At 40.4% G+C, this 144,179-nt stretch overlaps 1 protein-coding gene across 4 annotated transcripts; it reads right to left on the bottom strand.

The window, feature by feature from the left end:
• Positions 1-54,973: 54,973 nt before the first annotated feature.
• Nnt (nicotinamide nucleotide transhydrogenase) lies at positions 54,974-142,419 on the bottom strand. Of its 4 annotated transcripts, none has more exons than XM_057789984.1 (22): positions 142,363-142,419; positions 137,687-137,889; positions 132,344-132,573; positions 130,203-130,420; positions 125,791-125,878; positions 122,242-122,330; positions 118,419-118,606; positions 102,776-102,909; positions 102,147-102,338; positions 101,311-101,464; positions 98,608-98,769; positions 96,715-96,825; positions 95,707-95,852; positions 93,547-93,742; positions 90,974-91,207; positions 89,775-89,935; positions 87,737-87,916; positions 78,110-78,269; positions 74,539-74,620; positions 59,388-59,506; positions 57,912-58,027; positions 54,974-55,900 (listed from the first exon to the last, which is right to left on the bottom strand). In XM_057789984.1, exons 2-22 carry the CDS (start codon positions 137,835-137,837, stop codon positions 55,751-55,753), a joined length of 3,261 nt encoding a protein of 1,086 aa, XP_057645967.1. In that variant the 5' UTR covers positions 137,838-137,889; positions 142,363-142,419; the 3' UTR covers positions 54,974-55,750. The 4 variants fall into 4 exon arrangements, with proteins under 4 accessions (XP_057645967.1, XP_057645964.1, XP_057645966.1 ...); XM_057789981.1 differs by lacking the exon at positions 142,363-142,419 and adding an exon at positions 142,145-142,262; XM_057789983.1 differs by lacking the exon at positions 142,363-142,419 and adding an exon at positions 141,798-141,970.
• Positions 142,420-144,179: the final 1,760 nt, after the last annotated feature.

Below are 144,179 nucleotides of genomic sequence, written 5' to 3'. Positions count from 1 at the left end.
GCCTAGCATCTTGGCATTTGACGAGAACAGTTGCAAAAACGCAGTTTTAAACTGGCGCTTATTAGAGCCAGATGTCTCTCACCTGCTCTGGAAATGGAAAAAGTGTCACTTTTCTGAAGCAGGCTTGCAAAAGGCTCTAGCAAAAAGGGAAAACTAGGGTTCAGAATCACACGGGGTTCTGTGCAGTGGGAATCTTGTCAGAGTCATAAAGTCAAGAGAAAGGATCACCTGCTCCCCAGAAGACGGCCAAGTCGCCTGAGGTATCTCAAGGAAAGCTTGCCAACAGCCTTCTTGGGTCCCAAAAGACTGACAAACACAGCTAGTTGCAGTACACACTACCCAACCCTCTGGTTACAGAGCAAACAACACAATGATTAACACAGGAAGTCGAGTATCCCTAATGTTCAAGTTTCATCAGAACACAGAAACCCAAAGAACCAAAATGGGGGACCCAAGGTGGAGAAACCAATTCTGGACTTAGACAGTGATGACAGAGAGCAGCAGCCTTAACCTTTGCTCAGGCACGAGACTGCACAATGACAGTCCACACCTATCAGATGGGCAGCCACATGCATGGACACAAACTGTTCAATATCCAAGTTGACTTTTGAAGGCCACTTTCTCCTCTACTGTTTCTACTCACTGACTCTCCCAAAACAGTTTGAGCTAAAGCTGGTTGTCCCCCTGTCTCCATTTTCTGAATCCTGATATTTTTTGACTTGTGTGGGTGTGGTATTTATTATTTTATTATTATTATTATCATCCATTTCTCTTTTGGTCTGAACCTTCAGCAGGGGCTCCCTTATCTCCTCCCTTCTTCTTTGTTCCCCTCCCCTCATCTATTTTATTCCTATTCTAATTTGTACACTAATTTCTAGTCTTACACTACTTATTTTCCTTGCATTCCTTTCCTTAGTAACGAATATCTGTAATGGTCTTGTTCTTTTATTGCTCAAAAATTCTGTTTGAAGAGGCAATTGTTTTCAGTTGGCTTTTTACTGTACTTCCACGGCGAACCTATCTATCAGTTGTGGTTACCTACCAAATCAGTAATCTACTCCCAAAGCAGTGTTGAAGATCATGCTTTTTACCCTGAACACACAGTAGTTTAACTACTGAGCCACACTGTCAATCTAGTGAAAAAGAAGAAGGCCATAATCCTCCTACAGTCTAGTTTCTCTGTAATTATTTCAATAGAAACAATAAGATAATCAAAAAAGGACCACCAACCTAATCCCCCAGGTATAAGTCCCATGGCAGAAATATAAAATACATTAAAAATCAAAGCAACATCATGACTTCTCCAAAGATTAACAACTCAACAATATTGTGTTTAAATTAGAGTGAATTAGATCAAATTCCAGATAAACAGTTCAAAAAGAATGTAGGAAGAGAATAAAGAAGACTTCAAGCCAAAATGAGAGGAGATGAAGAAGGTCACTTCATAATGATTAAGTGAACGGTCCATGAGGAAGGTAGAAGATTTTGAAACACCAGCACACCCTATTTCATAAAAGAGACAGGAACACATCTAGCGATGGATGGAGATAGAGACAAAGACCCACACTGGAGCACCGGACTGAGCTCCCAAGGTCCTAATGAGGAGCAGAAAGAGGGAGAACACGAACAAGGAAGTCAGGACCACGAGGGGTGCACCCACCCACTGAGACAGGGGGGCCGATCTATTGGGAGCTCACCAAGGCCAGCTGGACTGTGACTGAAAAAGCATGGGATAAAACCGGACTCTCTGAACATGGCGGACAATGAGAGCTGACGAGAGGCCAAGGACAATGGCACGGGGTTTTGATCCTACTTCACCTTCTGGCTTTGTGGGAGCCTAGACAGTTTGGATGTTCACCTTCCTAGACCTGGATGGAGGGGGGAGAACCTTGGACTTTCCACAGGGCAGGGAACCCTGACTGCTCTTGGGACTGGAGAGGGAGGAGAAGAGGAGTGGGGGGAAGGGGAGAGGGGCGGGAGGAGGGGGAGGGAAATGGGAGGCGGGGAGGAAGCGGAAAAATTTTTTTTCAATAAAAAATATATATATATATATATGTAAAAAAAAGAGAGAGACAGGAACATACGTAAAAGCACAGATTGCACTTAACAGCATAATAGTTGGTGTTTTTATTAACTTACTCTCACCAACAGTTATGCCATCCAGATGAAGAAACATCTGACTTAAGTGACATTACAGATCAAAAACTTAGCAGACATCTACAGTAAATATTACACAGATACTACAGAATACACATGCTTCTTGGCAGCACATGGAACTGTCTCTAAAATATACTATGTCTTAAGTGGCAAGTACTTACTAAATATGAGAAATTTAAAGTAATTTATTGTATTCTACTTAATCACAATGGTTTAAAAAACAGAAACCCATAGCAAGAAAACTACAGAAATATACGAACTTGTGGAAATGAAAGAGTCACCACAGAAGCTAGAATGGACATGTTTCTAACTCTTTGAGTTGAGCACATAGCATACTAGAGACTGTGAGATAAGAGGGCCATAAATACTGGCATTAAAATACCAGAGAAATTTCCAACTTAAAAAAAAATCAAAGATGAACATCTTTTAAAAATCAGTACAGAAAGAAATCATAAAGAGCAGGGCAGAAGCTAATGAAATAGAAATAAAAAGAAAGATATAAAGAAATGTTAGTTCTTTGAGCAGCAAGCAAGATGAACAAATCCTCAGCCAAACCAATTTACCAAACCAAACAAAAGAAGGAGAAAGAAAACCCAAATTAACAAAATTAGAGACTAAAATGAAGATATTGCTTCAGATACCAATGAAATTCTGAAAATTATCAAGGAATAGTTTAAAAATCTATACTCCAACAAACTAAAAAAGAAATCAAATTAGGTCCTATTTGTAAATGATATGATCTTGTATGTAAAGACTCTATCAGAGAAACCTAATACTTAACAAAATCTTTTAACAGTACCAGGATTTAAAAAAATGAAAACATCAGTGGTTTTTTACATAAAATAATATGTATGCTGAGAAAGAAATCAGAAAAGCAATTCCACTCGCAATAACAAAAACAATACTTTTGAATAAACCCAACCAAAGAAACGAAATAATTCTACAATGAGAAGTCCAAAAACTAGGGAAAGAAATTGAAGAAGACACCAGAAAAAAAAAAAAAAAAAAAAAAAAAAAAAAAAAAAAAACCTTCCAGTCTTAGATTGATGGCATTGATATAGTGTAAATGGCTACATTACCAAAGCAATTCATAGATTCAATTCAATCTCTACCAAAATCCTAATCACATTCTTCACAGAGATAGGAAAAAAATCCCAAAATTCATATGGAAGCTCAAAAGACTTTCTTATAGTTTCTTTTCCAGAATCATGATAAATATCATGATCCAAAGGAACTTAGGGAAGAAAGGGTTTATTTGGCTTCCACCTCCACAACTGAGTTCATCTTCAAGGAAAGTCAGGGCAGCACTCCAGAGGAACCTGGAAACAGGAACTGAAGTAGGAACTATGAATAAATACTGTTTACTGGCTTGCTTTTCGTGGCTTACCCAGCCGGCTTTCTTATATATACAACCTGCCCAGAGGTGGCATAGCCCATTGAGGCCTAGACCCTCCCACATCAATCATTAATCAAGGAAATGCCTCAGGGGCTTGCTCATAGGTCAAGCTGATGAAGGCAATTCCTCAGTTGAGTTATTATTTTCCCTCGTGACTCGATTTTGTGTCAATTGACAAAACCCAACCAGCACTAACATCACATTGCCAAAGCGATCCTGAGCAAAATGAATATCATATTATTCTACAGAACCACAGAAACAAAAGTATCTTGGTGTTGGCACAAAAGCAAGCAAGTTGATGTGCACAATAGAAAAGAAGCCCGAGTGTTAAACACACAGCAATAGTTACTTTATTTTTGACAAACAAAATAAAGGTTTCAAAAACATGCATTGAAAAAAAAGAAGGCCTCTTAAATGAACGGTGCTGGTAAAGTTGGCTATCCACAGATCAAAAAAATTAAACTAGACCTCTATATTCCAACCTGTGAAACTGATTTAAAAAAAAAATCAAAGATCTTAACACAAGACTTGAATCTCTGAAAGTGTTAGGGGTACAAACTAGCTTTCCCTCTCACGGAATCTCAGAAGCTGTCGAATGTCGGTAGCTTCTTTTCTTAAGTAAGACTTTCTCTCCCTCTCTCTCTCTCTCTCCTCTCTCTCTCTCTCTCTCTCTCTCTCTCTCTCTCTCTCTCTCTCTCTCTCTCTCTCTCTCCTAAATCCAGATGCCAGTTAGACATCAAGGAATTCACCCACTAATCTTTCCATTTATTGATGAAATGAAAAGCTTAGAAATAGTTTCCATATCAAGTAGAAAAATAAAATCCAACTGAACATTTCACACATACACAGATAAAGAGATTTGAAGACAATGTTGGCTGAAAATCTACATTCCTTTTGACAAATAAGTCCACCACTTTGCAAAGTTGAGAGTTTGGTGGTTGAAAGATAGTGCTCTAGCCTCCCATGTAGAAACACACCTGTCAGAGTCAAGTTCCCATTGTTCTTGCATTATAAAGTGTTGCTTTCACAAGAAAAAAATGTTGATCCTCATAGGAACAGAAATGCATAACCATCACATATATCACCCTTCCAGATACGTTTAGAAGGCTTTAAAATCTTGCTGCATTCTTCTGTGGCTTTCTTCATTCCAATCTTAACATCAAAGGTGAAATTCCTCAATGTGTAAGACTCAGGTTTTTCCATCAACTTTAGCAATACCCCTACACAACATCTCTAAATCATTTCTGACTTAAGGTTCACCATTGGTCATTCTCTGTGTGAACAGCAAGATGCACGGTGTGTTTGCAGACGGTCCAATATTCTAATGGAAGACATAGTGCTAAGCCCCTCATCCTGTCTGCCTCTGGTTTGTGTCAAGCTGACAGTGTATGGGTCAGTTCACTCATCCAATGTACACTGTTTAAATATACAGTAAAAGCAATATTCATGGAGAAGTATAATTATCAAGCCTCAAATCAGAACCGTTTTACTTAAATACGTCCATCTCCTACAAAACTCATGGAGATTTCAGTGTCTCTCCAATTTAAGATCTAAACAGAACAAAAGAAATTCTGAGGTGGATTCTAAAAAGCAAAATATGAAATAAAAACAGTTTCGGCTCCATTTTTAAAGCTACTGTACCAGCACATCGTTTTGCGATGTTGTGGGTGAGCACTAGTGAGCATAAGGATCATCCTAAGAGATAAAGATCTCCTCTGCGAAATTCTTCTATTTATAAAATCCTGTCTCCCCATTGAGGAAGTCAAGAGACTACAAGAAGAGTTGATGACATAAGCACTAACTGTGACATTTATCATCAAGGAAAGAAGACTAAGAATTAAGCCTCCCCGGGTAAAATAAAACCTTTGCGATTATTAAATTGTTATTTAATAATTTTACACAAGTGAACAATATAGCATATGACCAGAAATAGCACATATTACTAGCCACCATCTTCACCACGGAGGACTCAGTTGCTTCAACTACTCCACCATCTGAATTCACAGATATTCCTACAATATACTGTTCACAGTGGGTCTAGGAAAAAATGAAAGAGAAAAAAAATCTTCATCTATATTCCTAAGTAATTGCTAAATGAATGTGTGAGTTCACTCAGAAATAAGAGAGCAGCTTCCTGGGATTCCCAAGACTCTTCCATTAGGTGATCCTTCTATTATTATCAAAAATAACTTCTTAAATCCAGAAAGAACAAAGCATTTTGCTACAACATGAAACTTCCTAAACCCAATATTGGTGGTGCTATTGAAAAGATTTAGGTAGATCAATCACTTATTATTATGCAGAAAGTACGTTTAACTCAGAAACACAAGAAAATTCAAGATAATTGCATGTTTGTATCTCACCTCCTTTCAGCATTAGTACTAAATAAATTACTCCTCTCTTAGGACAGTTCAAATGAAAATGCTAAAATGTACATAATAGATGAGTTTGACTGAACAAGGCACATTTAAATACTTTTCCTTCTGAAAGGAATGCACAGATAGCATAACTCGTAGTTCCATGAAGAGACATGAAAGAGAGTAAGAGACAGTCAATAGCACAGGGAAACACTGAGTCATACCCCAGAACCTCAGCTGAGAGCTTCAAAGGCTACAAGATTACCAGTAAATAGCATTTAAATCCATTGATACGAAAGGAATGTTAAGTATTTTTGAAATGAAGTAGCCTGTAGAATAATGAAATTCAGAGAAGACTTTTATTGAGAGAAGAAAAGAAGAAGAAGAAGAAGGAGGAGGAGGAGGAGGAGGAGGAGGAGGAGGAGGAAGAGGAAGAGGAAGGAGAAGGAGAAGGAGGAGAAGGAGGAGAAGGAGGAGAAGGAGGAGAAGGAGGAGAAGGAGGAGAAGGAGGAGAAGGAGGAGAAGGAGAAGAAGGAGAAGAAGGAGAAGAAGGAGAAGAAGGAGAAGAAGAAGAAGTCATCTCACCCCGATAATGATTCAACACTAAAACTTATAGAAACTAAGTGGTCGTCACTTGGGCTCCCTTCTCTCTGTTTCTTAATTGCCAGCAGTTACCAGCAGTCTCTAGGCACTATTTTCCCCTGTGCAAGCCAAAGCTCCAGCTGCCTGTCTAGCTTCAATCCTTTCCAATTTGCTATGACATCTTCAATCCTTTTCCTAGGAAACAAGCAAGAGCCTCTTGTGCACCCCAAGCCACAAAGTGCAGTCGAATGCTGCTCGTCAGCAGCACCACAGACTCTTACCTGATCAGATGTGTGATTGAGACACAGTTCTTGGTGCTATTTGGCAAATGAACTAAGAAAGTCGCTTCTAGATTTCCGTTTCTGGTTTCATCTTTACCCTCACTGTCTGGTGCGTAAATCAGTTTTGCCACTTCTCTTATTGAATCTAAGTGTTTAAAAACACTTAATAAAGTGGACCACACTGACATTTCTGTCATTTGCTGAAATCTAGCAATAGTTGGTGCATTATTTCCATCATTCTGCAATCCCTTCCCCATTACGGCAAGGGCCTGCTCTCAGTTTTAGATGATGAACTGTAGCATTGTGGAAGGGTGAAGAATTGCCCAACAGACAGCTCCTAAATACCACGAAAGACCCGATCAAGGCATCAGCCCTTAAGCTTCTGAAAAACCAGGAGGAAAAAAAGAGGTTATGTTTTGTTCCTTATACAAACTACCTCTGATATAATTTCTTTGCACTTGCTGGCAACTCCAGAAGCAAATGGACTGTTTGTTCTTCCATGAGAATTTTCAAAGCCAGAGGATAATAGTTTCAAAGAGAATGATGAAACAGCAATGCTATTACCCTTGCAATGAGAAAAAAATACCAGCATGTTTCAACTGGGTGGCCCAATTATTACTAATGACTATTTTCTTATTTGTTTGTCACTGCAATGATTTAAGGAAGCTTCAGGAGAAGCTTTCAATTTGGTAAGATACAATAACCTTAAAACACATAAAGGAGAGAATCCTATACATTAAAGGGAAGAAAAATGAGAGGTAGATAGGATTCAGTAAATAAAACTCACTAATGGGAAGTCCCCTTCCCTGTTGCAAGTGTGCCGCTGGTTATTATTTTCATCATTAACTAAATAGAGCTAATAAATTCACAAGTCACACAACCACTGATTGTCGAATGGGAACATAGAAGTGAAGAGACTGAGAGCAGATTTCGTGATGAAGATGTAGAACTCTTTGTCCAGCAGCCCTTGCTATCACTAATAGACTTGCTTTATGTTGGAGACAAACATGCACATGCTATCAGTGAGATGCTCTGTCACAGCTCCAGGTTCTAAGATCCTCAACATTGCAACTAACCTGAAAAAAAAATCTTTATTGGGAGTTTGTACTCCTCTGTTAAAGAGCAGCCCTGAAACTTCCCCCACACAGAACTGTTTCTGATTCACACCACGATGTTGATTTCCCAGCATAACTTACACATCGATGCTGTCAAGCAACACTTGTAACCTGGTTCTACCTCTCTCCTCACCCTACTGGTTGCCTGGGGAGCAGTTTCTCACACACTGAAGGACCGAAATCCATCTAGCGGCTTAAGTGATAAGAAAATTATCCCATTTGATTCAGAATCCATCAATCCATTCCCCCATGGTTTTGGATAAGTTGTTTATTCAACCCCTGAGAAATTAAAAACTGAATCACTAGTCACAGACACACACACACACACACAATGTTCTAGTCACCAATCCTTTGTGTGGTGTGCACTGACACGGAAGGGGCTTTTCAAGAGCATCTGTATTTTCTGTTGCTATTTTTAAAATTCATGAAACTGAATAATTTATATAAAAAAAAGCTTAGTTTGGGATCCTGAAAGGTCAGACTTGAGCTATCAGTTCCATCTCTGGTAAGGACTTCTTTGGCTGTGTCACGTCACTGTGGATGGTAGCATGGTGGGAACATGAGCAATAAGGGAGGATTAGGCAGGGAGTGACTCAGGGATCAAGCTCATTCTAATAACGTAATCTCACGGGAACTAATTAAGACCACATAAAAACTCCCCTAGTTCTTTCTGAGGACTGAACCTCCAATTACCCTATACTAAATCCCATCCCACCCCTAGAAAGATTCTACCATCTCACAGTGTTACCCCAGTGGGATCAAGATTCCAGGAGCAGAACCATTGGGGGACACAATTAACAGCACCCACTTTCACTTTTTCCATGAATGACAGAGTTGAGAATTCCCCTGGCTCATTGCTGCTTCCTCTACTGCCAAACTCATTATGTAGAAAAAAAAAATGGGCATAAGAAGTTCAACTAAATTGAAATGTCTCTTGAGGTTTTTTTTTTTTTTTTTTAATGTTACTCTATCCTTCAATGACAACAACACAGGAAAAGAATTATGGGCCTTTCTACACTGGCCAAGAAGTTGGCAACATTTTAGGTTAATGTTAAATTTTTCATCGTGAGACGTAGATGGTTTGTGTTGGCTCACTCCTGTGGTCAGATGTGGGTATGTGCTACAGGGAACGACAACCCGCTCACTGGAGTGCTTCAAAGTGTAAGGATTCGTTTCAATGACAGACTGAGATTCCTACAACCTTTTCAAGGTAGAACCCAGTGCAAAGTTAGAAGATACTGAACGAAAGTATCGTGTTCTTTCTACTAGTCAAACTCCATGGATATCAAGAGGTTAAGATACATTTAGACCCTGTTGGGGTCATCTCTAAAGACCTTTTTGGTGTATCACGGGCCCAAATGGAAACTTACCTGCATATGCTCTCGTTTTCTTCCAAATCCACACACCTGTCCCTTGCATCCACAATGATAACCAGCATCATCCCAACCAAAACAATTGTAACAGCAGTAGCTCCTGTTCACAGAAGGCCTGCTATGGACCTGGCATAGTCCTAGCTGTTTTAGTATGTTATTCTATTGTGTCCTCATAACAAAAGGCTTATGAGTTTGAAATTATCACCCACATTCACAGAACAGGAAAGCAAGGGGCAGAGAGGTGGAGTTCTTATCCACAAACACCCAACGAGCCTGCAGTTGGGTTTGTGAAGTTCGGTGTAAAGCTGTTGAAACTGTCTAGCAGGCCCTCAGAGAACTAAATCATAAAAATTGTAAATTACTTGAAACTTAGGAAAAGTTTTATTTCTGACACTGTTTATTGACCAGCCACAAAGTATCTGGAAGCACTGTCAATTGAACATACAGGGTGGCATTAGTGGCACAAGACCCAACTCCAGTCCAGATTGCCCAAACAGACTAACAGCACATTTGTGACTGTCAAAATCCGCTGCTTGTTACTCTCCCCCGGAGACATGACGGTCAGCTAAGTGTCAGTAACTCTCGGATCATCCTATCCACACGGGATTCATTTCACGTGGCACAGTCTTTCCTCATTCATAATTCACCCAAATATTCAACCAGGCCCAGACTCCCTGAAAACACCCTATTTGTTCTGAAGATTCCAACAAAACTCTGTCCAACTGAGGCTTAGCAAAATGCCTCCAGCTAATCCAGAGCCTGTGGGTTCATTGGGAGCTGGTTTGGGAGGTCAAAACTTACACACAAAGGAAAACAAAACGTGAAAATGGAGCCAATCTCTCCACCAGGAGCATGGCTGGGAAACTCATGTAAATATACAAACGCACAGAGTAGTGCTGGGAAAGGAGCCGTTTGTTTTATGAACACAAGTTGGTACGGTGCAAAATTTTTCTTGGCAAATAAACAGAACACAATGGAAAAAATTGTAAACAATAGAGATCTCTGGCAGTTTGCTAAAAAATTGAATGAACAGTTTTTCCAAAAACGTAAAAAAAAAGAAAAGAAAAAATCTTTCCCCCCATCCACCATCTCCCATGAGATATTATCCACTTATAATCACTTCAAAAGTCAAAGCAGATGAAGAAATATGGCCCAGTGATCAACAAGGCTTGTTAAAAGTGCCTTTGGTCAGCGGTAACCTAATCTGCCAAATGCTCGATGTGAGGAGCCATGTAGACCAAGCCTAGCTAGCCAGAATGGGCAGTCTGGCAGTGGTAGACCCACGTGAGAGTTCAGAAGATGAAGAAGCCATCCCCCTTCCCAGAATTCCTCTGACGGAGGTTCGCGTACAAGCATTGCTTTAACTCCCAACTGTTACTTTACAGCCGCGCGTTCTTGCTGAAGCATTTAGGTTTCCAGGGAAACTATTACCTAAAGGCCAAAACCATAAAGAAGTGTTTCTCAAAAGTAAGGTATATGATGTTGACTTAAGAAATCTGAACCTGGGGCTATAGGGATGATGAAGTGGTTAAGAGTGGGTATTGTTCTTGCAGAGGACCCAAATTTCATCTCCCGCATCTACACAGCTGCCTGTAATTCCAGCTCCAGGACATCCAACACCCGTTTCTGGTCTCTGAGAATATAGCACTCATGTTCACATACCTACACAGAGACACACATGCACATATAGAATACATTTTTTAATTTAAAAAAAATCTAAACCTAGCAAGTCTAAACCAAATGGAGTGAATCTGTCTTTATACATCTCTTTCTGCTTGGTCATCCAGTAGAGCTGAAAATACACTCAGACATGGTTCAGAAGTTGGTACCTGCTCATTTCATATTAGCATCCTCAGAAGAAATCAATATGCTCATGCTTGTGTCAAAGATTATAAATTCAATCTTTTCTTAGATTGGCTTATATTGAAAACCTTTTTGCTTGTGTTTGTGTGTGTGTGTGTGTGTGTGTGTGCTCTTGCAGATGCTAATGTGTGCACAAATACCTGTGCATATGTACATGCGTGTGGGAAGTGCGGAAGTCAGAGGTCAACCTTAAAAGTCATTTCCCAGGAGACACATACCTTGTATCTTGAGACAGGCTCTCTCACCAGAGCCTAGAGCTCGCTGCCTAGGCCAGGCTGAACATCGAGCAAGCCCAAGGGTTCCTCCTGGAGCCTCCTCTCCAGAGCTGAGTATATGAAATGCTGCTTTTTGCATGGATGCTGGGAATTGAGCTAAATTCTTCATATTTTACTGACTGAACAATCTTCTCAGCCTCCAGCATTGGAAATGATTTGAACTAAGACTTGTGTACACTTTTACCTTGAAAAACTATTGGAAAACTACATAGAGACAATGCATGCTGAGTTTTGATGTCCAGCTCCAATTCCTTCTCCATGCTGAGCTGGAACACTACTTAGCTATTGTGTCTAAAGGACTATTTCTCCTGCAGTTCTAGATTTTTTTTTATCTGTCTCACACTGGACTTATTCCATTGTGTATGGAGATGTGTCTGCTCTCACTCATAGACATTGATTGGTGCCACTTACATACCTAGAGTTTGTTCACTATCAAGTACCAAATATTAACTATCGGTTAGCCATATCTTATACCCACACTAACATCACATCTTCAGGCATGCATTTGTAGTATGTTCTGGTTATATGTACTAATACAAGAGCTGGAGATGTTTTCTTTTCGGGAGTGAGACAATAGTGAATGTCCAAGTAATATGGTAGCCAAGAAGCTGCCTCTGAACAACTCAGTGAAGGAGAGAATCAGAACAAGAAAATATTTCCAAGAGAGAAAGAGGAGAAGAGCTAGAGAAATCCCAAAGAAGTTGAAAGTTCATAGTTGTACCTTTCTGTCAGAACCACCATCTCCACAGTAATGACACAGAGACTATTATTAATTATAAAAGATCAGCCATAGCTTAGACTTATTACTAACTAGCTCTTACAACTTAACACTTTTCTGTTAATCTATGCATTGCTCCATGGATTGTAACCTATCCTCCAGCACATCTTTCTCCCTCTGCATTGCTAGCAACCCTGACTTTTTCTTCCCAGGTCCTCTGTGTCTGGCTGTACCTTCTATACCTCCTACCTAGCTAATGGCCATTTGGCTTTTTATTAAACCGGTAAGAAGGCACCTTAGCAAAGACACATCTTCATAGTGAATAAAAATGTTACTTCACAACAAAAGTTGCCTGAAAATAAAAACAGACAGACATAAAAGGAAAATAAATAAATTCGTGCATACATATAACACAGAATTTCAGCCACAGAGCACCCTGGATGGGAGAAGGGAAAGAGAAGCCACTTCCAAAAGGTAAAACAAGTGAAAAGTTGCCAGTCTTCCCCTCAGGACAAGCCGACAGCTCTCATAAGCCTCAAAACCAGTTACAAAGACTAGTGAAACTTATTCTAAACGATTCAGCTTTCTAGTTTATATATAGCAATTTCATTGTATTGCTCTATATGACTCAGAGGGCAGCAGCCAGACACTATCTTGAAAGATAATCAATTAGTAAAAACTGAACTACCCTGTAGACCTCAAAACAGGGACCAATGACAGGTCAAGGAGCTTCTCGGTGGCCTGCTGGAGCTCTGAGGTTAAGGAAGGTCCAGGCAAGCAGTTGTGGGGAGTAGGAGAACAGGCTGATAAGTCAAAATGTGAAGGTTTTAGGAGTTTCAACACAGGCAGGAATAACTTAGGAAAGGCAGTCTTATCTTTGATAGCCAGGGGCAGTATTTCAGAGACTGGTAGTTCAATACCTTTGAGCCTGAAGTCAGTGGGTGGATCAGCCCCTGGAGTTCCAAGCGCTGAGTACCAATGCCGGAGTATCTAGCATTCAGAGCTGGGAAACACCACCATCACCATCGTCCTTGACAGCTACACATGTCACAGTACATCTACGTGTAAACTCGGGGGACCTTAAAAGTATGGCAACGGATCCTCTACTGAAACAGACTGTAGAGTTGCGGGTGCTTCCTCCCACTCCAAATCACCTGAGAGAAACTGCCAGGGCTGGAATGTCAACCCACTGGGGGTCATGACCTGAGGAATCTTGAAAGGTGAACCTATCCAGCTCACAAGCTGCAGAGATAAACGTGGCCAGCAGAGGGCTCACGTTTGCAAAGAAGGAAAAAAACGAAAGTGTTAACTCTTGTTGGACACGCCACCACCTGTCCAGCACAAACCCGACACTGGCATAAACGGTAAGAAAGACACCAGCTCGGAAGTTCAACAACACCCCTCCACAACCGTATGATCCATGACCGTATGACAGGCATTCTCCAGTCTTCAAGGAGAGAAATAACATTCACTCCAGTATTTAAAGCTTTTTTCACAATTTTTTGTATTAGTCAAAAGAGATAAAGCAGATATATATCACTATATATAGATATATGTCTATTTTAACAATTGCAAGCACATGCACGCACGCACACACACACACACACACACCTAATGTTGACATACCTATTTTCATAAAAACAAACACATGAACATAAAATGTCAGGTAGGTCCTGATGCAATAACAGTGGATGATTTCAATATCCAAGTCCCATTTCTACCCAGGTCTTCAAATAGAAAAATCATATAACTAAGAATAATAAATAATGTGTGTGTGTGTGTAATATATTTAAGTATAGGTTAGAAAACTAAAAAGAGGATCATGAGAAGGAAAAAAGACATCTTAATATTATAATGGGAGAAAGAAAAGGTAGCACAATGCGTATGACAAGAAAGTAGACAGGAGAACCAAATCGAAAAGAGGAGGGGACCAGCCAGAGATGACACAGATTATACCAAAGTACAATGACCTGTAGGTGTATGAAAGCCATAGTGAAATCCATTCATTGGTGGGCTAGCTTTAAAAACAATAAAGGCCTTTTCAGGTATTGTACAAATAGTCATACTGTTGAGAGTTTGTAAATGTAATATTACTATCCCATCCATAAAACACTATCTTACAGCCATACCCCTGACTCTCAAGCTCTTAGATCTCCCACCAAGTTCTCCACTAAAGGAGTAAGTCACAAAACAATCCCACACCAGCCTGGAATTATGATTAATAAAAGGGTTATTTATTTAAAGGGGAAAACTTACAGATCACCGTCCTAGACAACAGCCCTCTGCACAACCAGGAAAAGAATCTGGTAGCGGGAAGAGGATTCTGAAGCAAGAGAGGGAGCGCACCATGGCTACCACTGCTTTTTCAAGCCAAATAGACCACGCCCAAGTGGGCTGGTATCTTAAAGGCTATTGGCTGAAGGAGCAGAAGGCGCTTTCGTAGCACTCCACACTGTCCTCTGAACCTTAGATGTATTATATAGACAATAGGGTTGGTCTCTCCATTGTCACTTATTCTTTGCACTTTGAGCAGCATAATTTTCTGTAACAGCCTCCATCTGATACAAAAAGAAGCTTCATTAACTGAGGAGGAAGAGCTGCACCTCTCTCCGTATTTAAGGATAAGTACTTAGGGGCTGGAGAGATGGCTCAGTGGTTAAGAGCATTCCCTGCTCTTCCAAAGATCCTGAGTTCAATTCCCAGCAACCACATGGTGGCTCACAACCGTCTGTAATGAGGTCTGGTGCCCTCTTCTGGCCTGCTGACATACACACAGACAGAATATTGTATACATAATAAATAGATAAATATCTTTTTTAAAAAAAGATAAACACTTAGAAGGCAATTAATTGGCATCTAGATTACATTAGGTACATAATCATAGGATGTTCTCTTTTAGCTCCTATGACCTCTCTAACCATGGGCTCTAGGCGAGGTTTACAGTACCAGACATGAGTTCCCTTGAACTGAATAGGTTTTAGATCCAACTAGGCAAGTGTAAGTGTACTCATAATACCAGTGTCAATATTGTACCACTGGGGCTATGTTGCTAGTCTGTTTTTATAGTTCTCAGGCTTTACAACTGGGAAGAACTGTTGATAAATGTTCTTAGCAGTTTACATAGTGCTGTCAATAGTATTACCTCTCTCTCTCTCTCTCTCTCTCTCTCTCTCTCTCTCTCTCTCTCTCCCCTGTGGAGATCTTCTGCTCCTCTCCCTATGGCCCCCTTCTACTTTTCTGGCTTCTACAGTTACTCCAACTGATATATCCAAACAAATATTTATCTGTGTTGTACGAATGAGAGAGAACACACTGTATCTATCTTTCTAGGCCAAGGTTATTTTACTCAGTATAATATTTCCCAGTTTTATTAATCTACCTGAAAATTGTATGATTATATTTTTCTTTATGACATGTCAACATGGTTTGAGGAAATTTTCACAAGGTGCTACCCCCTAGATGAAGAGCTACAAGCAGTCAATGACTGCTGAGAGAAAGAGCCAGTTTGAAATAAATTGAAATACACACAGGTAAGGGAGAATCTAATTAAACTCAGTAGGTTATATACACATATATATATAGTGTATATAACAACCATTATTACAGAAGAGGTCATGACTTTGAGAGAGGAGGCTGGGGAGACAAGAGAGAAGTGAGAGGGGGGTGTGGAAATGCTGCAAATACAGTGTACTCACATACGAAGGTTTCAAATAAATTATAAAAAAGAAAATTAATAATAGTATAATAATAATAATAATTTATTTGTTCCTGTTCCCCAAAAAGAAACCAAGGATGGTGGCATACGTCTTTAGTCCTAGCACTCAGGAGGCACAGGCAGGTGGGTTTCAGAGAGTTCAAGGCCAGTGTAAACTACATAGTGAGTTCCAGACTAGCCAAAGTTACATAGTAGAACTCTGTCTTAAAAAATGAATAAAAAAAATGAGATTATAAGAATACAATGGGTAAACATATAATGCATAAGCATATATTGTATTAGTTTTTTGCTGTTTGGTGTTTTTTGGGGGGTTGTTGTTGTTGTTGTTTTGATTTTTCAAGACAGGATTTCTCTTTGTAGCTTTGGTGCCTGTCCTGGCAATTGCTCCATAGACAGGCTGACTCCCAAGTGCTGGGAATAAAGGCATGTGCCGCCACTGCCCGCCTCCTTTTATTAGTTTTAGTTTCTTTTTAAAATAAATTGCATAACCATCCATGGCATGAATTAGACTCTAATTAATAATTTCCTTGTTTAAGATGATTATTTGGTTTCCTGTCCTTTGCTGTTTAAAATAACATTGTTCAGTCATAATCTAAGCATCAGGGCACACGTGTATGAAGACACAAGAAGGCTACTTCCACAGAGCAGCAAAGAGGGCCTATGTATACTCACCCTCTGTCCCTATGACCCTCCTCTGAATTGGCCTCACTGTGTGAACTCAGCAATAGTTCCCTACTAGCCTGTTTCCATGTTCACTGTACATCCTCTGTGTGATTCAAATAGTGAGTCATTTTCATTTTAGGCCACTTCTCAGAACCTTCCAGAAGTTTCTATTCACACAGAACAGGTCATCACAACCAACCAAGCTCTGTGCAGTTAGACCACTGACAGCTCTTTGAAAGTCATCCCCTGACAGCCCATACCCATGCAGCCCTCTGACTATATTCTCTTCATTACTCTTCCTCATCAGTACTAAGAATCTTGCTTGGAAAGATGGCTCAGCAGTTAAGAGCCTTTGGATGCACTTCCAGAAGGCCCAGGTTCAACTCCCAGCAACCACATGGCAGCTAATAACCATCTGTAACTCCAGTACCATAAGATCTGATAGCCTTTTCTGATCTCCGTGCACACAGACAGAATTCCTTCTTATGCTTTATTCAAAGTCCTTCTTATTCTTTATCCATAAGCTTTATCAGCTCCTTCTAATGCTTTATCCAAACCTCTGTTTAAACGACTTCTCTTCAGATTTCTATGTTAAAAGTCATCCCCTGGGTCTGGAAATATGACTTAGCTGTTAAGAGTTCTGACTGTGCTCACAGAGGACCCAGGTTCAAGTCCCTGCATTTGTGTTAGGTGGCTCACAATTTTATCTATAACTCCAGCTTTAGGGGTTCAGACACCTCTGGCCTCTGTGAGATATTATACCCATGGGCAAATTATCCACCACCCTCACTCATACATAATAAAAATAAATCCTAGTTTTAAAAGTTATCCCTACTCTTGGTCTATTTGTCTTTGGCACAATAAAAGTCATTGACACAATAAAAAATGATGTTACTATTTAGTTTCTTTCATTAGAATATAAGTTCATAGCTTGTCCTTTAATATCACCACCAACCACCCCTTTGGGCTCTTCATTTCATGAGTAGATGCTACACAAATATATTTTGAATAAATTAATGCACAAAACAAATTCAAAAGAAAACACAGTCCATGTAGATTTGGGGTCTTTCAAGAGAGTTCTACTTGCAGACACTTATATTGCCTGGATTGGCTCTAGTACACACTTCATTTTGCATTAGTCCTTTATGCTACTAAATGCTTTCCACAAGCAGACAGTTAAATTTTTTTTTGAAAGCAGATAATTACATAATAGTCCTAAGGATTCTTTATGTTGCTTGTACTATTTCAAAGAATCATTGGAGTTTAATTTCACTATTTGTGGTCTCCCTGGATATGAATGCACAACTCTTAGATACCAATGATAACACTGGGGGAAATGTCTATGTGGTACTCATTTCACTGTGTGCTGGAGTGTCAAAAGAAATCTTGGAAAAGTGAATGTCAGCTTACACAAATTGCTTCTTGTTTTCCTAAGTCCAAAAAAAATTGAAAAATTATCCATGCTCATTAACTCCTATTCATAAATATTTATAGCCTGCATAAAGATTTGAGTTTCAGTCAGTAAAGATAGCTAATTAGTTGTCAATAATTGTTCCATGGAATGGGAAAGGGCTGGAGTCTCCATAAAGCAGAAAATTAACAAAGAGATCAGCATTAACTATTACAGCCTACACGCTAACTTGTTGTGGTTTTACTGTATTTTCTGCTCTGGAAAGTTTCTCAATGTCATTAAATTGAAATGGTTGCCTCTACCTCAAGCTTTGTGGAACCCCCACTCCTTACCTTGTTCAAAATCAAAGAAGCACTATAGAAGATGATGATAGCTGGTCTCACCGGGGGTGGGGTTACCTGTAACCTGCATGAGGACAGCAGGATTGTGAAGCCCTTCACCAAGACAGCAACAAGTGTAGTGAAACCTGGATCATCCCAGTATGGCTTCCTTCCTCCATCCTTAACTCAACTTAAGGCCTGGAGACCTTTGAATCTAATTTGTCCCCATAATGTCATAAAAATATGTGACATTATGGGGAGATGTAGCTTTGCTGGAGTAGGTACGGTTTTGTTGGAAGAAGTGTGGCACTGTGGGTGGGCTTTGGGGTCTCACACACGTTCAAGTCACACCCAATGTCTCAGACCACTTCCTGTGGCCTTCAGGTCAAGAGGTAGAACTCTCAGCTCCTTCTCCAGCACCGTGTCTGCCTTCATACCACCATGTTTCACCATAAGCATGGTTATCTAAATCTCTGAACTGTACACCACCCAATTAAATGTTTTCCTTTATGAGTTGTCGTGGTCATGCTGTCTCTTCACAGCAATAGAAACCCTAAGCCAAGGCCTCTTTGATGTAGATCTTAAACTACCTCTTCCTTCATCAAATCATAAGAAGGACAGTAGAATGGAGCATGCACCTTTCCTTTTAATCCATTAAATGGCATAGCCTACTATTGTCAAATATTGAACTAAATGTTTATAAATATTATTGCATTTAATGCAACAACCTTTTATCTCAGCTATGATTAATTGGTTAATTTATTTGTGTAAGTCTTATTACCAGAAATAAAGACAAGATTTACCCTTAGAAATGTAACTCCCCAAGCTCACACTTAAATCATGATCATTTTCTTCATAAAGTAACTCATATATGATAGTGTAAGAATAAGGAATTTTCTCTGGAAGATAGAGCAAAACAATTTAGATTTCCTAGTAACTCTTGGACAATCTATCTGGTTTGACACATTGACATGTTTAAAACCTTCCCTGAGTAATTTGTTGTTAGCAATGCTTTCAATAAATAGAAGTAACAGATTGGAAGAAAAATACTTCTTGGGGATTCAAGAGATAGATTATTTGGTAAAGTGTTGCTGCATAAGTATTTAGACCTGAGTTTTATTACCGGGATCTATGTAACAAGTCAAGTGTGAGCCTCACACTGCAGAAGTAGACACAAATGGATCCCTGGAGATCAGGAACTAGACAGCCAAATTAGGCAGCCCTAGGTCCCAGTGAGTGACACTGTCCCAAATAACAAGAATAATACCCAAAGCTGACCTCTGGCATCCACACACAAATGCTTACACACATAATCAATCACAAACATACACACACACACACACACAGTGTGTTTTGTAAAATAACCATTAAAAATGAACTAGCAGGCAGTAACAACTCCTTTCTGTCCTAATGCAAAACTACCATGTCAGCAAAATTTAGCTCTAGGAAAAAAGACTGAGTTCAAAGAGGGAAAAAAATGGGTAAAATATTAATGCTTAATACTGTGGATTTATGTTACACCACAACTATTTACCCATGATAATTTGACTTGCATCGCTAATTTTAAAAAGAGTGTTCCAGAAAGTGTTCTACTCCAGAGAAATGTGCACTCATAAGCCTTGTAATCTGCGGTTATATCCTATAGCATGTCAGTTAACCCAACTTGTCCAAACAAAATTAAGTTAGCCTCATACAGTGTATACATTTGATTCTATGCAATTATGAATGCATAAGTTCAATCTTGCTATTATGCCTAACACATTTTAGCAATTTTTGGAATGCTTTGTATCCTGAGCAATTTGTTTTGTGCAGTGTATTATGAGGCTGGGATTGTAAAGGAGTGCGTGCTTTGTGGAAGGAAAATGTTAAGGAAAAACTGTTTATAGATTCCATAAACTAACAATGGTGACTGGAAGAATTTCATCCAACCAGCTTTCATTCTATAATTCCACTCATCCTTGGCTCTGAGATCGCAGACAAAACTCTACATTCTTTATTCCAAAAGAGAAATTTTGGTCACCAATTACTGAATAGTCTACAAAATGCCTAGAGCCAGTTGGGAAGAGAGAAAAAGATTCAAATTGTCCACTTATGATATAAGTAAAAAAATGTAGCTGGGCGGTGGTGGCACATGCCTTTAATCCCAGCACTTGGGAGGCAGAGGCAGGCAGATCTCTGTGAGTTTGAGACCAGCCTGGTCTACAAGAGCTAGTTCCAGGACAGGCTCCAAAACCACAGAGAAACCCTGTCTCGAAAAACCAAAAAAAAAAAAAAAAAAAAAAAAAAAAAAAAGTTTCCTGCCTGATCAGAACAACAATACACACTGTAAAGAGCTGAGCGTAACACTGGGCCTTGCTCCAGAACCAAGGAGACCTAGTTATAAAGCTTGAGGGAGAGAGACAAGCAATAGCAATAAGCAAAAACATAAAAACAAAATGACAAAAGTAACCAAAGCTACACCAAGTTAAGGAATATTCCGTGCAAAAAACAAAAATTGTCACATCAAAAATATAAATCATTTAGGGGGAATAAAATGCCATGCTTTTCTATGTATCAGAAGTTGTTATCAGCTTAGAATTGCCTGTTAGAACTGTGAGAATTCTTCTGTAAGTATAACGAAAATCATAAAGAAAAAAATAAATACACAAATAATAAAAAGAACATACCCAAAGGTAATCATTATAGAAAATGATAAAATAAAAAATATAACCAGTGAAAAAAGCCTTTGTTCTACAAAGCAATCAAAAAAGCCTGCCTCAAAATACCAAATAAATAAACAAATAAAATGCAAAAAAAAGTGATAGCAATTTCTTATCTATCAATAAAACCCTGACTGTGGATGCAAAAATATTCTCCAATCAAGATGGATGTAATTTAAAAAATAATATCAAAATATAAGATGTCTACCATGTTTAAGGAAATATATAAACTGAAAGTAAGGATGTAGAAGAAGGTATTTTCCAAATGGTCATTCCTGAAAACATGCATACAAGTATCATTATATGAACTAAACATGTTATATTTAGGAATATAAATGTATATATATATATATGCATGTGATAACAATTAATAAAAAATGTCAAAATTTTAAAAGAGAGTAAGAAGGGATCTGTGGGGATGGATGGAATAAAGAGAAGGGAGAAATTTTGCAATTATAATATTTAAAAAACAGAACCATAAAAAAGAATATTTGAAAAGCACACTAAAGCCGGGCGGTGGTGGCACACGCCTTTAATCCCAGCACTCGGGAGGCAGAGGCAGGCAGATCTCTGTGAGTTCGAGACCAGCCTGGTCTACAAGAGCTAGTTCCAGGACAGGCTCCAAAACCACAGAGAAACCCTGTCTCGAAAAACCAAAAAAAGAAAAAAGAAAAGCACACTAACTAGTGACAATACTTAGTAAATATAATAGATGCCAAGTCAAAAGCTGTCTATCAGTTATCTACCATAGAGGAATTAATCAATCAAGAGAGCATAACTGCTATATACACATTCAAAATTGGATAAGCTAAGAAAATACAGAAAATATTAATGTGTATGAAGGAAAAAAATCAACACGATAATGGTAGGGGACTTCAATACCTGAATCTTAAAAACAGATATATCAACCTGGCTTAAAATAAATAAAAAAACACACTAAACTTGAATTTCACATTGATCAACAGATTTTCCATCCTATGGTGGCAGAACACACATTATTTCTTGTGGACAGAATGTTCTCCAGTGTATGTTAAACTATACATCCAATCCTATCTCATTTTAGATGATTGAAATCATACCTCGTACTGTTTTCAATAATATGAAACAAAAGATCAATCACAGAATCTTGAAAATTTCAGAGGGACATAGAAATTAAGCCATGTGCTTCTGAACAGAAAATGGGTCAAATAAAGAATCAAGAGAAAAACATGTAAATATTGTAATTAAATTTTTATATGTAATTAAACAAATTACAGTATAACACAATTTACTGAAACCTTTGGCTACTGGAAAAGCAACTTCAAGAGGGAAGTTTATAGAAATTTATGTCTATATTTAAAAGAAAAAAATCCTAAATAAATATTCTAACATAAAGTAGAGTAAACTGATAACCATCTAAATAGAATAAGCAAAAAAGAAAAAAGACTCAGATAAACAAAAATTTAAATGAAGGCAAAGACCTTAAAGAAGATACCTCAAAAATGAGGGTCATTAGGTGAAAAGTACGAGAATTTATAAGCCAACAAATTGATAGTCAAAAGGAAAAGGATAAATTCTCAGAAAAATAAAACTACCAATATTTAAGAAGGAAAATGTAAAGCCCGAACAAGCCAATAGCAATAGTAAGATTGGAGAGGAGGAGTTCTTCAGGGCCTGGAGAGATGGCTCACTGGTTAAGATCAGGTATTGTTCCTGCAGAGGACCCAAGCTCATTCCCATCACCTATGTCAGGTGGCTAACAACCTCCAATAACTTCAGCTCTAGGTTCTCTGACATCTGGTGTCTTCTTCTGACTTCCTCTGGCTCCTGAATTCATGTGCACATAGCCAAATGCACAAACATATATTTAGAAATAAAAGTTGTTTTAATTTTTATTGAAAAGAGATTCTTTCCTCATACAATGTATCCTGATCATCGTTTTCCCTCCCTCTGGTACTCCCAGTTCCTCTCCATCTCCCTTCTCCTCCAGATCCACTCCCTTTCTGTCTCTCATTAGAAAAGACCGGGCTTCTTAGGGGAAACAGCCAAACATTATAGAAGAAAATATAAGATGAAGCAAAAAATGTCATATCGAATGGACAGAGCAACCCAACAGGAGGAAAGGAGTCCCCAGTGGCAGGCATCACAGTCAGAGACCCACTTGTTCTCATACTCAGGAGTTTTATAAAATAGTAAGCAAATAGCTTTAATGTATACACAGAGGACCTGGTACAGACCCAAGTGGGCCCTGTGCTTGCTGCTTCAGTCTCTGTGAGTTCATATGCCCCTTGCTTATTTGATTCAGAGGGCCTTCTTCTCTTGGTATTCTCCACCCTCTCTGACTCCTACAATCTTTTCACCTCCTCTTTCTCAGGATTCCCTATGCTCTGAAAGGAGAAATTTAATGGAGACATCCAGTTTAGACTCTCCACTTAATATCTGACTGTGGGTCTCTACATCCGTTCCCATCCACTGCCAGAGGAAACCTCTCCAGTGATGGCTGGATAAGACACTGATCTATGACCATAGGAGACTATTATTGGGAATCATTTTTACTGATTTTTAAAGACCATTCATATTTGGTTTTACCCTAAGTCTCTGAGCTATATCTACTCTGGTTCTTGATTACTTGAAACAGTGCTGTGGGTTCCTTCTCATGGAGTGGACCTTGAGTCAAATCAGACACTGGTTGACTACTACAAGTTCTGCTCCACCATCTTCCTGGCATATTTTGCAGGCAGGAGAGATTGTAAGTTAAAGGTTTTATGGCTGAATTGGTACCCATGCTCTGTTTAGTAGCCTGTAGAATACCTTTTCTGCACCAAAGAGACAAGAACGTAGGGATGTAGATACCACCTTGACTTCTCCTTGTTCAATGAGTGCTTTGGATGTCGTCCTCGGCAATGGGACAGGGTCCTACTCTTAGCCTCTGAAGAGCAACACTTTGTCTTTGCATCTACCTGGGTTGTTTAGGGGATTTCCATGGGACTGCCTTGACCAACAACGCAATTGACTGTAAGCCAGTCCTTCTGCTGGAAGCCTTGATTGTCCAATTGATACTCTGCATCCCCATTACTACGAGTCCTCATTAGGATCACCCTCACAGATTCCAGGAAGTTTCCACTGTGCTGTGTTTCCTCACAACCCCTCAAATGCACCCCAATTCCAGCCATCTCTCCCCACACTCTCTATTTTCATTCCATCTCTCCTCCACACCTGATGCTTCTGACTCCCATCCCCACCTGCCCCCAGTTTGCCTGCAAAAATCTATTCTATTTTCCCTTCCCAGGGAGCTCCATGCATGCCCCCAGACCCCTCCTGTTTACCTGTCCTCTCTGTCTATGGATTGTAGCTTGGTTATCATTTGTTTAATGGCTAATATCCATCTGTAAGTGAACACATATTATTTTGTCTTTCCGGGGCTGGACGACTTCACTCAGGATGATCTTTTTCTAGCTATATCCATTTTTTTTAACAACTGAGTAATGATGTGGGATGTCTTTATGTATATGTGTTGCTTTTATTGGTTAATTAATAAAGCTGTTTCATCCAATGGCTTAGCAGAGTAGTCAGGTGGGAAATCTGAACAGAGATATAGAGAGAGTAGGCAGAATCAGGAAGACGCCATGTAGCTGCCAAAAAAGACAGACGCCAGAACCTTACTGGTAGGCACAGCCTCATAGTAAACATAGATTAATAGAAATAGGTTAATTTAAGATGTAAGAGTTAGTTAATAAGGAGTCTGAGTCTGAACTACTAGGCCAAACAGTATTTTAATTAATAGTTTCTGTGTGGTTATTAGGGTCTGGGCAGCCGGGAGACTAACACGTAGCATTCTTCGGTTGAGAGACATCTAGGCTGTTTCCAGTTTCTGGCTACAGCTTGCCAGCCATGGGGGATTTTATCCTAAGTTCTAATAAAATTGTCCGCAAACCTCAAGAAGAATCAGTACTACACGATACACAGATTTGAGGACATTTCTATCCACATGTCACTAGCCTCCACAGAATAGAAGCTATGATCTAGAAATACACTTTGCAGACTTTTCAGCCAACCTAAGCAGATCTTGTCCACTGGACTTGGGATCTGAGAACCTAAAAGAATAGAACAGACTGTGACCTACTGCTGTAGACGACATCCTTACTTCCGTTTCAGTGTGCTTTTATATATGAATGTAGCAAAGAAAGCAGTGACCTTAGAAAGGTTGTTTGAGTTCAAAAAAACACAATCAGAAAAAAACCATTTTAATAAATGTCAGTAAGCACATACTAAAGATTAACAGAGCAGTGTTGTATGGAGCGGCGCAGCCCTTGCCCAGAACTTTCTCAGGACAGATCAATTTAAACACATTTGCCTGGCACGTGCTATAGATTATATCTGGGAAAACACAAAAGCAAGGCATAAGACCGTATCTAGATTCAAGGTACACTGACCAGATTGGGTTCTATAGCTATGTTCTGATGTCCAACCAGAACAAACATATCTTGAAAAGTAAATGTAAATGTTCGTCACAGGAGGCATTAAATCACGTCCAAGAACAATCCAGGGAACACATCCTCCTGAGGCGAAAGGTCCTCTTCCTTCTTTTCTGGAGCCTCTCTCACAGATCCCCAAGGCATTGTTCACCAGGCATCATTCTTCTGAATGTGTTCCGGTAACACTCAACCACAAAAGACCCCCCAATAGCCAAAGCAGTTCTGAAGAAGGAAAACCAAGTTGGAGACATCACACTTCCTAATGTAATATTATATTGCAAAGCCAGAGTCATCATCGATTTTGTACCAGCTTAAAACACAGATGCAGAGATTAATATAAGAAAGCCAAGCATGACAGTCAACCTAAACAGACCTGCAACAAGAAAGGAGATTGAAACAGCAGTAAAAATCCTGATGATCTGAGTTCAATTCCCCAGAAAACCAACTTCTCAAAATTACCTCCAGACCTCCACATATGTACAGTGGTATATACAGACAGACAGACATATACACCTGTAAATAATACATATTTTAATGTAATAAAATGTGAAGAATATGTTCTGTTTCTTGAAAAAAAATGTTTCCACGTAAAAACTAACTAAGAATATTCTACAGGAAAAAAAGAATGCTATTAGGACATTTTAAATAATTAAATACAAATTTCCAAACACTATGTAGAGTCATTTTTAAAAACACACAGATCTTGTATCCGATTCTACTTCCACACCTTGCACAGGTTTGCATTACACAAACAAGCTGTCCATCTTCCTGTGTCTCACACTTCCCTATCAAAATGTGATATAGGCACGCTTATTTAGCAACACTTTGTAAAGATTAAGTGAAAACTTCGCACAACACCATCATTGAAACACATAATTATTCAATAAATACATTAGCACAATTAAATAGATTCGAGATATGAAATGTTCTATCCAATTAGGAGGGGATGCTCTGCAACGACTTTGCTACAAAATCAGAAGGAAAGGAAAATCAGCAAACCATTCTGAAAAACTAAACATTTTATGGATCACTTATCAATACTAACTACATGTCTCCTGGAAGTTGTGGGAAGGTTATCCAGCTCTGCAAACAAAAGGCATAATGGCAGTACTTAAAGTGCCCTGAGAGAGGAGTGCAGTCAGTGGGGATTGCCGTTTGTTATATCCTACTCCCATTTCGTGGCGTTGGTCCATCGTCAAATCACTTCCTTCTCAACCCCGTGTACAATTCCCATCGTTACGCCAGCCTGTGTGTGCATGTGTACCTCATCTCTAAAGTGCATCGGCCTTTCTCTGTCTGGTGTGTAAATATTTAACTACCCATTTCTTTGTTGTTGTTGTTTGCTGTTAGATTACAGCATCATTTCCCCCTTCCCTTTCCTTCCTCCAAACCTCCCCAAATATGCCCCACCCCACTCTCTTTCAAATTCAGGGCTTCTCTTTCTTTAATTATTGTTACAAATATATATGATATGTTATATATATATATGTTATATATACATATGTAACATATGCATATGTGGTTTCTAAATACATAAATAGAACCTGCTCAGACCATATAATGTCACTTGTATATACACCTTCAGGGCTGAAGTTATGCTTCCATATCATGGTCCATCATTGCTATTGAATAATCAATCAGTATTTGGTACTGTATAACCAATTGTTGTGTTCTTCACCAAAAACAAAAACCAAAACTATTTTATTTCTCTCATTCTCCATTTTCCTTGGTTGCCAGTAGCTTTTTGTCTAGTAATGAGGCCTCCAGAGCTTTCCCCCTTACAGGTTAGCATGTCTGTTGGTGTGGTCTTTATTTGTGTCTTGTTTAGGCAGTCATGTTGGTGAAACTTTATGAGTGTAGTTTCTGACATTACTAGAAGACACAGCCTCATAGAAATCTCCCTGTCCCTCCGGTCCTTACAATCTTTCTGCCCCCTGTTCCCTAATAATCTCGAGGTACAGGAGTTATGCTGTAGATGTATCAGTGAGTACTGGGCTCCACAGCTGAGTCTGATCAGTTGTAATTTTTGTAAGGTCTCTGTTGCAAAGAGAAGTTTCTTTGATAAGGGATGTGCTGCCTGGTTTTATGTCAAGTTGACACCAGCATTTTGGAAGGGGTAACCTCAATTGAAAAACTGTCCTCACTAGCTTGGTCTGTCAGCAAGCTTGTGGTATAGCTTCTTGGTTAATGATTGGTTTACTGTGGAGATGCCACGCCTTAGCTGGTGATCCTGAGTGCTATAAGAAATCAGACTGAGCAAACGATGAGGAGAAAGCTAGTAAGCACACTCCTCCATGGTCTCCACATCAACTCCTGTCTCCAAGTTCTTGCCTTGCTTGCATTCCTATCCTGATTTTCTTCAATGATGAACTCTGATGTGGAAGCATAATTCAAATAAACCCCTTCTTCCCCAAGTTGTTTATGGCCATGCTGTTTTATCACGGTAATAGAAGCTCTAACTAAAACAAGAAATGATAACAAAAATTATCTATGGGTATGAGGACAAATATTTAAGATGTAGTTATGGATTATGCCGGTTTATTAACGTGGCAGTTGTAGACTCTTCTCCAACATTCATGACTTCACTAGCCCTGGGTAGTTGACTGGGTTCCCATACCAGGCATGAGTTCCCTCCGTTTAAGCAAGTATTAAGTTCAGTGAGAGAACTGTTGGTTACCACCGAGGTATTCATGCCACTGTTGCATCGTTGGGGCTATTGTGCCACTCTAGCTGTTACAGTTCATTGGTGTCCCAGCTGGGTGAGACTGTTGGTTGCTTACCTCCTTCAGAAGTTTGTGTGGCACCTTCTGGTTCCATAAAAGCTAGTCCACAGGGAGGAGACTTTCAAGTCAGATCCATCTCAGGGCCTGTGGATCTTATGTCCAAAGTTCATGGTCTCTTCAACAATAGGACTTATTTTTCAACTATGGGAGTATCCAAAGGTAGTATGTATAGCCTTTGGACAACCCTGATCAACTACTCGAAAGAGGGTTTCTCATGCCTAGTGCTGGGCTTTTGTTAAATGGAAGAATTATATGGGAAATTTCATTTAAACAATGTATACATGCTAATGTGCTGATTTATATCTATTATAGGTATTTTAGGTAGATAGTTAATAAGATGATTCTTTACGATTTGTTCAGACATCCTTACTGTTATTTTAACCTCTTCCTTTTTCTCTGTTTACCTCCCCTCACTCTCCTTAGTTAATCCACACAGTTTCCCATTTCCCTCTTCAGAACATTTGTAATCATAAATTACAATAGCAGTAAGAAAATTTCTGTATTTTTCCACTGTTGATTGCCAAATTCAAATATCCCAATATTCAAATTATTTTTCCCATAACCAAGAATAAAACTTTGAACATTTTTGGTATTTTAATGTCATTCATAAAACTTTAATACTGCTCATAATGAATGATCAGAGAACTTGCTGTAGAAAAGATTCACATTCCAAATTTTATCTTAGCTGCTACATAAAACACCAAATGACACATGTTAATATGGTATCTATGACATGATGTCTCAGTGTTCAAGTCAGGTTAACATACATAACTCTGCAAAAGCTATCATTTGTAGGGGACAAACATGCATAATTCAGAATCCTTTCCTCCAGTTTATTTTTAAATATATGGTACCTAATTTCTAGCTATAGTCACCCAACACCAGAACTTCTTACTTCAAACTGTAACTTATACTCTCTAATCAACCTCTCCTAACCCTACATGCCTCTTACTACCTCCTGCCTTCTACAAACCACTATTCTCTCAACATCTGTGACATCAATGTTTTTAGTACTTGGTTCTGGTTCTATGCCTGGCTTGTTTTATTTAACATAATGATTTCTAGTTTCATCCATTTAGTCACAAATAAAAGAATTTCATCCCTTTCACAGTGGACTAGTATTCTATTGTGTATATTTATATACATTTCCTTTATCCATTTATCAGTGGACAGACACCTAAATTGTTTTCTTTTCTTTTTAATTGTACTGAAATAAACATAGAAATGCAGATGTTTTGGGGATATGTTGATTTTATTTCCTTTGAATATGAATAACCTGGGGTGGTATTTCTGGATCATATAGTAATTCTGTCTTTAAATTTTTGAGAAACTGTTTTGTACAATGGTTGTACTAATTTGTATTCACACCAAAAGTATGCAAGGGTTCCATTTTCATGCATTAAAATGCTCCTTTTTAATATGTTGCCTTAGTCACTGGCCTATTGCTGTGAAGAGACACCAAAACCAAGGCAGCTCTTAGAAGAGAAAGCTATAATTGAGGGGTTGTAAATTTTCACCATGGTGGGGAGCATGGTGACAGAAAGGCAGGTGCTAAAGCAGTAGCTGAGAGACTGTATCCTAATCCACAGGCAGGGGCTTTTGAAACCTCAAAGCCCACCCCTAGTGACACATTTCCTCCAACATGGCCCCACCTCCTGATCCTTCTAACCCTATTAGAGTTTTACTCCCTGGTGACTAACCATCCAAATGGATGAGCCTATGGGGGCCACTCTTATTCAAACCACTACAGATGTGATCATTCCGATAGTTTAGCTTTTATCAATTACATTGTAAGCTTGTCGTTCACGGAGCAAGCTAGCAGTGTAGACAAACTTTCATTGACGTTCTCAGGTGAGATCGTGTGAGCCAAAATTAGCCGCACAAATAACAGCCGATGTAGCATGAAGTTTGTACATGTGCAAATAATGCCGACTAAACTATACTAATCAATGTAGGCCAAATAACAATGTTATAAAGAAAACATTGTCAGTCTCTCCATTGTATAGCACAGAAACTGAGATGGAAAGGTTCAAGTCTCCCTGGTGCCTGAATCACACAGCTGTGATTAATTACAAGAATTAGGATAAAAACTCTGTATGTCCTGGAAACTTCTTTCCTATTTTTGTGGCGCTGCTAGACAAATAATTTACCACTGAGCTATACCCCAATCCCAGAACTTTTTCTCTTAGCAATGATTCTCTATCCTAGTCATATTTAGGGATCTATATCATAATTACTATATAAGCTTTTCATTTACTTATAAAATAGTAAAACTACATGCCCACATCTGTGAAAATCACATCTCAAAATCTAAAAGTGCATCTGTGAATACCTTTAGTTTAGACCCTGGCACACCCAGTCTTTTTTTTTTTTCTTTTTTTTTAAGAAAGCAATCTTTTTACATTTTACATACCAATCCCAGTTCCCACTCCCTTACCTCCACTTTTACCCCCACTCCACACCCCATCCACTTCTCAGAGAGGGTAAAGCACATTGCTTTGGGGAAGGTCCAAGGCCCTCCCTACTATATCTAGGCTGACCAAGGTATCCAGCCAAAAAGAATAGGTTCCCAAAAAGCTAGTACAAGTAGCCACTGCCATTGGTCCCTCAGTCTGCCCCAACCATACAACTGTTACCCACATTCAGAGATCTGGTTTGGTCCTATGCTTGTTCCTTCCCTGTCCGGCTGGAGTTGGAGAGCTCCCATTAGCTCAGGTAGGCTGTTCAGTGGGTGTCCCCATCATGGTCTTGACCTCTTTGCTCATATTTCACTCCCACTCTTCAGCTAGACCTGAAAGAAACTGGTAAAGGAAAATATAGAAGGAATACTTTAAGATATAGCATAGGAAAGGATTTTCTAAATTTAGCTTTAATAGCACAATAAATAATTGCAAGAATTGACAATTGGGATAATATGAAGTTAAGAATTATTTCCCCAACAAAGGAAACAGTCATCCGAGTTGTGGTGGTTTGAATAAAAATGGTCTATGTAGGCTCATATATTTGAATACTTAGGGAGTGGCACTATTTGAAAGGATTAGGAGGTGTATCCACGTTGGATTAGGCCTTGCTAGAGGAAGTGTGTCACTACTAGGTGTAGGGTTTGAAGTTTCAAAAGCCCAACCCAGGCCCAGTGGCTCTCTCTTTCTGCTGCTTGTGGATCTGAATGTAGATCTCTGCACTACCAATAAGACTAAATATCTGAAACTTTTAGCAAGTCCCAATTAAATGATTTCCTTATAAGAATTACTATGGTCATGGTATCTCTTCACAATAATAAAGCACTGACAGACAAGAGTGAAGCAGAACAGTAGTGGCAAAACACCTTTAATCCCATCACTCTGGAGACAGAGGCAGGCGGATCTCTGTGAGTTCAAGGCCAGCCTGGTCTACAGAGCAAGTTCTAGGACAGCCAAGGTTACACAATGAAATGCTGTCTCAAAAAAAAAAAAAAGTCAAGCATGAAGAGACAACCTACAGATTGAATAAAATGCTTTATCAACTATACACAGATAGGTGATTAATATCTAGGATATTTTTTAAAAAAAACTTTGATAATTAAGCATTAAAAATTCTAAATCATTCAATGATCAAATGAACAAATTAGCTAAAGCAACAGTTCTCAAAAAAGAAAATGGGAGCTGTAGAGATGGCTCAGTTGTTACTGGCACTCACCGCTCTTACAGAAGAGCTGGGTTCTGTTTTCAAAACCTACATTATGGTGCACAACCATCTGTAGCTGCAGGTTTAAAGGATTCAAAACCCACTTCTGGTTTCTGCAGGTGCCAGGCATACACATGGTATATATGCAGGCAAATATGCACACACACAAAATAAAAATAAATGTTTTTATAAAATAAGAAATAAAAACTTGAGAATGTTTTCAATATCTTTAGCCATCAGGGAAATGTGAATTGCTTTGAGATACCACCTCACCCTAGTTAAAATAATTATCACCAAGTAAAAAATAATAACAAATGCTGACAAGGGTGTGGTCAATGAGGACCCCTTAGTAACTGTGAGGGAATGCAAACTTGTTTAGCCACTATGGAAATCACTACAGCAGATCATCAAAAAACTGAAATTAGAACTACCATATGTTCTAGCTACACAATTCTTAGGTGTATACACAAAGGACTCTAGATCAACACACTATTTCCATGTTTATATTAGTACTACTCATAACAGCCAGGAAATTGCACCAGCCTGGATATCAATGAACAGATGAATCAATAAATAAAACACAAAACTGGCTTTGTCAACAGTTAGCCATGTATCTATGAGGGGCCTACCTAAAGAACCCCAATCCTTACTGCTGAAGTGACAAACTCTGGGGGAGAGGGAGTCATTACCTTCAAATGTGTACCCACAGGTGAGCCCACCAAGTTCCAACGAACAGTTCCAAATCCATGGACATACAGACAGTCGTGGTTAAACTCAGTTGGTCGGACAGGCTCCAAAACCACAGAGAAACCCTGTCTCGAAAAACTTAAAAAAAAAAACCTCAGTTGGTCATGGCAAAAGACATGTATGTGGAAAAGAACTTTGTAGGGCAGGAGAGTTAACAGGAGTTGAGGGTGGGGGACAAGGGAAGATGGTGAATACAGCAATCAAAATACCTTATACACACACACAAAATTTTTAAAGAATAAAGTCTGTGTCTTAAAATATAAAATATATGGCATATATACACAATGGAATTTTATGCGACTGTAATAAAAATTAAATCATAGCATCTGTAAGAAGATGGAGGCAACTGGAAATCATTATGTTAAGTGAAATAAGCCAGGCTCAGAAAAATAAATACCTCACGTTCTCTCCCATTGTGGAAACAATTACATAGAGGTGCATGTGTATTTGTGCATTGGTGTGATTGAATGTGTGTGTTTGTTTATATATGTGTGCATTTGGAATTTACAAAACTAGAAAAGGAATTATGAGAAGAGAGGGAAAGATCCTAAGGGAAATGGGAAATAAAGAGGGAAACGGAAAACATGTAGTACGATAATAGTAGGAGGAAGGAAGAGAATGCAGTGGGAGTGGAGAGGGCACAAGAAGAGCAATGGATGATGGGAAAAGTTGAGCGCATACTGACACATATGCTTGAAGGTGCCGTTTGCTCCTCTTCCCTTGGATTCCTAGTGAAACTGTAATTCCACATAAATGCAACTTCCCACATATGCTGTACAGAGCCTGAGTAGCTCATTTTGAATAGAGAAAAGTAAGGCACCTTGCAACAAATCTCATTTCACACTTATTTTTAGTAATCTTTTAAAACAGCTCTTGATATCATATATCAAGTCTTACTTTAGCTCCTCCATTCACTAAGCAATGCTCTTAGAATAATTCTCACTTCAAAAACATCTCCTCGGGTGGATTAAGGGGAATACTCCTCCATTGCTGGTGGAAGTGCAAACTTGTGCAGCCATTTTGGAAATCAGTATGATGATTTCTCAGAAAATTAGGAAACAATCTACCTCAAGACCCAGCAATACCGCTGGGTCGGGTATATACACAATGGATGCTCAAACATACCACAAGGACACGTGCTCACCTATGTTCGTAGCAGCATTATTTGTAATAGCCAGAACTTGGAAACAACCTAGAGGCCCCCCAACTAAAGAATGAATAAAGAAAATGTGGTACATTTACACAATGGTATATACAAAGCAGTAAAATAATAATAATAATAGTAATAATAATAAAAATATCTTGAGATTTGAATGCAAATGGATGGATCTAGAAAAAACCATATTGAGTGAGGTAACACAGACGCAGAAAGACAAATATCATATGTACTCACTCATAAGTGCTTTTAACATTAAGCAAAAAGAACCACCAACCTACAATTTAGAGTCCCAGAGAACCTAGACAGCGAAGAGAACACTAAGTGAGGCATACATGGATCTATACAGGTAAAAAAAAGGGGGGGATGGGGCAAGAGCTCCTGAGTAAATTGGGAGTGTGAGGGTCATGGGAGAGGGTAGGAGCAGAGTGGGAGAGAGTGAGGGGAGAAGAGAAAAATGTACAGCTCAGAAAAAACAATAATAAAAACCTCCTCTGCCCCGTTCCTCCCACTGAGAACAGAATTTACAATAACAGTAATGTCTATATGTTTCCCACACCACTTCTACCACTCTGTATTCTGCCTTTCTGCCTACTACAAATGATGACATAACCATGGTCCTATGCAGAGTCAACTCCTCCACATAGCTGGTATCTATTGTCATGTGATCAAGACTATGACCTCTACAGTTGTTACTACTATTTTCTATACTGCCAACTCCCCTCTCCTCTGAGTCAACAGTATTTTTTCACTTGAGATACTTTCCTCCCTTTTCTTAAGAGGTGTTCTTCTTTTCTGGTTCTCTTTCTATACTGGGAGATTGTTTTATTCCATTTCCCTTGCTGTTTTTTATTTATTCTTCACCACTTTAAATGTAAGTACATAAGGACCCTGCTGGTCTCTATCTATAGTATCTCTAAGTGAGCTCAAGTCTCTTGAGTTCTATTTATAGTTCCGGAATCTGCAGTCCCAATTTCTCCTCTGGACTATGTCTCTTGCACCAAACATTGGAAGTTAAAGGTGTATGGAAGTGGATGAGTCAAACGAGCATCTGTAGAGAAAGACCACCCAAGATAAGAATCATAACCCAAGCACAGAAAAAGGGAGATCCAAAGTGGGAGAGAATTCAGCATGAGGGGTGAAAACCAAGACATGCCTATGAAGGACATCTATTCAATGAATAGTTTGTACAAGGTAAATAAAGCATGTGTGTGTGTGCGTGCGTGCGCATGTGTGTGGGAAATGGATTGTGAAACACAAGAAGTCAAACAGGTAGAAGATCCCTCAAAAGTGTATGGCCAAGTACACAGATCACAGCCCAGCACAAATGAAGTAAAAACGTGTCTGTATTTCCACTACTGTCTAGACACTACAGTCTATCCATTCAGCAACAGGCCAAGTACAGAGATGAGAACCAAGTGCAAAAGTCAACACAAACTAGTATATGAAGGATCTCAAGACACCTTCCATCTGGTGAATATGCACTGTGCAGTCTGTGCAATCTAAATGTCATGATAATGTGTTGGAATGGGAGCAGGTAGGTATGTAAGCATGACCACATCTAGGTCATAAATGGTGGGATACTGCTGTTCAGACGATAAAGATCATTAACTCATGTCCCATATACAGAAAAGGGGAGCAAAGGTAATCTAGGGTGAAGCAACAGCATTGTAAAGGAAGGGAATCAGTTACACAAACATGATTTAGGGACTGAAAGTACTTAAATGAGTCTAACAGGATACTTTCAAGAGAAGAATATCAGAAGACAGAGATTCAGGAAAAAAGCTTGTAGTGATGGAGAACATGACTTACACGCACGATATCCAATTCTGTGGTTAGATTTTCACTATCCCGTCTGATTCGGAAATCACTATTCACATGGCTCTGAGCAAACACTTACTATTGTAAGCCTCCACTTCACCATTTCTAAAATAAGAAGTAGGTGATCTGATCTATTTCAAAAGTCATTATGAGAATTAAATTAGATCGCATTATTTGATCAGTGGTTCATAATCAAAGGTAATTTCATCCTTCAGGGAGATTTAATAATGTTGGGAAATATTTCTCATTGTCTTGACTAGAAAGACAGGAAGGTTACTGTTGATTTAGTAGGTAAAAATTAGAGTTTTCATATGCTATTATGCTCAGGAAAACTTTCTAAACCAAAAAATTATTTGGACCAAAATAGGAAGAGTCTTGAGGCTATGAAACCCTAACTTAATCTCTGTTATAGAGCATGAAGTTGAAAAATTCTATCCAGAAAGAGAAGAAGGGGAGGAGGAAAATAAGAAGAAAAGAGTGAGAGAAATGGAAGGAGAAGAAGGATGCTACACATACAGAAGTCATGAGCTTACCTTAGCTGCTTTTTGCTCCTGTGAATGCTGAGATGCCACACTGGGCTGTACCCTCACTTGCAGACACTTCCTGTCCTTCTACATCCAAATTAGTTGCTAAGTGACTAGAAAATAATCACAAACTAGAAGGCTCCAGATGGGAAGTTGAACACCCAAACAAACTGAAGTCTTATAAAGATAGGAGGGGTGAGTCACCAAACTGTCTTGTAACTGCAGTGTGTGTCCCCTCTGTCCTATTCCACAACTATCTTAGATGTGGTGGTAATAACCCATGGAGAAATATAATATCTATGCATGAAGACTGGGAGTTCATATATCTTGGGTCTAATGAACCAGGTATGTGTTAAAAATGGGCCATCATCTTTAAAAAGGGGAGGGGGAGTTGGAGAGATGGTTCAGAAATTAAGAGCACTAACCGCTCTCCCAGAGGTCCTGAGTTCGATTTCCAGCAACCAAATTGTGGCTCACGACCATCTATAATGTGTTCCAGGGCCTTCTTCTGGCATACATGCAGGCAGAAAACTGTATACAGAGTAAATAAATAAATAAATAAATCTTTTTTAAACAGGGGAGCATCATATACCTATAATCTCAGGAATCTGGGATTTCACAAGTCAAAAAGCAGATATATATAAAGACCTTGTTTCAAGAGGGGAAAAAGAAGAAGGTTGAAGGGAGAGAAAGGAAAGAGGGAGAGAGTGGGGAGGGGAAAAATAAGAAAAGGGAAAGAAGGACAGAAGGCCAGAGGGAGAGAAGGAAGAAGGAAGAAAAGGGGAAATGAAGGAAAGAAAGGGATAAAAGAAAAAAGGAGGGAGGGATGAAAGAAGGGAAGGGAGAGAACAAGTAAGGAAGCAGGGAAGGAGGAGGAAGAAAGGTAGAGGAAGAAGGAGAGAAGGGAAGATCACAGTACACTAAAAAGTTGATAGTAGTGGGGAGAGCCCCCTGAGGAGCCTGTAATCCAGAAGACAGTCTGACAAAGTCAAGAATTGCTGGGGACAAGAACCCAGGGCACCTCGGTGTGTCTATAGAATCACTGGTAGCTTAGCCTTCTTCAAAGGAAGCTTCAGTCGACCACACTTTGGCAGAACAAAACACAGAAGCATGACTCTGCCAACAGAAGTTTGTGCCACAGACCAGCGAGCAATCGGCATGTATACACGATGTGGAAAGAGCCATTTGTCAGACATTGGTTTTTTTCCCAGCCACAGGCTCATATGTGGTGGTATCATCTTTAAATATGAAGGACAGTTTGATTCTATAACTACCCAGACATGCAGAACACCAAAGAAGGATAATAACCTATGTTGATGAGTTCATGTCTATGTGAGGCAAGCCTACTAGGAAATGGGTCATTTAGGATGCTACCTATATTTCCAGAATCAACTCAATTGTCTTGCTCAAACTGGCATCTCAGGAAAATGGATAAATGCTGGAGTGAGTCAGAATTGTGGTTCAACACTAGCTTCACCAAGCATGCGCTCTTCGGTCTAGGAAAAGCCTTTGAATTTCTCTAAACCCCAGTTTCCATATTTTGACAATAGCCTGTTAGATGTCACTTTGTTAAGTTGTGTAAGGATTAAAGGAGAAGATTCAGGTAGAATTCCCACCACCACATCTTGCATCGAAGTAGTGTTGGGTTAATACAGGCAGAGTGATTGTCATTGGTCCTCAAAAAAGGAATAACTTATTTTACCTTCACATATCATCCTCTCTTATTTGAAAGCAATAGACCATAGGTCCTGTCAATCATATCACATGATAACAGGAAGGTGGGGTGCAAGGGCTCGCTCTGAACAAAAACTGTGGTACATGAATTACTTGTTCATATGGAAGGTCCTTCTGTACATGTGTTGCTTTTACTGGTTAGTGAATAAAGAAACTGCTTTGAGCCTATAGCAGGGCAGAACAGAGCTAGGTGGGGGAAACTAAACTGAATGCTGGGAGAAAGAAGACAGAGTCAGGGAGAAGTCATGTAGCCCCGCCAGAGACAGACACGGGACAGAACCTTGCTGGTAGGCCACAGTCACATAGCGATACAAAGATTAATAGAAATGGGTTAAATTAAGATATAAGAGCTAGCCTATAAGAAGCTAGAGCTAATGGGCCAAGCAGTGATTTAATTAATACAGTTTCTGGCCGGGCAATGGTGGCGTACGCCTTTAATCCCAGCACTTGGGAGGCAGAGGCAGGTGGATCTCTTTGAGTTCGAGACCAGCCTGGCCTACAGAGCTAGTTCCAGGACAGGAACCAAAAAAAGGTACAGAGAAACCCTGTCTCGAAAAATCAAAAAAAAAAATTAATACAGTTTCTGTGTGATTACTTCGGGGCTGAGCTGCCGGGAACAAACAAGCGGCCTTCTACAGCAACTTGTGATGCTTAGAAGTGGTCCTAAGAATCCTTTAGTTTGATAAATCTGTCGAAATGCTGCTTTTTTCCTCACATACTTCTTACCACCATTGTGTCACTACATTACATTGTAGTGATTGTGTGAGGCAGAAACCAAGGACACCTTCACTTTGCAGATAAGGAAAAGAAAACATACGTAGGCCAAGTACCAACTCTGCACAGTGAGTTGACGCAGAGATTCGGAAATAGGTCTGGAGTTTAAACTCAAGCGGTGTGGGTTCAGAAACTTCCTCTACCATTCCGGGCCCCTGGATACGAGGGAAAACACGTTGCCTAGCAGACAGCGTGAAGAACCTGGACAACAACCCAGTTCACGAACCATCTTAGGTAATGGGTCGCGCTCTGGTAGTAACTATTTAAACGTGTTTGCTTCCAGTGAATATCAATGCTGTATTGTAAGGAGAGAAAAGAGCAAAGAAATCTTTTAATTCACTGTGTTAGGCAGCCACATCCAGAATCTGACGATAGCAATTGTCTTAATGAGTAATTTCTTTCTTCCAAGAGCTTGACATTCGTACCAGGAAAGACAATAAGGTTCTGTTCAAGTAGTTGAACTTAACTATAAAGGGCTCTCTTAAATTGTCCTAATTTTCATTGCCTTGTTTTATTTAATTCACAAATTTATCATTTCCTCTTCAGTGAACCAAACTTAATTTTTCTTCTCTTAGCCCACAACCACCATCTAGTGGCGAAACGGGGTAACTGCAGGACAGTTCCGGGCACAGGTCTTGTGTTAACAAAGCTTAATCAAGGCCATTTTACCATCCCTGGCAGGCCAGTCTAAAGGCAATAGTACTATATGTTTTGGATTTTAATTGTTTTAAGGCTGTGGAACTGGTATAAGTCTGAAAATGCCAGCTTATTATTAAAATAATCATTACTGGTCTTTCTAGTATCTGTGACTACAGATGCTCACTGACTGCAGTGCCAATGTCTCAGGATGGTTTCTGACGATCCATTTGGTCCTATGTCAGTCCACATTCTACTCCCCCCCCCTTTTCCTTGTTTATCACGCTGTGATATTTTTACCAGCTCTTTTAGGATTCCATACAGTATGTTTCGATGATGTTCACTCCCCTCTTCTGTCTCCTCTAAGTCCTATACACTCAACTCAACATTTACTGAAGATAAGATCTCCCTCGAGTCTCCTTCACGGAGACTTTGGGGAAATAGATTACGTTATGTGTAATGCTAAGCTTTAGGTAGAATTAATCATCTGTGGTCGGGAGGCACAAATGAAATGGGAAGCTATTTTGCAATTAAAAAAGATGATGAAGACGTCTCATCCTAGAGTAGATATCTTAGCTAACTCTCTGCTATCCACCTTGCCACATTCACTGATGATGTCCACTGTATCTGCAAAATACATTGATTTGTGCCGACTGTATACTGAGTGCTCACAGCTAATCTGAATACCCAAGAATCACCGTCCCTACTACCTGACATAAACACCTAACAAGAGACAGCTGAGGAGTGGGGATAGAGGTATCTGCTTCAGTGGTAAAGCACATTCATAGCATGTGTACGGGTCTGTGTCCAACCATCAGCATTGCAAAGATCAAAACAAGAGAGAGGAGTCATCTGGATTTTCTTTCTAAATATAATCATGCCATATCTATATTGTATAATATTAATTGCACAATAGAAGTAACCAAAAATGTGTAAGAAAAAAGATAATTCTGCATTCAAACTAAGTAAAGGAATCTTTTAGGTTTTGCTATAATTTACAAGTTTGCCTGAAAACTTTGCTAATACTTACAAATACATTTTATGCAAAAGAGACTACAACATTTCTAAGACCTCAAACTTTAAAGTAACATGATATTTTTTAAGTGATATGGGGCCGTATAAACTGTATTTTTTAAAGCAAAAATATAAAATGAGCTCAACATTATGAAAAAATAAAAACAATAAACTTCGTTCTTTAATTTGTATTTAGAAAAAATGAGAGTGTGTGAGATCTACGTCTTTGGAGACAAGGCCATAAAAATAAGAACAAAGTAGAAAAGTGTTCCCAAATCCCATATTCCTTTGTTTATTTAAAATATCACTTTAAAAGCTACTCTAAAATAGAAGACTTTGGATGGAAAAAAATAAAACACGGGATTTTGCAAAAGATCTGCTCACCTCCAAAATGTGCTCAGAACATTCTGAGTCTGTAATCAGCCGCTGCTGGGGCACCGGGAAGAACAAGAGGATCGCCACAGCGAAGGAGATGGGAAAACATATTCCTTACCAAAAATACCGAAGAAGAGACGCACGGTGCTGGTCATGCTCAGCTCCGTGCAGATTATTAAAAGCTCAGACTATGAATATGAAAGAAGGGAGAAGCCGGCTTAGTGTGGATCACATTTAGCTCATAAGAAAAAGGAGACTTCCAGAACTAAGTCACTTAGGTTTGGTATGGCTATAGTGTAAATCACTTTTCTACATCTGTATACTTTTAGAAGACGTTCAGCGGGATTCTAAAGAGGAGGACCAGTGGGAGGAGGAGAGACAAGAGGGGTAAGGGTCTTGAATATGATCAAAATGCATATATAAGTGTGTAAAAGGTCATAATAAAATCCATTGTTATTTACAGTCAATGTGTACTAATTTTTGAAAGTGTCTTTTTAAAAATGTATCTACTTGAAAAAAGTAAAGATATGAGAGTTCAGTACACTCCATCTATTACTGTTTCTACCTCACTGTGTCAGCACATCGAAGGCATGCTAGGAAACAGCTTCTGCTGCACATTGTTCGCTTTTGCTCCAATTGCTACACAATGAGGTTGTCTTTTTGGCCTCAGCGAATGCAACAAGAAGACTGACTTTACCCTGCAGTGGACATAAAACTAAAAGGACAATCAACTCAGCGGATGTCAAACACAGGGACCTGATCTCAAAAAAAAAAACCAGAAAATTGACCCAAACACTCAAGATTTTGAAAATTACAGAACTATCAATAGAAGCAAAATAGATTGCCAGCAACACCTGTGGAAAATAGTTTATGGTTTAGGTTCAAAATGAAAAAAAAATTATCAAAAGAGTTAATGTGCCTACAGACTGTATCTATAAAGAAGTAATTCCTAATTTGGAGCTGTTTTCCACAGTGTTTGGTCACTGGTAATTCTTTTTTTTTATTTATTTATTTTTCCATTCAAAAATTTGCACTTCCTCCCCTCCTCCCATTCCCCTCCGGCTCCCCCACTCACCCTCTTCCCTCCTCCTCCCTCCTTAAGAGAGGGCAGGGAACCCTGCCCTGTGGGAAGTCCAAGTCCCCCCCACAACACACACACACACACACACACATCCAGGTCTAGGAAGCTCTGCATCCAAATAGACTAGGGTCCCAAAAAGCCAGTACATGCAGTAGAAACAAGTACCAGTGCCTTTATCAATGGCTTCTCAGTCAGCCCCCATTTTCAGCCACAATCGGAGTCCAGTTTGATCACAAGCTCGTTCAGTCCTGGTTCAGCTGGATTTGGTGAGCTCCCATTAGAACAGGCACACTGTCTCAGTGGGTAAACCAACCCCTCGCAGTCAAGACTTCCTTGCTCGTCTTCTCCCTCCTTCTGCTCTTCAGCTGGACCTTGGGAGCTCAGTACGTTGCTCTGATGAGGGACTTTATCTCTATATCCATCCGTCGCCTGACAAAGATTCTATGGTGATATTCGAGATATTCATCAGTGTAATAGTGGGGCAAGGCCAGTTCAGGCACCCTCTACTCTGCTGCCCAAGGACCTAGCTGGGGACAATCCCATGGACACTTGGGATCCCCTCTTGAGCCAAATATCTTGCCAACCCTAAAATGGCTCCCTTAATGTAGATATCTTCTTCCCTGATCCTATATCCGCCCTTCCTCCATAAGACTGGAGAGTGCTTGGGAGAGTGGGAGGGTGGAGATGGAGGACTGGTAATTCTTATAGGAATGTCCAAGAAGAAATCATTCTTACATTCACATTTAGGAAAAAAAAGGGCGGGGGGAGGTCATGATGGCCTTTAAGAGTGATTTCCTCTAAATAATTAAGGTGAAAGTCAACAGTGAAAGTGTTCAAGGGTTTAAGATAACATGAGCAAAAAGCAAACGAACCCTTCATAATTTTGATTCATAAACAAAATAAAATAGGGAGCTGGAAAAATGGTTCAGCAGTTATGAGCACTTGTTGACCTTCTTTCTGCTCCCACCATTCAGGTTGGTTAACTCACAGCCACCTGTACCTCCAGTGCCAGGGGATCTGAGGTCTGAGGTCATCTTCTGGCTTCCACGGGCACATGCACACACACACACACATACACACACACAAAAATTATGTTTGTCCACATAAATCAAAAATCAATATCTTTAAAAAATAAAATAATTTTGAGTGCAGAATGTAAACTAAAATTAGATTAATGTTATATTCTCCTGATTTAAGAACTGAAAATACCATCTTTTATAGGAAAATATAGAATTAAACTCAAGCACTCCATGTTTACTACCCTTAGATTATAATCCAGGTTCCACTATGCTCTGCTTCTAATAGTCAAAAATATTTGGAGATTATTCTGGTTTTATGTAAAAACCTATCAGACAATGTTTTGAAGAAAATTTTTATCATTTCTGTATTAAAGACACATCCTATGTAGGGAGCATGGGACAGCGCGAAGCAGAGAAGATCAAAGAATGATGAAATACCTGAAGAGGAAGAACTGGGCAGAGAAGAAAGAGATCTTAGCCAAGCCAGGTAATATTATAGGCTTTTCAATTTTCTAGTAAGCTCGGAGGTTAACTCAAAAACAACAAAGTGCTTTTGTAGTTGAAGCGTTTGTAACTCATTGCAGCGCTGTACATACTAATTATATAATAAGATGAAGAATTAGCATAAAAGAAAAGGGGGAGAAGGCTAAAAGAGGCAAGAGAGAGAGAGAGACTCAAGAACCCAAGAGCTACCTGCATTTCAAAATGAGTAGCTCAGATAGATCCCAGAAAAGAAGCATGCGGGCCTTCTGACAAGGATAGACTGTGTTTCTCTGAGTTATGAAGAATCTTTGGGGATGTCGGTTCAGCCACGGGCGTGTATGAAGTTAAGCAAATGTCAAATAGTCTGTCCTTTGTTTCTTTGTTTAGTATCCTAGAGACTTCACACATTACAAGTAGCTCCCATCTTAGCAAGAAACTGTTTCCATAGAGAATCCGTTCTGACACCGTAGTGCTGTGGTTTCAAGTGCAGCCAGATGGCCCGGGTTCAAATCCTGATTCCATCATCCGCTTAACTAATTGAACTCATATCTGAAAACGGGACACCTACAGAAGGATTGTGATGCTGCGGTTAACGAGCTGTAACATGGAAACTCTCCCAAACCATGGCCAATGCTTAAGTGATGCCCCGTGATTGTTCGCTGCTGTGGTCATCGGCATCCGGGCTGGAAGACAGAAGGTGAGTGAGATCATAGGTCTGAACAGAAATAGCAAGTCCCTGGGGATCAGATCACACACACACCTCTCTATGTGAATAAGAGGAAACTCCTCCAAGTTACTTCAAAACCATTTGAATGCCAAAGGACTCACTAAACCAAATAAAATAGTAAAAAAAGGAAAAAGAAGAAAGAAACGACTTCATTAACTTCAAAGTCCCATGATGAGATGAGAACAGGAAACTCAGGTCAACATGTATTTTCTTCTTGGTGACTCACAGTCTGATCATCAACCAAGTGACTGTAAAAAGAAAAGCACACCACTTAAATCCAACATTTTCAAAACTTCAGTTACTCATAGAGGCCATTCTTTTCTCTTACCTGCCATTAATATCACATTGTGAGTGGGGGGGGGTCTTCTTTAGATTAGTCACTTCCCAGATGTTCTGAACTGAAGAACAAACAGAAACCATCCCTAGGCAAGTAAAAACAGAGGGTTTTGATTCACACTACTCAGGAAATTATAGAAATGCTATTCACAATTTGAATATTGGTTAAGCCACGGTTGTCATTCGTTCTTACCCAATCCATTCAAAGTCAGAATAGCGAAGTTAAAATAAAATCTAAAGCTCCATCGCTTCCTTTTTCCAGCTTATATTAGTAAACCCACTATAAATAATTTTGCATTTAAGCAAATTAGTACTGACTTTAATGAAGATTAATTTGAGAACGGCAGAATGTATTAAAGCACTTTAGCTCTTCCTTAACAAAGCTGAAATTATTTAATTGTAAAAGAAAGGGAAGCTTTTAACTATTATTGCATGGAAAATGGGGATAATATTTATGGTATCCCAGTGATGTTTTTACAATGCATGCCAGTACAATGCAGGCTAACTCTTGTTACTTCTGCTTCTGGGAAGGACTGCTCATGGGCTAGAATCTCAACAGAGGAGACATTGTAGGAAAGCCCTCATGATTCCAACAAGTCTTCACATTGGTACTTTTAGCTGCAATTTCACTTCTTAAAACATCATAGGACTTTAGAACAGTAAGCTTTCTTACCCCCAGTGAAGCAGCAGGTTCAGTGTGAGAGTTTCTGAAATGTTTGTGTTTATGTATGAAATTGGGGGAAAAAACAAAATTTACTAATATAAAATGATTTCTAAAATAGGAAGGCAAAGGGAGGATTTAGTTGTTCATAATTTTTGTTCAAGCCTTCACTTGCTTCTTTAACTAATTCTGAACAAGTCCATGGTGAGTGTACCCAACCTAAAGGAATAGCCCCCCCTTAGCACTTCATTCCATGGGAATGAAGTTGGGATGTAAAAATAATAATAATATGAATTTTAAAAATTAGTATTTAAAAAATGAAAGAAAAGCTAAAAGTAACTAAATAAAAACAAAACAAAAAACACAAGAGCCTGGCAGTGAGAAGTCAATATACAGACAACACACTTCATGTCAGTGGGGTCCTGGGTATGTGGCTGCTCTCAGTTGTTTCCAGGAAAATAGAGTGACCAACTGTGACTCAAAAATGCCTGAAAAAGAGAGGTGTTCTGCATTTTCTTAGGTGTTTCTCAGCCATTTGAGATCCATCTGTTGAGAGTTCTCTGTTTAGGTCTGTACCCCATTTTTTATTTGATTATTTGTTTTTTTAATGTCACGTTTTTTGAGTTCTTTGCATATTTTGGAGATCAGTTCTCTGTCTGATGTGGGGTTGGTGAAGATCTTTTCTCATTCTGTAGGCTGCCATTTTTGTCTTGTTGACCATGTCCTTTGCATTACAGATGGTCCCATTTATTAATTGTTGGTCTCAGTGTCTGTGCTACTAGGCTTATATTTAGGAAGTGGTCTAGCCATCAGAGTAATGCAAATCAAAACAGTTCTGAGATTCCATCCTACACCTGTAAGAATGACCAAGATCAAAAACACTGATGACAACTTATGCTGGAGGGGTTGTAAGGTAAAGGGAACTCTCCTGCATTGCTGGTGGGAGTGCAAACTGGTACAGCCCCTTTGAATATCAGTATGGTGATTTCTCAGAAAATTAGGAAACAATCACTGCTCCCAAAAAGGGACTTTCCTAAAGATCTAGTCTCAATACAAAAACAGTAATCAAATTTCTTTTTTTTTTTTTTTGTCAATACCTCATAGGCCAACACAAGCCATATAGACAAGCCCAGAATCAAAAATGAGGGATCATCATTTGTAAAAACAAGTGTTCTTAAAATATATACACTGTCACCAAAGTGACATTGAAAACATGCATTCTCCTTTTCTCATATCTATAAACACGCACTCCTGTGCTCTGCCAGAGAGAGAGTAGGTGCTGTAAGTGTTGAAGTGCCCCTTGGTGTTGAATTGTTCTTTGAAAAGATCCAATTACTTCATTAGAAGTGGTTGAGATTATTAAATGTCGTGTTTTGATTATCTGTATGTCAATGACCTGTGCCATCTCAATGGCTTATCACATGAATAACTATAAATTAGCTGGATTCCCACTCTTAATCTGTTCTAATCAAAATAAGGCTTGAGCCAAGAATTGTAATTAATTGTAATTGAATTGTAAGTAATGGGAATGAAGATATTTACTAAGAATGAGAATGAACACAATTGTGAGTATTGGTATAAGTATCTATGGAAAGTTCTCAGTTGTTCCTGGTGCTGGCTCTGAAGTGACTGCTGTGGGGCAAGACCATCAGATGGATATTAATTCAGAGAAGCAAGGACAAACTGCAACTTTTGTCTGTCTCTCTACCTTCCTGGGACAGACACAGGGAACCCTCAGAGGCTGCTTGCCTTCCTTGGGCAGCTGTCAGTAGCCTTTGGCAAAGAAAAGAGAGCTAAACAAAGATATACAGCAGGGATTTTGGAAACTATGGCCCCAGGGACTACAGCAGGCAAACCCATAAGCCTTGAGATGAGTCACCCTGTCCAGAGCTCTAGGCATGCCCAGACAGAACTTGAGAAAACCTTCACGACAAATTGGTAACTGCTTCACCTCATGCTCAGATCTCATACAATTTCTGTTGGAATTCAGCTAAAATTGAACGAGGAAGGAAAATTCTGACCAAACCAACCCCAAACTGCATAACGAGGCCCACTGGCAATCAGGAATGAGGCTGCTTGTTGCCTAATAGGCTGATCGTCTGAGCTCAAAGCAAGCAGGCAAACAAGACCCCAGAAGACACACAAGCTGGTACCACTGAATTGCTGATGCCTGGTTTCAATTGACTCCGTGTTTTCTTGGTAAATTGAGCAGTCTGGAAGGCAAGGAACATGATGTTCTTCCTTCACTTATGGTCTGACAAAGGTTGAGTAAAGAAGAGATTTCAAGAAATCCTGGGATTTTTTTTTTTTAGTCTTGCCTGAAAACAGAGTTTTAAAACAGGAGGTCAGTCAGTGTCAAAACAACAAACGAAGGCATGTAAGACACCTGAGCAGATAAAGGCACTTGGCCAACGAGCCTGACAACCTGAGATTTATCCCTGGAACCTCTGGGTGAAAGGAAAGAACCAGCTCCCATGGGTTGTCCCTCTGTCCTCCACACTTGGACTCTAACATACACGAGGATACATGCATACACACTCACACATGCATACACACACACTCACACATGCATACACACACACTCACACATGCATGCACACACACTAAAAAAAAATAGCCAAACAAGTAAGTAAATAAATGAAAAGATTTTAATAAGCCTTAAGGGCATCTACTAGTTTACAAACTAATTTTTAAAATATAAAATACTGGTGCTGGAAAGAAAACTCAGCAGTTATAAGTGAATAAAGATCTTGTTCTTGAAAAAGACCCAAATTTGGTACCCAGCACCTATCTCAAGTGGCTCACAGCCACCTGTAACTACAGCCCCTGGGGTTCCAATGTTCTATTTTGGACTCCAAGAGTCCTACACTCCCACATAAACACACACACATAGAGTTTGATCATGGTAATTACAGGATGTTTATGGCATGTTTTGCTCCAATTTCTCTAGTGAAAACTGTAACTGGTAACATACAGAGAAATAGCTTTTTTAAAACTATCTCATGAGTAATACATCAGTACAGAAAAGTTGGATGGCCTAGAAATGCTAACTTGTGTTCTTAAAACAAGAATAATTATCAGTAGAGCTGTGTTTTGACCTTTATGTCTTTGTTTCATGTGTGCTCCAACTACAAATTAATGATTCTTCTCGAATTTTGGCTGTAGATGTAATACCAAAGCATTGCTGATAAATGACTTGAAATTAGACGATGAGGCACTTTTTAATCCTCAGAGGACAAAGGAAAAACTCTTCCCAAACCAGTTCAACATCTCACTACAGTTCCTAAAATATGAACTTCTGAAGCAATTCTGTTCATTTCAGCCGATGAATTAAATGGGTCTTTATTAAAATCCCTTTGCTTAAAACAATTGGATGAATTTCAGGCCAAATTATTTAAAGAGTGCCTAGTATTTTCCTCATGGGAATAGAGCTAGTGACAGTCTCATATGAAGGCCATTAAATTTTTTGCCCTAAATATAAATTGGATATGAAGAAAATTTAGAATATTTTGAATTTACCATGCCTCTGCCTTGTGTAGTCTCTCTACCCCAACCCAAACTTATTTTAGTATCATATAATTTCATTATTTAAATCAAAGACAAATAGAGGGAAGAGGTCATAACATGAGAAATGACAGAATATATCTCAAGCTGGACAGATGAAGGACCAGGACCTGTCTCATTCCACCCGAACAGTGGCAACATGTCACTGGCTTTTCCATCCCACTTTGCCTCCAATGTGCACCCAGAAGACATGACCCCAGCTTAAAGTCAAATTTCTATCTCTATGGAAAATTCGTGACTCAAAAGAAGAGTTAAGTTCAGTTGTAGGAGAATAAAAGCATATTTTGGTGTATCTGAGTTTATGGGCTGTGAGGGTCAAACATCTTCAGCAAAAAGCTGGGCTGGAATAGTTGATCCATAAAACTATACAGGTCAAGTCAAGCCAGGAGGTGTCATGGGGGGGGGGGGGGGTCATGTGATAGGAAACCTGGAAAGGAGGAGGTTCTGCTCTTAAAGATGAAGTGTTCTCAGGGTTCAGGCTTTGTTGTAGGAGGCAAAATGGTAGCAGCTGGGGAGGTGTGACGGATCAGTGAGTGAAGACACACGTCACCAAATCTGACGTCTTGAGTTTCCCTGGAAAGAAGCACCTCCTGAAAGTTGCCCTATGACCTGTATACACGTGTACATGTGTGTGCATGCACACACACACACACACACTCAATTAATTAATCGCATTTAAAAATAAGAACAACTTCTATATTTTGTCTTTGGTTTTTTTTTTTTTTTGGCTTGGGTTTGGGTTTGACTTTTCAAGACAGGATCTCTCTCTACAGCTCCAGCTTTCCTGGAATTCAGTCTGTAGACCAGGTTGGCCTGGAACTCACAGAGCTCAGCCTGCCTCTGCCTCACAGGTGCTGGGGTTAAAAGTGTGCACCACTGTGCCTTTAAAAGGGTTTTCTTAAGTTTTAAAGTAATCGTAGTATAGTCTTGATAAGAATGGATGAGAGCACAAATAATGGTCTTATTACCAATAACCTTCCTCACGTGAGAGAAAAGAGTGGGGACTCTGGAGAGCGACATTTTCTCATCACTTTGGGAGTAAATGACATCTTTTGCCAAAAACATGACTTGGGTTTAAAATATGTTTTTAAATAGTTTTGTGTGGCATGATTCTTCCCTTTCATGAACATCATCCTTTATGTTTGTTTCACAGAGGTCAACAGAGTGGTTAAATGGACTTTACTGTGAGGCAGTTCTGGAGTCCTGTGGCCATGTTCAGTGACAGATGCTCTGGAACCCAGAGGAGGAAGGAACCCAAAGGATGCTGGCCAGCACTGAGTAAGTATTCATTAACCAGCAGCAGTTATTCTTCCTTGATGAGAGGATGAGCAGAGTCTTTCTATCCAGAATCAAAAAGAACAATAAGACGAGCCTTCAGCTCGTGGGCCCTCGACAGGAGTCACTGTATCATCCTTCTGCTTTGGCTTCCTTCCTGATGCTGAGAATAAGACACTGACCTAAAGTAACTTAGGGGAAGAGAGGATCTCTTTGGCTTATACATCTAGGTCATCTTCCATTACTGAGGAAAGTTGGGCAAGACAGTTAAGGCAGGAATCTGGAAGCAGTAACCATGAAGGAGCTTGCTGGCTGACTCTAGCTTACTCACGGGCTCTTGCTCAGTTAGTGTTCCTATACAGCCCTGTACCACCTGCCTGTGGTTGGTACTGCCTAGAGTGGGCTAGCCCTGATTCTTAATTAATAACCAAGACAATCCCCCAGAGCCATGCTCACAGGCCAATTGGATCTAGACAACTCCTCAAGTGAGGTTTTCCTCTCAGATGACATTAGGCTGCGTCAAGTTACAATAAAAACTAAGATACCCTTTTTTTCTTCCTTATGTGGTTTTAGATACACACGTGCTGATATTTATATGAACTTAGATATAAATGCTCTCATGCTGACTTTATCAAGAGGCTAACACTCTAGAAATAAAACCATGGCCTGAAGTGGTTCGTTATGTAGAAAATACGCAACTGCCACCGCCACCCTTTGCTCCAGAACCCAGCTTCTTTGGCCTTTTATTTGGGCTGAAGGCCTGTGGCTTTTCAGAAAATTCTCGAGGCTTTCAGCACTGGGCTGGAACCACTGAATCACTCAGACTAAGCAGCTTCCGAGTTCTCAGCCTCTCCAGCATGCAGACAGCCATTTTGCACTCCCCAGTCTGACTGACATAAGCTAAACCCCTTCCAAATAGATATTCATTCTGTCGGTTCTGATCTTCTAAGCAACCCTACTACCTACCCCGTTTTTATTTTCCTACCTCTATCATAATCATTTTATTCAATACCTATCCTTCAATCACCTTATATTTGAAAGCTTCAAATATTAGTTACTTCAATTACTGTCTCCTACATCACTATGTTGCCAGTATAAATAGCTAAGCTGGTTTAGATAGTGAAGAGAGACAGGTCTTTAGCTCAAGACACAATTTCTTTAAAGAGGAAGTTAGAGAACAAAAATTTTGAGGGCCTTGAGATTCACTTGAGACCATTCTTGCTGGCTGGTTGATCTAGTGTTTTGAAAAGCTTTGCCTAGGAAAGTTTTTGTTTTCTCCTTGCCAATTAGCTGATTTCTCTTTTGAGAATCTAGTGAGCAGCTGGGCTGTGCAAGCTGCTACCACCGGAGTGAAGGACTTTGGGTTGGGATTCTTGTGTGTGGAGGGGGTACATGTGTTTCTTACCATTTCTTATATTCTGACACAATATTTGCTGGCAAGGCACTCAAAAATTGGCAAGAGCTCTAAACTAGGCCCTTGAACTACTCTCCCTAGCTATGCTAAAAAAACTACCCAGCTTTCCAACACTAAAATGCTTTAATTCATGCAGCTTATGCCTTGGGGGACTACAAAATTTGCCTCTCGTTTAGATGAATATATGAGTTATGAGTTACTAATTACAAGATAAAGCTCTGAGATCAGAGAAACTGAACAAACCCTAAAGCCGACTGATACATAATATATTCCACATTTGTGTTGGATGGGGGAATACGCTGAGCTATGAAATGCAGGGTCATGACTTGGGTGGAATCAGAAGACTGCAGCCTCCTTTTCTAGTCAGTATCAAATGCTTACTGATATCCCCTGGCTCTGTGAAACTCTGGCACTTGCGACATAGAGGAATTAGCACTACTTGTCCTCTCTATTCTAATGCCCAGAAGAGAAAAGTCTATGGAATGGTAAAGAGTATCTACAAGTAGAAACTGTCTACATGTGCAAAGACATAAACACGTACATGTGTAAAAGCTTATACAATTTTTACCTAGAAAATAATTTTAAAACAAATGCCCAAATGAAAACAGATGAGAAAAAAAATCTAAAGATGATCAATAAGACAAACAAATCAATGGTAGTATTTCAGTTATCTGGAGAGTAGAACAGATGGTTGGATACAATGGGCAATTCATTATGACACACACACACAGACACACACACACAATTGGTTAGTGTGGCTTAGGTGTGATTTATCTTCCAAAGGCTCAGTCTCAAGGTACACTAAGTCCTTCTAGGATGGATACCTAACGAAGGTGATTAAGTCCACTCTAAGAAATGGATTGTTGCTGGCCTAGGGAGTGTATCAAGACTCCTAATGTTAGTGTCTTATAAAACTATAAGCCTGACTTTTCCCCATTCCCTAGCTTATTACCTCCCATTTGGGCTCCTGCCTAAGGTCAGTCCTTGTGCTTCTCGGCCATTAGATGCCAGTCAAATTGTTTGAACTTTGTGGCCACTAGTATCCTGAGCCAAATAACCTTTGTCCTTTATAAAGCATTCATTCATGAGTATCTTGCTAATGCTCACAAAATAGATCTCAGAGAGTTGAATAAAAAGTTATGTAAAAGTATAATACAAACTAAGTCATAACTATCAGATGTATGACTTATCAGGAATGGAGAAATGAAGCGAGGTTTTATAAGTCACTTTTGTGGCTTTTAGATTTCGCCACAAATCATAATCCAAGACCATCAACCTTTTGGAGGTATTTTTGTTATTTGGGAAGTTGCTTTAGTTTGGTTTTTGAGATAGAGTCTTACATAGGCTGGGCTCATTTCAAACTTGCTAGATGGCTGAGCCTGGCCTTCAACCAGTACCTCTACCTCCCCAGTACTAAAGCTGCAGGCATGAGCCACTACTCCTTTTGGAGGATTGACTTAAGGAGTTAAATACTTGAAAATCTTTTAAATATCTTGTGCAATAAAGTTAAGTAAAACCAACTGGATCATGAACTGAATGGCTAAGGATTGGCAGACGTGTGTGTGTGTGTGTTTACTATAAATAACAAGAGTAAATAAATCGTAGTGTGTTTGTTTATTTGGTGTTTTTTCACGTTTTGAGACTGGTTACTAGGTATCTCAGGATACCCTAGAGCTTGCAGTCCTACTGCGCAGTCTCGTAATTGCTGCTATTACAGGCACGAGCAAACACGCAGCCTGCTACTGTTTTGCTGTCACTTGTTTTCTTCATTGGAAGGGCTCCTAAGAGCCGCTGCAGCAACCAAGTGCAGTCTTGGGGCCCAGTGCGTGGCTTTAGGATGAACGCCAGATGCTGTCTTTGACTATGCCTCCCTTTCCCTGTTCTACAACTAAAGGGGCTTTGCCCAAAGGAATCCTCTTCGCTCCAGTGATTCACACCTCCCTCCTGAACATCAAGAGCCAGCAATAATAACCCAGGAGTGTATACCATGAGTCAGTTTATCTTTCCTGACTCTGGTTCTCTGAAGGAGTCTGCATTATCTACAATAGCAAAGCCCTGTCCTGTGTCTCAAATAGTCCCTCAAGGGACCTCTGTTTCCCTTCCCACTAATCATTGGAAGATTCAGGTGAAAATCAAGGGATCACTCCTCAATTACAGCTCCTCACTTGCCCCAGCTTCAGAAAAACAAAAGTCTCAGCCTTAAATTAGGCAAATATCACCACCTTTTTTCTCATATAAATACTATTTGCCATAAACTAAAACAGCCGTGCTTTAGGTATTGGAAGTAGTACTTACAGCACCAAGAAAGACATCAGAGTGGAGCAAACCAGGGTTTCTCAGTTTTGGCACTATTGACATTTTGGGAAGCAGATCACACTGTGTACCATACTGTGTACTACCCAGTGCGGAAGGGGTTCTGGGCATTTTGGGTGGTCACTTTGCAGTATCCCTGACCTGTTCCCCATTGAATGACAGTAGAATATGCCAGTACTGATTACCAAAAATGTCTCTGGATAGATACTATCAAGAGGCACCTGGGGAAAGAAGAACCTCCCCCCCTCAATTATTTTTAAATTTAAGTTGGATTTGAGAACTGCTTTTCAAAAATTAACTTGCTACTTTATAGAAACACCTACAGCTACTTTAAAAGAAGAAAGGGGGTATGAATAAAGATACTGTTTAATTTCATCTGATAGAACTTTTATGATAAACCCCAACCCTGGAGTTACTAGTGATCTCAGATCCATTAGTAAATTGAATTTATTTCTTAGACGTTTAAAAGGAATCTTTGCTGCTCTAATATCTTCTCCCCCCCCCCACTCACTCATTCTTTATCTCAGGCACAGCAAAACAACTTGCTCAACAGATCACGTGCTTGATAAACTTGATAAAGATGAGAAAATTTTGCACCTGTAATCTTTAGATTTAGAGATGGTTTTGTATGAGTCAATAATTTTTTTTGTTTGTTTGTTTTTTCAAGCCTAGGGATTGTGCTGAGGACCTCAGACACACAAGGCAAGCACTCAACCAACGAATCCACATCCCTGGGACTTGTATGGGTTAATGATTGCTTTGAGAGACTTGGTACCAAATGGAGTGCACAGAGAGACAGAACCCAATAACGTTCCACATTTGTCTCTACTTAAGAACTTTTGAAATAAAGATAAAGCCACAAAGACTTCTATAAAAGACATGATTTTTACAGGTTCTTAAAGATAGTGGCTAAAGATACTGTTGCCTGGTGTAGGAGTTCCTTCTGTTTCTGTGTTGCTTTCATTGGGTAATGAATAAAGAAACCGCCTTGGCCTGTTGATAGGACAGAACTTAGGTGGGCAGAGTAGACAGAACTGAATGCTGGGAAGAAGGGCAGAGAGGCAGATGCCGTGGGTCTCCTGCCTGATGCGGACGCTGGTTAGAATATTGCCAGTAAGCCACAGTCATGTGGAGATACACAGATTAACAGAGATGGGTTAAATTAAGATGTAAGAATTAACCAATAAGAAGTTAAAGCTAATGGGCCAGGCAGTGTTTAAATGAATGCAGTTTCTGTGTGATTATTTCAGGTGTAAGCTAGACGGGTGGCCGGGACAAATAAAGGACCTGCTCTCTTTGCGACAATTGCCACTTTTGAGTACAATCACATGATATATGACCTCAAAAATCACTATGGTTTTGAGGACCATTCAGTCTTCTCAACAATGAAGAGAGATTAATTCTACCTATTAGGTCTTCCTTCCATGTTTATCACGAGTAGAAGCATTCACTTTCCACTCTTTGTCACCAGAGAGAAGTCTACAGCACTTGAAAAACATGATGAACTTATTTATTAGTCAAATGGCTGCATTCCATTCAAGAGCACTTAATGCAGTATCACGCATTATAAATTGATTGAAATTGGAGCAATCTCCAGTTGACAATGTGGTTTTTTAAAAATACAACTAATTTTAAGTTTACATTTTACTGAACACATCAAGTAGATCGTTTCCAGCATCTCTGAAAGTTATATAGTCCTTTTTCATATTAAAATAGAAGTGAGAAAATAGATCTTTGGAATCTAGACTCTAAAGTACAGCCTGGTAACCTGAAGCAGATTTGGTATGACTGTTTAGACTGTGGATAAAACGCAAAAGAACAGGCCAGGAGTTGATTTAAAAAAAAAAAAAAAGTTTCAAATTAGTCACATTTGGTGAAAGAAAAAAAACTAAACACAGGTGGCTGTGATGTTCACACTGTCTAATATTTTTCAGACAAAAATACATCCTGAAATCCTAAACATTCAACTTCTGAACTTATTTCTAGCGACTGAAAGGGGATTTTAAAATCCAAAGGGGTTGTATTAAACGAGGCTGTTCTTTCGTTCCTTATAAAATACTTTTGCATTTTAGCAATGGAAACTAGAAATAAGCAGATGTTGAAATAGAAAGGTGCTGAGGATTTTCGATGCTTCTTGAGGATCAGAGTTGCTGGTCCTGAAAATCTGTTGGTTTGCGGGGCTTCTTTGGGGCCTTGAGCCCTTTGCTATCCACTCGTGCTTTATTTATCTGTTCCTGCAACCGGAGACAGCAGCTTGGTCTTCTTTAACATTCACTTCTGATAGGATTCTCGGACTTTGGCCTGCAGAGCATCGCATGTCTTCTTGGCATCACCCAGAAGCATAGCTGTGTTGGGTTTGTAGAAGATCGGATTGTCTACTGCAGCATAGCCAACACCCAGGGACCTCTTCATGACAATGACCTAGGAATCAAAGAGAGAAGAGATTCTATTCAATAGGACATGATAGGTGCAAAGTATTGACTTTCCCTGGTTTTGTTGTTGTACTTAAGTGTACGTTATTTTTTTACTTTTATTTATTTATATGCATAGGAAAATATAAATGCACAGTTATAGGGTGCAGGTATCTCAATGCATGTGGGTATGATTCAATACTTAAGTCAGGTAAAACATGTCTACCTCCTCTGACATTTGTCATGTATTTATTTATGGTGGGAACAGTCAAACTACTCCATTCCAGCTCTGTGAAATATACGAGACATTACTCATAGAATCCAGTTGTGCAATAGCACACAGGATTTCTTTCCCGGGTGTAAAAAAGACCTGTCCCACTATTAATTGTTCAGTACCGATTATTTTTAAATGGATGTTTATGTTACATTAATGCTCATATTTAATCATACTCTTATGCCCATTAGAAGACAGTTCTTATTAAAAGCTTATCTGTAAGTGATAAGATTACAGTGATTTTTTTTCATCCTTGCGCTTTTCTCTACAAAATCTACGAATAACATTTTCTAATCAGAAAAACAACACGGTGAGGTCATCAATTTTCCTATGAATAAGCTAAAGAAAACAAGCTTAGCACATAAGCTTCCACATGCAAATTCTAACATAGATATAATTGAGCGGGGGAAATGGATGATTCTTGTCTATCACTTTAGCGTAAATCAGAAAGTTCTTGGGCAAAGACATGTCAGAGTCATTTTTCTCGACAATACAATAGAGTACATCAGCCAAGGACCATGATGGGGCTTGGTTGACAGAGAAACACTGACATAACACAGATATACATACTGACATTTATTACAGATTTTGATATCATGCAAATGTCAAATTGGTTCTTAAGAAATTAAAAGCCTCTGAATGGTCTTTTGGAACATACAATCTACTCAAAACTGGAAGCAGTGAAAATGTGCTCACACATTATATGACCTTAGTACAATAATGCGATTTTGAAGTCTACTATATGACTATATATATATATATATATATATATATATATATATATATATGCCATACTTACATGAGCAAGGAAGGACATTTTAAATCTACTCACTCATCTCAAACAGTACATTTTAAACTCATGTATTTGTAACAAAAGAAACAAAATTAATGGGTAATATACATTGTTACTATAGTTTCTTTTTAAGTTATATTTTATCTTATTTTAATTATATGTATGTGGTGGAGTGTGCAAATGCAAGCTTTAGGGTCTGGAAGGTGCTGGACCCCTAGTCACAGGTGGTGGGAGCCTCCCAGTGCAGGTACTGGGAGCTGAACTCTGGTCCTCCCCAAGAGTAGTGAACACTCTTAATTGCCAAGCACCCCTCTGGCCCCAGTCTTGCTGTAACTCTTACAATATAAGCATGGTTTTGGAGCAGTAAAGCAATGTCCCTCTTCTGGATCAGAAGAGCATTTAAGAGTGTTTGAATTCTCTAAAATCTAGCAGTGAGCTTTGAGCAGGAGCTGTGTGCATGAGCGAAGTGTCCTTTCCTGTGCCATGTTATTGTTGGGATTTTAAAATCACCTCCCTGTTGGACAGTCCATAACAACATACAAATACCCCATAAAAAATAAATTGGAAAAAATGTGCTTGTCTTGGTATAGGAAGGCGATGATACTGAATCACTGTCCCAGAGGGAAGCCATCTGCTTCACTGGACTCAATCTGGACTTCGGCCAGACACATTCCAATTGCTTACAGCCCTTTCTTCAGCTGTGGTAACAGATTTTTGCTAATCCAGCCACATAATCTCATCTGCTTGTACTCACAATGCAGCATTCACTTGGGTTCTATGGTGGCTGGAGACCAGGAGGAAGCTGGACATGGAGACCTGGCCCTCCCATATGCTCGCAACCCTGAGACTCCTGAAGGGCATCCCCAATTCTCATTAACGACCTAAGAACATTTTGTGTGTATATATTTCAAGTGACATTTGATCGTGAGAATGAATGTAAGTCTAAAGATGTACCTGTTTAGACTTCCAGACCTCGAGAACTGGCATGCCCGCAATAATAGAGTTGGGATCCTCTTGAGCTGCTGAATTCACAGTGTCATTAGCTCCAATGACAAGAACCAAATCAGTGTCTATATTTGAAGACAGAGAGGAGAGACAGAAATTATAAAACACAGTGGAGCATTGCACTTCTTTCTAGGCAAATAATAGTGATTTATTAACAAAAACAAAACTAAATACTTGGAAGAGGCTCACTTATGCTACACACAGCTTTACCAGAAAACGGCACCGTGCTAGAAGCCAGCAGTAGGACCTGCACAGAGCTTTCGCATCCTGACCAAAACTTGCTCTGTGACGCTTACCCTCCCATCAGAGCTACCTAATCTGACTTTATAATTCGTTTATTGTCCCCAAATTATCTTGCTATTCACATGATTTTATACGATCTGAATCCATTTTAAACTCTTAAAATGACCAATTAAGATGCAATCTAATGTCAAAAAAAAAATGTCTAAAAGTCTGTGCTGTATTAAAGTTGTGTCCATAATTCCTGGAACTGGTTGGTTTTACACATAATTTAACAACAGTTAAATTTAAAAAGGAGCGTAAAATTAAAATGGCCTAAATTCTCTCTTTAAGGACTATAATTTAAATTACCTAAGGATGCTGCCATAATGCCATGTGCATCTAGACATACACACAGTTTTGTTGTTTTTTTCTCTAATAGTGTGTGTGTGTGTGTGTGTGTGTGTGTGTAGTTTGTGTAGTTTACAGTGGATTCTTGCCAGAGGGAACTGGTCTAATTTTAACAAACATGAATCTTGGGCCAAACATCATTACCATTCCACATCAACACAATGACAGCTATAAAGTATAGTGTCTTATCTTAAGAAGTCCCAGTACTTATAAATGAAGAGGGGAGGAGAAGAGAGGAGAGGAGAGGAGAGGAGAGGAGAGGAGAGGAGAGGAGAGGAGAGGAGAGGAGAGGAGAGGAGAGGAGAGGAGAGGAGAGGAGAGGAGAGGAGAGGAGAGGAGAGGAGAGGAGAGGAAGAACACATGAGCTACTTCACTGATCAAGACTTGGTACAATAGAAAAACTAGCATTTCAGGCACCAAGCACTCATCCGCAGAAGCACTTCTGTAAATGAGGAGTCTGTGGTGAGTATGTAGTTCAAGGCTACCAGAGTAGGGACCTGGATTCAATAGCCAGATCTATCCAGGTTCCAGATTCACCTGCACACTATGCCCCAGGACTTTCAGCGTCCTTCAGTTCTCGTGAAAGAATACATTCAACTGTACGTTTGATAAATTCATTGCAACTCATTGAATAAAAGCCTTCGCTCATCTAACTGTGACCTCGTGTCTATTATATTCACATTACTCTTTAATTTCTCGGTCTTCACTAACCCCACAATTCTATTCTAAATGTAGTACCATTTCATGCATAATATCTAAGGGTGTTTAAAGCATGCCATCATCTCCACTGCTTACCTGGGAAATCATTGTTGATCTCATCCATTTCCAGCACAATATCATAGGGCACTCCCGCCTCAGCAAGAAGCACGTTAAGCTGACCAGGCATTCGTCCCGCAACTGGGTGAATTCCAAACCTGGACATGAAACAAATGAACAGCTGGCGTAACTTGATAGGCCAAGTGTGCAGAGGTTCCAGCATCCCCTCCAAATCTGCACGCCTTGTTCTTGGCACCTCTGCTTTCTCCTAGCCCTATCTGATTTCTGCAAGCAGAAGGGGGATTTGATGAGAAATATGGTCATTCTACAAATGCTGAAGTTGGAAATTCAGTGTTTTAGGACTTATAAACTATAGCTTAATAAAACAACACAGCCGGGCGGTGGTGGCGCACGCCTTTAATCCCAGCACTCGGGAGGCAGAGGCAGGCGGATCTCTGTGAGTTCGAGACCAGCCTGGTCTACAAGAGCTAGTTCCAGGACAGGCTCCAAAACCACAGAGAAACCCTGTCTCGAAAAAACCAAAAAAAAAAAAAATAATAAAAAAAAAAAATAAAACAACACAATAACTTTGAAACCTTATTCTTCCACGTATGTCTTAGGTACCATGACCTTTCAACAGTATTAATAAATAATATCCCTTCGCATTTAAGGGCATCATATTTTCCCATGGTACTTTCTGATAGATCCTAATCTCTTAAAACAGCAAATTGTTCTAGAATTGTTTCCAATTTAAAAGTCAACATTAGTCTATCAAACATGGCCGCCATGTTCAATTTTAGCCCCTATGATAAAAGGTGGAGAAAAAAATACTATACCCATAGTGTTGAGGGTTCTGTTTTTCAGAGACTGATACTAAACATCACAAAAGAAATGAGATAGTGACACACTGAAGTATTTAAAGGATGGAGTACATAACACATGGAGTTCTGTAGTTAAAGCAAAGAGACTGAAGCATCAGGCAGTTTCTTCCAACCAGACACATTGTTCTTTGTATATTAATCCTGTCTTGGCCACCATATTTATCTTTCAACGCCTGGCACATAGGAAGAGTTCACAAAAAGTGAATGAAATAATTCAGAGAAGAAATGTCATTTGCAGAATCTCTTGGTAGGTATCCATCAAACCTCAGCTTTAACACAGTTGAGAGTGGATAGAGAGATGGGAAAGCGGACATGAGAAGGGAAAACATCCCCCATTCCAAAGTTTGGTTGGAGCTCCTCATCAGCCCAGAGGCAGGAATTCCAGCACACCTAACATTTGCTGTGAAGGTTGCCTAGGGACAATATTCCTTTTGCATGTAAAAGTTTCTAATAATAATATTAAAGTAGCAATGAGTTATTGCTAATATTTAGCAATGAATCATTGCTATATATTAAGACCTAAGCATATAGATCAACCCTCATCAGAGAAGCTTCTTCTTGCAGCAGTGGTTAATACAGAGACCCACAACTCAACAACACGTACGGAATGAGAGACTTTGAAGTGTTCAGCCCTAAGTGGGCTATCTACATCACACCCCCTCCTCAAGGCTCAAGAATGTATGGAAGAGTGAGAAGAAAGATTATAAGAGTTGGAGGTAGTGAATGACTTCAAGGAAGCAGCATTTTCCAGGCACAAGAAGCTATTTGCAATTGAGAGCTCTTGGAGAGGGAATGTCAGTTTTCTCTAAAGGACTGATGTTGAGTCTATCAGTCACATTTCTTAGCAGGCCTCATGCTCAGAACAGTTGGCCAACTCAAACTAAACTCCACACGGTTATTTAGTAGGTGTTGTTGTTTTATTTTGTCTCTCTTTGCCTAGGAGAAAGAAAGAACATGAAGTTGGGTCAGTAGGAAGGTGGGGAAGGACACTGGAGGAGGGGAAGAATACAATCTCTACATTGTATGAAATCCTCAGTGAACAGACTACACCAGTGGGGAGAAACGTACACATATACGGCCTTACTCTTTTCCTAGACACAAACCTAGAAATGTCATGGGACCCCTATTCATAATAAAGGATGTTTGATAGCACCCCCTTATGTAACCTTTGTCACCTACATATATATCTTACCAGATTAAAATCCTATCCAAATGATTAGCAGAGCCACCCTATAATCCCACTCAGTGAAGCAGAGAGAGAGTCAAGAGAGATGGCTCTGCAGTCAAGAGCACTTGCTGCTCTTCCCAAGGACTGGAGGCACAGCTCCCAGGATGCAAGGTTGCTAACAACCACCTATCTATAGCTCCAGCTCCAGGGGATCTGCTGCCCTCTTCTGGCCTCCATACATATTGCACTCATGTGCTCATATTCCCACCGGACCTTAATGCTTACCTTGAACCAACACAAATAACCTAGGATAATTATAAGATAGCATCTAAGACTTTTAGGATTAGAACATGAATGTATGGAGGGAATGTATTGTTTAGTCAACCACAAGTCATATTAAAAGTCCATGAACTAGGGTTCTATTTTAGCTGACAACCCAATATACACACTCTGGGTTTTTCTTTTAGAACTCAGTGCTTAGAAACTCTTTGGTTCCAATTTTTTATTTAATTTTAATTTAGTTTTGTTTTATTTTTAATACTGCCTTTGTTGTCTTTAAATTTCTCTGTCTACCATTTTTATGCTTTAATAGTGATGTCTTGGACCAAGTTAAAAAAAATCAAGACTCTTGAAATATATTAGCTCTTGTTCTAACATCTTGATTAGCTACAGACTGCATAAAGACAATATTTCTGTTTGGCTGGCTGTGGAGGGTAAATAAGCACAAAGCCAGCCATCATGTTACAATGGCTACCCCAAAGGGGGATCACTTTATATATCTGTTTGCATAATAATTTATTACACTCAGCTTTAGGGCTCTATGTTTGGAGCAAACTTCATGTAAGATTATTAAAAGAGAATGCCAATGTTTTGAGAGAAATAACAGAACACATTCAAATTTGTAGAAATATATATGCATGCTGATGAGTCAACATGAATTTATAACAATTCTGGCCCATGGAGCTGGCTAATCTCCAAATCACGTATTAAAATTAATTGTATTAGACACCGGTTGGCCATAACCAGCAATTTCCATGAACGGGCCGGCCAAAGCTCATCAATGCTCCATCATCACATAACGAATATCCAGATCCAGAATTCTAATATAGAAAGACTACCAGCCTTTTAGTTCTTCTCTTTGGGCCATTAAAACGATTCTTTATTATGCACATATTTTAAACACTAAGTCAGCTGTCCCTGACCACAGCAGGATTCTACAAAGGAAAACCACTGCTAATGGAATCACAGAGTGGTCACCCACACATCCATAACTTTCTTCATCCCCTCCATCCGCTCCTGCACCATCATTACAAGAGGGTATCACTGTGCTCTTCCCACCAGGGGCTCCTTGAGCACAAGAGCCATGTCTTACTAAGCAGTCCCCAAGGTCCCTGCAGTCCCCAAGGTCCCTGGCACTCTATTTCAGACCCTCCGTGAAAAGAAGAGGGTTTCAGACAGCATATCCCAAGAATATACACTGACTGATAAAACTTTAAATCTCTTTCTAATGAAAGAATTGGGGGGGGGGGGGCGCTGAGAGATGGCTCAGAGGTTAAGAGCACTGACTATTCTTCCAGAGATCCTGAGTTCAATTCCCAGCAACCACATGGTGGCTCATAAGATCTGGTGCCCTCTTCAGGCCTGCAGGGATACATGCAGGCAGATGCTGTATACATAATTAATACATAAATCTTAAGAGAGAGAGAGAGAGAGAGAGAGAGAGAGAGAGAGAGAATTTGGGGTTCGGGTAGCAGTCAGAAGTTTTCATTTGCACAAGCATTTGGACAATTGACTTCTACACCCCTCAGCTTCCTCATGAGAATGGTGAAAGCGAAAGGAAAGCCTCTACAGGGGATTGTGGGATTTAAATAAGACAGCTAACAAAGAACTTTACCTACAAAGTGCTTTTCACCAGCACCAAACAACTGAAGGACTTCATAACTGTGGTGGTTTGAATAAGAATGGCCCCCAAGCCAGGAAGAGGTGGTGCATGCCTTTAATCCCAGCACTCAGGAGGCAGAAGCAGGTAGAGCTCTGTGAGTTTGAGACCAGTCTTGTCTACAGAGTGAACTCCAAGACAGCCAGAACTACACACTGAGAAACCATGTCAAAAAAAAAAAAAAAAAAAGAATGGGCCCCTAGCCCCTATAGACTCATATATTTGAGTGCTTGGTCACTAGGGAGTGGAGCTACTTGAGAGGGATTAGGAGGTGTGGCCTTACTGGAGGAAGTGTCACTGAGGGTGGACTTTGAGGTTTCAAAAGCCCAAACCAGGCCCAGTCTCTCTCTCTTTTCCTGCTGCCTGTGGATTTTTGGATTCAGATGTAGAACTCTCAACTGCTTCTTCAGCACCATGTCTGCCTGTATGCCACCATGCTGCCCACCATAGACAAAACATCTGAAATTGTGAGCAAACCCCAATTAGCTGCTCTCTTTTATACGAGTTTCTGTGCTCATGATGTCTCCTCACAGCAATAGAATACTGGCTATGACAATAACCCAGTACAGCAATTGCACTAGTCTGCTCAAACACACCTTAGAAATAGAATGCTCATTGTACTCAACAATTAAGTGTATATTTTCTACACACACATATTCCAAACCAACATGCATTTTTACCTTCAACAAATGTTAGGTTTTTTTTTTTAGTAACATTCTAGGTTGCTTTTCCAATTTTTACCTTGAAATGCTAATGTAGTATATAGTAAATACTGATATGGTCTCCCAAAAGCCAGAAGTTCTTTGTACTTGCAACAACAACAAAAAAAAAAAACAGAAAAATGATACAATCAATATAAATTAAAATCAAATAATAATGAACATTAGACTCACTGAGAACTTTGTAATAACTAATATTCAGAGGCATGTCAAATTTCAGATACCAGTAGGCAGAAAAGTATTGCTTTATTTGACAGACACAGCAAACAACATCACCAAAGTCAGAATAATCTCTGAAAGTATCTTCCACACTTTTTGTCATTTTTGCCTTTCAGCCATGAGAATTATAGTCTTTGGTGGAAACTTATATAACAAAGAAGCTTAGTACTCAGCAATTAAAAATAGGCTCAGGTCTTTTCGGGGGGAATGGGGCAATCTACTCTAATGAAACAACCCAATCTGTTGGGTTTTAATTAGTCAGGAAAGAATAAAAACAAGTAAGAAAGTACACAGAACTATTCACGGACATCTAGTAACTGGATAAAATCTGAGAAGGGAGCAATTCAAAAGTATCATTTTTTAAAGCTTCTTTTGTAGTCAACAATGATATAAACCCCGTTCTTTTTTTTTAAATATTTATTTATTTATTATGTATGCAATATTCTGTCTGTGTATATGCCTACTGGCCAGAAGAAGGCACCAGACCTTATTACAGATGGTTGTGAGCCACCATGTGGTTGCTGGGAATTGAACTCAGGACCTTTGGAAGAGCAGCCAATGTTCTTAACCTCTGAGCCATCTCTCCAGCCCCCATAAACCCCATTCTTACAGCTTTTTGCAACTCTACATTAGATTTCAAATACTGCATGTTTTAAAGGGAGCAAAACTCCATCTTCACACAACAACATGAATTCCCATGATCACAGGCTTTGAAGATGATATGTCCTAACCAGAGTTCACTGTAGCAGTTGGTCTTGGACATGTGGAGCTATTAAAGATTATAAAACATTCCCTCACATGGGTCCTCCCACAACTGTTCAAATAAATCCTATTTTCCTTTTGACATTATGGAAATGTCTGTCTAGGTCAGCTATGAAACACGAAGAATGGCTTATTGAATTGAGCATTCTAATTCAACAACTAGACAAAGAAACTAAGTCCAGTGGGGCCCCTTCCTAGTGCTTCTAGAATTTTCTCCAGCTTGTAGACTCAAAATTTCAAATACTGAAAGGCTCCGTGGGCGGTTTTGTTTGTTTTGTTCTTTGCCTTTGTTTTTAAAAGATGTACTTTATAACCTTCAACCACTCAGTTTTAACTCCTTATATTCACTGGGCAAAATAATTTCTATATTTAGCGTCTTTGAAGGGTTAACTTCCTTTACGTTACGGAATTTTCATCTTAAAAACAAACTGTAAAATGGGGGAAATGCAGATGACAATATTTCGGAATTCTGCCTTCCCAAAGCCATTGCCTCACAATTTTCTAAGTATTTTGGGGACTGGTAGATTAGTAACAAGACAGAAAGAAAAGTAAAAAAAGGATTCATTTGCTGAAAACCTATTTCTATTTTAAGACCACAGATATCTCAAAATCATTAAAACTGTTGCCACAGTTCCTAACAGTGGGAGTGGGGACCACCTCTGACTCTTTTGCTTGCTTTTGGGAACCTTTTCCTCCTACTTGGTTGCTTCTTTCGGCCTTGATATGAGGGTATGTGCCTAGTCTTTTTGTAACTTGTTAAGCCGAGTTTGGCTGACATCCCTGGGAGGCCTGTTCTTTTCTGAAGGGAGAGGGAAAAGGAGCAGATAGGGTAGGGGGAGACGGGGACCAGAAGAAGTGGAGGGAGAAGAAACTGCAGTCAGGATGTAACATATGAGAGAAGAATGAACAAATGGATGAATGAACTGTTGCCATAGATACTTGTAGTTTTATGTTGCCCTTGTATCCATTTGGAAGACAGGGCTATTACGTTCAAGAAACACAGTGTGGTTGTTTGAATGTGATTGGCCCCATAATCTCATACAGAGTGGCACTATTAGGAGGTGTGGCTTTGTTGCAATAGGTGTGACCTTGTTGGAGGAAGTGTGTCACTGTGGGGGTGGCCTTTGAAATCTCCTAAGCTCAAGTAAAGCTCAGTGTTACAGTCCACTTCCTGTTGCCAGCAGATCACGATGTAGAACTCTCAATGCCCTCTCCACCGCCATGCCTGCCTGCATGCTGCCATGTCGGCCGTGATTAAACAGAGACAGAAACTGTAAGCCAGTTTCCACTAAATGTTTCCCTCTAGAAGCGTTGCCATGGTCACGGTGTCTCTTCACAGCACTGGAAACCCTGAGACACACAGCTTAGTCATCCCTGACATTCTCCAGCTTCCTGTTTACTCCTCCCTGAGGCTGATCCAGGTTCAGCTCTGTACATCTGGAGCTATGCTGCAGTCTCGCTGCGGCCCATAGATTCCTGTCCACTTTCTCTAAACTCATGAAACAGGCAGAACTCACAGAGAAACTGTTTGGATACTGCCTTGAACCCAGCAAAGACCTGGGCTTAATGCTCATTCTCTCTCTCTCTCTCTCTCTCTCTCTCTCTCTCTCTCTCTCTCTCTCTCTCTTCTCTCTCTCAGCAAAGATGCTCTCTCTCTCTCCCTCTCTCTGTCTCTCTGTCTCTCTGTCTCTCTCTCTCTCTTTCAGCAAAGACCTGGGTTTAATGGCCCCTCTCTCCTCTCTCTCTCTCTCTCTCTCTCTCTCTCTCTCTCTCTCTCTCTCTCTCTCCTCAGCTGCTGACTGAACATGATAGTTTCCCTCTAATCTTCCCAGGTGGCCTTAATCTATGGCCTTCTTCTCTCTGGAATCTATACATAATGAACCATTTCTGTGATGTCACAGAATTCATTAGACTTCCTCCTCTGTGTGATCGGGCCAACAGGCCCTCTTCACGGTAGGCCTCTCCTAGGGACTGCTCACCGTGATAGGCATTTACTGGGCATATATCAATCAAGAGACACAAGGGCAAGCAACCTGTTATGAATCAAGGTCACAGACTGGCCACTCGGGCATCAGATCATCCATCAGGAAACAATGTCATATGAAAGTCACACTATAAACAACCATTGCGTCGCCTACTCAGGAGCCCTGCCAGGACTGAGCTAGATTTGGAAGCACCTTTCTAGCAGAGACACTAAAGCCAAATTAGAGGAACATCACACCTTAAGAGTGAAATTAGACCTTAAAGATCCTCCTAGGACCTTCAAGCCATTCTAGGAAAAGAAACAGTTATTTCGAGTTACACCGTTATATAGACATAGAGATTGTCGCGGAGTGTGTTAGAAACCCCACCGTAAATGCAAGCGATAACCCTTCAAGGATCTCTGAATTCTGTATTTGCATGTGACAATAACCTGTTCTGAGGAGGATCCATGGAAGTAATAAAAGAATTCGTTACCAGAGTCAATAGCTTTAAATTTTACTTGTACATTTCTCCTGTGGACAACATGGCAGGTGAACGAAAAGAAAAGGTCCTGTGGTCTATCAAATGCTTGTCAGAATTTTTGACTGACAGTCATAAGTCTTTTAAAAACACAAGGAGAAGGAGATTTTTAGGAGTAATTTTAGTAAATTGGTTTAAAACAAAAACCTTCTAAAATATGAGGTCAGCATAGTAAATGTTACTCAAATCATCTTCGGTCACCACCAACTGTGTGGGGCTAGTCTTTTCATCTCAAGAGAATCATGGTAATGAGATTTAAAAAAATCTCCATGACAAGGCAGCTGCTGTCCATAAAAATCAATCACTGTAAAAGACCACGCAGTAACTCTCTCTGGTGAGGCCTCTCAGGCTAAGCACAGATACTGCGCTTCTAAAATGCCGAGCATTATTAGAAGGTCAGACAAAGTCACTCATACAATTCCAAATGAAAAGAAATACTTCATTTAATTTCCTATGGCTTGCCAGCATGTGGATAATGCTTTGTACCTTCCTTTCTTCATTTGAGGGCAATTAAGAGCTAAACTGCTACTCTGGTTCTGAAATCTGGTATTCATCCATATTCTTTCCTTCCTCGGGGAGGAAAATATGTTATGCAAGTCAAAGAGCTTACGAAAGTGTCTCAGGGGCACAATTTTTCTAACACAGAATAATGGACCCTGTTCTGCGAATGTGAGTGAAGAGATGCTTGACAGTCTACAGACAAGCTTTCCGGCTCGCCATGTGGCATACAGCATTGGGCTACTCAAAGAGATAACGAGTCCTCCGAGTGGACCAGGTATGACAATCTCATTTGAATGATAACACCGTCCTCTGTCTTTCTCACACCAAGACACAGCCTGGACTTTCTATAACTGAGCTAAATCCAGTTATCTAGCTCGGAGTGACAACCTTGCGACTACTGACCCTACTTCTGTTCCCAAAAATAATTAACAGGACCGTGAATGATCATATCAGAGTGAAAATTAAACTTCCCTTTCTGACCAGTGCTCTAGAACATTACATTCTGCCATACTGTAGTGGTTTAGTTAAAAATTATACGTAATTTCATCCATTTGCCTGGATAATAATCCTGTTGAATGCTCTTGGAATGCAATAGCTAACGAGCACCGTGAAATGACAATTGGAAGCGAGATTCGGAAGAATCTGGAGATGAAATAGGAAGAGGACTTTTATTCACATGGCTCTGTCCACACGAATCTCATTGAAGAATTAGAATGCACTGAGTTTATTATAACTAATCTTGAACTAGAAGTCAAAAATCACCCCATGGTCAGAAACACTGACTTCATCCGACGAAAGTGCTCTTTTTCAAACTGGTGGCATGCCTGCGGGAGGAGTGGGGTGGGGCGGTGGGTCGAAGGAATGAGTCCTGGAGAAGACATCATAAAGTGCCTGAAATTCTAACTGTTACCACAGACAGTCTTTGCAACACCGATCTGGAGAGGGCAGAGGACAGGAAACAACCAAATGATCTAGAGAAAGGGCTGCGACTTCCAAAACTCTTCCCTGGCAGCCCTAATCTGGGGGATGGCTGACGATCCTATGCAAACGGCTCAGATCTACATGAATGCATGCACTTGCTTTGCGTCTCCTTCCTCTCTGACGCCAAAAGTTTCCCCATTGGCACAACTGTAAAATAATCTCCCTCCCACCCTCTTCCTACGGAGGAAGAAGGCAAGCCAAGTAGCAGAAGTACTAGCTAATTTATCACTACCAGTTGTAACTAGAACTGACCTGGTGGGTTATGATAACACGCTTCTTCCTCTTTTCAGTTAGCACTTGGATTTGCAAGTTATAAATGTCCCCCACTTCAGAACTGAATTCTGTAATCTATGTCCCAACCTCTCAGTGAATGCAAAGTCCTGCAGCACTGTGGGAGTTTGAACGACAATGGCCCCCATAGGGCTTGTATGTTTGCATGCTTAGTCCCCAGTTAGTGGAACTGTTTGGGAAGCATTAGAAGGTGTAGCCTTCTTGAGGAGGTGTGCAGCTGGGGATGTTTTCAAAAACCCATCTCTCTCTCTCTCTCTCTCTCTCTCTCTCTCTCTCTCTCTCTCTCTCTCTCTCTTGCCTGTAGATCAGGATTTAGGGCTCCTAGCTACTGTTCCAGCATCATGCCTATCTACTCCCTGCCATTATGGCATTATGGTCATGAACTAACCTTCTAGAACTGTAAGCAATCCCCCAACCAAATGCTTACTTTTGTGAGAGTTGCCTTGGCTGTGGTGGTTCTTCACAGCAAAAGAACAGTAACTAAGTCAAGCACTATGAAATTAGATGATTTATTCACTGATCTCACCCCAGACCCAGAATAGAGCCTGGAGCATAGTACTACAAGATTGTTTGTTCAGTGATTGGCCATAAATATGAATGCCATGCCTTTAAGAAAAGAACGCAGCAGAACTATCATGAGACTGACAGATAACGTTGCTCTGCTAGGTCATCCACCTGGCCCACGTCCTTTCCCTTCAGAAGCATGCGCCTTTGTAACACCGCAAATCTACATGAGGTAGCTCTTCCTGGACCCTAAACATGACACAGCATAGGAAGCTGGACACTGCCTGTTTGATTCTAGGTCGGAGATCCAAGCTAGTCCACCTTTAAGTGTGTTGAGGAATCAATTTCTCAGACAAAGAACACACATTTAAACCTATAGCCACACTACATAAGATTATAAAACACTAATAAACTGCAAGTACCGTAGGCAACTTGATGAGTTAGATGAAGTAGTACACACACACACAAACATGCTCACGCGAGCGCGCGCACACACACACACATTTATTTTAAACCTAAAAATGAAAACAGTCCATGTTATTAGGACAGATAATTGACAATGTTCCCTGAGCAGCATCCTGCTTTATATGCCTGGATCTATTCGTTTTCCCACCACATACTAAAGGAAATTTATTCGGATATTTATACTTTTTGTTCTTCCTAGCTTATGAGAATGGGAGCTGAGCTTTATAGTTTTATATTATCAATACCTAGCAAATAAAATGCTATTGATAAGCTGTTGATAGAAACTGCTTAATATTAACATAAATGTTTTATTAAAAAAAAAAGCTGGAGAGATGGCTTAGCAGTTAAGAGCAGTTGCTGCTCTTCCAGAGGACAAGGGTTTGATTCCCAGGACCCACAACCATCTGCACTCCATTTTCAAGGTATCTGATGCCCTCTTCTGACCTCCACAGGCATCAGGCATGCATATAGTGCTTAAATATACATGCAGGCAAAACACTCATTCAAATGAAATAGAATTAAATTAAACTTAAAAGTAACATATAACATCAATTAGTCAATCAAAGAAATCGAAAAGGATTTCCACAAATTCAAAAGGGCTTCTACAACAATGCAAGTGATAACACTTTCGGGAAGGAAAATCAAGTATTTATTAACTACAAATAAAAAGAATTACAACTTTCTAAGATGTACTCGTAAGAAATGTGATTCCTGTCATATAATCAATCCAAAATGTGGGAAGTAAAGCGAAAAGGAACACCTGTGCTCTTGTACTTTAAGGTTTTTGTCTTTAAAAAAAAAATGATCTGACAACTGAGAATCAAACGATACTTTAAGCACTAAATTTCCATGAGACTGGTGACCAAACATGAGTTCTTGTCCTGCAACGTCGTGTGCTTCGTTATAATCTCAAGCCTTTGTGGACATGTTATGACTGCGGCCAAAGTAAAGGAAACCAGCAGTATCTCTGAACCGATCATGGGCCATGAAGCCAGACAGACTGTATGACAGATGCAGTTTCTCTTGGCACCACGTGGGCGTAACTAATTGATGGCAATCGTATGTCCATATTGGCACGTCTCCACAGGGGATGCGTGTGAATATATCGCCGCCACGTCTGGATGCTCGGCATGTTGGAGTCCTGAGGCACAAAGGTTAAAGCCAGAGGCCCGCAGCTGCACTGTGGGAGCTACAGAGTGATGGAAGGGTTAAATTACCACAAACTGGAAATACAGATTTATTTTATTAAAATACGAGGTAACTGCTGCAGCCACCTCCCATTCGGACAGACATGTGCCTCTCTATTAAAAAAAAAAAAAAAAGCTACAGTGTGTGTGTGTGTGTGTGTACACCTTGTCAATAAAACTTTCATTTCGCCTACAAAAAGATTCTAACACGCACATGTTTACCTGATTTCCTTTAATTAAAGAAAATCCACACAGAAATTAAACTGGAAAAGCCTGGCAGAGCACTGTCACCATGTTTGTAAGAACAATTCCCTTCCGTTTCATTCAAAATACAAACTTCAAAATGTCCTATCCAAAGCCTATGCTGAAAATTCAACAAATAATAGTAAAAAGTACAATATGTCATATGTAACTCCTTTTTCAATATGAAAGGCGGATGAATATAGTCCGGTATTTTTTTCAGTTCCCTTCCGTTTCATTCAAAATACAAACTTCAAAATGTCCTATCCAAAGCCTATGCTGAAAATTCAACAAATAATAGTAAAAAGTACAATATGTCATATGTAACTCCTTTTTCAATATGAAAGGCGGATGAACATAGTCCGGTATTTTTTTAGAACTCACAAACATGAGAAATCAGACTGAGCAGTAATTTTATTCTGGTCCTACATTATGAGTTATCAACAAATTTGATTATTTTTAACAAGGGTTTTCAAAAATTATGCAAGACCATGGGGTGTTTTTAGAAAAAGGTTTCTGTTATATCCACAAGATTGCTTCAGGAAAAGAAAATTGATAGCTGAAAATCCCTTTATGGATGTATAATTAGATCTCTCATGAACCTTAAATAATTACTCTTCCTATGCAGAAACCATTCTATACAGCAGTAGTTCATATATGCCATCATGGATAAAACTCTCATTTTAACCTAATCAAAAACTAAAAGTTCATGTGCCTGATATCATTTCAGACTTGCTCATCTCTCTCATCCATTTCCCTAACTTCTTTCAAGTCACTCAACAATTACGAGGATTTTTCTCAGGGGAGAGAGGTGTGTGCATGTGCACGTGTGTTTGCACGTGCATGTGGTAGTGTGTGTGCACATAGGTCAGAAGTCAAACTCAAGCGTCAGAAACTCACCTCACAGGAACAGGGATTCCCGACTCGGCTAAGCTGGATGGCCGGTGAGCACTAGGGATCCAGCAGTCTCTACCTCCTCAATGCTAGGCTCACAAGCACATGCCACGGGGCCCGCCTTTTTACACAGGTGCTGAAAATCAAACTCAGGTCCTCACGCTAGTGCAACAGGCACTTTGCCCGCTAAGCTACCTCCTCGGTCCTCGGATTATAACTTTCGACTCTGTTCCCACTCCTTTAACACAGAGCTGGTTTGCTAAGCTGTCTTGTTCACCTGGGCTGCTCAGTGAGCACCCCAGAGAAGAATGTCAAATTAAGGACTCCCCTGGCTGGGCTGAGGAGAGCCAAAGCACGAAAGCATCTTCCATGCACTCTTTTATCATGATTGCTACTCACCCCCTAAACATTCACATGGTGATGGGAGGCGTTACTGATATATTAGACTTTTTCACATGTGGGCTGAATAGATAGTAGTTTCTTTTTTAGGAGAATCATACAAGGCTCTTCAACACATCCTTCTCTCTTGCAGGCTTGCAAGTGCGTTTAAATGGCAAGACTACGTAGTTAAAAAAGAAGGTACAGCCTAATAACTGATGTGAAAATAAGAATGAGTAACCAAAACTGAGCTCTTTCTTTATACTTTGATGAAAAACTAATGTCAATGACTTTTCTCATCTTCAATTACTTTAGATTAGCACCAAATATGAAAATTCTCCACGTTATAACAATGCTGGTCCCTTCCATCATAAAATAGCACTTTAACTCTTTCTGTATTTAAAAAACACAACTATAGATTTTAGGAAGTGATGGGGCAGGAGTGATAGAGAAAAGGGTGGAGAAAAAAGGAAAGGAAGAAGTAAAATTCAGCTGACATTAACCAACTAAGTAACCTCTGATCTTATGGTCTATGCCTCTTTTATAATCATAATTATAATGGATAATTATAATTCAAAGAGCAAGATGGAGTCTCCATCCAGTTTGGAACACATATTCTGACAAGTTCTAGGTTGTTCTAGGTCTCCCGTTGGGTTTATTTTCTTATCGTCTGCCCAAAGACAAAAGCGAAAGGTTGACATCTGAAAGGAATTCTCATTAACAGACATTATCAACCCAGTCAACAGACATTAACATCCTACTGAACTAACTTCATGCAATTAATTATCGTGTGTCTCCGATTTATGGTACCAAGTCAATGCAACTGCTAGTGAGCCCACAAAATGAACAGCAGTGCTCCCATGAGGGAAGACCCCCAAGAGTTCACACTGTCTTTGCTAGATGCGAACAATGCCCCTTAATGGGCACTCCGAGAGGAAAGGAACATAAGCACAGCATTCAACAGCCATCGAGTTCTTCATACAAAAGCCCTGGTTTTGTGCTCCTTGAGACCAACAGGGAATGATCTAGGCACGCCAGTCCTCCACTCCTCTGCTTAGCAAGCTCCCAAGAGCATCTGACGCTCACAAGGCAGTTGAGTACAGTTTTCAAAAAGTCCACGGCTTCGGAAGAGCATTGCAACAGTCCTTCCCACCCAAGCAAGAGCTTCAAAGCTAGGTCAGCAATAAGCAGCCTACAGGCTTCTTCAAACAAACAGACAAACCAAAAACCCTCCTTTGGAGGCCTGACATAAAAAAAACACAAATTAGTGCAACTCACACTCTTAGCACAACCTTGCCCCCAATCAAAGCACAAAGAAACACAATTTTTGGCTACTCCCATCCATAAATGTTCTGGAATCTGGAACAATAAAGTTTCTCCTTTTAAAATGAGTCAGCCAGACAGAAGCAGCAAAATCTAAGCAGAGAGGTTTGGTGGCGCTCTGAGGACTTCATCACCTTGGGCTACTTGTCTTAAAAGTCACCTTGAGAAGCAGTCATCTTTTTAAAGAGTCGACTCCCTTTTCTTCACACCCAAATACTTACACACAATGCTCTCACCTGACTTTCTTGCCTTGCTCAGTAAGCATCTTCACCAAATCAGCAATGGGGTACTGGGCTTTGGCTGCGCAGAGGCCATAACCTGCGAGGCAATATTAAGAACAAAAAAGAATGTGGCTTATCTTTGAAATGTTATGGATTAAAACCTCTATCTTGATCAAAATGGATTTCTATGCCAACATAGGCAGTAAACTAGACTAAATGAAAGCATCTTTATTATAAATAAATCTTTTAAAAAAAATTTAAAAATTTCATTAGTGTATACTTTATACTTATATTTTATATTTTATTATTATCCCTTATATGCCTTTTTTGTCTAATGAGAGACAGAAACCCAGTGGGTCCAGACAGGAGGGAAGGCGTAGAACAACTGGTACAAGTAGGGAAAGGGGAAACTAGTCAAGATATGGGGTACGAAAAAAATCTTTTCAGTAAAAGAAATCCAACGTAGGACAGAAAACAAAAATCATGGTCTTATAACATCTAGGGAATCTGTTCAAGAAAATACAGTCATTCATTGTACCTTTCCATAGATTTTCAACAAATATTTAAAGTTATTTCTTAAAGTTTAAGTAAAGCTTATTTATTCAGAAGAAAAATATATAATACTGAATTTGAAACTAATGACCACCTACTCAATCTCCTAATAAGTCTCATGCTACAGAATGACCCTGCTACAATCTATACACACACTAGTCTATGTCCCTGCTGCAATCCATGCACACACTAGTCTATGTCCCCCCTGCTGCAATCCATGCACACACTAGTCTATGTCCTCCTGCTGCAATCCATGTACACACTAGTCTATGTCCCCCCTGTGCAATCCATGCACACACTAGTCTATGTCCCCCCTGTGCAATCCATGCACACACTAGTCTATGTCCCTGCTGCAATCCATGTACACACTAGTCTATGTCCCTGCTGCACTCTATACACACACTAGTCTATGTCCCTGCTGCAATCCATGCACACACTAGTCTATGTCCCTGCTGCAATCCATGCACACACTAGTCTATGCCCACTCTCATATGATTTTAAACTGAGTATGTCTTTAATGACATTGTAGTCCTGTGGATTCTTCCTGGCTTGATTACTATTCTTCCAATGCCTTGACTAGTTTTTCCCCGTTATCCTCCTTAAATATCCAAGTCTTTCCGCGAAGCTTTCAATTTGTCCCTTACCTCAGCTTAAATCCTAACTCACCCAAGGACTTCAGCCATTGTGCTGAGTCCTGTTGGCTCAACCTGCCATTGGAACTCCAGCAGTATCACTGTTCAAACTTAATGTGACGGAGGAGGAGGAGAAGAACTGAAAACCCTTCTCCTCCAAATCTATTCTCATATTCAAATAAATAAAAAATAGTCCTTCCTTCCTGCAGCTTATGTAAGTATAACCAAGAATGTCAGTCAGTCATCTCTCTTTACCTTTAACACTAAGACGAAGCCCATACCACCTAGAGTGACCCATTTCTCTTCCTTCTTTTCTAGCCCTTGTTTCCGATTGCCATCCTTTACTCTCGCTGTCAAGTCTGCCTTCTCCTGCCCACAACACCGTCTACCCTCTAAGGCTCAACACAAATCCTAACTTCCCTTCAACCCTTCTTAGGTCCCTCATGAGAAGAAAGAATTCTACACGGTTCAGTTTCGCCACTGTCCTGACATGCTTGGCTTTATTTATCTCCCCATCCGACTTCCACACTGGGATAGCCAGTGCCGAGAGGGAAGAGCCTATGCCCTCCATGTCTTCATGCCTCTGCACACAAGCACAGCTTCTTCATAGGACACGCCGTTGCCTTTTAGTTAGGACAGTCCACTATGCGGGTGTGTCCCATACATTACAGTGCATTTCCACACACTAACTCAGCTCTGTCACAACCAAAATCCACAACTCAGATGTCTTGAAAAGTAATACATTGCATTTACATTGAAATATCAAATTTGCCTGACATTTGCTATTTTTATCATAGTATGTCTCAACCAGTAAATTGCCCATACATCAAGTCAGTAGTCTTTCTTCATGAAAACCTCCTCTAATGGCATGATAGAGCTAAAATCTTAATCTGACATTCTCTGACAAGCATGAAGAACTGAGCTAAGGCTTACAGGTTAAAAATTGAAACCAAGAGAGAGTAAATGGGTTGGCCTGCATTGTGCAGACTGTTAGAGGCAAAAGTAAGTAAGTACAAAGGTGACATAGTGGGACTCCCATGACAAGTTGCTTCTAGTCTATCACTTCCAGGATGACAGCTCCAAGATGGGCTCTTTCTCCTAAGTCACACTGTCCAACCTGATCAGAAACCACTTATTATACAGTTCAGTTTAGTCATTGTCGTAACACTTGGCATTATTTTTTGCCCAGTGTAATCCTAGCAACGATCTAAACATTTGTCCTCATGCCCACATATGACTGTGGTTCTCATCACTCATCACAGAAACTTCACTTTGCCATAGAAGGAGACCATTGCAGAAAGCCACAAAGATTCGTGATGTAACTTTTAAACAAATCACTTCTGAAAAGAGACTAACGTTTAACTGAGTCTGATGAATGAGCCCGACACTTTCACATGCTATACCTAATGTAATCTTACAGACCCTAACATTGACCAGAAACAGGACTCAACAATAACTTCACATGTGCACGGAGTTCAAAAAGATGGCTACATGCTACATCAATTGATAGAATATTTATATTATTTCTAAATATTAGCCCAAACTGAGAGTTCTCTATATTCTCACTCAATGACCATTAAGTTGCTACAGTTTCCATTATGTTTTCAAAAAGAAGCTTTCTATGGCTACACAGGCCATAGGCCCTAGAAGAAAACCTACTACTATCATGCTGCTAACTGGACATAGAATTAAATTGACTCCTGAAGATTTATTTTTGTTCCTGTAGATCAATGCAGCCCTCAGCTGCGAAGCCTCTCCTTGCACTGTGAAGAACACATCACTCACAGATGGTCAAGGTGCAGAGCGTAAGACTGCAGAATGCTCAGTTAAGTGGGACTTATTTCCTATAGCCACTCTTCCCAAGACTCCTGGGGATCATTGCAGAAGGGACAGGAAGCCTCAGTCAGAGTCGGCAGTGGTGGATGGCTACAAAAGAAACATTCTTTTGTGGGCACAGCCGGACAAGCTGCACACACAAATTCACAGTGGTTGTCACAGCACTGCGAATGCCTATGAGAATCCAATCCAGACCACATCCCAACATGAAGATGGGAGCTGAGCGTGAAAGCAATGGAGTTATTGGCAGCTGGTAGTTGCGAAAGATAGGACTCCTGGGGAGTTAGCCATGCTCCAGAGGAAGACCACACATCCACTTACTTATAACTTGGGCAACACAAATGGCTCTTAATTACATAAGAGAAAAACAAAACAAAGCAAAACACAAAGTTGGGTGAGTAGAGAAGGAAGATGGATCTGGGACGAGATGGGGATGAATGTGCTCAAACTGGTGAGAAAGTCTCAAAGAACTAATACAATTTTTAATGAGGTTTCAATTTCTCTTTTCCATATTACTCAATGTAATCAATTGCAACACCCATGCAGCATAAATTTTACTTTTTTACCTGGAGTAATAACAATGCTATTAGCTTCCCGGATCATCTCAACTGCATTGTCTAGGTTGATTTCTGTATGTGTACCAGTAATTTCCATCGGTTTTCCACCAGCTGTTGAAGATGTACCATAGCCTCCAAGAATCACATTAGCCAGGGAGCGATTCATTGCCTACAGGGCAAAATCAGTCACCTATGAGAGTTTGGCTATTCTTTCAGAATACCATGAAGTTTATGTACGTGAAATTCAACATCATTTTAAAGAAATGTATTCAATTATTTAAATTTAAATATTAAATATTTAAATTCAATTATTAAAATTAAAAAATTTTAGCCAGACTGGCTTCTAAAATTAGTTCAAAACTTAAATAACAGAGACATCTGAGAACCATATCAATTTTCAAACCAGGTCAATTGCATGCTAATATGCTTTCAAAAATGTTAAACAAATATTTTAATGAAAATTAAGTGCAAAATATAAAAATTAATGAAAATTTTAGATGTGCTATTATCATCTAGACACTGAATAAGCAATTTCTCTCTCCATATTTAAATGTACTTCACCGGAGTGAAAGAGAACCAGAGATATTTATTAGTAAGAAGAAAAATCTCCACAAAATGACCTCATCTCTGTCTTCAGTAGATTCTGCTACTGCATACAAGCTGTCAGAAGACAACCAGAAGGAATTCCAATGGTAATGACACATTTCGTTAAAACTCCACAGTCCTTTGCACTCAAGGGTGAAAACGTGGGCATGGACACTCTCGTTTCCAAACCTATTACAGCTCATGGAATCCTGTACCTGGTCATGATAAAGCAGATGACCCACCATTCTACGTGCTCCTAAAGGCTCCGCCTACAAAGTGGTGGATCAGCAGGTGGTTTGCTTTCAGTTTGGGCCCACCCTTTTCACTACTAAGATAACAGAGAACGGCATCTCTTATTCCAGGTGTGCTCACTTATAAGCATCCAAGAACGACCCTTACAAATGCCCCAACTGAACCATAAGATAATAACAGGTCTAGTTTTGTGAAGAACAGCTGGAGGGGAGGTGGTAAAAGGAGAGAAACTAAATGTTTTAGGGAAGAAAACACATTTTAAGAATTCAAATGACTTCCTGTTTTAGTTAGGGTTCTGTTGCTGCCATAAAACACTCATGACTAAAAGCAGCTTGGGGAGGAAAGGGTTTGTTTTGCTTACACGTCCACGTCACAGTCCATCTCTGAGGGAGTTCAGGCCAGGAACTCAGGCCAGGACTGCTTTCTTATGGCACCCAGGACCACCAGCCCTGGGGTGGCACCACCCCTAGTGAGCTGGGCCTTCCCACACCAATCATCAATCAAGAACAACGCACCACAGGTTTGCCCACTGACTAATCTGGCGGGGGCATTCTCTCAATTGAGATTTCCTCTTTCAAAATGACTCTTGCTTATATCAAGTTAACACAAAACTAGCCAGCACACACACTATTCGTGAATCAAAGTGTTTTACATGGGGAGAAAAAAACTCAAAAACCATTTAAAACCTACTTCAGTGGTTGTAGTTCATCCACTATATCACTTAAAAGCTTACAGCTATTAATCTATTACTTTGTCTCAATGGCAATACTCTATTTAAAAAGTTAAAAAAAAAAAGTATTTAGAAATCTTCAATAATACCACATCAGAAAAAAATTTAGGCCTTCCATACAACAATAACTAGGCCAGGGACAACCTTACAGAGACAGTTATACAGCCAGGGAGGTCTAGCAATACGAAAGAGTGGAGAAGGAATGTGGAAAAGAGCCACACTTTAATAAATAACGTAAATTTCAAAGATGATGGATAAGGGGATAAGAGAAAGTTTGATGTTTTGAATTAACATCCTAATCCCAGCCTGGCAGGAAGTTTATAAACTCCTGAATTAAAGCTGAAATAGTCATAACTGGGACTCCCCAAACATTCAATTTTTGCTGTCTATAAATCTTTCCCAGTTTTGATTATAACATTCAGAGATTCAATTATCGAAAACTATGTTACTAAACTCTTGCCATTAAAAATTAATTTTTAAAATCTATTTTGGGGGCCTGAGAGAAGGCTCTGGGTTAAGAGTGGTTGCTGAGCAAGCATGAAGACAGGAGTTTAGATCCTAGTTACCACACTCACCGCCTACCCCAAAAGCTGGGCACGGTCCCACATACAACAGCAATTTCAGCACTGAGAAGCAACCCTGAGGTGGGCTGCTAGCCTAGGCAAAACCGTGAGCTCCAGTCTCAGTGTGAAATCCAACCTGAAAGGCTCAAGGCAGATGATGAGAAAGGAAGACCCTCAGCGCCCCCTCTGCTCTCCATCCATCCAGGCCTATGTGACCCAACACACACACATGTGCATAGACATACATGCATACACCTCATTCATGCACACACAAAACAGAACTATTTAGACATCGAGGTTCCTGTTAGAGAGAACTTTTCTCCAATGGACAATGAGTCTTCATCAATTTACGACCGCGCCAACAGATCACAGAAGCACATGGCGTTGAGAGAGATGGGTGAGGACAGGAGCCTACCATTCTGCCGTGGCCTAAGAAGAAGCATTGTTTCTCCTATGAAACGGACCGAGAGAGGAGGAAAGAATCTCTGAGGACATTTAATGAAAGTGCACTCACTCACTTGGAATGGAGAAAAAATAGTGGCTGAACAATCAAGGTCTACTCGTTAAACGCATAAGCAAAATTATATCACCATTATGTGAATTCCATGTGGTCTCTTAAAAATTACATTACTTTTCATCTCTTAATTTACCATTGCAACATCGTGTTCACAACAAATGTTTAGGGTTTACAGCTTTGTGTTGCTCTTTTTTTCCTCCCTTATTTTATTTGCTTCCTTAAGTGATTCATGAGACCATCCTGTGGCCATTTATTCACAGATTGAGGGGTTCTCAGATTCCAAGACCAAGAAAGAAAAAAAAAATTGCCACACTGTCCGAGTCTGTTCCTTTTGAGCTAATTAGTCCTATAATGAAGGCTGTGTTCTCCATTAAAGAGATCATTAACTCACATAATTCCAGCTACACTGAAAGAAATTCATCTGAAGACAAAAGAAAGGTCATAAAATAGCCAAAAACCGAAGCAATAGCATATATACCATTCAGTACTGTCTCTCGTCTCAATGTTCTGTAGATACTGATTAGTCAATCACAAAGAAAAAAATAAAATAAAATTCTCTTTGGCTTGACTTTTGACTTCCTTCATTCTGTTCTATTTTCATTTAAAAAGAAAGAGAGTTTTTGTTTGTTTGGTTGGTTGGTTGGTTTTTGTCTGAAAAAAAAATGCTTTTCCAGTTTGTTAAGAGTTCCATCTCCCAGGTGATATTATAAACAGAGGGACTATGGAATCATAAAGAGGTTGATTATTATAGCATGGCATAAAGCAAATCATGTATATGAGTTTGCTGTTTGGACAATGTCAATGTCTTTTCAGTTTTTATTATATGGTTTGTTGTGTAACCACAGCACTGGGTTCAGAGGCTACCCAGAGGAATTCATTGTCAGAAGAAAAATGTGATTTTCGAGATTGTCAGTTAGTCACTTGGGGAGCATTCCTTTTGTTCCCACATAATAAAACCACCCTGCTTTGGTTTGGACTGACATCTTTGCTTCAGTAAACACTACAGAAGGTCAATGCACTGGTACCATATAGACTCCAATAGCATCTGCTAGTATACCCATAGATGGCACCAAAATAATAGATAAACTAACAAAACAGCTCTTTAATGCCCTTTAACAAATCCGGGACACTAGAAGGAAAATGACAGCTACAAGAGAAATTTAGGGAGAATAAAAAAAATCTACTTTTAATGCCTTAAGATATGGCAGACTTGTTTTCAATTTGTTTTTTATTTATTTCTCACTGGGCTGTCATTGTGTCTGGGAGTGCAGGGAGCAGTGGAAGTGCACAATGCCCATCACCAATAAGAGCTTGGGCTGTGAAGGTTCCCTGGATCCTCTCATCAGTAGCAGAAGCCAACAAAAAGGCCCCACGCCCTCGGGCCATTTCTCTGTACTGATGCATAGAGGAACACCGCAACCATAACAAAGTTCGAGACATTTCGTACTACGAGTTTGGATATATAATGATAGAGCCATATTTACATACTAATGTGTAGATGCATAAAATGTATTTGTTATAAAATTAAATATTAGAATAACATAATACATTAAAAAGAGGATGAGCATGAACACGACGATCTGGAATTAGAATATCAAATGTTAATAGTTAAATGATGAATAGGATTTATGTCATTTTATTTTCCCTTAACCTTTTCTACCCAACCAAATTCCCTATATTTTGTACTTCTATAACCTTCTCTCTGAAACAGGATCTTCACAGGTACAAACTGACCTTGAGGTCTCCATGGAATCCCCAGCTGCCTGCAAAACTCAATGATCTTCCTACTTCGGCTTCTCAAATGTGTGCTGCTATGCTTCTCTCGTAGGAGGTTTTTTGGATTTTGTTGGTTTGTTCTTAAACTGTGTAGCCTTGGCTGGCTTAGTACTCACTATATAGACCACAGTAGCCAAAACTCACAGAAATCTACCTGCCTCTGCCTCCCGTGTGCTGAGATCAAAGGCGTGCCCTACCACACCTGGCCTTGGAGTAGTCTTTTTAATTAAGGCTTTAGCTGTCCTTAAATCCAGATGAAAACACACACACACAATTATTATTAATAATAATATTAATCTGATCTCGTATATTTTTGATACCAGAAAGCTATAAGAACATATTAGTATAAGATCTCAAAACATCAAACGTTTTTTTATCCCCTTATCCATCATCTTTGAAATTTCCGTTATTTATTAAAGTGTGGCTCTTTTCCACATTCCTTCTCTGCTCTTTCGTATTGCTAGACCTCCCTGGATGTCTCTGTAAGGTTGTCCCTGGCCTAGTTATTGTTGTATTGTTGTATGGACAACGCTGGACTTTTTTTTTCTGATGTGGTTTCATTGAAAATTTTAAATTCTTTTATTAACTTTTTATATAGGGCTCTGTCTTTCAAAAAAGTAATAGACGGCTGGGCGGTGGTGGCGCACGCCTTTAATCCCAGCACTCAGGAGGCAGAGGCAGGCGGATCTCTGTGAGTTCGAGACCAGCCTGGTCTACAAGAGCTAGTTCCAGGACAGGCTCCAAAACCACAGAGAAACCCTGTCTCGGAAAACCAAAAAAAGAAAAAAGTAATAGATTAATAACTGTAAGCTTTTAAGTGCTGTAATGAATTGACTACAACCATTAGAATAGATTTTAAATGGCTTTTGAGGTTTTTTTCTCCCCATGAAGTATTCATCACACAAAACGCTTTGATTCATAGGGTGTGTGCTGATTAGTTTTGTGTTAGCTTGATTTAAGCAAGAGTCATTTTGAAAGAGGGAATCTTGATTGAGAGAATGCCCCCACGAGACTGGTCAGTGGTGCATTTTTTTTTTTTTTTGATGATGATGATGATGATGACAATTGGTGTGGGAGGGCCCAGCTCACTCTGGGTGGTGCTACCCTAGGGCTGGTGGTCCTGGGCGCCATAACAAAGCAGACTGAGCAAGCCATCAGGAGCAAGCCAGTAAGTAGTTTCCCTCCATGGCCTCTGCATCAGCTCCTGCCCTGAGTTCCTGTCCTGAACTCCCTCAGAGATGGACTGTGACGTGGACGTGTAAGCAAAACAAACCCTTTCCTCCCCAAGCTGCTTTTAGTCATGGGTGTTTTATGGCAGCAACAGAACCCTAACTAAAACAGGAGGTTATTTGAATTCTTAAAATGTGTTTCCTTCCCTAAAACATTTAGTTTCTCTTCTTTTACCACCTCCCCTCCAGCTGTTCTTCACAAAACCAGAACACTTCATGTCTTAGGGTCCAACTGAGGCAGTGAAAAGAGAAAAGGTACAAGGACTAGAAAAACATCCAAAGCGTGAAAGGACACAACAAAGGGAGAAAGAGGAGATCATTTCCCACGAGCACACAGAAGAGCCTGTGTGTGACCGGCACCTTTTCCTGGATTACCATAGTTACTACATCCGAGTTACTGGGGAAGTTACTGTACAACTGTGACCATAAAGCAAAGAGACTGGACAGGGAGGAGAAGGCAAGAAGTAAGTGACACAGTTTAGAAACTTGGGGAATAAACTGCTAAAATAATGATAACCATAATAACAATAATAATCTAAAGAAAACAATGAGAGAAACACGGGTGAAAACGGGAAGGGTACTCAGGATACCCTCTCAAGAGCTTCCTTTAAGTCCTTCCCCCATCCTCCTGTACTGAAAGGCCACTAGCACTGACAGAATTCACGTCTTTTGTCAGGCGCGGTGACACATGCCTATAATCCCAGCACTCAGGAGACTGATGCAGGTGGATCCTAACTTGAGGCAGTCTTAGCTGTGTGGTAATATTCTGTCTAAAACAATCAGGAAAAAAAAGATAAAATAACTCAAATCTTGCAATTTGATTTCTCGTTTTTCTGACAAATGGCCTTTAAAGTAATTGTGAAGATCTGCTGCCCCCTGCTGTTCACTTGAATTTTCCAACTGAAACACAGTAAGACAGTTTAGAAGCCCACTTTTGAAGGAAACTCTATTTCTAAAGAACTAAATGCAACTTTCCCTTATAGGTACTTGTAACTAAAACACCACAGAGCCTGGAAGTTAAGTTCTCAACAGGATATAAAATTTCCACATCCCAAATCTTCCAAACTACTTGGGAACTGCTACAAGCATAATAGTCAGGCTGCCTTAAACCTGTCTGCCGAGCCCTGTGTTTTACAAGATGAGCAAAAACACAAAAATACTTTTATTACAAAAAGGTAACTTCAGTATTTTAATTAAGCTGATATTTCTCAAGGCAAGTAATGCTGAAATGTTAAAATGAAGGTATTCTGTAACCCGATGTAACCAAAAAAGCAACATAAGTGTAGCTCTCACCTTGCACCCCAAAAGCTCTTTTGTGTAACACATGGAGACGATTACAGAGATCCACAAGTAGCCGAGACACAGAGACTAAGTGACGGAGGGGTGCCCAACCCCAAATGATATGTGTAGTGCAGACAGCACACCTAAGACTCAGGGAAACAGAGGAGGAGGAGACGGAAACATTGTAACAGCCAGAGGATGGCACTTGAGAATGACATTGGAAGAGGATGGGCCCGCTGCTGGACAGTCCCCTAGACGTGACAAGAGGAAGCCACCTGTGAGAGCTCAGAGAGACGGTCTCCTGAACAAGACTGGCATAATAACATCACAAGTTGAGAGCCAATGTGGCTGGGGGAAGTTCCACAAGCTCCCGCCCTCGGTGGAGAGCTACAGGGAGTCAATGGCTACTGAGAAAGAGCGAATCCAGTTCCTCCAAGGAATCCTAAGTGCAACACTAAGGAGACTCAGTATGCTAGCTATACATATGCATACCTACACTACAGAAGAAAAGATCTGAAGTTGGGGGGAGGGCATGGGAGAAGTTGGAGAGGGGACGGAACTGTGAGAGTGACATAGATATAGTGTTCATGTATAAAATTCTCAAAAATAGTAAATTTTAAAAAAATAAGCGGCTGGAGTAATGGCTTAGCAGTTAAGGGCACTGGTTGCTCTTCCAGAGGGACCCAGATTTGAGTCCAAGCACATGGCTTACAACCATGTCACTTCAATTCCAGCCCTTGTCTGGCCTCTGCAGGTACCAGACATGAAAGTGGCACACTGACATACGTGCAGACAAAACACCCACAGCACATAAATAATCTTTTTTGTTAAAATTTAATTAAGCCAGAGGTATAAAATTGTCCTAAATATATTATTAAGGTGATACACATTAAGGTTATCTGTAAACCCAAGATGTCTTTGTAAGCCTTGGGGTAGGTTTTTTTAAATGATCTTTCTTTTAATGATGTATTTATTTTTATTTTATGTGCATTAATATGTTGCCTGCATGTATGTCTGTGTGAGAGTGTCAGATCCCCTGGATACGGAGTTAGGGTCTACTATAAGCTGCCATGTGGGTGCTGGGAATTGAACCCAGGAAGGGACCTTTTTTTTAATTTAAATATTTAGAATTATACCTTACATAGACTTGGTATAGATATAGACATTGAAAAAAAATACAAGTTTGGTGTTTTTTTTTTAAAGCTTGTTTGTTATAAAGCAATGCAAATGGGCTTCAACAGCAATCCAAAACTATTCTGTAGAAAATAATAACTATAATTTAAGCAAGTTATTTCTTGTCAAATTTATAGTTAACTATAAAAAGATACCTTTTACTATCAAGGAGAGAATTAATTGGGAAAAAGAGGAAGGTGGGAAGTATTTATGTAGCTACTTTTCTGTTCTGGTTTCTTTAAAAAAAAATCACATTGACCATAAACCTTCATGATAAGCATTTTAATAGATAACCAGGAGGAGCGTGGTCAGAACAAGCTGTCTAGAAACATGTGAAATTTAAAAAAAAAAAAAAAAAAAAAAAAGTCTCTAACAGTGAGTACATTATTTCTAAGAACTGTGTCTTGGGAGTGAAAATGATTGGATGTGTGAGGGAGTCATGAAGCCCCACCCCTAGCTGAGGAACTCAGGGCCTCAGGGGGGAAATGTGGTCCCAGAGAGTCTACCCATGCTCTGGCATGTTATCCTACACCATGTATATTAAGAGGATTTGGTCACAAGAGGGAAAAAAGCATATGAAGTTCAGAAGGAACAGTGGTTGGAGGTGAGGGGGACATGAAGGGGAGAAGGAAAAGGGGGATGGATTATTGTTTCATTTTGAGACAAGGTCTCACTGTATAACCCTGGCCAGACCGGTCTCAAAGTGAGATCTGCCTACCTCTGCCTTCTCCCAAGAAGTTGGATTAAAGGCATATGTTACCATACCCAAAAGGGGGGTTGGATTTGACCAAAACACAGAGAGATAGGGAGATAAAGGAGAGATAGGTAGACAGACAGACAGACAGACAGACAGATAGATGAAATTTTCAAACAATAAAACACATGAAAGATGTCAAAGATGTACTACATAAATAAAAATCAAATAACCTAAGTTGTGAAGGAAGTACTGGAGAAAATTTAATTAACTTTGTATGACCATATGATAAATTACTATAAAGCCCCTTAAATATATTTTAAAGGCATCTTTCGTGATTAAAAAGGCAAGTCTAGGTAGCTTGTAACATTTTAAAACTTAAGTGAAAGCTAGGCACAGCGTGTTATCACAAATTCCTGCAATCCTTGCACTTGGGAGACTGAGGCAGGAGGATCTCAAGCTCAAGGCCAGCCAGGGCTCTGTACCAGGAACCTGTCTACAGAGGGAAAAAGAGAATTGAAAAATACAATAAGGTCAGACGAGTGAATACACAATACTATACAAACAAAAAGAATGGTAAAAATAACCAAAAGTAAATATTATGTATTTCCCTCCAGGCAGAGAAAAGTATTCAAAGGGTTTGACTTTAAGTTTTCCTAAGTCTTTGTAGTTGAATATCTTTAAATCAGTCTCAGAAATTTGCTCTGAAAATCTTCATATTTCTGCTGAAAATAATTAAAACCAATAGATTTATTTTTACTGTAAACAGAATAAGGGTCAAGCACATCCATGCCTCCGGGAGATCATTTCCATCCTCTTCCACATGCGTCTCTTACCACACACATGATGTATGACAAGATGGCACCAGAGGAGCCGATAAGCGCTCCCACGATGGTCAGCAGGTTGTTGTTGAGCAGGAAGCCCTCGGCACACAAGGCCCAGCCTGAGTAGCTGTTCAGCACGGTGATGACAACAGGCATGTCAGCGCCCCCAATAGCGGCTGTCAGCGTCACACCCTAGCGAGAAAACCAAAGCAAAGTCCCAAGTGAATGTACACAATCAATTCTCTAACATTCAACATTTTCGTAATCACTCCAATTGTCTAACTAACACATTTCCGAAGAAGTTCTGCTTCTGGTGATGGCCAAGTCTGCCATATGACCAACTCTCTCATAGACATAGCAACCATGAACATCTGTCACCACCACCCCCAAACTCCCCACACAGAAGTAGTGATAAAAATTGGCAGAAACTGGAAAGGAGTCTCCACTAGGGAAAATTAAATGATACCAGGTTCATGTCCCAGCTCTTGACAGGTTTCAGACACTGTCAGAATATGAAACTTCAGTCTAACCAAATTAGCTGCCCCAAAACAAAAGTAATACAAAAAAAATGTAAATTAAATTGTGAGTAGTTATTGATAACTCTACATGAATACAACAGAATCCAATGTGTCTAAAAAAATCATTAACAATGTTCATGATGCAATTCAAAGTTATTAAATACAAGAAAGCAAAAGGCCTAGGGGGAGCAGACTTTTTACTATTCATTCCATAAACCCCTCCATTTTTGTGTTTTGTTTCTATGAGGATATATAAGCCAAAGGCAATTGAAAATATCCTTTGTGCTATGGGGACATTTTCATACTGGCAATAAGTTCCTCTCAAATATATTCATCATTTCTCAAAAATAGCAATTCTTTAAAATTTTAATTTCTATATTATAGGTTTGATGACAGGAACTTTTGAAAACTTGTGCTTGAGGGGCTGGAGAGATGACTCGGCAGTTAAGAGCATTGCATGCTCTTCCAAAGGACCCGAGTTCGATTCCCAGCAACCACATGGTGGCTCACAACCATCTGTAATGAAGTCTGGTGCCCTCTTCTAGCAGGCATATATGCAAACAGAATATTGTATCCATAATAAATAAATAAATATAAAAAAAGAAAACTTGTGCTTGATTAAATTAAAAATATAAGAACTATTTGATTTTATTTAAAATAAAACAAAAAATCACCACCAGATAAGACAGAAGAAAACTGGATTTTGAAAGACACAAAGACAGAATTTCAAGTCCCTTTTCTTGTTCTAAAGTGTGTGTGCCGATCCATGCCCTAACTCTATGATCACTCGTGAAAAAGTCCCATTTGTACACCACGGCGCTCGTGTTTCTGAATCACAGAGTCGGTATTTAATAAGAAATCACAAGACAGCCTTACTAGGTGCTATGAATATTTTCTCAACTTATAACGTAAAGGCCATCTACAAAGTATAGCCAGACTAGAGGAATTTGAAAGAATCTCATGTAATAGCATCCTCTACTAATAAAATGCCAAACTGTAACAAAGACAGAATCTCTGTTTATCTCAATACATTAGATGCAAAAAACACACAAGAAAGGGAGAGAAAACGCATGGACGGATGAACTCTGCCAGTGAATACACTGGATTTATTAACTGTAACTCAACATACATAATTATTGGATCCCACATCACATCTTCCAGGGAACGTGAGAGCAACTTACAAGCTGTGGCCGCCTTACACACATTATACAAACTCGGAAGCACTATTTGTAAAACTTGTGATATGGTAGGTGTTAAAACAGAGTTGAAGTCCTTGGCTTTTAAAATTCCCGTTCACCAGCACAGCACAACGAAAATTTCAGAGCACTAAAGGTGTCGGATGTGACAACTTCAAATTGCCAGTAAAGGGAACATAATTTTCTTCTCATACTTTTAAAACTTTCTATATTCTAAAATGACGGGCATGAACTATTAGGGGATCTTGAAGAGACGGAAACGTGATCAGATTGTGGTCTAACAATATATCCCTGACTCTCCTCCAAGTATTTGCTTCTCCATCTCCAGCAACTTACCATGATAGTAGAAAGGGCAGACACGGAGCCCAGACAGGTAATGCCAGTGGTAAAGCTGGGGTCGGCCATAAATGGGATGAGTCCACCCGCACTAGCAGCCAGCAAGCCTGCATTGAGCGCGTGCCTTCCAGGGAGCAGCAGAGGAGCTGACTTCAGAATACCTGGGCCGAAGCAGAGGTTACTAAGAACCCAGAGTGTGCCGTGGGAAACCCCATACGTCACTTAATCCTAAGTTACCAAAACTTAATATCAGAATAATAATGTAGTACTTCAGACATCACTTTATAGCACCAGATATGAAACATAAGACATGTTAAAAGCTCTACATGTAACACACATTAGCAGAGACAAGAAAATATGTTTCAACTTAACTGTTCGTTTCCCTATTTTGACAACATAATTTCTTTACTCTGTCATGGAATCTTAAAAATTGATTTTTTTCCTGTATGACCAACACAGAAGTTATTAAGTGTGGTTTTGTTTACTTACAACTCCAATACGGAGTTCTGGAACATTAGCATGTCCAACGCTATCAACTGGGCCCAAGGGAGAAGAACCCCGTTAGCTATTTCTAAAGAAAAAGCCTGAGACAAGAATGGGCGAGACTTGAAGTTCATTTGTGATTTTTTTTTTAAGTTTCATGGAAGTTTCCCCATTTAATAACTTTATTATTCAGAGGCAAAAACCATATTTTTACATCACAAACGACTTTCTCCAGGGACTTGTTTGTGACCGCGCTGCACAGAGGCTCTCTGGATTTTTCCTTCTGCTTCCATTTTCGTGATTCAACATCGCAATAGTAAAATTTGCCTTGGCAGAGTGCTTAAGACGTGTTGTTTTTCAGAATGAGTTCCATTAACCAAACTTACTGGATAATAAGAATCTCTCTACTCTAGGAAACACAAGTTCATTTCTGCAGAAAATATATAGACATCCCTAAGCAAAGGCCAGAGAGGTGCTATTTTGATCATATGTATTAAGAAATATCCCTTAGTGTCTACAAACATCTGTGTACTAATTTCTACTATTAGCTGTGTGCAAAAGAAGTGGCTCTATGAAAGCTTAGAGCTCCTAAGAATTAAAATGTATTATCTTTTTGAGGGAAAATCTTTTACATGTGTCTGAGCGCTATACAAACTCACGGACACCCTGGCCCTAAATGATGAATATTTACCTCAAAGTTATGTCAAATCACTTACCCTGTAATTTTCCATAGGCAATAAGAGACCCACTGAACGTGACTCCACCGATGTAAGTGCCAAGGTAGGCCACAATCTTGGTGAAATTTGATGTTGCGTCCATTGCAAAATGTGGATATTCTACAATGTACTCAGCCATACAAGTAAGCACTGCTGCCAAGCCCACTAAACTGTGGAAAGCAGCGACCAGCTGAGGCAAGTCGGAAATCTGGATGCGCTTCGCAATCGCCAAGCCTGTCGGGACACCAAAGCCAGGGAGGAATTTAAATCTGACAGACATTCGGAGAACGGCAACCTGAAGGACGGGGTTTGGCATCACGGTGGCAGATGAGCGTTTCCTGGTTCTTAGCATGGACTAAGTGTAGAGGAAAACCACCGCTGTCTACACATCATGTCAAAATACCTCCTTATTTCACCTCGCCTAACCAATATCAAATAACAGTGTCAACTCTGCTCCTCGCAAACTCAAAAGACTGCCCTGGACGAAAGCTTGTGAGGTCACATGAAGCTCCAGTGAAGTCCCCCTAGGGTCTCCCACCGAGTGAATATTCCAGGCTCTCTCCTCTACAGGCAATGCCTACGCCTGCGCATATAATTAACAGATGGAATTTTGAAGAAAGAAAATTAAGCTTGGGTGTTCGGGTAAGTGGAACTAAGGCCAAAACTGAAGAAAAACTCTGGGTAATAAACCCTCTAGTTATGAAGGATTTTCACAGCTGCAGGAGGTAAACAGAAGTAGTGGGATCGGGATACTTGCTTAAGGTCATCTGTAAGCAGTTTACTACCATGAGCCTACAGTGCAACCATTTTCCTTCTTTATTGGCACAAAAGGACCAGCTTTCCTGAGGAAGTATGGAAGGCAACCTAAAGCTAATGCTCTGCTGGCAAAGATTGACCAGACAGCTCACAAGAAGGGGAGGATGCACGTACGAGATTATATAAAGGTAAGTGCACAACCTTCAAGTAATAAAATATGCAAGTGTGTGTGTGTGTGTGTGTGTGTGTGTGTGTGTGTGTCTATCTGTGTGTTCTGTGTAGGGACTTAGCTGTGTGTTCTGTGTAGGGAGAGCATCGGATACCCTGGACCTGGAGTTACAGATCGTTGTGAGGTGCTTAACATGGGTGCTGGGAGTGAACTGAGGTCCTCTGGAAGAGCAGCATCTTGACCACTGCAGTGGCTCTGATGCCCCAGCATATGCAGCCTTCTTTATCCCAAGTTCTAAAGTTATTGACTTTCATAGTATGACTGCCTTGATTCTGCCAAGCTCTTATACCTGTAGCAAACCTAGAATTTTCAACTCATAAGCACACTTCCCACATACATATCAAAACATTTTCTTTACATTTAAAAGAGTAATTCTAGAAAAACTTCTGTTTGGGGTATGAAACATAAGATGCAAGAGAAAACTTTGCTCCTGTAACAAACACGTGGGAGACTTCTTCACTAAAGATGGTAACAGTTATCAAACACAGAAAGAATATTTGCTTATTCTTGTGCTAATCACAATGTAAACGCCATAGTCACATTTTAAACTTAAGTTATATTAAATTTTTCTATCATTTTGTTAGGTCTGGACAAAAAACAATGGATTTGTATTTTGTCAATACTTTCGCCAAGTATAATTTTAACCTGCCAATGCCATGTCATCAAACAGGAAATGGGGAAGAAATTATAACAGCCTGCTGTTACATAGTGTCTCTACTGTAAGCCAACATAAATAACCTCAAGAGCATCATTAAAAAGTCTAGTACATCAATTACAAAGGGGTATACTGTATTAGTGGTACCTTTGTTTCTGAAGTATTTTAAGTTTATTTTATTTTTTACTTATTTTTTCTTTATGTATATGAGTGTTTTACCTGCATGTATGTCTATACATTGTGTGAGTGCCTAGTACCTTTGGAGGGCAGATGAGGTAGCTGGTTCCCTGAAACTGTTGTTAAAGATGGCTGTGAGCCACCATGTGGATGCTGGGAACTGAACCCAGTTCTCTGGGAGAACAGCTGGTGCTCTTAACCACTGAGCTGTCTCTCCAGCCCCTATTTAATTTTTAATAATGGCTTTATTTTAAAAACCAGTTCACAAAATTCTGAAAATCTGACAAGAGTTCCAGCATACTACTAGAGAAAATTAAAACAGTGGTTGTTCTCCCATTCACGTGTTATTTGAGTGTTCAGCATTTATGAACAGAGTCTACTGCTGTCTATAATCAGCAGAACAAAAGATGAGCCTACATACATAAGAGTCCCAATTCCCCCATCCTGTAAGCAGTAGGTGGACATAGTCAGTAAGGGAAAATAAGAACTCCATACCACATGGGATAGTTTTTAATCCCACTCTTTAGCTCAGTTGGGACACTTTCCCATGTTTTAAAACATCGGTATTTGAATAAAAATTTGAATAAAAATAAGCTATGTGGTATTTATCCAAGAAGCAATCTTCCTAACCCATGCAGTCTTCAAAACATATTCCCAATATTAAAGAGTTTTTAATTTTAAATCTCTGAGTCTAACTTTCTTCAGCTATAAGAAGGACGTGAATGCATCTCAAAGCAGATGTCCCCCAGCGCTTACCTATGGTACCACCCATGGCCATCGCGCCAGACATCTGAGCTAACAGTTGTGGATCTGGCTTCAGACCTCCAAGTGTGGCTGCCAGGCCTCCTGCAACCCCAATCATGCCCAAAGCATTGCCAAGTCGAGCTGTCCCCTGAGTGGAGAGGCCGCCCAGGGCGCCAACACAGCACAGGCCTGAGCCCAGGTACATGATCTGATCAGAGGAAAGAAAAGAGGTTATTAAAAACTTCAGTCTGTCGGCACAGCGAAGACCTCTCTTGTGGAAGGTGATTCTCTAAAATGTAAATTCAGACAGTCAACAGTAGATATGAACTCTTCTGTTAGCACTTCAAAATATTTTTCCTATCCAGTAGGAATGTAAATACACTACATACTTTAAATTATAATTATACCATATATACAAGTTGGATTTGATAGTATACACAAATATACAAAAGCACCTGAACTTAAATGGGGTTGTTAGATTTTAAAACACTAAAAGTGTTTAAATGCTACAAAATAGCCAATCCATGTCATTGTACCATGAGCTATGCCTTAATTATATATACAGTAACATTCTCATGACAGCCACGGGAGAAGAGAACCATTACCCTCACTTTATAAAGGGGGAAGAAAAGCTTCTGGGGTTTACATGATTTATCCATGGGAAGAGCAGTAAGCAGCAAGTTTAGACTTCAGACTTGAGTCTCTCAACTCCCTAATTCAACTCTGCTAAAAAAAAAAAAAAAAAACTTTTCATTCTGGCAACACTGTGTATTGGGAGCACTGAAGAAATGAAGAAACCAAAAAGGGAGACGTGATTTTTCTGCTGTCAGAAAAGTTACAATCCAGTGGTGTTCACTGGAAAGAAACATAAAATATGTAAACTCACAGAAAAGCCTCAGTTTGTTTTACATTACACCTAGGAACTTTCTGGGAACACATCTCATTATTCTTTTCTTACTAGACAACATAAAACTCTGTGTGTGTGAGCGTGCACACACGCCTGTGTGCGTGTTTGCTTGTGTGCGTAGGTCAGAGGACAATGTGTCCGTAGGTCAGAGGACAATGTGTCCTTTCTCATGTGCCTTTCCACCTTGTTCTTTGAAACAGGGCTTCTCACTTTCCTGGAGTTCACTGGGGAATCTATTCCTCCCAGGATCTGCCTGTCTCCCCCTCTGCAGTGCTAAGATCACAAGCATGTACAGTACCACGCTTTTCCACACAGGTTTTGGGGGTCAAACTCACGTCTTCGTACTTGTACAACAAGCACTTCACCAGCCACGCCTCCACCCCAGCCCTCCAACAGTGGTTCTCAGTGTGCTGGTCACAATGCCCTGGGGTTGAATGGTCCTTTCACGGGGGTCCCCAACACCATTGAAACAATTCATAGCTACCAAAAAATACAGTTATGAAGTAGCAACGAAAATCGTCTTATAGTTGGGGGGTCACCACAACATGAGGAATTGTATGAAAGGGTCGCAGCATTAGGAAGGTTGAGCATCACGACCCTACAACATAACAAAATTAAATTCTAGGGGTCTGGAGTGGTGACTCAGTGATTAAGAGCACTGGCGGCGCTTACAGAGGACCTGGGATCGATTCCTAGCACCCACACAGTGGCTTTAAAGCAGTCTGTAATTCTAACAAAAGTGGCTCCAGCCCCTTCTTCTGACCTCTTGGGGCACCAGGAATGCATGTGCAGAAACATGTATGCAAGTAAAATACACACAAAATAATAATTAAAGGACAAAATGCATCTTAAAAGAATGTTTAATTACTATATTTTTTTAAATGCATTGTATAATGTCTTTTGTCATAAACATTTCTCGTTATAAAAACTGTGATGTATTTGTGGAGGAGAGAAGTGCAAACATTTCCAGACTGACCACTGGTCACTTCACTGTACCCTCACAACAGTCCACAGGCTCACGAGGAAAGTACAACTGCCTTCTCAGCAGTTTCTACACGTGAAACCTTAAAACGAGTAAGTCAGCCCACACCAACTCCTGGTCCTCAGGAGATCAGAATGGTCTGTTGGAACAGGGCATTTCCAGGTCACACCTGTATCTGCTGACAGAGCTGAATGTTCTCAATAGTGTAAATTCTGTAAGCGAAATAGTCATAGAAGGGAGAATGATATGGTGGTAAAAACGAAAGCACTCGAAGGTCTCTTACCTCTTCAATGTTATAACCACTGTAGAGGGCAGCTAAATATCCACCCACGAAAGTGCCACCAGGGAGGAGATACAGGTAATTATATTCTGGAGGATCCGTGGGTCGCTTGAACATGTCCAGCATTCTCTGAGTCACCAGAAAGCCACCTTACCGAATTAAGAGGAAGAAAAAACGGCAAGAGGTATCACATACAACAGCATGACCCTTTTTCATATGCTAGAATATCTTTATTAAACATATCTGTATTGCCAGCTATCACAGAGTGACAACTATTATTCCAAGTAATATTTTTTGACCCTCAAAAAACAAAGTCATTCTATTATTAAAACCAGTTCCCTTAAGGTGGGTGAAGAATAGGGAACCCTCAATCCAGTTAAGAAGAAAACTCGCTGTCAACGCAGGGCCAACTGTTTCCACATGACTAGAAGCAAATGGCCATTTAAAACCTTGAAAATACAAAGGAGCAAAGTCAGTGTTTTTCTCTGATAGGGTACTCTGCTTGTCAAATGATAAAGGGGAAAATACTGCATCAAAAGACTCCAGGTTTCTTGGACAGAATAAGGAATTCTTAGCTCTAAAACAGCATCAAATGAGTGTCATACATGAGTGGTGTGCTAGCCTTTCAGTTTTCAGGAACAAACAAAGTCGTGATAAGGCAAAAGACTAAAATCCTATCTGCAGTTGTACTTATTCAGAGATGTCACGGTGATAGCAGAAGTCAACATAATGCAAAGCTATGCATTCCACAGTTTTCCCGTTAGCTTCTAGCACGACATCCTTACGTGGCTGAAGGTATGGATGGATTGGTTCTTTATCAGTGTAGTTTCTAACCATTACAGAGAGGCAAAATATTTTACCTTCCTTCCAAAGGAACATTTGTGGCCTGAGAAGCCATCTTTAAAGGTAAAGTCAAATGCTTAAATTCAGAAAGTCTATTTTACATGGCTTGGTATTTGCTTCCTATGTCACCCAAAACAGCCAGCCTGGACTCTTTCTTCTTCCTCCTACCTGCAATGTTGACTGACGATATGAATGTAGCAAGAGCAGCAAGACCCTGAGAAGTCGTGGAAGGATAAAAATGTCCTCCCATCAATGCCAAACCACCGACCGCAGTCAAACCTAGAAAGAAAATATCAACATGGTGAATAAGTACAGGAACCTCTCCACATTCAATGGAATAACTGAAATGCTTGTCATATCAGAATCCTATCAAAAGACAAGACAGTCTTCTTACATCTTCATTAAAATGATAAGTGCAATCTTCCTGATCAAAACTGTTGACAACATGCCTGTGCACTTTTCTTATTTTAAGTACTATTGTGGGTAAAAAGTTAACAAGCCTTGCATCCTTTGGCTTGAGGATATGACCTTCAACTTTCTACCAGTATCCTCATCAAGGTAAGTCATCAATGTCACTAGAGCCTGGCTTATAGGGAAATGTGACAACCAAACTACAAGGAATTAATCATTATCTATAGGCATTGATCAGGTTGCCACCAATTTGAGCTTTTCTGTATGCAGCACTTTTTAAAACTGGATGTACTCCATACAGAAATCCTAGGAGCTATGCCTAGGATATTCCAAGAGATAACCATGCGCTCCACCATGCTGGCTACTCATATGGGTCTCATTCCCTCACATCTAAGCCAATGTTGGAGGTCAAAGAGAACAACTCCTTGCAGCCATGTGCACTGCTATGAAAGCTCCCACCAAATAAATATGTTGGATGGTACCATTCCCTAGCAAGCTGTCTCCTGCTATGGAATAATGCTCTTGTGCACTGTAAAGATTTGCCACTTGAATTGGTTTAAAAAGACAGTGATTGGCCAGTAACCAGGCAGGAAGTATAGGCAGGGTGACCAGACTAAGAGAATTCTGGGAAGAAGAAAGGCAGAGATGCAATCACCAGTCAGACACAGAGGAAGCAAGATGAGAATGCCTTACTGAGAAAAGATACCAAGCCACATGGCTAAACATAGATAAGAATTATGGGTTAATTTAAGTTGTAAGAGGTAGTTACTAATAAGCCTGAGCAACTAGCCAAATAGTTTAAAATTAACATAAGCCTCTGTGTGCTTATTTGGGAATTTATGGCTGTGGGACTGGGTGGGACAGAAACTTCTGTCTACAGGGTACTTATGCGTAAACAACATGGTCAACCAAAGTCATACACAAACTTGGTAGATTGTTTAATTGATTTTAAGAAAAGACCCTAAAGGGTGTGGCAACTGATTCCATGAAACACCTTCTGGTTTTTAAATTTCATCAGTGGAATCCTTTCCTTAAAGTACATGATAATTGGAAAAAATATTAATGGATCCACACTGCTAGAAATGGGAACACAGGAAGGGCTAGCACATTCTATGGCATCCAGTTTGACAAGCCCACTCACCCTTGGGAACACCCAAGTCACTATAAAGCTGCCCTAGGCACTGGTGGGGGAAGTCCTTCTGTTTATGTGTTGCTTTCATTGGCTAATCAATAAAGAAACTGCTTGGCCTGATAGAGCTGAACTTAGGTAGGTGGAGAAGACAGAACTGAATTCTGGGAGGAAGAAAGCAGAGAGAGAGAGAACTGCCATGGAGCTGCCAGAATCAGACATGCTGAATCTTTCTGGTAAACCACGAACTCGTGGTGATACACACAGATTATTAGAAATGGGATAAATCAAGATGTGAGAATTAGACAATAAAAGGCTAGAGCTAATGGCCAGGCAGTGTTTAAATGAATACAGTTTCTGTGTGATTATTTTGGGTGTAAGCTAGCCGGGTGACTGGGAGGGAACAAAGGGCCACCCTCCTCATGCAACAAGACACCAGGAGTCATGATCTGAAAATGGACTTTATAGACTTCACCAAAACCTCCTATGACAGACTAAGAGCAAAGAACAAGAGAACAAACCTGAGATGGCATTAGTCACAGACATCAGTGGTGAGTGGAGAGCAGGGGTTACTCCCCAGACAGTGTGGTAACCAATAATGCCAGCCAGGCCAAAAGTGGTCACCATCTGAGAAAAGGCGAGGTTGGGGGCCACCATGCCCAAACCCAGCATCCCAGTGAGACCTAGAGGAAGAGAAAGAGAGTGAGATGGCCTGCAATGACCTCAGTAAACTTAAAAGTACATGCTCATGTACACACACAGAATAGTCAATGTCTTTCATTTTGTTCCCCAGCCAATAACCAGCAAGATTATTAAGACATTTGACCATTAAGATGTAAGGGAGATTATGGACGAAATCTACCTTAACTGACCACTCCCCCCAAATGAAATGCAAAGATCTAGTAATATTTATGAGCCAACTTCAGAACAATTTACACATTTCCCTGTGCCTAACTTTGTCCCCTTCTATTTTAACGTTTACTGACAGTGTCCCGTGTGTTTATACAAGCCTACAGAAGAGCAGCAATGCACTCTCTCCTCAGACAGGATATAACCTTTACAAGACAGGACTTTTATGAGGCCAATTTTATGTCATTCTCAGTTGTGACTGAGCAACAGAGGTTTCCAAGACCAGGAAGGATTTCATTCACTCCAGCACCTCCCCGAAACATATGGCTTCCACCCACCCAGGACAGAAATTTTGCAATTGCTCCCGAGTCTGGACTGGACTGCTGGCCAGGGCAGTTAGCTCCAGCCTCAACACCAAGTCAGCAAACAGAGTTTTATAAAGAGAAGAAAAAAAATAACTACAAATTAAATTAAGAATGTGCAGAAACAAACAGCCAGCTCTGAACATACATTTTTAATTATCGCCTTCCTTAATAACAACCATGTGGATAGCTGTTCTGCAACAGAAGAAAAAGGGTTACCTAGTGGTCAGTAAAAACAGACACACTGGGCAATGGGGGAGCTGGAAGCACCCTTTCCTGAATAAGGGTCCTTGAGTTCAGCAGGAGCTTTGTCAGTGGTGTAGCTGAAGGAACAGCTGTGGACGTTAATTTACCTTGAAGTTGACTATTCTTAATGAAGATTTTCCTACTCATATTCAGTATTTCAAAAGTTCTAACACAAGGCTTGCTAAATCTCTGGGAGAGAGTCAGATAAATATTTTGGCTTTCCAGTGACTGATAAGACACTATATAGAGTTATGATTAGTCATGTTGTCTTAAGCCAGACTGTCTCATTCAAATCTTCATCCTGCTGCTTGCTAGTGACTGATCTTAGACATGTTATGTACCTCTGTGTGTTTTAATGTCCTCATTCATAACATTACTAACCCTCGTGTCTTTATCTTCAAAAGGAATATGGTAATATTCCCACATCACTGAGTTGTTATAAGGCATAGATGAGCTAATATATATGAAGGACAGAGCACAGTGCCTGGTGTTTATTAAATACTCACCTCTATTCCAATCATATTAGCCAGAAAGGACTAACTCAGCAAAATCCACAGAGCCTCCCAATGAACAAAGACACAAATGATATCACATATAGGAAGGTTTTCTTATCAACGCTCCAATTATCTAGCAGAAATGCCTTGCCTTGATAAACATGACAGAAATCTCAAAAACTAAATTATCCCATATGCCCTGCTCCATTTTCTTCTACACCTCAAAGAGAGATGGAAATTCGTGGTCCTGCTTAGGAAACACCGCAAGAGCAATACAATCATCTTAAATCATCTTATTTCATTTCTTTTCTTTAGCAAGCGAGTGCAAGTAGGGACACGGCCCCATCTCCTGACAGTACGCACCAGCAGAAGCCTCTCGGTCGCCTTGCTGAGCCTTGCTCTTTATTCAAGGAGAGTTACTTTAAGTTAGCTTTAAAACATCTGGCCTCACATGGGAATTCGGGGAATGCTGAGCCTACAAGAATCCTGCCTGCCTGCTGCTCTCTTAATTCGTTATAGTGTGCTTTGGTTTTGTTTTTGCTTTGACACTAAGCAGATCTAAACTTGTTCATTCCTTCAATGAGGAAGAAAGCAATTTCCAATCAAATGCCCACATTTTAGCTTCTCACGATACAGAGCCAAAAAGAATATGTCTCACTATTTTACAGTAATTCTTTAGTGATTTCAAAAAGATGACTCTAAAACAAAAGCAAACAAAAGAACTTGTGACCCGTTATAAAGAAAAAAATCAAAATTAAAATATTAAAGTTTCTTAGGTAACTTAGAATGCTAGTCTAATATTCAAGACTATCCCTTACCTCAAACTATTTATAATTCAAACAAGTTTTTGGTTGCTCGGTCTTACCCAGTTATACAGATCGCCACAAACTAGTGTCTTACAAAACACAAAAAGATCTTGATTTGCATACATTCAACATCAGCACACTCTGACACTCTTACTCAACAGCTTTGATACAGGCAATATCGGTGCCCATATTGAAGATGTTTTCTGTAAAATGTATTAACACCTTATATGTGATTTCACATGCCTTCACTCCAGTACTTAACAAAGTGATTGTGTTATTTTGGGTAATCAATACACTCTCCAATCCCAGAGAGCAGGGACAGGCGACATACGGTAAAGTCGGACACATCAGGCCCAGTATACTGGGATCCAAAGAATAACAATAATATTCCATTTATTAATCATGATAATGAACATAGGACATACAAAACTCAATCAGTGCTCAGTCTTAATGAATGTTATTCTCACCGGCCGCATACACGGAGGCTGTGGTCAGTGTCTTCGTGTACATTGAAACGGTGCCTGCTTTCTCTGCTTCCAGTTCAGCCACCGTCTTCTGTTTTACTGGGGCTTCTTGGGGGATATTTTTTGGTGTGGGGGCTGGAAAAATCACATTGCCATCCTAACAAATATTAGAAAATAGTATTTTTAAAGTCAAGTTGGAAGTTCAAAATGACTTACAGAAGACAGTTCACTTTGAAAAACTTTGGTGTAAATATAATTGTAATGTATATTAATGTATGTGTATATATTTAATTTTAATGTAAATTCATATAATTTACAAAGTGAGTATATAAGTGTATAGCATTAGTGCTATACATATATAATTTTTATATGTCTGGGGCATATATCTAAGAATACTAATTGAACCCTGAAAAGTAAGTACAAGAGACAATAATTCATTTTTCCTGATTAAATTTCTACTTCTGGTTTTCAAAAGAGTTGTATATTTTTAGTGCTCATACTTGAATTCATGATATACTTTCTTTAAATCATTCTCTATTTTTAAACAGTTTCCATTACATGTCAATGCTTTATTACAATATATCTTTTTTTTTTTTTTTTTTTTGGTTTTTCGAGACAGGGTTTCTCTGTGGCTTTGGAGCCTGTCCTGGAACTAGCTCTTGTAGACCAGGCTGGTCTCGAACTCACAGAGATCCGCCTGCCTCTGCCTCCCGAGTGCTGGGATTAAAGGCGTGTGCCACCATCGCCTGGCTTACAATATATCTTTATCCCAAAAGAAGGCTCTTCTGTGACCCTGAATCCAAGCTACCCTAGGAGCACAGGAGGAGAGGAGCACCTACCTTCATCACCACAGTTCCCCGGATGACGTGACTCATGGTACCAAAGTCAAAATCATCCTTCACTTCAAAATGAAAGTTATCCTTGTCAGGGCTGATGGCCTTCAGGAGTTTGGTGATGTTGTTGGAGTACAGCGTGCTGGCCTGAGTGGCCATGCGACTGGGGAGGTCCGTGTAGCCAATATGAGTAATTCCCTAAAGGAAAAAGCATGTCGTCACAAAAGTCAGCCCCTACCCCTGCATTATGAGCTTTATGTCCATTTTCTAAATCTTTTTCCAAGCTTTCGTGGATTGTCTTTTAGCTTTCCATCTTCAGTTTCTACAAATACTTCAAAGGGATCAATAGCTCTTAGGGAGGACTTGGGCTGCCGCTCTGGGGAAGAGCTAACAGTATGCCTAGTGTGCTTTACTTGTGGTAGGCCCTGGGTTTGATCCCCAGCACCATAAAGAAATTTAAAAGAGGGACAAGTAAAGCCCTCAGTTGAGACCTGGGGATAGGACTCAGGAAGGCCAATTCAATGTATTGTATTTCTGTATTAAATTCTCAAAGAATTAGTAAAATTATTTTTTAAACCACACAAGTCACTGGATATCACAGGATATAGAGGCAAGAAGACACTTTCTTGGTATACCTTATGAACGTAAAGTTCTCCCGGCTTAGTGGTTTCAAAGTTTCCGCCAGCCTCAGCAGCTAAATCCACAACAACCGAACCTTCCTTCATTGATTCAATCATTTCCTTACTAAATAAAATGGGCGCTTTTTTACCTGATAAAATCAAAACACAAAACAAATTAGAATATTCTTCTAATTGGTACAGTAGGCTATCTGCATTCAAGGCTTCATGATGTGAAAAGTCAATTCTTTATCAGATATTCCGAAGACAAGGGCATAAACGAGACCAGCCATTCACTTCGGGCAAAGATGTGTCTGGGCTGCAGAGTGGGCACCATTCAGCTGGCAAACAAGCCTCACCGTATGGTTGGCCTGAGCGATCTCGGCCATGCTCTCCCCAGCTGGCTTACATCTAGGACCATTTACGGAGAGATTTTATTTGTTTAAAAAGAATACGTAAAATAAGCCATTATGGAAACTATGTTCACCCAAACTGAACAATTCACAAAGGTCACACATGTCAAGAGTACATTCAGTGCTAATTTATGAATTACGAAATAGAACAGTTCCATTCCTCTTAGCAAATGTCACCAGATTTTCCGATTCATTACCCACCTTAATCAGACAGAGGATAACTACTAGATGAGACCAGAAAGTGCCATGAAATAAACACCACAGCACTGCACGGCTCCAAAGGGCCAGGAAGCGCTCGTGTGCTTGTATTCCCAACTATCGATCCTCCGCCTGTGAAGTCAGTCCTATCTCTACCTGGTCCTGGGAGTACAGAAGGAGACAAACAGCAGTGTTCCCTGTTCTCATGGGATACATTCTGCTTATGTGCTAATCCACAGTCTAAATCACAAGGTGTTTTAGGAGGCTCACTAGTTCCTATACAGGATAAGTCCCCAACAAATACCTGAGCCAAGAGAGAAAGGAAACAGACTTGCATGGTTGGTAGAAAGAAAGTTGAACACCGATAGCCTCATTTCTAACCCTTTTTTTAATTTTTAATTTACAGGCTTTTAGTAAAAACACTTTTATATACTGACATCAATTAAACATTACATTTGTATTAAAACCATCTCATTATCAAATCACTTGACAGAGATACATACGATTCCAAAAGAAAAAAATAATATAGATGTAAACTAAAATAATTTAGTTGTAGTACAGATGGAAACAATTATAAAGATATATCTGAGTGTTCAGGGTTACCTCAATCTTTTTGGTACAAACTTCATACAAGATAAAGTCCAAATCCTTACTCCCAAAGGCTTTTTCCCCCTGGGTGAACAGTTCTTTCTAGCATCTCTACTTGCTTTCCTTCTGGGCCATCCACTTCAGCAATGCTGGACTAGCTACCAAAAGATCCCTTAATAACGGTTCTCTTTTCTGAGTTCCCGTAAACGAACAAGAATCAAAAGGCATTTTCTCCCAGTCTGGTAGCTAGAGGTTTTCCAAACTCCTCAGCAGCATTCCTTTCCTCTTCTCTCCCCAAGTAGTAAACAAAGGCACCTTGAATATTTTCCCGAGCCTTGAGAATCGGAGAAAGCAACACATATACATCCAGGACTTTTCCCATAAGAAAGCCCATGCTTCTCAGCTCCCCAGAGACTGGTCACCAAGCCGTGGTAGCTGCATCCACACAATCTAAAGTGTTGACCTAGACTTTCCAGATGTGTTACTGTCATCGCCATCCCACCCTCTTATGCAGGGCTGCTGCTTAAAGCAGCCACCTTCTTGTTACAGCTTTTACTTCCACCTTATTTATGCCCTCCAGACTTGGGCTCACAGGACTAAAACAACCATTTAAGATGCAGAATGATCCTCTCTGGCTTCTGACTAACGCAAGCCGTGGCTACTCACGCCACCAATCTTATCTGGCATCTAACTAATTTGTTTTGCTATAGTAAAGTTCATCTATATCTGATGAAAAAAAAATTTAATTGTATATGTGTATGGTGGTGGGGAGTATTTGGATGCCAAGGTATACAAGTGGAGGTCTGAGGTCAACTGTGGAAGTCAGGTCTCTCTTTGAATTGTGAGAGTCCCGGGTATCAAACTCAGGTCACCAGATTTGGTGGCAAGTGCTCTTACCCCCTGAGACATCTCACCAATTCTGCTATGAGCTTTTGACTTGCAAGTATTTCCTGTCTTTTAATTTATTTTTTTGTTGTTGTTGTTGTGGTGGTGGTGGTGGTGGTGGTGGTGGTTGGTTGGTTGGTTGGTTGGTTGGTTGGTTAGTTTTGAGTGCTTGAGTTGAAGCCATTACCTCAGGCATACTAAACAAGTGATTGACCTCTGTATCTATATTTCTAATACAAATTTCACCTTTTAAAAACATGCCTCTGTGGCTTATCTATAACTTGTTATATTTTGGAAGATGTGATTTGGAAGAAGGTCTCCTATAGCCCTGGCTGATCTAAAAGGCACTATGTGACTAGAGCTGGCCTTAAACCTCTGATCCTGTCACCTCTACTGCACAGTATTTAGATTACAGGCCTGTGTCTCCATTCCTATCTAGATTTTCAAATGGTTCTAGTGATACCTTATGGTCCCACTAAGTAAGTATTTAGTGGGAAATAATATACTATTGTCTCAAAAGTGACTGAGTTTCAGAATAATAATAAAAACCATACAATGTAAGTTATATCAAGACACCAATGTGCAAAGGTTTTTTTTTTTTTTTTTTTTTTTTTTGGTTTTTCGAGACAGGGTTTCTCTGTGGCTTTGGAGCCTGTCCTGGAACTAGCTCTGTAGACCAGGCTGGTCTCGAACTCACAGAGATCCGCCTGCCTCTGCCTCCCAAGTGCTGATGTCTTTCTTGCTCAGTGGTAGCTTTCAAGATCAGTCACTAATTGTGTTTTTAAAGTACATAATAGAATATGTAATCTAAACTACATATACCTACTTATATGTGCATATGTAAGTCACCCATAGTCTATATAACTCGTAATAAGTTCCATCATAGCATTCACTAATATCAGAGCATACTTAAGTGGTTAGACTAATTTATTTTCTTCTCTGTACTTTTGCTTATCTCCCAAATGTCCTAATTTTAAAATTAAGAAATCTCAATAAGGTCTGCGGGGAGGGAGGGTTACAATGAAGGACAGAACAACACAGCTGCCTGCAAGTACTCACATGTGGATTAACTTTTTTTTTATTCTGGAAACTGAAAAAATGAAAATTGAAAACAGAAGGGGGAAATATAGCCAAAAGAGAAGCAGGATAGTGAACAGCGTTCCAAATGAGCAGATCCTCAAAAGAATAGGTCAGAAGGGAGAAAGACTAGGATGATGATCGCAACAGAGTATCTTAGTAGAACAGTCCAGTAGGATGAAAATGTAGCTGCATGATAAACACGGTATCCAAAATAAAGGAAAGAAGGGACAACAAGAGGTCTAGGTTTGGGGGGAAGTTTTCTATTCAAACTGAACATCCTATTTTTAACTAAGATCCACGTAGATTATATATAATTGTAAGAGAACTGGCCCAGACAGAGAAAGAGAGAAGCAAAACACTTTAGAATCTTTCTCTAGTTTGTGGACTTAAAAAAAAATTCCTAAATTTAAATAATAAGAAAAATTACAAAATAAACACAAACCGACTTAAATAATTCCAACTCCAGGAGACCAAACTCCCTCTCTGGCTTCTGTGAGCATCTGGATGCCTGTATACACACACACACACACACACACACACACACAAAATTGTAAAGGCCAGACTGGTCCACACAGAGAATTCCAGGTGAGCAGGTGTATACAGTGAGATCCTGTCTCAGATAAATAAATCTTTGGAGAAAACCAAAAAAAAAAAATTAAAAATATTTTAATTCACAGAAATTAAAATTAAAAAAGCAAAAATATTAAGATCTTACTAGAAGACTGAAGAGATGACTTGGTGCTTAAGAGCACATACTATTCTTGCAGAGGACCTGAGTTTGATTCCCAGAACCCACATCAGATAGCTCACAATTGCCTGTAACTTTAGTACCAAAGGATCCAATGAGGAGGAGAATGTGATCAAAATACATTATGTGTACTTATTGAAATGCACAGCTTTTACAAGCTAATAAAGGAAAATTATTATACTTTATGTTTAAATGAAACAATTAACTGGACAATCTCTTCATGAGATTATGCACAACAAAATCTTTCAGGAAAGTCGTTTGTTGGGTGTTTGTAAATTGGCAGAAAGAAGCCCGGATGTTGGCCCCTCTATTAGTTTCCCTTTTACTTTAGAGAAGTAAATGTGAAAACGCAGACACAGGAATAATGCAGAAAATGTTATCAGAATGCTGTTTTAACTAACAAAGAGCAAAAATAAAGTTTTGACTCTGGGTAAACAGCAAAATCATATGAATTTGAAAAAGAAAATTCCATAAAACCATTAAGGTAGGGGCTGGAGAGATGGCTCAGAGGTTAAGAGCACTGACTGCTCTTCCAGAGGTCCTGAGTTCAATTCCCAGCAACCACATGATGGCTCACAACCATCTGTAATGAGGTCTGGTGCCCTCTTCTGGCCTGCAAGTATACATGCAAGCAGAACACTGTATATGTAATAAATAAATAAATCTTAAAAAAAAAAAAAAACATTAAGACATACTGACAGGGTTCTTAATGACCATCACATTGCATCAAATACCTACAGACTACTGAATGGTGAAAAAGTGTGCAACCTCTTAATCCCAGCATTGTTAAGATGTATTGAACAAAGGCAGAAAGAAAGGATTAAAAATGTAAATAGTATTTCTAGCCAAACCAAGAGGCCACCTCTTATTTTTATTTCCTACTATGTGTTTTATTTCATGTCTAGCAAAAGTCATATAGCCTTTTTATTGTGTGTGATCTATGCATGTGTATGTGCTCATGGATGCACATGGAGTAGGGTGTTGCACATGCTTGCATGCAGATGGCAGAGGTCAACATTTGATGTCTTCCCATATTGATCTCCACTTTTTTTTTAAGATAGGGTCACTCATTGAACCTGGAGCTTATTGACTGGGTATGCTGACTCGTCAACAAGCTCCAAAAACCAACCCCGTCTCCTCCCCACCAGCACTGGGGTTGTAGCTGCACGTGCTACCAGGCTGTCTCTTTACATGAGTGTTGGGGATCTGAACTCTCTAGTCTTTATGCTTGTTTGTGTTATCTCCCCAATGCCACAGACTATTCTTGTTTTAAAAAACAAAAGTAAGGTATAATCACAGACAATTCTTCCTGTAAGCTAAGAACACGGTTTGATATTTATTACTAGAAATATTAGAATAGCTCATGGAGTGACCTATTTACTTACGTTACCAACCCAAAAACTGTGACCTGACCTACAGAGCTGTGCTTAGGACAACCTGACAGAAGAAGACAGACAACGACGAGAATGGGAAAAATACACAGACTTTTCACACTGTGTCACAGTGTCGTCCAACATCCACTTCAAAATCTCTCAAATGTAAAGATAAAACAAAATGAGGATAAAAGGCAAAAGGAGAATTTCATATTTTCTCTGATGCAAATGCAGAAGGAAGCAGAGGGGCTGACATGGGTAAGAAGTCTGGGGGATGGTGTGGGGGGTTCTTGCTTTTCAAGGTACAGTTGGGCTTTCCTATTCTGAAGCCCGGTGTTAATAATTTAGTCCTGTGGTACATTTACACAATGGAGTATTACACAGTAAAAAAAAAAAAAAATACATCTTGAAATTTGCAGACAAATGGGTGGATCTAGAAAACATCATATTGAGTGAGGTAATCCAGACCCAGAAAGACAATTATCACATGTACTCACTCATAAGAGGCTTTTAGACATAAAGCAAAGAAAAACCAGCCTACAATTCACAATCCCAGAGAACCTAGACAACAATGAGACATATATGGATCTAATTGACATGGGAAGTAGAAAAGACAAGATCTCCTGAGTAAATTGGGAGCATGGGGACCTTGGGAAGGGACAAGAAGGGAGGGGAGTAGAGAAAAACAATAAAATAAAAAAAAAATTAGTCCTTTATCTTTAAAAAAAAAAAAGTAGCATTTACAGACAGGCTAGGACTGTTACATTTCCATACACCACCCATCTAAAAATAAATAAACAAATATAAAAAATTAACAAAAAGAGAAAATCATTTACATATTTCCTGGCAAGATATGAACTGAGTGAAAGATTTGACATAATCTGCATGCAATTTTTGGGGGGCCCTTCCTGGTTCACGGACATTGAGTTCCTCGATGTTACTCTAAGTTACTGAGTCCCTCCCCATTTGGGAGTGATTTCTATTCTTCTGCCGAGGCAATGGTAAGACAGCGGCACTCGTGGCCGCCACTCATCTTTCCTCCACAGCTCTCTGTTAGAAAAGCAGCAGGGTTCTAAAGGCTCTCACCTGGGGTGGGGTGAGGAGGAGATGGGGATGGGGGTTGGGGGATGGACAGACTGTAGCTCAGAGGTAGAGCACTTGCCTATAATGCATGAGGCCCTGGGTTCAATCCTCAGTCCCTAGTGCCCATATAAATCAATTCTCAGAAAATTTTAACTATGTCATTTTCTGTTGAATCAACTGTTGTGTGAGATAAACGAGAGCGTGTCAGGTTAGTGCACAGCTTCCTGGGATCCCTGTGCTGCACCACAAATGTAACTGTGCATTCTACCAACAACCTGTATTCTGCTGTAAGGACGTGTGGTTGTAACTCATCTCAATTGTGTTCAAGTCACTGTCTCATGGTGATCGGACTGGACTCAAACTTGTTATGCAGTCAACGATGACAGTGAACTGGCAATCCTCCTGCCTCTGTTCTTCGAGTGCTCTTAGATTTGCAGACGTGAGACTATGAGACTATGCTCATCTTAGATTTACTCTGGAATATTAATGAACTTACAGAATATTTTCATAATCATGATTTCCTCAATAAATTTATACTGGGCATGCAGTTTAAAAGCATTGGAATTAGAAGCTACTAGAAAAGTTGCTCATTTCTGAAAACAGCTTATAGCAAAGGAAAACATCCCTGACTCCTCTGCAGTACTAAATTCAAAAAGAGTGGCTTCGGTTAAACCAAATAACAAAGAAGAGCTATTTCCAGGAAAATCTTGTAATGTATCTCTCTCAGTAAATCAAGACTAACATGGTCATCTGAAATCAATAAATCCACACAAGCAACTCTGATCAAGGAAGAAGCAGGAGGGGAGAAAGGTGGGAAAGGGGAGAGGATAATATAGAGGAAGGGAGGAGAAAGGAGGGGAGGGGAGGAGAAGGGAGGGGGGAAGAAGAGAAGAGGGAAGAGGAGAGGAGAGGAGGGAAGGGAAGAGGAGAGGAATTAAAAAGAAGCCACTAAAACTATTAAGAACAAAAAGACACCAAGATGAAATAGATTAACCACAAGTTTTTATAATGATTCCAAAAAGCAGAGAGAATTATTTACTGGAATTACTCAATGACATGTAATCATGGGGAAATTCCTAACTTCCTGGCCTGTAAAGCATCAAATTAGAGACTCAAGAAAAACTTTCTGCCTTCACACAGCGTGATAAATTTAATTCCATACTCACAGATGCATAATTTAAATCATAGAACCTGTTTACCTAAAACCGAAAGTATCTCTCACCAACAAGTACTACAAAGGACAGTCTTAAATATAATGCTATACTGGATGTATAACTGGAAAGCAGTAAAGAAAATAGTTCGAACATCAATCAGTGTTTTACATGTGAAGAATTTCATTATTAACTGGATGTGGTGGCATATGCCTAGAATCTTAGCACTTGGGAGAGCAAGGCGGGAGGATCAGGAATTCAACCTAGTCACCTGCTAGGGAGTAAGGTCAAGGGCAGCCTGCAGTATATGAGACCCCATCAGCAGAGGAGGAGGAAGAAAGACCCAGTATAACAAGAATTTTGCACAGTTATGGTTTGAATATGAACTATCCCCCCATAGCCTTGCATAGTTGGGGTTTGATTGCTAATGGGATTTGGGGAAATGACTGGATCCTGAGGGCACTGATCCAACAAATAGATCAATCCCTTGGGAGATAGCATCCTCCGTCTGCAGAGATAGCATCCTCCGTCTGCAGAGATAGCATCCTCCGTCTGCAGAGAGAGCATCCTCCGTCTGCAGAGAGAGCATCCTCCGTCTGCAGAGAGAGCATCCTCCGTCTGCAGAGATAGTATCCTCCATCTCACTTCCCTCACTTCTGTCCTCCTCATCGCCTTCCTGCCCTTCATGACCTAAGATACCACAGTTGCTGAGGGATGCATTAATATCTTCTTTTAGAATTTGTATGTTGATTGCTAAGCCCCAGAATGCAACTGACTGAATTTGGAGATGGGGCTGTTAAAGAGGTAATTGAATTAACTGTGGGCCTGAGCCTAACTTTATTGGTATCCTTAAAGGGGAAGAAATTAAATGTCAAAAGTAATACCAGGGAAGCATACGCACAGAGAACAGAGGCCTGAGAAGGATGGCCATCTTCAACCAAGAAAAGCAGTCTCGGAGAGACTAATGCTGCCAACAACTTGATCATAAATTGATAGACCCCCAAAGGGTGAGAAGATAAGTTTCTGTTGTTTACATTCCCACATCAGTCGTACTTTGCTTTGGAAGCCTTAACAAACTAATATAATGTGACTTTATTCCTGGGCACACGGCTAGACATGAACTCCTAGCTTCCTTCACAGATGGCTCTGACCATGTTGACTGGTCTTAGCAAAAAAAAAAAAAAAAAAAAGTGGAAATAAGAGTGATATGTGACCCTCGCAGTGACAGTGACACAGCATACCCTTGATGTGTGACACCTCCCGTGCACACTCCTCAAAATAGAGACAGTGCCCAGAGTGACCCTCAGAGCTTCATTGTGGTGTAAGTGACACTTAGTCTGAATCCCCACAAGGTGGGGATCAGAGCTACCACCTGTCAATGTTAAGTAAGCAGAAAGTCGATTTCTACAATAACCAGTTTTACGCACTTGGACTAATGTGTTATAGCAATAATTGCGGATTGAGGGCCAGACCCCTAACAAGAAATAATGGGGCCGATAGAAGGGACTGGGGATTCAGAACTGCTGGTCATAGGACAAGACGTCAATAGTCGCCCTATCCTGGAAGCGGTCTCACCTCCCAAGCCTCAGCTCAGGGAGAGGCAGGGAAAGGAAAGAAAGACTTCTCCATCTTGCAATACACTGTTAGAGAAACGACAGACCAAACCAGAAGATAACTTCGTGGCATAAATTTTCCTAACAGAACATTTGTCGAATGTGGTTCAGCAATTCATGAAGTGTGTCATACACACCCTAAGAAATCAAGACTGACAAACAGCAACAGAAAACTCCAGAATTCTGGCAGCCTCCATCTGATGACAAGTGACCCTATCTGTGTTGAAAGCTACCCAGAGGTATGTAGACAGCCTGTGGTTACTAATCCTTGATGTTGTAACATAGAAGTATTCCTCTCTGTCTTTCAAAATTCCCAAAAATGAGTGGTAGTGTGGAAGCAATATTTTAAAATTCCATAGAGTCCTAAAATACATGGAAGGGAGGGGAGCATGAAATATGAATCAGACAGTCAGGAAGAAGTAATATGCTCTCCAAAACATTGGGAGTCACTGACCTACATGGTATGGTTTTGACTCCTAAAATCATAGTGTGCACTGAGAAGACATGCTGAACGATAAACTCTTCTAACATTTGAAAAAGGTACAGTTGTCAAAATAAAAATTAACTCAGTGGAATTCCATGGCAAGTGTCAGTTATTGTTGTAATATTCTCCTGCCTAAAATCCCAAGTCCAAAAACCATCTCGTTGGACTATTCAAGTCTATGAATGATGCTTTAATAGATATATATATTGGCAGCATCAGATGCAGAATGGATGTAGACTTTCCAAAAGGCTGCAACATCTTAGGCTGAGTCCTATCAGAGGAGAACAACTCCTTCCCAACTCTTTTCCAGTTGTGAAGGATGTATCTGTCCTGTGACAAGGACATTTTATAGATCCTACCCAGTGTAAACACACAAAAAAATACTACTACCTAATTGAGATTAAGTCTAAGAACAAATCCAAACATACATGGCCTAAGACATTACAGTCTATAATCAGTGAATATCTTTCTTCCTGACGAGACACTTCACAATCCTGAACGCACCCTCCACTACTTTCTGGTTCCAGTGCCTGAAAGGTCTAGCTAGCCACTTCAAACTGCAGACTGGGCATGTGTCTTAGTTTTGAATAATTTTAAAAAGCTAAGTTTCCAGTCTTAAATTAACTTCCACAATGTTCTTACAACAACAAAAAAAAAATTGAGCCAACAATGTTCTGTCCAGCTTGCTTCAGATAGCTTGAAAAGTGACCATGCCAATCAAGACCTAACAAAGATATCCAGAATCATGAGTTGAGCAATATTTGATGAGCCACTATTGTGTATGAAGCACTGGGCCAAGCACTGGCCATGACAGAGATGATGGGACACTTGTCCTGTGCTCACAGGAAGACAGGACAATGAAGGGCAGATGGGACTAAACACTGCCGTGACGTGACATACTGGCAAGGTGCTACGAGTGCAGAGAAATTAGTAGCTACTGCTCGGCAAGTTGTGGCAGGCACTGTGGGAGAGGTGGCAACTGAATAAGGTAGGGCTTCAGAAGGCAAGAAAGAGCAGGGATGGGGCATCCAAGTGACAAAGTAATGCGTGAGAAGTCATGAAAGTGTCTTAGATTATTAGAGGTGATAACCAGCCAGTGTGACTGAAAGCAGACACGAGTTAGACGTAAGTTTAGCATGAAACCCAAAAGCTAAATTTGGACAAAAAAAAAAAAAAAAACACGCAAATGGAAGGCAATATGCACATCACCAAGGATATAAACTTTAGAACATGGGTAACTGGGAGCAGGGAGCTATGGTCTAACCTTGACCCGTCTAGCTGCCTAACAGTGAGGGGAACTTGAGTAGACCAAGACATAGTCACCATTATTAAATAAAATCTTAAACTTTCCAGGAGCTATGGGTCATTAAATTGAAAAGAGCAAGACCTAATACAGGGAAGAACAGGAAAGCTATATAATCAGTCTTCATGAATTTTAATTATTTTGTGTGTGTGTGTGTGTTGTATTTGCATGTTCATGTACATATGTGTTGTATACAAGCATGTGTGAATGTGCGCCTGTGGGTGCATGCACTCAGGCATGGGAGGAGGCCGTACATGGAGACCAGGGGTCAACATCAGGTGTGTTTCTCTACAGCTCTCCACCGCACTTTAATCTTTTGAGACAGGGTCTCTCACTGAACCTGGAGCCACATTTAGCTGGACTGATTTGCCAGCAATCCCCCAGGATACACCTCTGTCTGACCTGCTTCAGTGCTGAAGATACATGAATATGTCACCACGCCTGGCTTGTACGCCAGTGTCCGGAATCTAGACTCGGGTCCTCACACCTGCATGGCAGACATTTCTCCTGCTAAGCAATCTCCACAGCCCCGGTCACAAACTTTTAATTGGGTTATCATCAGGAACGATTTTCAATGTAAATGAAGTTGTTTCTGCCACAGTAAACCTGGCAAGGGCAAGATGAGGAGCTTGGCTACTTTCTCCTCTGCACTCAGCACCACTTGCACTATAAGTAGCCTATCCCAAAGCTACTAGCATTAAGTAAAATTCTCACCTTTATTCCATCACCTACCCCAGTAAAGGAAGCATAACAATTACCTCATTCCACAACTATTTCAGTCTATAAACAATAAATACTAATTAAGTGCTCTCTCTCTCTCTCTCTCTCTAATTTGCAGGATTTAAAACCGCCAGCTCTTTGAGGGTAGGTTCTGGGACAATGTACTGACCACAAACTTGCTACAAGTTTCATGGCTTCAGAAATGCAATAGGAAATGCAATGAGCCGGGCGGTGGTGGCGCATGCCTTTAATCCCAGCACTTGGGTGGCAGATGCAGGCAGATCTCTGTGAGTTCGAGGTCAGCCTGATCTACAAGAGCTAGTTCCAGGACAGGCTCTCAAAGCTACAGAGAAAGACTGTCTCAAAAAAAAAAAAAAAAAAAAGCAATGAAACAGAGTAGCAACACCTCCTTAGCTAGTATTCAAGATTATCACACAATTAACCTCATACTCAAATACACCGTAGAAGCCACTGGTAAATAAACAATGGCCGTTGATAATCTTGTTGTCCCAGCACTTAGGAGGCTGAAGCAGGAGGATCACAAATTCAAGGCCTATCTGGCCTATACAGCAAGACCCTGTCTCAAAACAAGCTGGGCAGGTAGGCCTGAAGATCAGTATGCTTACCTAAGAGGTCCTGAGTTCTATCACTCATAGTTTTATAATCAATAACAAAGCTATGCGCTATGTCAAAATTACAGTCGTTTCTTTATTAGGAGTTTGAGTTGATTAATGCTAGCTAGCTTCCTGTCTAAATCATTCACTCCATGAGTAAAGGTTTCAGCGCCCTCTACTGGCCACTTGCTACATACTCGTCAGTTCCTTCTTTCTCCAGGGTGCAGGGGCTCCTAAGACAGATGATGACCACAGCACGGGTCCCCTAATTTCTTCTTAGGAGTCACCGTCACAAAGAGGGGAATCCTGAGGTGCTCTCCTGACACTGCTTGTGTGTGACTCCCATCCTAGATGACAGATTCCACACACGCTATCCTGATGGCTTCTGATCTGCATCCGTGACACATGCTCAAACATCAGCCTCATTTCTACACTCAGAGATGCGCCCATGGGCTGAATCTTTATCACCCTCCTGCCTATCTGCTTCGCATAACAGCACTCTGGTGGGATGGTAGCATCTGGAGAAACCACCTCACCTATCCTTTGTATAAACAGAAGTCATTAAAAAAAATAATAATATAAATGAATTTTGGCTTGGAATAAGAAAAGAACTTCCAGCAGTTCCTGAATAGTCCTAAACAAACGTTTGCCGTTTTCCACTATGCACTATGTATGCAAAGCCATACTCTCAGAACTGATGACCACGAAATGAAAATATCAATCAACTATGAAACACTACTGGACATGCTCTAGGCTCCGTAGTGTGGAATATTCAGCCCAAATAGCATTCGTTATGTAAAATGAACGAGCATATCCAGCTCATTAGTATGTAAACTTGCCTTCATCTTAATAAACGTTAAAATTACATAGACGCAAAAATTGCTTAAAAATAAATTTCTTTCTGCTCTATTACCAGTAAATGTTTGATTACTATACTTATATACCTAGGTTCATTAGGAGAAAAAAATTTAAGTGTTGATATAAATAAGAGAGGTCCCTGAGTAGAATCAAACACTAGCAACTTTGTACTCTTTAAGTTCTCTTTGGTACATTTTCCTTTGGGAGGCAGGAAAAAAAATTAAAGGCAACATGGTATTTATTGTTCAAGAGCAGAAACAAAGGATGGGGAAAGATGTAAGAAAACACAAGATGAAAAAGAGCTTCACTCTATAATCTACCCATACCAAACTACTATTTATTGATCAATAAGTGCTCATTGGTTTGACATTATGAATTCAGAACAGACGGTCCAGTGCAGCTTATATAGGGTCTCCTTGACTAATGGCCACACCCTAACTCTCAGCTGCAAGCCCACCAGAAACCACTCTCCTGCCATCAGAAACTCCTAAGGGTCTCGTGCTCAGAGCAGCTGCAAAACAAGTTGTTTGCTCGGAGCAGCTGCAAGCGTAGGAAAACAAGTTGTCTACTTTGGCAGGCAAGGGGTCACAGGAAATTCAGGGTCTGGGGTCCACAGTCCCCAACATGTATACACATAAACACCTTCTCATATGGAAACATTATCATCAAAATATTAGTCATGATGATCTCTGATGGAATTTCTGACTTGTTTTTAATTCTTTTGATTTTTTTAGTGCTTTTTGACAACAAAAACATTTCTTAAAAAGAACAGAAACAAATTAAATCAAAAACTTAGTAAAGACACAACTTAAAAATAGAATGCTGTACATAGAAAATAACCTATGATATGAACACAATTATATGAAAATACACTGGAAGAAATCATGTGATGTTATTAATGACTTCTGTACCTAAGGGCTACCGTGAGTTTTGTATGTGCTTTTTCATTTTTCTAGTACTTTTGTTACACACAAAAAAAAGAAAATCTTCACTTAAAGCCAAATGCGTGCAATGGTGTCTGACTTTCTCCACCTGAAATCACCGTAAACAGTGAAACTGGTCTCTTTACCCCTGAGTCACAGCTTCTGTAACTGCTTCTTAGTGGCTGTTGTATGTTCTGGGGGCCAATACAGTTACCACCTTGGCGGAGAACAAGAAAGCTCAGTTGGTGGCGATTGACCACAACATAGACCCTAGTGAGTTGGTACCCTGTGTTGTAAGATGTTGGTCTCCTACTGCATCATCAAAGGCAAGACGGGGCTGTGGAGGCTGGTCCACAAGAAGACATGGATGTGCACCACTGTTTCCTTCACTCAGGTTGACTTGGAAGACAAGGGTTCCCTGGCTAAGCTGGTGGAAGCTATTAGGTCCAATTACAACAACAGATGGGATGAGATCCACTGCCGCTGGGGAGGCAACATCCTGGGTCCTTGTTGTGGGAAAATCTTTTTGTACACTGTGAAGATGTGTCATTGTGATTGGGTTAGTAAAAAGTCTAATGGCCAGAACCTAGGCAGGAGAGGATAGGCAGGACTTCCAGGCAGAGAGGACTCTGGGAAGAAGAAAGACGAGACACCGGCAAGATTTCCTTGAAGAAGTTGGGCAAATGATACAGAGCAGAGATAACCGTGTCATATGGCAGAATGTAGATTAATGTTATAAAAGCTAGCTGGGGAAAAGCCTAAGCTAAGGTCAAGCTTTCATAATTAATAATAAGTCTCTGAGTCAATATTTGCAGGCTGGCGGTCTCAACAAGAAAGTACCTACTGCAGGTACTAAATCTGTGACTCGCATTGCCAAGCTGGAAGAGGCAAAGGCCAAAGACCTCACCACTAAACTAGGTTAAATGTTCACTGCTGAGTTTTCTGTCCATGAACATAATTACAAAGTTATCTTCCATCTAAAAAAAAAAATTATTTAAAAAAAGAAAAGAAAAAATTCAAACGCTAAACATTTATTCATCCTTGAACTGGTTGTGTGCATGTGTATGTTGTGGGTGTGGTGTGTTTTATCAACTTAATACCAGCTGAAGTTATCTGAGAAGAGGGAACCACAATTGGGAAAATGCCTCCATGAGATGGTGGCGCACGCCTTTAATCCCACACTTGGGAGGCAGAGGCAGGCAGATCTCTGTGAGTTCCAGGTCAACCTGGTCTACATAGTGAGTTCCAGGACAGCTACAGCTGTTACACAGAGAAGCCCTGTCTAGAAAGTTTAAAAAAAAAATAGTGATTTGTGTGGAAGGGCCCAGCTGATTGTGGGTGGTGCCACCCCTGAGAATGTGGTCCTATGTTTCACACAAAAGCAGGCTAGCAATCTTGAGGAACAAGCCAGTAAGCAGAACTCCTCAGTGGCCTCTGCTTCAGTGCCTGCCTGTGGGTTCCTACCCTGAATTCAATCTGTAAGTATCACCTTAAACCCTTTCCTCCCCAAGTTGCTTTTGGTCGTGGCATTTCATCACAGCAATAGAAACCTAACAGCCCTCATTTTAATTTTCAAAATAGCATTTGTAAAAGCACCTTACAGACAGCCATTTACCCAGCAGCGTACCTGGGATCAGCGCTGTGCTGATAAGGATGTCCACTTCCTTGCACTGCTGAGCAAAGAGCTTCATTTCGGCCTCAATGAACTCTTTGGACATCTCTTTCGCATAGCCTCCTTGGCCCTCACCAGATTCCTTCAAGTCCACCTCCAAGGGTTCAGCACCAAGAGACTTGAACTGTTCCAGAGCTGCAGCTCTGGGGTGTTGAAGGGGAAACAGCAATTAATCAGACCCTGATCCATACATCAAAATCCTCATTTACATAGACACTTTAAGTCAGTGGTTCTCAACCTTCCTAATGCTGCAATCCTCTAATACGGTTCCTCATGTGGTGACCCACAACTATAAAATTATTTCATTGCTACATCATAACTTTAATTTTGCTATTGTTATAAATCATAATGTAAATATTTTTGGAAATAGAGTTTTGCCAAGGGGGTCATGGCCCACAAGTTGAAAACCAGTGCTTTAAGTAAACCCTACATAGTCAAAAGTTTATTTTGCTATCTTTGGCTTGACTGTTTCAATGAGTATTTAGACATAGGCAATTCTTACATACTTTTTCTTAGGGGGAAAAAGAAGAATCCCAACTTCTATTTAAACTAAAAGAAGAATGTCAGTATTGTTAATATCAGTTATGTTACATGTTATGGTCCTTTTGGTCCCAGTATTGACAATGATATGATTTGATATACATTGAGATTTGGCATCATTCACATCATACAAGTTGAGGCTTTTCATTTACAAATGTTCTGAGTTTGTTCTCATTGTGAGATTGTCCCACATAAATGATTTTTATTAGAAATACTTTATAATGTGATTTTGTGGGTCTCAGTCCTCATAAATTCATAAACTTATTTTTTAAAAGCAAACAGATGTAGAGGTGCGTGCCTATAATTCCAGAATTAGAAGGAGGAAGCAGGAGGAGGATTAGGGCCTCAAAGAAAGTCTAAACCATAGGAATGAGACGGTGTCTCAAAAGGAAATAATTAATGGTAAAATGTGAAGAGCCAACATATTTAAATTTGGCAAAATATATTCAAATTAAAATAAATAAATGCCATGCTATCAACTATTCTGGTTGGAAAATGAAAGTGAAGATTTCAGTGGTGGAAATCAACCACAATAAATCTCACATCTCTCTCATAGCAGCAATCACCAGAGGTGCTTACTATAACTACAGTCATTAAAATATTTTATATAAAAAAATCTATTAAAACCAGGTGTGGTGGTTTGAAGGAAAATGCCCCCACATAATGCTCAGTGTCCTGTGCCGACCACCATGCCACCACTCTGTCCTAAAGGACTCTCATCCCTATGGAACCGTCAGCCCAATTCAACTCTTTCCTAAGTTGCTTTGGTCATGGTGTTTTAGCACAGCAACAATACCTAAGACACTAGAACTGGTGGTACACACACACGACACGCTGATGCATAAAGAACTCGCACAGACTGTGGCAGCATGCCCTGAACCTGCAGCAGTTCCAAACCAGACAGGGTCCCAGCACTGAGATGAAGTAGACAAGAGCTCTCGTCCCCCACTAAGAGGTTCTAACTAAGGGACTCTCACAGTGAAGCCTTAGAGTGGGTATACAGACCACACTCAAGGGCAGGCAGTAGATGCTAAAACAAAATGAACTCAAAGGTATTTTTGAGATGTTTTGGCTCATATTGTTTTGTTTGGGCATTTCCTACCTTATTAGTCTTTTGCATGTGTATTATGGCTTCTGATTTTGTGTTTTTATGGTGTGTGTTTCTGTCTGTCTGTGTCTGTGTGTGCATTTTTCATGCTCTTTCTTTGTTTCTTTTTTTATTATTTTCTTTTGTGTAGGAGTTGTTCATTTTGTTTCATTCTCGTTTGTTTGTCATTTTGATTTGCCTCTTAGAGAGAGAGAGAGAGAGAGAGAGAGAGAGAGAGAGGTAATGAAGTTGGAAGGATGGGTAGGTGGGGAGGATCTGAAAAGAGATGAAGGAGGGAAACCACAATCTGAATATATGTTTATGAAAAAAAAATCATTCTCAGTTAAAAGCGGAAATCATTAAATCTGCAGGAAAACAGACAAACTTGGGATGTATACTATTAAGTAAGGACAGAAAATCTCATGAAGAAAAAAATTAATAACCTTATGTTCTCCCTGAAATTCATACCATAGCCTATAATGTACACATGAATATGAATATATGCAAACAAATGGACACATGGGTATAGAATCACGCTTAGAAAGGAGAACAAGAATGGGCAGTACTTAGGTGATGAGGAAAGGTGGATGTAGGCAAAGGATACACACTTGAAAAAGGATGTAAAGGTAATTGTTTCTAGGCTTAACTCAGTCATGGTTTCTTTTTTATTACGCACAAGAAAATGTAATTGATAATAAAATTGCACAGCTTCAGAAGGGCCATTCTGATTGAATAAAAATTCAATGAGATGAATGGAGTTTGGGACTGGGTAAGTGTTTACTTGGGTTCCAACATTAATCAGGTGCATGTTTTTATTACATTGCAGTGTAATTCATTACATTTTGGTGATTTTTTTATATTAAGTAAATAAATCACAAATCAAAGTAGAATCTTAGTTACTTTTCAGTTGCTATGATAAGACACTATGATCAGGGCAACTCATAAAAGAAAGCATTTCATCTGGAGCTCACAGTTGCAGAGGGGTAGAGTCCATGACCACCATGGTGGGGAACATGGCATCAGGCGGGCAGGCATTGACACTGGAGCAGTAGCTGAGAGCTGACCGCACAGTGCACACACATGGGGCAGAGAGAATGCTAATGGTGTGGGCTTTTCAAACCTCAGAACATGCCCCGAGGAACACACCTCCTCCAAAAGGCCACGCCTCCTAATCCTTCCCAAACATGTCCACCAACTGGGGATCAAGTATTCAAACATACGAGCCTAGAAGGATCATTCACATTCAAACCACCTGAGCATACACAAGGCCTGATCTCCAGCACTGAAAAACAAACAAATAAAATTGGCAGTAGTATTACTATGCCAGTGCCCTCACTGATGATACATACCTATGTGTTTTGAACTGCCCCCCAAAATAGAACAACAAAATGATCATTGGACCTAATAAGCATTTAATAAATGCTAGTTATCTGGCATCTTTCTCAATGAAGAAGAATTATCATTAAACTTCCCTTTGCAAACAACCTAGGAAAAAGTTTTATGAACTGTTTTCAAGAAATACAGTGTACACAGAAAAGTAATTTCTCCTACATGTTCTATAATCTTCAGAGAAAAATAGTCAGCTCTCTCTTTACATCCAAAGCAGATGCCTTAGCCTAAATACTACAACTACAGTTCATGTGTCGCTACTCCTATGTAAGAAGTGATTTGAAGGCCCAGTCTATAGCTCAGTGGCAGAGCATTTACCCAGCATGTATGAGGACTGGGTACAATACCCAGTCTCACCAAATAAAAAAGCATTTGGAGGTTGTCACCAGTCAGTTCTAGCTACTTCCATGCAGTCAACACCAGGCATAGTCTCCTCCCAATGTACAGATTAACTTTGTGCACGCCACAAGCTGCAAGCTCACCAGAGACAACTCTGGCCCCACTGCCAACATACACAAAGAACTGTGACCTATTAATTTTCAATTGCTTTATTATTTCTGCTCTACTGAGGCAAAGCAATCCAATTTTTTTTCCAGTAAATAATGATTTTTTTCATCGAGCCAACTTTTAAAAATCAAAAGAAAATTCAGTTGGAAAGAGGAACCTCAAAAGCTTCCGTGAGCTATTATTATCTCTAATGTAATAGGCCCCATTTGAAACAAGCGTTTTTAGTTAAACATTAATTACTAGTTAAGTGTTCACCTTGTATCAAATCCTCGGACAACTGCGCCCATCGCTTTTGCTGCACCTGCAGAAGCGAGCCCAGCAACGCCACCGCCAACTATCAGGATCTGAGAAAAAAGAACAAGGAATGCTTTTCGTTTTGATTTGTCTTGGGTTTTGTTGCTGTTGTTGTTGTCATTGCTATTGTTGCTGCTGCTGCTGCTGTTTGGTTGTTTTGTCTTGTTTTTTTCAAGACAGGGCTTCTCTGTGTAGTCCTAGCTCTCCTGGACCTTGCTGTGTAGACCAGGCTGGCCTCAAACTCACCAAGATCCACCTGCCTCTGCCTCCCAAGTGCTGGAGCTAAAGGTGTACATCACCAGGGCTTGTCATGGAATGTTTTAAAACTTGTTACCAGATGATGGCGGAAGATCACCAGCTGGCAACTCCTGGTGCCTGGTACAGTTAGCATTCGATCAATGGTGTGAGCAGTGCTGCCGGTCACCACATGGATGGAGCAAAGCGTCTATCCTTCAGCTAAATCACCAGGGTTTTTTTAATTGATCAAAGAAACAGCCTTTGCCAGCGGCCAATAACTTTCCCTAAAAATTTCCTGGCAGTCAAAATCTCAGAGCAAGCACAATCAATGCCACACATGTTGAAGACTAACAAGTTCATTCTCACTGTACAGAAGCTACCACCAGAATGCCAGGATGGTATTCCAATTCCCTCTCCCTCTCCAAAGTCAAGATTTTCCTGGGTTCATAAAACACTGAAAAACATGTCAATGATGGGCACGATTTTGACAAAATATCCATACCAACTGCTATTTTGGGTCTAAATGCTTCTGAAGGCTTGGTAACCAAATACAGAACTGACGACCATCTTGAATGACACATATGTGAAATCTGGTGTAATATAAGTGAATCTCCCTAACCACAGGAGGATTAGAGCTGAGAGAACCCAAGAATCCCACAGAAACGTCAGTATCCTCGACCTGCACAGAAACACAGTAAAAACTGTGATACTTCTAGCCTTGACTTGGCTTTCCTGAGAAAAGAAGGCTTGTGTATCCCATAAATGGCTAGATGAAGGCAACACTCTGTTCCTGTAGTAACAAAAAAAATGTCACCCAGAGAAATAGGGAAGTCTGTAAATTCTCACCCGCCCATCAGGCCCACGGCTCCTTAAGAAGTCAAGGCAGGCAAAACTGTGTGCTCCAGTGACCTCCTAGGCAGTTCCTCAGAAGCCATGGCAATGGATGTTGATGAAGGTGGTTTGTTCAGAAGAAGAGAAAGGCCACCTCAGCAAACAAACATCAGGGTCTAAGCTCCAAAGCCCCATCCCTGTTCTACACAAAAGTTCCAGAAACACGTGAAAGAAAATATTAGTAACAAACGAGAATTTTAAAAATACAGGACTAGGCCAATTCTCCTGTCAAGAAATGGTTCAGATGCATGAAATCACTCTAACCATATTCTAAAAAAATAGGAGGGGTTGAAGGCCAGCATGAGCTACAGAGCAAAACAGTCTCTCAAAAGCGAAAAGAATTAAAAAGACACATGATTATCGTTAGGGGGGAGAAATCAAGAGATTTATTATGCAGCAAGATAACTAATAGGCTAGAAGATGGCTCGGTGCTTGCTGTACAAACACAAGGACCTGAGTTCAGCTCTGCAGCTCCCATGTAAAGAACCAGGCACAGGGAGGCACATCTGTCTGACCTGCAATAAAAGAACCTGTAGGGGTGGCCAGGTATCACCCAGTAAGACCTGTGTTTTCCACATCTTCTTGGATCACGCTCCACTTTGCTCATCATCACCCTCCAAAGCCTTCTTTCCCTAGAACATGCAAAATTCTTCTCCATTTCAGTATCTTTTATATGGCGTTTCCTTTGGCCAGCATCTTAAATCCCTAGTTTCAGAAGACAGGGGAGGCCTTCCTATCCCCTAGCTTAGGAAGTTAGTATGTTCTCATTACACATCATCTGGTTCCTTTTTATAACTATATTTCTATCAAATGTTTATCTGTGTTTTCCCATTCTCATCGTGCCCTGAACTGGAATGCAATATTCATGCAGCAAGGATGGCGTTTATCTTGTTCAGGCTTGTCCCTCACACCTAAACTGAGTACTCAACACATCAGATGTATCAAAATGATTTTAGTTCCTTCTAGACAAGTTAAAAAAAAACTCTATGTTTAAAAATAAATTTAAAATATTCAACATGATAAGCCTCACAGGATCTAATCCTTCAATTTTAGAAAATTACTTCTTACATCAAACCAAAGTTACTTAAGCTGAATTTATTTCTTAGTGACAGTTTATTTATTTGTATGCAAGGGGTGGGGAAGGGGGAAAGCATACCACAGTACACGTGTGAAGGTCAGAGGACAACTCAGTTGTTGATTTTTTTTCCTTCTACCAGTGGGTCCCAGGAATTGAACTCAGGTCAACAGGCTTGCAGGCAGAAGCCTTTACCCCTGGGTCACTGAATTCAAACACTGGTAGACAGGGTTACCTTTCTACCTTGTAATAACTCACTGGCTCTTCTGTTAAGCCTCTTAGTTTTTGTCTCACTGTTTTAATCCCTTCTTACAAGTTTCCACACCTTTCTACAAAGATTCTAATCAAAACTAAGTTGCTGGCATGCACTTCGATGCATTCAGCCAGCTCAAGAACAGCATCGAGTTTCTGGCCAGTTTGAATGCCAGACATTTCCTCATGATCTTACACAATAAGATAAAGTTTCATAGTACATATATAGAAAGCCTAGTGTCTCGTGTACCATACATCTGTAGCGTTCACATATACATTCTTCCTAAACACCCTGGCCTTCACCTCATGGACTTGATTTTCTTTCCTTGGTCTATTTCTCAGGGGTGCTTGGTGTTTTGTTTTTTGTTTTTTCTTCATAGATTTATTGGTAGAACAATTCTGAGTTTGTAAAACGAGTTTTAAGAACAGAAAGCAGCCAGATGGATTACAACATTTCCAAGTCCTGTTTCTTATTCCTCAACTCAGGGTTTTTATTTAGTAGACTCTATAAAAGGATCACAGCATAATCTCCTATGCTTGTACCCTCCATCCTGCTTGCCATTAGCCACTCTCTTTCTCTCTGTGTTGCCAGTCTGGATCCACGGTGCTTTGACTATTACATCTTCTCCCATTATTTCCTCTTGACGCCCTCCGCACGAATGGCAAGAGTAAAGACATCAAAGTGTTTTCTACAAACGGTGTTGCAGTAATCAAGAATCACAGATTTACTGACTAAAACCTTGAAGCGTTTTAAAAGGTTGTAGGAAATTGGCCCACAGAGCAACCTAGCCAAAATCCATTTACGAATTGAAATAAACAAAAACTGGGGGAAAAAAAGCAAAAGAAAAAAGACTAGCACTTCTAAAACAAACAAACAAGCAAAAGGCCCAAAGTTCCTCTTTCAAGCAGTGTTAAATGTTCAGCCCCATGGCTTTATTTTAAATTTCTAAGCACAAAAGCATCAGTGACGCTAACACACAGCGACACCTTTGGAAATAACTCTTTTATGACACCTTCGATTCACCTCATGAAGAGACACTGGAAGCTGTACGCACCTTAGCTGGGGGAACTTTTCCAGCAGCTGTGATCTGACCGGTGAAAAACCTTCCAAAATGATTCGCTGCTAAAACAACAGCCTTATAGCTGAAAAAGTAAACAGAGAACTCCATAAGCTAAAAGGCAAGGGACCATATATTATTATAACCTGACAGTTACATATCTGCGGAAACATCGTGTTTGTATGTTACGCTATGCCAAGGTTATTTCTAAGCAATGTGTATATACTTACCCCTCCAGCCTTCACAATCAGCCTCTGAACACATACGATTACTGCATCTACTTCATAAACACAGACACGAAGGTGGAAACACTTGCCCGTGGGCCCCCAGCTAGTCGGCAGAACGAGAAGTCTGAGCTGAGCAACATGGCTGTGGATGCAGACCCTCATCCAAGGAGGCAGCCAGGCCGCTCTTAACAAATACTGCAGACTTGACAAGATAGAAACAAGTAAAGACACAAGAAGTCCGAGAGAGCTTTTTCTCCCGGGTAGAGGTTCCACATCTACAAACCACGCTTTTAATTTTAGTATGTTGTTCAAATTTTCTTTAATGGCTACGAGTACTTATATCACACTGAGGGGAGGTCTAGATTGTCTGTGATGCATGAGGGAAAAAGAATACTACCTTTGCTCTACAGTAGAAGAAAGCTTGGGCTCCTGGGACAGACCAATTGATCAGATTTAAGACCTTGAACAAAGTCAGTCCTTACTTTCCTATATATACAATATGTTGTATCTATTTATACAATATACAACATGCATACACTATATATTCAAAATAAATATAAAGAAACAATATATATTTAGACAAACTATGTATGCAATATGTTTCCCATATAAACAATATATCTATATTATAGAGTCAAGAAGAGCATCAATTTCTTGAGAGTCATTGTGAGGACTAAATATGTTAATGCATGTGAAATACTAAGTGTGATTCCTGTCACATGACAACGCTCAGTAAATATAATTCAGCTATAGAAGCAAGTTACCCAATAAAAACTAACAGCGAGCCTCATCTTTTCTTACTAGGGTATTTGGGACACACTACACTAATCTCATTCCCATGCTAGCTTTACTTAATTAAATGCAACTATTTAATACTAAGACTCACGCGCTGACTTGCAGCAAGCCCTCTCCCTCATAGATTAATATTACTTAGTAAAACAATTAATACAAAATCATGCTGTCATCACTGCTATTATTGTAACTTAAGCATACTGGAACAGGAAGAATATTTTCAAGATAGAGACTAGGTGTTTCTGAACACTCTGCCCCGTCTAAATGTAACCTATAGTCCTCAGCGCTAAATAGACCTATTTACATTGTCTCATAATACTTCGTTTGCTCCAAAGATTCTGCAGCTAAACACACTGTTCCAGAGCTGATTTTGATACTCTTCCACCAATGTGTGTTTTACGTGACGGAACCCTTAAAACTCTGCATGGGACATTTTAAGCCCCACATTGTGTAGCAATCACTCTTCCAGCCACTAAACATGGCATCAATTCCTTTTGGCCCCTGGCAGTCTTTACTCCACAAACAATTTTTTCAATAAATCATTTGCTACCTCATATTAAGGACAGCAAAAAATGCATCTCTATTTATTTATTATTTGGGTGGGTGCTGGCGTATGTATTCTTGGTGGTGGTACACATGTTGGGGGACAAAACTTGGCAATCAGAAGCCAGTCTCGGGTGTTGCTCCTTAGGAGCCTTGAACCTTGTTTTTTCTCTAAGACAGGGTCTCACTGGGCAGTGGTGGTGCATGCCTTCAATCCCAGCGCTGCTTTCTAAATCAGCCTGGATACACAGAGAAACTCTATCTTGACGAACCAAAAGTGGGGGGGGGAGACGATCTTTCATTGGGACCTTGAGTTTGGTAATTAGACTAGGCTGGCTAGTAAGATCCATCTGGCCAACACTGGCAGTACGAACTTGTGCCACCTCCCCTAGACTACATGGGTACTAGGGATTGAACTCCGGTTCTTCAAGCTTGTGCACCACGCATTATTATTGACTGAGCTACCGCCGCAGCCCCTAAAATACTGCTAACTTGTTTTAACTTTACTATACGGCAAACCATACGAATGGGGTGAACGGCTGAAACACAAAGTAGATTCTGCGGCGTATTTGATCCATGGCACAGTTTAAATGTCACATCTAAAACATAAAACTTGGGCCAGTGAGATGACTCAGAAGATAAAAGTGCTTGCCATGCGAGCCTGACAGACTGAGCTGGATCCCAAGAGCCCATGTTTTCAAAGCTGAATGGGGGCACAGATCTGTAATCCTAGCACGACTCTAGCATGATGGGAGGTGAAGACGGGAGAATCACCTGGAAGATGATGCGGGCCTGCGAGCCTGTGGGGCTGCAAGCCTGCGGGCCTGCGGGTCTATAGGGCTGCGGGGTTGCGGGGCTGCAAGCCTGCGGACTTGCGGGCCTGTGAGCCTGCAAGCCTGGAGCGTACGGCTCAGTACAAACAAGAGATCCTTCCTAATAAGGCGGAAAAGTGTATTTCTGAAAGCTGTCCTCTGATCACCATGTACGCAAGCCCATACTTACCATCCACACACACAGAGAATGAGAGACTTAAAAAAACAAAAACTTAAGAACCTTCCAGTTCACGCAAGATTCTGTAAAAGGCTTTATTTATATTGGGTTTTTTACACTCACCGTTTTCCCTTCTAATACTTTTATTGGTGCCTCATTCACATTAGTTTAAAATTTAATTTAATTAGTTTCTTTGAGAAGCTGTTTTCCTAAGCATTACCCTGGCTCCGGATTGTTGCTACCCTTACAGGAAGTGGGTGCTCATTCCTGTCCCTCATGACACGGCAGGCTTAATTATGGGCATACTCCTGCAAGCAAAGTGGGTCTTAGAAAGCTCTTCTGTGTAACACGCCGCAGAAGGCACTTGGAATCGTTCCCATTCTGTTCCCATTGCCTCTCCCTTTGATTAACAGCTTCCTTTCCAGTAAAGAAGCTTTCTCATTTCACGGAGTTCCACTTGTTGATTGTGGGTCCTATTTCCTGAGTGACTGAGATCCTATTTGTAAAGTCCTTCCTAAGCTTAGACCCTGATTGTACTTCCTCTTAACTCTTAGAGATTCAGATCTAACAGTGAGGTCTTTGGTCCACTTGGAACTGATTTGAGCTCAGGGTAACAGGTAAGGATCAAGTTTCTTCTACCAGTAGATATCCAGTTTTGTTGTTGTTGTTTTGTTCTGTTTTGTAAAAGATACTCTCATTTTCTCATCTTTGTGAAAAACTAGTTGACTGTAGGTATATGGAATCTGGGCTCTTGACTCTATTCTATTGATCGGTATGCCTATTTTTGTCCCGGTACCATGTAGTTTTACCAAGGATTTGTAGTATAATTTGAAATCAAGAATGGTGATGCCTCCAACGATGTTTTAATTGCTAAGGATGTTTGGGAAAGCCATATGTAAATCTACTACTTTGGGGGGGGGGTTTAGTTCAACACAGTGTTTCTATGTGAAACAGTCCTGGCTGTCCTGGAGCTCACTCTGTAGACCAGGCTGGCCTCAAACTCACAGAGATCCACCTGCCTTTGCCTCCCAAGTGCTGGGATTAAAGGCTTGTGCCACCACTACCCAAAACCAATCTTAAACATACTTCAAGACTGAGGCTATCCCAAAAACTGACCGGGTGGTGCACGCCTTTAATCCCAACACTCTGGGGGCAGAGGCAGGCAGATCTCTGTGAATTCAAGGCCAGCCTGGTCTACAAGAGCAATTCCAGGACAGGCTCCAAAGCTACAGAGAAACTCTGTCTCAAAAATCAAAAACAAAAAAAAAACAAAACAAAAAAAAAATCTGAAAAACCCTTCTGAAATGCACCATTTCAAATATACAAAAATTCCAAAACATATTTAAAAACTACCTGTGTGTATAAAATGCATGTGAAATATAAATAAATTCTATGTGCATACTTGGATCACATACACAAGATAATTCATTATATAAATATTCCAAATCTGTAAAAAGCCTAAAATCTGATAAGCTTCTGGTCCTAAATTCTCAGAGCTTTTCAAACTGTATTACCTTAAAACATGTAAAAGAGCTAGTATCCAAGTATGTGGGACCTATAAAAGCAACCAATTCAATCTAATGAGTGTATATACAACCTATAAATAAATACAGCTTCCTCATGCAAACACTGGCAGCTATTTCCTTTGGTACAAATATTTGCTTCTAACTACAAAGATAAGACGTGTAACACATATTACTGTGGTTATTGTGACAAATAAAATGAATCATAAAAACTAACATACATATAAAAAGCTCAGCCCTCAGCAGCTCTGACAAGGTAAAGCTCTGGGAGACCTGCAATATGAGCGCCCTCCCTGTGCTTTTGTTCAACTGAAAGGAGAAAGAATATACCTACCCAGAAATATTGGCCATGGAGCTGAGAGCGTCATACCCCTGAGCAATTGTGACTCTTGGAACCTGGTCCATTGCCAGAACTGTGGTCTTTCTTTCGGAAAGTTTATTTAGCAAGTCTGGATTCTGGGCGGGGTAAATGAAGCTAATGAGAGTTCCTGATGGCTTCAAGAAGTCAGCCTCATGAGCGCCTAGCGCTGGATTAACCATGGGTGCTCTCACCTGAAACGAAAGTCAAACAAACCACAGATTAAAACCGTCAGCACCTTCATCGTGTCTTTCAAATATACAGGACAATTTTTGTAAGGCACTATTGTCTAAATAATACTTCTGAGGTATATTTTCCATCAATAAATGTCTGTCTGTGATTAACCACATGAAGATGTGTCCTACCGACTCTGTGACTAGAGACCTCTGTGAACTGTTCTGAGGAAAAAGCACAGACTCTGGGCAGAGCACCAGATCAGGCGGGACAACCGCAGAACCCCGAAATATTAGCCTGCTGGCAGTGGCGGCGCACACCATTAATCCCAGAACTTGGGAGGCAGAGGCAGGCAAATCTCTGTGAGCCGATCTGGTCTACAGAGCTAGTTCCAGGACAGTTAGAGCTGTTTCTCAAAGAAACTCTATCTCAAAAGATTTTGCAATGAACCTGGTCTCCTCAAACTTACTACTCTGTTAAAAATTAAGACATATTGGCCGGGCGGTGGTGGCGCACGCCTTTAATCCCAGCACTCGGGAGGCAGAGGCAGGCGGATCTCTGTGAGTTCGAGACCAGCCTGGTCTACAAGAGCTAGTTCCAGGACAGGCTCCAAAACCACAGAGAAACCCTGTCTCGAAAAACCAAAAAAAAAAAAAAAAAAAAATTAAGACATATTAGGGAAAAGGGACCAAAAAAAAAAAAAAGACATTTGTTTTGTGTTCAAAGACTCAATCCTAGAACTGAGTGGTAGTGGGCATACTTAATCCCAGCACTGCAGAGGCAGAGACGAGCAGATCTCTGTGAATGGGAGAGCAGCCTAGTCTACAAATCCAGAAGCCAGCAAGGGCTACATAGTGATAAAAAGAACAAAAGAAAGAAATTTCTGCTGTCTGGTATCTCAAGACCTTTCTTTCTTAATTTGTTCTCATGTGCGTTGGTGTTTTGCCAGTGTGTGTGCCCATGTAAGGGGTCAGAAACTGTACATTACAGACAGTTGACATGAGGGTGCTGGGAATTGAAGCTGGGTCCTCTGGAAGAGCAACAGTTCTCTTCACCTCTGAGCCATCTCTCCAGGTCAGCTCAAGACCTTTAAACGCCAGTTAGCCTATTGGTCACTCAGCCTAACGCTACCTTGTCCAGGATGGCCATGCTGTTTCTAGAACAGCACTATGTCCGTGTAAATAACTAACTGCCTTCAGCCATCAGATACTGTACGTGGTATCCCGGGCTGGATTCAATATCTTCTTTTTACCCTCGCAGTACATAACAACCAGCAGGAAGTCTACATACACATGGATCATATAGCAAAAAATTTCCCTAGTCAGTTAAAAGAAACTTCCACCCAGAGAATATAAAAATGAAGATTTCTATTTCCCTTTCAGGGTTAAAAACAGGTCACATTTTTTGGGACATAAAGAATATTCACAAGCCAGGCGGTGGTGGCGCACACCTTTAATCCCAGCACTCGGGAGGCAGAGGCAGGCGGATCTCTGTGAGTTCGAGGCCAGCCTGGTCTACAAGAGCTAGTTCCAGGACAGGAACCAAAAAAAGCTACGGAGAAACCCTGTCTCGAAAATCCAAAAAAAAAAAAACAAAGAATATTCACAATACACAATCATTTCATCGAGAAAAAGAGCATGACTTTATAATAGGAAAAGCTGAAATGGGTAATGCTTCCTATAGTAGATATGCAAACTGTTCTGATTTGGTCATTGCATATACATGTCAATATCACAGTGCATGAATATGGACAATTATTATATGCCAATTAAAAACAAAAAGAAGAGCACTAAGAAAACTGGAAAAGCCAGGTGTGGTAGCTTTAATCCCAGCACTGGGGAGGCAGCTCTCTGTGGGTCCCAGGCCAGCCAGGGCTACACAATGAGACCCTGTCTCGAAAAGGAAAAGAAAACTAGAAACGGAAGAGAGAAAGGAGTGATTACTTTGACCACCAGATCAGAAGCCAGAACTTCCTTCGTCCCTTGGATTTGGGCCCCCGCTGCTCTGTAGAGATCGTCTGGGAATCTGGAAGCATCGCCTGCTCCTGACTCCACCACTACGTTAAAGCCCTGTTTGACCAAGGCCTGAACACCGGCAGGAGACAAGGCTACTCGCTTCTCATTCTGGAAAATCTCCTTGGGGACCCCGACTGTCAGCTGCTTATATGGAATTCCTAGAAACAAACAAAACCAAAGTTTAGAAAAAGCGAAAGAGGAGACATGTTTTAGAGGAGACATCAGGGAAAGGAAATGGGAAGTCTGTTCTTCAAAACACACCTTGCACAAGTTGTTACTGAAAATAACGATTCACAGTCATGATCCATTTACCTTTTTGAAAGTGATAAATTTTGTACAAGCCATCCTGAATGCATGAGATATTTCATTTAATTAAATGCCTCTCTCTAAGGTACAGGATAAGCTTGCTCTAGTCCTAAGAGAAAAATCCCTGAGTTGAGAAATCACACAGCATGCCAGCCTCCCTCTGCCCTCTGGGGTTACAGTCTTCCTATCCTGACCTTTAGTAAAGACAGAAAGAAATTGTTGGAATAGCTCTACAATCGATCCTTTAAAGGCTACCATGTCTCAAGTTCCTTTCCTGGCAATTTGGCCAGAGGAAACTTCCATAGACTTCCAAGCGCTGGATCTTGAGACTCTAGCAGCAACTGATTAGGCAAGAGGCCAACAACCAGGTCAAAGATAAACATCTACAAGCCAGACATGAGAGAAGCCTGCAGCCCCTGACTATGACAAGACTTACAGAGGAATTGTGGGTTCAGGACAGTCTATGTTGGCCAGTGATTAACCTACTATGTTGGCTAGTTTTATGTCAACTTGACACAAGATAGAACATTTGGGAAGAAAAATTGGAGAAAATGCCTCCTTAAGATTTGCCTGTGCACAAGGCTGCAGAGCATTTTCTTGATTAATGATTGATGTGGATGGGCCCAGCTCACTGGGGGCAGTACCACCCCTGAGCAGATCGTCCTGCATGGTATGAAAAAGCAGGCAGAGCAGTCACAAAGAGCAGCCAATAGGCAGCGTTCAACCATGACCTCTCCTTGCTTCAGCTCCTGCCTCCAGGTCCTTACCTTGAACTCCTACCCTGACTTCTCTCAGTAATGGAATGTGGCCTGAACGTTGTAAGCCGAAATAAACCCTTTCCTCCCCAAGCTGCTCTTGGATGTGGTGTTTTATCACAGAAACCGAAAAGGAACTGAAGTTTCTACCCAATCATGCTCTCTCCTAGAGAGGGTTAAACAGAGAAGTTACAGAGAGAGACTAGGAGAGTGGATGTATGCTGGTTATTTCTCAATGCAGCCATGAAACAAACATCAAAGAGAAGCCAGGGTAACACTGGCAGACATAGTAATCGTGACTATTTAAAGAATGAAAAGCCATAACTGGGAAACCCAGAATGCATTCTATGTCTCCAAGATGGTGAGAGGTATCCTGGGCCCCCTTTCATCTGAGAATCCATCAAGTAAACCCTCAACACAAAGTAGAAGCTGATTGTGATTCTGTTCCGTGCAGCCTAAAAGAAAGCATGTAATACCAACATCTTTGTGCAGAGTTCAAGGTAGCTTTACCTATAGGACATTCGTATCTTCTCATGCTCTAATCAATATGAAGCCATTAACACTTTGACAGGAAGGGGGTAAGACAGGATTTCTTTGTGTAACCCTGGCTGTCCTGGAACTCACCCTGAAAGCCAGGCTGGCTTCAAACTCACAGAAATCCTTCTGTCCCTGCCTCCTGAGTGCTAAGATTAAAGGCATGTGCCACAATGCCCGATCAGTAACATGATTTTTAATAGTATGTTTCTATATAGACGTTACTATAAGTTCAAAAATTCCATTCTTGCCACTGAATATATAATTAAAAACTGAATCAAATTATAAATAATACTCTTATAAGTAAGAATAACTTATTGAGACTTTTGACAGATTAAGGCACCCTGAAAATACCCACATTTGAGCATAGTCTTATATTCCCATAGTATTTATACTCTAATAACTTACAGTATAGTAGAGACAGATAAATATGTATTTCCTACCTGAAAAGGGATAAGCATAGAAGGATGGCAAATATTTAGATCCATGTGTAAAATTAAGTCAAATATGTACTTCTCTGGAGTTTACTTCTCATCTGATAGCCTCAAATCTAAGCCCCACATTTGGAAAGCCAAGGCAGCTACTAAAGATAGCAGAATTGAGCCAGAAGTACTTAGGAGAGCGATGTGACAGTGTGCACCTCTAATTCAGCACTCCAGAGGCAGAGGTAGGTAGACCTTTATGAGTTCAAGACCAGCTTGATCTACATAGCAAGTTCAAAACCAGCCAGGGCTACATAGTGAGAACCTGTCTCAAAAAAGAAAAAAAAAAAAAACATACAAGAGCCAACCTGAAATGGCTTCCATTAGCAAATGTGGTAATTTGAGAACCAAAAGGAATTAATGGGGACTGGAAAGATACACAGGCTGCTCTCCTAGATGACCAGGGTTCAGTGCCCAACATCTACATGGTGGATCACAGCTGTCTATAACTCCAGTTCCAGGAGGTTTTCTTCTAGCCTCCCTAAGCACCAGAAATACATGTGTGCACAGCCATACATGTCAGCAAAAACAACCATAAAATAAAATGAAAACTTTTAAAGAATAATGATGTGGTCACTTCTAAAGGTATTATAATCCATGAGTTCACGCTGATTATCAAAAAAGTACTTAGAATTTTAAATGGTATTGCTCAACTTAGAATATACAATGGATGGGCAGAATAACAGCTTCCCAAGGAAATTCACATCCTGATCCCTATCACCTCTGAATACATTATCCATGACACAGGAGAATTATGATGCCAGATGAACTTAAGATTGCTGATCATTTGGCCTACAGCAAGAAGAATATTCTGGAGCGCTATGATGTAATCACAGAGTCCTTACATGTGGAGAAGGGAAGCCAAAGAGTCCTAGTCAAGAAACAATGAGAAGATGCCACACTGAGGCTATCAAGATGAGACATGGCCATAGCTGATCAACAGAGGAGCTCCTCAGAAGCTGGAAGAGATTAGGAGACAGTTCTCCCCAACGGTTCCCAGGACATGGGCAGAATTGCCAACATTTGGATAGAGGCCCAGTGACAACTCCTTTGGACTTTGTCTCCCAGAGGTTAAAAAGCCAGTAAGCTCATGATCATTTGTTACAGCAAAAATAGAAAATCGATACACAAGGGAACCAACTGATTGTTAGCAGAACTAATAAGGCATGGGAAAGAGCGTTTATTCAGGGGGATGGCAAGAAACTGTGCTTCCTTTATCGAAAAATTCTAGATGATAAATGAAGAATGATTGAGTCTCACCATTTCTAAAGTCCTAATAAAATCACGAATTTAGCTAAGGACCATCGATCAAAGCATCTGAAAGTATCTGAAGAAAAGAAAGCTGATGGGAACTTCATATCAGACAGATCACAAAGACAGCACCTACACTGACCAAGGGGTCTTCCTGATGAAAAACAATAATATATAATACTACCAGTATTCCTGTCAGAAATGTATCCTTAAGTTGACAGAGCCTCTGGGTCTAGTTAAATGATACCAAAAAAATATGAGGAAAAGAAACTGGCTCAGTCAAACCAATCAAGGGAACGCCATCTGTCAAATTTAGAGCACTGGGGATTCTACCGAATAAGAACTGCATTCTTCAACAAGTAAAGAGAAGAAAAGTAGGGAAGAGGGGCTGAAGATGTAGCCAAGTGGTCACGTATCTGGCCAGCCTGTTTGAAGGCCTAGGTTTGATCTCCAGTAATGAAAAAGTCTCTTATATGTCAAAAAAAAAGCCCTAAGAAAAACACCAAGCAAATGTAGCATGAACTCTGGACCATTCTTTGAACAAGCCTACTGCTAAAAATAGAAGCAGGGACTTTGTTGACTCCCAAGGGAGGCCTTACCTCCTCTGAGGAGTGGGTGGGAGGTGGAATGGGTGGAGGTGGGAGAGTCATGAAAAGGGGAGGCGAGGAACTGGGGCTAGTATTAAAATTAAAAATATTCTAAATAAGAAAAAATAGAAGCTAGGTACGGTGGCATACACCTTTAATCCAAGTACTAGAGAGGCAGAGCCAGAACAGCCTGGTCTACACAGAGTCCCAGGAGAGCCAGGATTACATTGAGAGATACCCTACCTCAAAAAGGAAGGGTAAGAAAGAAAAGGACTACTGACTGGGATTACTTTTCATGCGTTTCAATGTGGTAATTAAATTAATATTTTTTTTGTTTTTCAAGACAGGGTTTCTCTGTAGCTTTGGAGCCTAGAAATTAATATTTTATTATAGAAAAAGAATACTTTTTTTAAATAGCTGGGAAAAAAATAAAATTTAAAAGTTAAACATTGTAATGCAGAGATCTTAATGTCTATAGATTTACTTACAAGGACAACCCTCATGTCCTGAACACGGTCATTTGCTTCTATCTTTTCAACTTTACCACTAGGCTTTCCAGAGCAGACCAAAGATAAACTTGGGGAAAGGTATGATGCCAACAGTGATTTGTCACCCGAGAACATGGAAAGTGGCCATGAAATCCATTCAAGGAAACAGAGCTGCTCGGTGACTAGAAATCAGTCCCGCAAGTCTTAAGAGGGAGAAGGAATGTTCCTGCTGTTCCTTCACCTTCGGAACTAAATGCCATTTTTAGTAGGGCATAACGCCACCTGGAATAAAAACTAAATGTCTAAGTCTTCCTGACAAATGTCCACATGCTTAGGGCTGGACAGTGAGTGACCGTGAGCCTGGATGGTCCTTGGGAAGGTGCTAAGAGAGGGGTGACTCAACTGAGAAGGTGACCCCTTGAGTCTCTTCTCCTCCTGGCCTGTACCTAGAACAGAAGCGAGACTTCTCCTATCACAGAAGACCTGACAGGCCACGGGAAGCCTTCACTATTGTTCTGTAAGCACGGAGAAGACAGCAGCGATTTTGAAGAAGGAACATTATTGTAGAATCAGTTAATACAGTTCATCCCAGGACCTTGTAGGGACAAAGGAAGGCTACCAGGAGAAACGGTTACTACAAGAAAAAGGCTCCCAAATACAACCAGCTGATCTTTTCTCTTCCCATTATTTTTATCTCCTCTGTTAACAATGGCAGTCTGGAAATTCTATAAGTGGGAAATATGAAGAAAAAAATGCTCTTTTTGTTTTGTTTATGACCATCACTCACAAATACCAGGTCATGAAATTTCATGAGTTTTCTTGCATGTATCACCAAGGACTTGAAGCACAATGAGGAGTAAATTTTTACCTGGCTTTCCAGGTGACTGACACCACAGTGCGCGATGAGTATGAAGTGCTCGCAAAAGGTCTTTCTTCCCAGGTAGACCCTTTCGGGGCCCCAAGTTGCTAAGGAAGGGACATGAGGCACCAGTCACCGCCGTTTTCAGCAGGTGTGCCATGCTGCTTCCTGCTCCCAGCTTTCCGAGCCCCTGATTCCTTGAAGGTGGGTTACTAAAAAGGAAGAACAGAAAATGTTTATATGCCAAGAAGAAAGCTCCCTTCTCATTTGAGCAGGAAAAAAACGTATAAGTTGTTCTTCTAAAGGAATACATTTGTGTGCTGCCTCAACAAAGAATTTGGTTGTCAAGTCTTTTACTTGTAGACAACATTTCAAAAGTTGTTTTGAATCCAGCATTTAAAATTTGAAATCTATGTGTTACTTAAAATTGGGATTATAATCTCAGCATCAAATTCCAGGCCTGAGTCACACAAGTGTGTGTGTGTGTGTGTGTGTGTGTGTGTGTGTGTGTGATGGAGAGTTTGTATATATGCACACGTATAGAGCTAAGCCACATCTTACACCAAAGTTACCTTGTAAGTCAACATATTTTCCCAAAAGTCACATATAATCAAACTTATATTTGAATTTCCCTTAAGTTATCTAAAAAAAAACTGCCAGGCACTAGCCATACAAAACACATCGCCATCCTATCTACTGCAGTAAAATGCTTAACTCTGCCAGTGGAATTCCTGATCCATGCCTAAATGAAACATGAGATTCATGTTTCCCACCCAAGAAAATAAATATGCACGGATAAGACTCAAAAGAAAAAAAAAGGAAAGTCCACAATATCTTTACTACCTCAAGGTGTACCTACAGATGTACATATAGCTGTGAATTCTTTTGAAAGGGGTTCTCAACAGTGGCCACTTTTTTGTTTCACAAGTTTCTTATAATAAAGTTTATTGAACCAAAACGTGGCCACTTATTTATGACCAATCCTAACAGCGCTAGCTGAAGTTTCTCTTGGTTGTACCTTCAGCTACCTTTGCCCTGTTTGGCAGATCCCAGGGCTCACACAGAAGACATTCACCACGTGCCTCCCCATTTCCCTTTGCTTTGAGAATAAGAAGAAGCAGAGGGTCTAAAGTCTATCAGTCAAACCTGGCTAACATTACCCACTATGCTGATCCGTGCCGTGGACTCTCGTGGGGTGGAGCATCCGACCCAAGCCAGCTCTACGCGCACTCTCCCACGCATTGGAGAAGTATTTAGCTTGTTTTACATTTAGGAGCTGTTACCACAACTTCCTAAATAAACGTCTTTAAAACACGGAGAGGGAACACTGGTGACAAAAATTAATTATCGGTCCAAAGGGCTAATTAATGCCCTTTAATTCAACAAATGTGGCCCAAGGACTGACTCTCAGAGGCCCTTTCTCCCTTTCTCTTCTTGGGTCATCCCATCTCCCTGCAACCACTGTTCTCGGTCTGTTGGCAAAACTTCCCCAGACTTCATCAGCAAATGAATGAAACTAGCCCCGCCTTGCCCCCCATCTGCCACTTCCTGATTCTTTAACCTGAACTACTTTGAGACTCAGTCCACTAACCAATAAAAAGTGGTAGAAAATGGCAGTTTCCTAAGGTCCTTTTAAACTCTAGAAAATCCATGATTATCTTGCCTACTTGGAAAATAATAATTTGGTGTTGAACAGATTCCTAATGGGATACCTTTTTTGGGGGGGAGGGTCTCAAGACAGGGCTTCTCTGTGTAATAATAGCCCTAGCTGTTCTAGAACTAGCTCTAGAGGCCAGGATAGCCTCGAACTCACAGAGATCCACCTGTCTCTGCCTCCCGAGTGCTGGGATTAAAGGTGTTCACCACCACTACCTGGCACCAGGAACCCAATCTCTGAGGGGGAAAAAAAACACTTTATTCAGGCCTTAAACATTTAAAGCAATGATCAGGAGGCTGTCTATTGGCAAGAAAAGTCCACTACACTTGCCCTAATTTAAATATAGACAGTTCTGAAAGCGATTCAGAAAATATCTGAACCATCTTATCATTGGCTCGGCCACGTTTACTCCAAAAGAGTTATATCTTCCCCTTTTCTTCACTTCAAAATTCTTGATTACCTAATCTTCCATGTATGTCTCACGCCTTGACTCAATATTGGCATAATTTTGCAACTCAAAGTTTAGGATAATAAAATACCTGCTTTACTAAGACATTCATGAAGCTTCCTAAGGGAGGAAAACTGCCTCCCCAGTAGATGTGGGGGGAGGGGGTGTGTGTGCGTGTTTGTGTGCGTGCATGTGTGTGTGCGTGCATGCATGTGTGCGTGCGTGCATGTGTGTGTGTTTGTGTGTGTGCATGTGTGTGTGCACGCCTGTGTGTGTGCCTGTGTGGTGCCAAGGACAGAACCCAGGACCGCACACTCATTATGAAGGTACTCCTCCACTGAGCTACATCCTCAGCCTTCACCAAACAAATGTTAAACCCTCTAGAGTCTAGAGCAAGCACCTGACCTAGCAAAAGAAGACAGCATCAAGAGTACAAATATGAACTCTGGGTTGGAAGCCCCTTCTGCAATTTATTAGAGGTGTGACCTTCTCGAATCACCCAGTTTCTCTCTACCTGATGTCCTCATTTTAAGTTCAGAACAATAGTAAAAACCTACCTCATAGAGTTGTGAGGATTAAAGCAAAATGCCCTGATCATAGGGTCGTGGAGAGGACTTAAAGAACCCAAGATCCTGATTAGCTGTTCCTCTCACTGTTATTATCCTTGGCCCAGTGCCTTGCACTAAACAGAGTAAGTCAACTAATATTTTTGACTGAGCACTTAAGTAACTAGGGCTGAGTATCCTCGAGCCATTTTGCAACAGATTTCTGAAACAAAAGTTTCAGAACTTTTTCCTTTGAAAACAAAATGTTTGTGTAGACTTGTAAAAAACTGATCATATAAGCGAAGACAAACTACTTGCAGATACTAGAATAATTCTAAACTATCCTTTCAATAAATAAAAAAGAAAGAAAATGGATGGAACCGGGGTGGTGGCTCATAGTTGTAAATGCCATCACTGGGGAAGTTAAGGCAGAAGGATCAATTCAAGTTCAAAGCCAGCCTTGGGCTAGACATAGAGTTTTAAGCCAATCAAACCTACAGACTGAGATCGTCCTCGTCTCATATTTAAAAAATATATTAAGAATACTAAGCTAAGAATGAAAAAATAACTGAAATTGGCCCAAACAATGGGGTGCAGTGGGCACATAAGCCCCATTCCTGTAGACAGTTTCCTAATGACTGCACACCACTGCAGGACGAATAAAGGGCACCTGCAAGCATAAACAAAGTCATGCTTTTAAAAGCTAGGCATACCATCAAGGACACAATACCCTACCCTGGCAGGCAGCATGACCTCGCCCAAAGCCACTGGTGTCACAGCCCCTGTCACAGGTGCTGCCCCTCCCTCAGCAACCAAACTGCCACCCGCTGGCACGTGCAACTGGCCGGCTATTTATAACCTCCTGTGGAAGCCCATTGGCTCTGGCTACACGGTAGTCATTGTGCCTCTCAAGTTTGAACCAGCTCTGCCCAGGCCTGCACCCCCCCCCACCCCACTCTCCTGCCTCGCCATTCCAAGCCCCTCTCCTCAGTCTTGGAGAAACCGGCACCCACTACCACCTTTAAGCCCTGACCTACACTCACCCCTTTTCCTCTGTACACCCTGCGTGAACACTTTCGAGGTTCAAATACAACTTAGGGGAGACCGGCTGCCATTCTTCCAAGTCCGCCACCCATCGAAAGTCCTCTATGACCTCTCTTCCGAACCCTCTTAGGGCCAAAACGAACATATACAACTTTTGCAGATCTTGCCTCCACCCCCACCCCAGGTTTCAAGATCTGCACCTGCACAGCTCTCACTTCGTTCCTTGCCCTTCACCGAGACCCTGTTCCTACATCCACCTTCCCATTGCCTTTCACGCCACTCTAACCGAATACACACACATAAAAGGGCCCCCCCAGGCACGGTATTCTCCGCTTGTCTCCTGCAGGAGCCTTAGCACCTCATTTGCTAGACACTGCCGACCCCGCCCCACTTCTGCTCACTGACAGGTCCCCCTCGCCGCAGGACCTTGGGGTTAGCGCTGGCTGCCCGCCTTCTCCTGCAGCCCCCAGGAGCCGCAGGGCCGGTTGGCTCACCCGGGCTGGCAGGCGGGACAGCTGGCGACCCTGGGCTGCTAGCAAACGCCACGCCGCGCTGGCAGACCCGGGCTCGGCCCGCGGCGCTGCGCCTCCAACCCGGAAGAACAGCCCCAACCCTGAGGCTGCAGCGACGACCACGTGACACGGCACTGCCCCCACCCGGACCCGTGCCCCCTTTCGGCACCCCCTCTCCACCTCCCACTGCCTCCTGCCAAGCCCGCTTCGCCCAATCGCCCTTCCACTCCTCAAAGGAGACAGAGACTCCACCAAAAGCACCCTTAGAGCGCAGCAGCCGGTAAGGGTCCTTCCTCTCCGGGTGACCGCTGACGCCCCTTTGTCTCAACCGGGGCCCCCGGCCCGCAGCTCCGCCTCCTTGCTCTTGCTCAGTCGGTCTCTGTCAATCAAACCTGGTGCCAAGCACTGCAATTTAAGTTTTTAGGAATTCATTCCTCTTCTTCCCCTGGAGACTAAGTTACAAACTGTGATTTCCTCACCCGGGTCCCAGCAGAACAAATAAGCGGATCCTATAACTTCTTCGCTTGGTCCCGGACTTTTCGTCTAGCTCTCTAGGAAAAAAAGAAAAAAAAAGAAAAAAAAAAATCCGAACTTCTGTAACTGGAGAGGACTTAAGAGGGAGGTAGCGGAGGGCGGGAATGGGGGCGTTGTTTTTCCATTCTGGACGGGAGGTGGGGTTAAATTCCTCACAAACGAAGTCAAGGCCTGAAAATGAACACACATGTTCGTATTTGGCTTGCAGCAATGAAGCCAGCCAAAAGGAAACCCTGTGTTACTTGTTAACATAGGTAGCGTCTGGAGTGTACCAGTAGTTGACTCTCTCCACGTTCCTAATTAAGGAAATTCAAAATATAATGACCTAGTCAGCAGTAGTGATTAGGTTCTGTTACTTGTTCTGCAGGTGCATTCCTATTAAACTTATTCAACGCTGAATCGACAGGAAATGTCAGTCTGTGTGGTGTTTTGTTTTCTTTTGTTTTTTAATTTAACGGAAATATTTAACAGGCAGAAGAAACAGGTATTTGGTATCTTTTAAAAAAATAACTGAACCCCAGAGACTGTCTTGTATGTATGTATACAGTACAAAAGGGTCATTGAGCTAATGGAGTCCCCGCTGCAATCCAAAGTCAGCTTGTCCAGTGATGGAAGAACTAGAAGGCAGGAGAGGACTCAGCCCTGTGTTTTAAAATAACAATCATAAGTCATTGGGTAGAGATACTTCGGGTACAATGAGGCAAGAGCATAAAACCTTAAAACTCTTTTGTACTGGGAGACTGTAGCCGAGTGGTAGGGTGTTCACACGCAAGGCTGTGCTACAACCAGCAAGCCTAGCCTTGAAAGGCTTCTGCCTTCACGCCCCCCTTTTATGTTTTTTTTTAAATGCTCTCTTTCTTAGTGTTTCCTTTTCCCCCATACTCCTGTCCATCATTTTGAGTAACACTCCCCTGCCCTGTCCCTTCCTCCATCCCCCTGTCTCGCTCTTGGCATTGTTCCACAAGCAGTATTTCCCCACCTTCGTTTGACAAATCCTTCTATCATCCCTTCTCCCTTATGGCAGCTCCCCACCCCATTGGCCCTTTTCTGCTTTCCTGGCTCTGTGAGGTTCTCCAATACCTGAAACGAAAGACTTGAGGCTCTAGGATCTGCATATGAGAGAAAACACACCATTTGCCTTTCTGGGCCCGGGTTACCTTGCTCAGTGCAGGATTTTCAGATTCACCTATTTAACTGCAAATTCTGTGATTTCATTTTCCTTAACAGCTGAATAAAATGACACTCTGGGCATGTACCACATTTTCATTATCCATTCATCAGTTGATGCACATAGAGGCTGATTCTACTTCCCGGCTATTGTGCATAGTGCAGCAATGAAAATGGGCATACAAGTGTCCCTGTAGTAGGATATAGAGTCCTTAGACAGATTCTATTGCTGTGAACAGTCACCATGGCCTTATAAGAGAAAGCATGTCATTGGGGCTTGCTTAGTTTCAGAGAGTTAGTCCATGATCATCATGACGGGGAGCATGGCGGCAGACAGGCAGAAGTAGCTGAGAGTTCTACATGCAGATCAGCAGGCAGCAGGAAGAGTCAGACACTGGGCCTAGTTTGAGCCTTTGAAACCCCCAAAGCAGAGAAGATGTTAAACATTGAACTCTAAGGCCAGCCTGGGATGCATGAGATCCTGTCTGGAAACAAAAAAAATAATAATAATAATTTGTTTAAATAAATAAATACTGACTGAACTCCAATGATGACTTGTTATCAAGACCTGAATTCTAGTTAAAGCCAGACCAAA

This window comes from Chionomys nivalis, chromosome 15 (genome assembly GCF_950005125.1).
Source record: "Chionomys nivalis chromosome 15, mChiNiv1.1, whole genome shotgun sequence".
NCBI classification, from domain to species: domain Eukaryota; kingdom Metazoa; phylum Chordata; class Mammalia; order Rodentia; family Cricetidae; genus Chionomys; species Chionomys nivalis.
The sequence above is the reverse complement of the archived record's forward strand: the minus strand, read 5'-3'. Positions and strand labels throughout refer to the sequence as shown.

Excerpts from the sequence above, each read along its gene's own strand:
- Nnt (XM_057789984.1), bottom strand. The coding sequence starts at position 137,837 with ATGGCACACCTGCTGAAAACGGCGGTGACTGGTGCCTCATGTCCCTTC. Across the intron at positions 102,910-118,418 it reads CAGCACAGCGCTGATCCCAG|GTAAAAAAGCGCCCATTTTA; the intron begins GTACGCTGCTGG and ends TGATTTTATCAG. Across the intron at positions 102,339-102,775 it reads GAGAACTTTACGTTCATAAG|GGAATTACTCATATTGGCTA; the intron begins GTATACCAAGAA and ends TTTTTCCTTTAG.